We start from the raw sequence: 144179 nt of genomic DNA, 5'->3' as shown, positions 1-144179 counted from the left end.
TTTTTGTTGTTAGAAATCACTGTACCTTCGTTTCAATGAAGACACATCCAACTTCGGAGCAGCAGCCAACAGCCGTGACCGTAAAAAGGATGGAGAAAAATCTAACTTCCTGCCACCTGCTGCATCGGGCAATTTAGAACTTTCTCCCCTTAGAGAAATGAGGTGACATTTTGCCCTGAAAATAGTAGATATAATTCTATGGTATTTCATGACATTTCAGATTAGAAACATATTTCTTGTGTTCAGATATAATTTAAGCGCAAAAGGAAAAACGAATGGCTTGTCTACACTAGAGGGGGACATTTCTGCGTAGCAATTGCCATAATCACCCTGCCTTGGACAATTAGGCCTAATTTATGTGTTTAGGGCGGCCTGCTTGTTGCTCCGAACCTGTTGCATTTAGGTATTTCGCATATGCCTATGGGAAATCATAATTATGTGTAGACAAATACACTGCTGTACGTTCTATCATTTTCAATGAGGCCTACTAGTTATAGAAAACATATCTGTTTATGCCATGACGCCCTGGCAGGCTGGGCTGGCTGAGTGCAAACCTAGGCTACAGCAGACCAAGGAGAGATTATGTTTTTTTAGTTAATCATTGATCGTCTGAATCAGCCCCCCGTCCTCTGCAAATATGATAAATGAATACCTAGGCAATCACCAGTGTGACGTCGGTGTTAAACCACAGCACAGGTTTAATTGACTCTGGAAGGTAGTATCAGAGTAAGAGAGAGACTACAGAACTGCACTTTACCTTTTATATTACAAGAAAATATTTTTTATTATCTTATTCCAAGAGAAAATGGCAAAAGAAAACGTTTGACCTTGCAGTGTGGGCAGTTTCCTTGTCCTATTATGAGAGGATCAAATTGGGGGAAAAGTAATTTATTTGGGGGATTTTATTTGTGAGGATAGGATAGTTCCCCTCCTGAAGATAATGTGTACATTTTCTAACACATGCATTTAAATGTTTAATTTAAACAATTTTTCATTTGTTTTCTTTTACTTTCACTTTTTATTTTGCATTTAACATGCCTATGAAACGGAATACAGGAAGCCCGATCCAGGATGGACAATTTCTTCATGTTCATTCACCATCAACCAATAATTTCTGCAGTGCATCCGAGGAGCTCATGCACACCACTTTATCTAACGAAAAATTACGCAGTGCTTTCCATGGACATTCAATCTCAAAGTTTGACGAGGATGGTGATTTGGGAATTAAATCAGGTGAGGAATAAAGTCAGATTAATAGGCCTACACATAGACTGAGAGGTTCCCTCTTCACCCAAGAGTCATACAAGAATAACATCCAAAACAAGAGCCATATTTGTTGATGTCAACTAATACAGTTTGTGCTGCATTAAATTGTAGGATTTTTTTTTTTAATATACCTGCACTAAAATATACTTCTTTCATTTTTTTATGGGTAGGCTAGAATAAAATAATGTATTATTTACCACATAAAAACAATCTACTCAATCTGACCCAGTTGAACAAAAATAACATTTTCTCTGCTATGTTAATTTTGAAGAGTCTTGAAAATTCTGTATAGCGAGTACTTATTTCTAATTGTATGGTTCATTTAGCCACCTACCAATCTGGAAAGATGTCATGGCCCTGAACTACTCAAATATTTCACCTCATGACAGTTTTCTCCCCCACAACCCTGTCAGAAGCAGATGACAGCAATGAGACCCCATCTTCTGAGGAGGACCAGGACCTCCTGGAGTATTCTAAAGATTTGGCTTTCAACCAGACGACCCCGAGGAAAAGCATCACTCAGATCATCAAGGACAAGAAGAAACAGACTCATTTGACCCTTCAATGGTAGTGTTCCAAAGTCACAACCTATGGAAATCTATAATATAGCTTGTGATGTGATGCACTTGTATAATAACAATCCTTCTTACAAATGTTAATGTTTCTTTTCTTGTTGGTGATTGATTTTACATGGATTTCTGTGACTTCTTGTTCCCTAGGCTGGATGAAAACTACACTGTTTGTGAAGGGGTTTGTCTGCCGCGTTGCATCCTGTATGCTCACTATCTAGACTTCTGTAGGAAGGAGAAACTGGATCCAGCCTGTGCTGCTACATTTGGCAAGGTGAGATGAGTAATGTCTTGTAGTTGAGGTGGCGGGCTGGATAGGTCGTAGTTTGTGGTAGATGTTATAGATACTGTAAGTACAACATAGTAATAATTGTGGTGGAAAAAGCTATGATGTTTTTTTGTATCGTTCTCTGTGCATATTAGACAATTAGGCAGAAATTTCCACTTCTTACAACAAGAAGACTTGGGACCCGAGGTCATTCAAAGTAAGATATAGTGGAAAATATTATTTTCTAAAGATTTCTTGTTGTAGTGATCTGATCGGTCTCAATATAAAATGCTTAATTTTGCTGATATTTAACAGATATCATTATTATGGGATTGGCATCAAAGAGAGCAGTGCCTATTATAACTTGGTGTACTCAGGAAAAGGCTTGACGAGGTAAGATCATTCTAGAATAAGTCGAATGTTTGGAATTGTTGTAATAGTATGGGATTTAATGTCAGTCTGATTTCATATCTGATTGTAGATTTTCAGGGAGCAAACTCAACAATGAGGTAAGATTGACATATATATTTAAAAGATATATATTTTTTTAAATGCATTTTTATGTGAGATATTACAGACATGAATCATGTTATCTAATTCATTCAAACGATAGTCATGAGACTACATGACTAGTCATGACTACAAGGTCAAAATATTGATACAGTTTGATATTCCTCTATTTAATAGGGAGGGTTCACTCGGAAATACTCCCTCAGTTCCAAAACAGGAACTTTGCTTCCAGAATTCCCAAGTCCACAGCATCTAGTGCTTCAAAGTTCCATCTCTAAAGAGAAGGTTTGTTGTATTATTTTCATCAGTACTTCAACTTTCTTTGCCATCAAGATTTGCTGATTACATACAGTACAGTATCCTCTCCAAAAACACCTGTAACCATTATGGATTATCTTCACATGTCCAATAGGTGGACACGCTCATCGTGATGTACAAAACACATTGTCAGTGCATCCTGGACAATGCCATCAATGTCAACTTCGAAGAGGTATTCTACCAAAACAAGACATAAGATGTTGTAGCCACGTCTGACGAATTGTCTCCTGATTCTATTTACAATGTTTCAGATACAGAATTTCCTGATGCATTTCTGGCAAGGAATGCCCGACCACCTCTTACCCCTACTGGAGAACACCATTATCGTGGACATCTTCTGTGTGTGTGACTCTATACTATATAAGGTGGGTGTTTTTCCAGAATCATAGAGCAGCATCCTCATTAGTTGTTGAAGGAATCCTACCTCAACTGGACAGGTTGTACTATCCATTTGGTGTTTTTCAGGTTCTGACAGATGTCCTGATCCCTGCTACGATGCAGGAGATGCCTGAAAGGTAGAGTATTTTCATCTTTCATCATTCGTATTTTGCTCATCTAAACACCAGATTTGCTGTAAGGTTTATGGTGTATGAAATTAACGGAAATAAGATGCTGCCGTCTCTCCGGCTGATGTATTGTTGTGTATAAAGATTGTCCTGTTTGCAGTCTCCTGGCAGACATCCGTAACTTTGCCAAGCACTGGGAACACTGGATGGTGTCTTCTCTGGAAAACCTCCCAGAATGCCTCTCAGAGAAGAAGCTCCAGATCGCACGCAGATTTGTGTCCTCTCTAAAACGTCAGACCTCCTTCTTACACCTTGCCCAGGTAAAGCACTGTATTACAGCACGGGAGGAATATAAATATCATTGTGTTAACTTTACAAAGACATTTAAAAGTGTCTAAAAATGTATCTATATCGCATATCTTATTATGACTCTAAGAAATTGAAATTGTATTTATAAACTGGACGTCCTAGGGCTTGATTCAGTCTGTAGCACTGAATGTCGGCGTTACGGCGTGATAGAAATGTAAAGGCAATGTTGCAATGTTTCCGCGTTTGCGGAGGCTGCAATTACGGTAAACGCTGCATATGTCGACTCAATTTGAAATGACCTTTACATTTCAAGCGCACTATACCGCTGAACTTTTGACGAAACAGATTGAATACAGATGCTAATTTTGGTTATTTTGGTCATTTTCTTTTCTTACAACAGATTGCAAGACCAGCTCTTTTTGACCAGAATGTGGTGAACTCAATGGTGGTGGATATAGATAAAGTGGATTTGAACAGCATAGGGTCACAAGCCCTTCTCACCATCTCAAGTGGAGACCAAGACTCTGACCTCTACTCTGAATGTGAGTAGAACATTTGCATTGTACATGGAAAACCCTGCCAGGTTCATTCGTGTAAACAATGTTAATTTGGTTTCTCCTTATGTTTGCTAGATGACTCAATAACAGTGTTCCAAGAGCTGAAAGACCTACTGAAGAAGAATGCCACTGTGGAATCCTTTATCGAGTGGCTGGACACTGTTGTGGAGCAGAAAGTCATAAAGGTACGTTGTCCCCATTTCAGATCTAAGATTGGGGTTGTCAGATTGGATGTTGACATCCAATCTGTTTGTTCCTTCCTCTCCAGCCTGGGAAGCAGAACGGACGGTTCATAAAGAAGCGAGCTCAGGACTTCCTCCTCAAGTGGAGTTTCTTTGGAGCACGTGTTATGCACAACCTCACGTTGAACAACGCCACCAGTTTTGGTGAGAAATTACTACGTCCCTCTAACAGTTCCCCTGGTAACCTGTATATCCATGTAACAACTACAACATGTAGGAAATGCTGTCAAACTTCTCTATTTGTATTTTAAATTCAGACTCTCCCATTACTACTGAGTCTAAATGATACACAGTCCGTCACTACGTCAGACGCAAACACATGTATCTTTTCGGCCGGCTCTGAACAGAATGCTACAATGAGCCATAAATTATAATGGCCTGGCCCCAAGTAAAGAAAGCATTATCAATCGGTTGCGTGCACTGTGTTTGAAGACAGACCTCTCCCATGCACCTTCCTCACCACCATTTGGCAGCTCTATCACCAAACACAAGTCAAACAGACTGGGGGAGAATCACATGACCCTACAAGTCAAACAGCATGCCTGGTGAGATGAAAGCCTACGGGAAAGCAGATCTCTGGAGCTGGTCAGGTCAAACCCTCAGCACCTGCAAATTGGTGCACAGAATAGCCTTTGGAGCCTTGTCACAGTTTGTAAGGTGAAGGCTGTTAGCAATTGGCTGAGTATCAAGTCATGATAGTGACATCGAAACCAGATTCGATTTCTGGTGGGCAACTAGGACAGTAAGAGATGTGTTTTTTATTATCCCAGGTTCGTTCCATCTCATCCGCATGCTGCTGGATGAGTATATCCTACTGGCTATTGAGACACAATTCAACAACAACAAAGAACAAGACCTTCAGAATCTCCTAGATAAGTACATGGGAAATGCAGGTAAGCAATGACATAACATACATAGACTATCTAATTATATGTATAACTCTGATTGTTCTTTTTCATTAGTAAGTTGTTATTGCGTTTCATATTAATACTATCAGTTTTTATGGAGCAGTACAGAGAAATAATGGAGGAAGTAGGATCATTGAGGTGCATTGTTCTGATTATTTTCAGATGCCAGCAAGGCTGCATTCACTGCCTCCCCCAGCTCCTGTTTCCTGGCCAACCGTAACAAGCCCAGTGCGGTGTCCAGTGATCTGTCTGTGAAGAACGAGTCCCTCTCAGAACACGCATACATGACCCTGTCAGCCAATCATCAGCAGGCTCCGGGAGCAAACATGGCCATCTACCAGGGCTCTGAAACCGATGGATTCTGCCTATCAGGTGCAAATATGTTTTTAAGGGTGACATGACTCATTTTGTCACTTGTTTCTGAATTTAATTTATCCCCGTTGTATGTTAGCTTTGTTCATACTTTCATTGGTTTAACATAAAATGTAAACTTGTGTGACAACTGCTCATTTGTAGTAAAGGTTCCTATTGTGTTGTCTAAAATATTTCCTCTGTGCCCCCAGGACAAATGGACTTTTCCCAGAACAGTGGCCCTCTGATGACCCCTCCCATCTCCCCAGCCATGGTGAACAGGGGCAGTGTCATCAACCAGGGCACCATGGCCATCAGACCCCAGAGCGCCTGCACCACCATCCAGCCCCACATCTCCTGCCAAGCCTTCCCAGACACCATGTACCAGAGCCTCCCTCCCAGCAGCCCCAGCTACTACCCCACCACCTCCAACTACCAGGCTGTGTTCAGGCCCCAGACACACGCCCAGGCCCCTGCCTACCTCACCCGCTCTGACAGCAGCCACTACCCGTCCTTCAGTGAACAGCACCTGGCCAAAGACTACTTCAACAGCAGCTGTGCAGTGTCCCCCTACAGCTCCAGACACACCTCCAATTACAGCACAGTCCCTGATCCTGGGATGGAGACTCAGGGGGTTGAGCTACTGGACTCTGTAGGATACAACTTTGATGGGAGTGGGTTAAACAGTAGTGGCTGTCAGGAGTCTGCCTACTCAGCAGCAGGACACAATGGTATGAATGACTACACCTAAGTCTTCTCCATTGAATTATCAGAAAATGGGCCCTGAGTTTTTCTAGACTTCGTGGCCTCACTAGTCAGTTCATCAAGGTTAGATCACATGGTCACGTCACCTGGTCAGAAATAATTAAGGGCCCTAACAATAAGAATTATCGTAAATAAAAAAACAAGTTGAACCATAAATGTGTATTCTACTCATAGAGGAACCTCTCTGTTTTTCAGGGTACTACGGAAACAGTAGCTACCTGGATAGCCAGAGGCTGGGTTCCATGATAGACCAGCATGTGTCAGTTATCAGCAGTGTGAGCAGTATCCGCTCAGTCCCAGTGTACGGTGAAGTACACGACCCCCTCAACATCCTGGATGACACGGGCAGGAAGACGGCTGGGCCTTACTACACCGAGTCTGACTCACTGGGCTCCCACACACCTGGAGGTTAGTGACAAATTATGGATTGATAGGGAACTCCAATGTTCCACTACCAATCTGTAGCAATGGATGAAACAATGAATGCAAGACAAGAATGATTGTAGTAAATGACAGAAAATGTTTCGTTTTTTTAAAGATACTATTTTGTTTACTTGATTTCTCTCTGCTGTAGCTCCTACCCTCCCCTCCTCGGTCTCTGCACCCTGCATGTACGGAGGTCCTGCCCAGTTCCAGTCCCAGGATGCACTGCTTCCTCACCGGGCACCATCTGAGGTACGGGACATGATGTCATCGCTGCCCCCCATCAACACTGTGTTCATGGGGTCTAGTAGAGGAGGAACGTGAGCCGTGACTGTCCCTCCCACCACCAACACTCCTCAAGCTCCTCCCACACCACTCAGTCACTGTAAACAGTGACGCAGATCACAGACAGAAATATGCTCAGTGTATCTCTCTTGTGTAGCCTTAGCGTTGGGGAAACTACTCTGAAAATGTAGTTTACCAAGTTACCAATTACTTCATACTGGAAGAAGTGAAGATACAGTAAAGCTACCCTTAAGAAAATGTTACTTTCAAAAAGTAGTTCACTACATCCAAACTACTTTGGGATCAATAGTTATATCTAATTCTGAAATATCATAGACTATAAATTGCTCGACATATCACTCTGTATTCAGATTTTAACAGAATGTTTATTTTAGCCTATTAAACACAAAAACTGTTTCAAGTGAGAATTAGGAAGGTCTGATGGCAAAAAACTTCACCCCTATGATGGCCTACTTCACCCATATGATGGCCTACTTCACCCATAAGATGGCCTACTTCACCCATAACGTAATTTTATTGAACTGAATTAATTCATAATTTGCAATTCAACCATTTTAATATAATTCAATCTGTTCCTGTTCATCTTAATGTGGCCAGAGGAGACTTTGTAAGTTAACATGTAAATAAATACCCGTAGAATAAAGCGACTAATGTCAAATTTGAAATTGTTGGAGGCATAATCAGTCAAACCTGCAAGACAGGTTTGATTGATTATGACAAGTAAAAAAAAAAAAAACTGCCTTTATAGCCTATTACGGTGTAATATTAATGTCTGAAATGTAAACTTGTACTTATCTGTATATGGCCGAATGAGAGGTAGGAACTTAGAAATGACTGTTGTTTTCAATTCAAATGTATTAAATAACATGAACTTATTGCTTAACTAACACATCAACATGTCGAGAGAGAGGCAGAAAGAGACACTTTGTTAGGTCGCTTTCATGTGCTCCTTCAGGCAGTTTGGCTGGTCGTCAATACATCCAACAGAACAGTCTCTCTTATCTCACAATTCAAAGCCCCCAGTGTCAAAACTCTGAATAAACAGTCCTTTTAATTGGTAAACTGGGCCCACACCAGGCGAGGAAAGAAAGATTACAGTCCGGAAACACAATTGTAGAAAGCAGCGGATCAAAGTTGAGCTTTATCTGTGATTATGTGATTATGTGATTTCACCATTGTACAATGGAGGGAGATATGGTTGGATAAAGGTGTTGACCAGAAACTAGAACCAATAGACATGTATGACCCACAGCAGGATCAAGCTGTTTATACATAGTGACCCTTTAGAGAAACAGAGATTGTTTTATTCACCCGCAGGTTGTCCAAATTCAGCTTTGTTAGTCTTGGAGCAGATGGAAGCTAATAAAACCATAATCAGTAACATTAGATTGACCAGGGCATTTGTGTGGCGAAATGACATCATTTCAAAGCGATACACTTTATTTAAATGTATGGAGTTGATACGTACACTCGCAGGCTATGGATGAATGTAGACTATTCAGCATTTGTTTCCACAACATGAATAAACAAAGCAAAATGAATGATAACATTACCCACCTATCAGCCTTATCCTTTAGCTACTCAGGGGGAAAATCCATTTCAGCCCATGGACAGGAACAGATGGCTTGAAATGTAATGATTACAAAATTCCCAACGTTAACACAGTTTAATTACAAAGTCAATAATGCCTCCCAACAGTTGCGGGGCCTTTAGTGTAAAAACAACAGAAGGTTGAACGCAAACTTTGGGACAATGTTTAACCAGAACTTTGCATTAGGCGGTGAGTCTCCATATGTAGCCCAGGTGAGCCAAAGACTGAGAGACCCAGTGATGTGTAAGGCACACCAGGCATCACTCTGTCTGGTGGATTTACTGTTGTACGTCAGAGTGTCACGTCGTCACACTCCTCTAACATGACATCATAGTGCTGCTTGCAGGCCCCATAGTCCCCCATGTCACCTCAGATATAATTTTGTATGCAATGTGTTTTTGTGACTTTATACCTCTACAGGTTATTCATACTGTTGAATCAAACGTCTGTTTTGCTGACTTCATCCAGACAGTTGGTATTCTATCATGGTACAACAAAAGCAAGCTTATTTCTACCGGATATTCATTTAAAAAAGGGGTCTGACTAGGATGTATTCCAAACATAATCTCCGTCCTCGTACTGTTCACCTCTACATTCTTCCTTCAATGCAGAAGAGTGATTATTATGTACTTTAATGAGCTATTTATTCATATCTTGCCAGACACACAAGCTCAGTAAAGTGATTGTTGGAGATAAGGATATCAGTAGTAAAGGATAAACAACGGCCAAACAGGAAGCTGCCTTTTTATCACAATATCAACTGTACAGGTAGCATTAATATGTTTTAGCCACTTGAGATGTCAGTGTTGGGAAGAACAGGGAGCGGACACCTTTAGCAACATTGTAATGTAGGAGGTTAGATTGGAAAGCGCTATGGGACTCTGGCTGGCATCTTGTCTTTGTGTTGTGCCTTAATGAGTGTGTCTGTAACGAGTGCAAAGCACACAACCGCCGGCTGGAGCCTCTGTTAGAACAATATTCAGAGGTGTCCTGTACTGCCAATGATTAAGCTTTTGTTGAATGGCATCATTCACCAATCTGTATTTGCAGCTAAACACAAAACATTCATTTCTTACATCTTTACCTGCTACTCCTTTTTTTGCTATTAGTAAAAACAAAATAATCTTTCATTCAACAAGATCTCTGCCACTGTCTTATTCCCCTGTCTGTGAAAATGATGATGTGGTGTTTGTCTTGAATGATGAATCTCCTTGAGTAGTTATGTGTAGGTTCAGAAGTGTCCATATGATGGCAGTAAAGTGTCAAAAATACCCCTATCACATCCATTTCTGTTTTCATTGTCCCCACTAAATCTGTTATTACTAAACGGTGCTGTATCTGGATAAACAGAGGTTAAATAGGCATGCCAACCAACAGCTTTGTTAACATGTTACTAAATAACAGGTGGGAAAATATCTGCTGTACTTCATGGATTTCATGTAAACAAACGAGTTAGCTGTTGAAAATGATCACATTTCAGATATTGATTTCCAAATATCTTATCAATATTTTTACTATCACTATAACCAAATAAATCAAATAGATCACAGCTTACTATAAATCCAAAACAGTTATGTTGTTCTATCTTGATGTGATTGTTTGATTATACACACCAGCTCTTTCCATGACAGACTGACCAGGTGAAAGCAGTGATCCCTTACTGATGTCACCAGTTAAATCCACTTCAATCAGTGTAGATGTGGAGACAGGTTAAAGCAAGATTTAAAAGCCTTGAGACAATTGAGACAGGGATTGTGGATGTGTGTCATTCAGAGGGTGAATGGGCGAGACAAAATAAGTGCCTTTGAATGGGGTATGGTAGTAGATGCCAGGCGCACCAGTTTGAGTGTCTCAAGAACTGCAATGCTGCTGGGTTTTTCATGCTCAACAGTTTCCCATGTGTGTCAAGTATGGTCCTCCACCCGAAGGACATCCAGCCAACTTGACACGACTGTGGGAAGCATTGGAGTCAACATGGACCAGCATTCCCTTTGGTACGCTTTCGACACCTTGTAGAGTCCATGTCCCGATGAACTGAGGCTGTTCTGAAGGCAAAAGGAGTGCACCTCAATATTAGGAAGGTGTTCCTAATGTTTGGTACACTCAGTGTGTAATTACACTGAATGATGAACAAAGACACCATCAGTGATGTTGATCCTCAGGGAGAGAAACTGAACTTCAAAGTCATCAGTTAAAAACCTGACCGATGTAGAGATAATCCTGGGATTTGATGTCTAAACCTCCTGTCACACTCTTAGAGCCTTCCTCCCAAAGTCCCGGCCTGCTGTTAGTTTAAGTCATTATGGAGAACAACATTACACATTTTGCCATGTGGCATAGAGAAAATGTTGCCGTTTTGAAGCATGTTTTCTCCAGTATTACACATTTTGCCATGTGGTGGAGAGAAAATGTGGCAATTTTATAACAAATGTCATGCAGTTTTACTCATTTTGCCAGTTTTCAAGGGATTTTCCTGCATTCTATCAATTATGCCAAGGCTTATACCATGTTAATACTATCTGAGGGACTAACAAAATCAATGTGGGCCCCCTGGAGGTCAGCGCCCCTTAGGAAGTGCCTGGTCGGTATTCCGACATGATTACGGCAAGTTTAGATAACTGGCTAGACGAACTTACCAATCTAAAAATTGTTAGCTGACATTGAGTGACTTTCAGTGATGGACAAAACAGAAAAACTGATGATGCACAAAATAAATTCGAACTTGCACCTTGTGTATTCTACCATTCTAACTCTCAACAGTAAGTAGACTGAGTTCCTAAAAGTAAAAATATATTTTGGGGGGGGTTGGAGCCCCCTACCGGCCCTATGCGACCACTTATGTCGCTTATGCCTGGAGCCGGTCCTGCTTACTCTATATATTAACCATACACTGGTCTCCCAGGTCCCTGCTGGAATTTAACCTCTGGAAACGATGAGATTACAGAGCAATAACCCTAGAACCTTAGATTGGTAGTGACAGAAATGGGAGAAGCAATTGTTTGTTTGTTTCACCCCAACCCCTTGTGGCATTAGTAACTTTTCTGGAAACTTTGGTTGATGCATGGTTTTGTGCCATGTGTTGTCACGAGTGAGCTCCTATTCTACCATGTGTGTATACTGTATTTACCTATTTATTTTCCTATCCAGCCATCAGTATTTTGTCATGTTTTTAAGAACCTAATGATTTGTACGAAAAGGAATCCCTTTGATTTGAAAGTGCATCATAGTGAATATGAATGGATACCGGTGTCATTTTCTCTGTTCACTGTTGCCCACAGAGATGTTGTCGATCAGTTTATGGGTTTTGACTAACGCGAGGTCCAAGAATTCCACAACTGTGTGCGTCTTAACCCTGAGCGAGCAGCAGGTCAGTATGGCTGTATCTGGAGAGCAGCATCAGATATTGTAGGAATTTCTCTCATTGGTGGTAAATATCTGGGGGAATCTCGCTGCATATTCTGGCACAGGAACTCTGAATCACTGCGGCTCATCTCCGAAGCAATAGTGAGAGTTTCCAACAACAAGAGGACAAACATTGAAGGCCTTTGAAAGCCGCGGCTGTTGACTCAGTGTGTGCCAATTTGGCTCAATAGTGACATGATTGCAAATTATGATCATTTTTTTATTAAATGGATTGATAGGTGAAGTGTATGATGAAGTTTGGCAACCAAAAAACAGACATGGTTATGTATACAGTACAGTGTTTGAGTTTGGCAGCTATGTGACTGGCAAAATGCCTAACCACAACATTTTAATTAACTGTATATTCCTATAACTAACCCAGACAATCTTAAAGGAAGCACAATCCCTCTTTGTCACTGACAGACACATACACACATACACACACACACACACACGGTTCGGCTGCCTATATTCAGTCAGTCACATGAAAGGAAAGACCATTAAATACACCAGACTCCTATCCCTCATAGAAAATCCAACATAAAAGACTCTGGAGTGACGTTGCTATTGTTAGCCTGTGACTATAATTTATGCTTTCCTTGCCAAGTGCAATATAATGAACTGAGCTTTAACAGTCCATTATGATTATATGAAATAGGGCCTGATTGTCGTTGTTATGTATGTGAGAATACAAAACAGTGAAGAAGATAACAAGTGTATAATGACTGTGGCTTTCCATATGCCCCTTGGCATATTGTTATTGTCAGTCTTTTGTTGTCATGATGGAGGCTAGCCTTTTCATGTATTTTTCTGTGCTCATCTGCCATTAACAGCGATCATTCAAGCATGCCTTTACACCTCTCTGTCACCCAGACACAATTCAAATGTTAATCAACGTTGTATGAATTATTAAGCTGTGAAATACGAAGAGTAAGCTGGTGTTCGGTTCTACCTCATTTCTATCAACATGTTAAATGTGCAACCAGAGGGAAAAGAAATCGAGATCACCTGTACTCCACACACAGAGACTGGTACAAAGCTCTCCCTCTCCCTCCATTTGGTAAATCCAACCACAACTCTATCCTCCTCATTCCTGCTTACAAGCAAAAATTAAAGCAGGAAGCACCAGTGACTCGGTCTATAAAAAAGTGGTCAGATGCTAAACTACAGGACTGTTTTGCGATCACAGACTGGAACATGTTCCGGGATTCTTCCAATGGCATTGAGGAGTACACCACATCAGTCACTGGCTTTATCAATAAGTGCATCGAGGACGTCGTCCGCACAGTGACTGTACGTACATACCCCAACCAGAAGCCATGGATTACAGGCAACATTCGCACTGAGCTACAGGGTAGAGTTGCCGCTTTCAAGGTGCGGGACTCTAACCCGGAAGCTTATAAGAAATCAGATCCACAGATAATGCCATCTCTATTGCACTCCACACTTCAATCTCTATTGCACTCTGCCCTTTCCCAAATGGACAAAAGGAACACCTATGTGAGAATGCTATTCATTGTCTACAGCTCAGCGTTCAACACCACAGTGCCCTCAAAGCTCATCACTAAGCTAAGGATCCTGGGACTAAACTTCTCCCTCTGCAACTGGATCCTGGACTTCATGACGGGCCTCCCCCAGGTGATAGCAACCCCAGGTAGCAACACATCTGCTACGCTGATCCTCAACACTGGAGCCCACCAGGGGTGCGTGCTCAGTCCCCTCCCATACTCCCTGTTCATCCACGACTGCATGGCCAGGTACGACTCCAACACCATCATTAATGACACAACAGCCTGATCACCGACAACGACGAGACAGCCTACAAGGAGGAAGTCAGAGACCTTGCCGGGTGGTGCCAGAATAACAACCTATCCCTCAACGTATCCAAGACTAAAGAGATGATTGTGGACTACAGGAAAAGGATGACCGAGCATGCCCCATTCTCATCAACGGGGCTGTAGTGGAGCAGGTTGAGAGCTTCAAGTTCCTTGGTGTCCACATCACCAACAAACTAGAATGGTCCAAACACACCAAGACAGTCTTGAAGAGGGCACGACAAAGCCTAATCCCCCTCAGGAAACGAAAAAGTTTTGGCATGGTGTCCTCAGATCCTCAAAAGGTTCTACAGCTGCAACATCGAGAGCATCCTGACTGGTTGTATCACTGCCTGGTATGGCAACTGCTCGGCCTCCAACCGCAAGGCACTAAGGATTGTAGTGCGAACGGCCCAGTACATCACTGGGGCTAAGCTGCCTGCCATCCAGGACCTCTACACTAGGCGGTGTCAGAGGCCCTAAATATTGTCAAAGACCCCAGCCACCCCAATCATAGACTGTTCTCTCTACTACCGCATGGCAAGCGGTACCGGAGTGCCAAGTCTAGGACAAAAAGGCTTCTCAACAGTATTTATCCCCAAGCCATAAGACTCCTGAACAGGTAATCAAATGGCTACCCGGACTATTTGCATTGTGTGGTCCCCCAACCCCTTTTACGCTGCTGCTACTCTCTGTTTATCATATATGCATAGTCACTTTAACTATATCAACATGTACATACTACCTCAATCAGCCCGACTAACCGGTGTCTGTATGTAGCCTCACTACTGTATAAAGCCTCACTACTGTATATAGCCTCACTACTGTTATAGCCTCACTACTGTATATAGCCTCACTACTGTTATAGCCTCGCTACTGTATATAGGCTCACTACTGTATATAGCCTCACTACTGTATATAGGCTCACAACTGTTATAGCCTCACTACTGTTATAGCCTCACTAATGTATATAGCCTCACTACTGTATATAGCCTCACTACTGTTATAGCCTCACTACTGTATATAGTCTCACTACTGTTATAGTCTCACTACTGTTATAGCCTCACTACTGTATATAGCCTCACTACTGTTATAGCCTCACTACTGTATATAACCTCACTATTGTTATAGCCTCACTACTGTATATAGCCTCACTACTGTTATAGCCTCACTACTTTATATAACCTCACTACTATTGTAGCATCTCTACTGTATATAGTCTCACTACTGTTATAGCCTCACTACTGTATATAATCTCACTACTGTTATAGCCTCACTACTGTATATAGCCTCACTACTGTTATAGCCTCACCACGTTTACTGCCTCACTACTGTATATAACCTCACTACTGTTATAGCCTCTCTACTGTATATAGTCTCACTACTGTTATAGCCTCACTACTGTATATAGCCTCACTACTGTTATAGCCTCACTACTGTATATAGCCTCACTACTGTTATAGCCTCACTACTGTATATAGCCTCACTACTGTTATAGCCTCACTACTGTTATAGCCTCACTACTGTATATACCCTCACTACTGTTATAGCCTCTATACTGTATATAGGCTCACTACTGTTATAGTCTCACTACTGTTATAGCCTCACTACTGTTATAACCTCACTACTGTTATAGCCTCACTACTGTTATAGCCTCACTACTGTTATAGCCTCACTACTGTATATAGCCTCACTACTGTTATAGCCTCACTACTTTATATAACCTCACTACTATTGTAGCATCTCTACTCTATATAGTCTCACTACTGTTATAGCCTCACTACTGTATATAATCTCACTACTGTTATAGCCTCACTACTGTATATAGCCTCACTACTGTTATAGCCTCACCACGTTTACAGCCTCACTACTGTATATAACCTCACTACTGTTATAGCCTCTCTACTGTATATAGTCTCACTACTGTTATAGCCTCACTACTGTATATAGCCTCACTACTGTATATAGCCTCACTACTGTTATAGCCTCACTACTGTATATAGCCTCACTACTGTTATAGCCTCACTACTGTATATAGCCTCACTACTGTTATAGCCTCACTACTGTTATAGCCTCACTACTGTATATACCCTCACTACTGTTATAGCCTCTATACTGTATATAGGCTCACTACTGTTATAGTCTCACTACTGTTATAGCCTCACTACTGTTATAACCTCACTACTGTTATAGCCTCACTACTGTTATAGCCTCACTACTGTTATAGCCTCACTACTGTATATAGCCTCACTACTGTATATAGCCTCACTACTGTTATAACCTCACTACTGTTATAGCCTCACTACTGTATATAGGCTCACTACTGTATATAGGCTCACTACTGTTATAACCTCACTACTGTATATAGTCTCACTACTGTATATAGCCTCACTACTGTTATAACCTCACTAATGTTATAACCTCACTACTGTTATAGCCTCACTACTGTTATAGGCTCACTACTGTATATAGCCTCACTACTGTATATAGCCTCACTACTGTTATAACCTCACTACTGTTATAACCTCACTACTGTTATAGCCTCACTACTGTTATAGCCTCACTACTGTTATAGCCTCACTACTGTATATAGCCTCACTACTGTTATAACCTCACTACTGTTATAGCCTCACTACTGTTATAACCTCACTACTGTATATAGCCTCACTACTGTTATAACCTCTCTAATGTATATAGTCTCACTACTGTTATTTTTCACTTTCAATTTCTTTACTTATCTATTGTTCACTTCATACCTTTTTTTGCACTGTGGGTTAGAGACTCTAAGTAAGCATTTCACTGTAAGGTCTACTACACCTGTTGTATTCGGCGCACATGAAAAATAAACTTAGATTAGATTTGTTTTGATTTGCATCTGAATGTGATCTTGATGTTGTAATCGCAGGTTAAACAGCACAGGCACTAACTTAACATGGCTCATAGACTTACCAAAGTTAACCAACGTCTGCGGCAGTGTCAGCCGCTGGAGTTGTATAGCCTATGATACAAACATTTTATTGACGCACTTTGTTCCCTCTTTTTGAATAGTGTCTTTATTCGGTCATGCTCTTGTATGTTTCAAGTAGAGGGTGCTGGAATACCATCAGGGGAAAATAAGTCTCAGTCTGAACTGAATAGCGTAGGGCCTTGTCAGTCAGTCGCTCATTCTGTTCTTTTTCAAAGGCAGGGGCCAAAATGTACTGTAAACGTACACTTTAATTATAGCTTTTTGTATGGACGCTTTCGACATTGCACGCTTACATGTAGCAGAATTTCAAGGTAAATTGTCTATTAGAAACTCAAACACAGTTGTTGGTTCTTGCGCTGGCTTGCAAACACCTGATTTGGCCGTTGCAAATGGTACTGGACCTGTGTGTGTGTGTGTGTGTGTGTGTGTGTGTGTGTGTGTGTGTGTGCGTGCGTGCGTGCGTGCGTGCGTGCGTGCGTGCGTGCGTGCGTGCGTGCGTGCGTGTGCGTGCGTGTGCGTGCGTGTGTGTGCGTGTGTGTGTGTGAGCTTTCCTGTCTGATCAGTAAATGATCACTAGCTTGTTGGGTATTAGGAAAGTATCAGGCTCTCACTGAAGGGACATGAACACTGCTCTCCTACTCTTCAGTTGCATGGTATACAAACATACATCAATCTTTGATTTCCATTTCTACCGGCTGAGCTTGTACTATTCTGTAGATGTGCAGGGATTCTATTTCTGTTGTAACACAGTATTGCTAAATACCTTTTACCTCTTCAGTGTAAAATGTGTATTATTACTATGGTGGCAAGTGTTTTTAAGGTCTTTCTATTTTCTAAGTGTAGAATAACGTGAAACACACAGCTCACATGTGTGGGCCATGGGTTACAGGTTGGTGTCTACACATTGCATACTGTACATTACACATTCAGAACCATAGAAATAGAAAGAAATCATTCTATTTCTACGCTCAAAGCCCCATGGGTCAAGTGAAGGGTTTGTGAAGTACAGTGCAAAATATTCCGTCTCAGAGAGAGAGAGTGTTCTAAAGAAGTTGCTGGTCAAGTAGAAGTCAAAACAGGGTTGGGTGGATTACAATGGTTCTATTCCAGATGACAAAGGTGGCTTTAAAATCTTCTCACTGCCTTGATTATTCCCCAAAGTTATTATTCCCCATTCACTCTTCTCTTACTCTTCACTTTAAACTTTAACAATAAGGATTATAGGGTGGAGTGAATTAAGACACCATTTTTCTCTTATTGTGAACGACCCGTGTTTGACCCATTTCAAACTTTTTATGACAGCGATTTAACAGAGGAGGCTTTCAATTATTGTGAGCTGCTATGCACTTTCTGTACGAAAGTATTCTCCCGTTGATGCACTGAATTTCCAGAGGACCCTTACAAACATTTTCATTTCATGCATTTCCTCCATTGTTGTTGTTGGAAGCCCACTGTTTGATGGTATTTACATCTTACAGATTGTGGCTCTTAAGGAATTACTGGGCCGATTTAAAACGGAAATATGAGTTCAATTGAGTGTATATAAACCCCTTTCTTATGTGCCTGCTTGTCATGGCGTGTGTTCATTTCCCTCGTGATCCTGAAAAGCAGAGGCTTCATGTTCATGTTGTATATGAAGTCTACGTGTGTTTGTCTATTCTCAGCGAGTTATGAAAGAGACTTATTGAGACACTACATTTAATTAGACTGCAAGCTGACTTATTTATTAACGACCACTATATAAAAGCTATTTAGATCAGGGGTTTTTGACCGTTTTCTTTCCTGCTAAATTTCAACCTTGAAAGACCTTTTAGGGACAAATTATAATTGTTAATATAGCACATTTATTGTCAGCTGTTTTCCTATATATGTACAACCGTTACTACAATGGAAATTATTACAAACCTTTTAATAGAGCTGCCTCCCTTTGATATTAGTAAACGATTATGATGTATCCCTTCCGACCTGTGTTTTATGTTCAGTGTCTGCCTGTATCCTATTCATCCGTGTCTGTCCGAGACGTCATTGAAGTCAAATTAATCATTTGCTTCCTTTATGCTCCTCTTCCCTCACACAGGCCTAAAGTATGACTGGTCCATTTCAATGTGATGCTTTTGTGAGGACACCCCCTAGTCTCTATGGCAGCCCAGATGAGGTTCAGTGGCTTTAGGACATGTGTGTCTGGAGAAATGGCCAGGTGTGGACTGGCTTTGTTGAGGGGATGAGGGAGGAGACCTGCTGTACTCACTGGGCTAATTTATTCATACTTGTATCTCCACCAGAGCAGACACTCAATGTAACACTGACATCAAGGCTCATACGGAACTTAACGATGAAATTGGAGAATTCAATTAGTAATTTATTTGTTGTTTTTGTTGTTTTTTTTAAACAATTTGGGGGGGGGGGTGTCCTTGAACAAACAATACACATTTCTATACAACATCCAAAAAGAAGAAGAACCCTGTGCTTCTCTTACAGAAACACAGCCTTGTTGTTCTACCAAGAACCTCCTTTAGGCAGCCCCCTTCAAATGGGTAAAGAAGTTATATGACACTCTCAGGGCCAGCCTGGAGGCCAGAGGTAAGGCATACAGCACAATAACTATCTCTGCAGTCTTACCCTGAAGAATTATGGTTCTACTACTTCTGTGGGTCAAAATACTGTACAATCGCATAACATAATAATGCCATTGTACATTTCATTCCTACTATGTTGAATGGGTTTGTAATATGCTGAATCTATTCTTTGTCGTTTGGTTTGTACATACACACATTCAACATGGCATGAATTGAATTCAATCTAAATTGAATTATGCTCAATGTTGATGAAATTGGGATTTCTATACCCTCGGCACACTGAGGGAATTATTCTTGTCCTCGCATCTACCTATTTCCTGTGTTTGTGTTTGATTGTATTTAGAGATGTTACTTTATTGACTTCTCCCTCCACCTTTCTTGGTCTGACCTTCTATTATAAGTTGCTTAGAGACTGCCAGGAGAAAAGAAGGTGCTCCATCCAACCTTTTGTGTCCCCTTGTTGTATTTCTAAGGTCTCTCTTTTGTCCACCTCCCTTTACACATACATTGGGACCTAGTCAGTGTTTCCTTCCTGCATTATATTTAATAATCCCATACGCTCTTGTCTGTCAGCGTTACCCTCCCCTGATTTTCTAAGGTTCACATTGTTTGGCACCTCACCTCTCCTCCCTCATTCCCAGAAAACGAGCCAATGGCCTTGGGGACTGAGGAGTACATCGTTTTCTCCATCCATGATGAACATTCTCCTCCCAGCTACAGGGATTTTTTTTACTTCTCCACCAATTGACAATTGAACATGACAGAAGTCCATTGAGTGCGTAGTCTGTGTACAAACAGCCGAGGGATTTGATTGTTTTCTATTTGCACCTGTCTGTGTTTCTATGTGAATAAGAGGAATATGTAACATGCTGATCTTTCTCCTCTTTAACGAGCCAATTTATGAAATGTCTCCTAGGACCTGTGTGGATCTTTTCATCACTAAGCATGCCCTCCCTCCCCGGGTCCTTGTGTCACCTCAAGGCGCTAGCATTATATGAGCATTCAATTAAGTCTTTGGTGATGTTGGAAAAATGTAGCGCTGCAAAAGAAAATAGGAAAAGAGTCCTTTTCTTTCCACCTGGACACTGAAAGAGGCTGAATGATTCTTAATTAGCAGATATGAGAGTATGTTTAATTAAGGAGATGCTGGGGCAACGATACTGAGACGCTGGCTAATAACAAAAAACTCCAGTATTTAAAAAGGAGCAAAGCTAAAATGTGAACAATGTGTTTCAATCGCTGTATTTTGGCCTGCATAATGACATGTTTTATAGCGCCAGGATGAATGACCTGTGTGACTTCTAATAGATGAATACTTCAGACTGCCCCCAGAGCAACTGTAATATATTCTTCAACAAGTCCTATCTGCCTTTCCCCAGGCAACTGGAATGTATTGGCCCATCTCTCTTTATCTTTTTATCTGAGGTAACCATCCTGCTAATCAAGGACAGTTTGGGCCACTGTAAATGGAATGTTGACGGTCCTTGATAATCAAAAAAAAAAGCTGTACGTAATTATGAGTGTATTTAAGGGTTGTTCTCATTATTTTATGTAAATATTTGCAATGATATTGCACCAGAATCCCAGTAACCTATATTCCGGGCCACAGCAAATTAACTTGGTATGTTTTAATAGGGTTCTATTGGGGGGAAATGAGTCTTTAATTTTCAATTACATGTCTGGAAAAGCACAATCCTGCAAGCACTACAGAATAAGCAGTCATCAAAAAGTAATTTTTCGCTCATGAGGACAGGCTACTCATTTGTTCCCAAAAGGTCAGGACATCCCTCGTTCTTATTTCACAATCTCCATGCGCCCCTTCAAGCCCTTTTCTGACCTCGACCTCCAAATAACCGTCCACCCACCAACACCCCCCTCCTCAAAACACATACACTGTGTCCCCCTTCAGCCTTCAGTCTGTTTCTTCATGCTCTTTGTCAGCTGTCCTAATAGGGTTACAGGGCTGTTTCTAACTTGGTAACTGTCCAGGACCGCTGAGAGGAGGCCACATGACCGTTGATTCATGGGGCTGCCCCATAGAGCTGTCACTTTTAAGGCAGGTGTCGAGAAATTGGCAGACCGCCTGCACAAAGAAAAAGACTGACCTCATCCTGAAATACTGCAAGATGATGGCCCTGCTGGTCACAGGACCCAAGGTACTGGCATAAAAGGGATTTTCTAAATATTGAAACGAAACCCGATCAAGTCCAAGGAGGAATCACATCAAGAGTTACGACTTGTCATTGTGACATATAGGGGGGATAGTTTGTGCCACATTTCTCTCTGATTTCCAGTTGCTTTAGCACTTAAAGGTGATGGATGATAAGCCCTGGTGGTTTGGTGATTCGTTTTCCAGAAGTATGGATGTGGCTTATTTATTTACTAAGTACTGTATGAAAGTGGTAACATGAGGATTCTCCAGTTGGTTACATAAACTGACATGCCTAATAATTATAGAAGTAGCAGCATAGATCCAATCACTCTTTAAAGAACAAGGTTATCTAGATCCATTCCTTAACGCAACTGAAATACATCGTCAATTTTCCCTGTCGTCCCTGAATTAAAACACGCTACTTAAATTCCTTGTTTACAAGCTGTGTCCACCACAGGAGTCAGGAATGTGTGTAATTTCAGAACATCATCCTACAAATGCAGCACTGTTTAATACTCAAGGCATAACTACTGCTAACATTTCTTAGAGGGGAGCCATACCGGACCATTATTCTTAAGCATTTCCCACAGTAAAACACAGATTTGACAATCATTACCATTTTACTAACCCATTCCTCCAACCCATCATTTAAGGGAATCTTAAGCCACCCGTCCACCCTTCAGGACCCATATGGGGAGTGTTAAGTGGAACAGGGAGATGGGGGAGATTTGCCCCTCTACAGGGGGAGAGAGACCACACACAAGCAGCTACTGTACTGATAGAGTAAAATTCTAATTGTGAGAGTGGACTGCTAGGCTGATCTGATCCCCGTAACCCCGTAGGTCCTGCTGAAGGCTGGGAGGCATGGTGGTTTAAGCTTAAGATTCTCAAAATTCCCCAGAACATAGCAGCGATGCTTTAGAGAGTTTCTGCAGCTTGTTATGAGAGATGCCTGGGATGCTTCCTGCAGTGTATATTTTCATTTCGTCTGAATGCCTGGCACACTCTCATCGTAAACAGAGACCTAGGTAGACATAGATGACATGCTTGGTTTGCACTAAATGTGATGAAAGAAACCATACATTAACATATCTAATTTACATAGCAGGGAGACGAGCTTATGAATGGATGGATATTTCTCCTTAGTCTTAGAGTATAGCCTAATGCAAACAGAATGTCAGAATATTCTCAACATTAGGTCAGTGCAATATTTCTCTAACTGTTAGTATATTAAAATATGCATTTAATCTGAAATGTACATACAAAAGTATTATACATAGATCAAATATTCCATAATATACGAGTTCATGGTGAAAGTGAAACTTTGATTATTATTTAAATCCTTGGACAGTGTCCTCACTATTCATATGAAATTCATAATTCAAGTAAAGAATTAATTATCAAATGAATTGAGCAAACATTTCAATGGACATGCAGGCCTACTAAAAGTAGGCAATAACATGTACAGTTTGATGAATGAAACCGTTACACTACATAATTACCCTTCACATTCAAATGTGTAATAGTTTAATATTTGAACAAAGTTGACTTATTTTTGCTCCGTGTAGATTGTGGGCTTAGATGGTGCCATGCTGTACAAGGGCAGTAGCTGTTATGCACATGTTGTTGTGAACCCAAGTTGTGTATTCCATTCTCCCCATGTCTTTCATGCACCTCGTTTCCAAGTATGGTCACTATGAGGGAGCTGTCACTGGGGGCCTTTGTGGGAAATGAATGACCGACAGAGAAGGGCAAGAAAGACGCGCCAGCTGCTTCTGTCACCACCCAGACCAGGGCGGCTGTGAAAAGGGCCCACTGTGCAACGCTCCGGTGCAACGTCCCTTACACTTGCTTTTTTGTTCATCTGATTTCGCTGTCAGCAGCTGTCTTTCATATTTTCATTATCATCCCTGTCTGTCCCACGCAGGCCTGGGGTTTGATCTGAACCCAGTTCGGGTCAGGGCTGGAAAACAGAGTGTTATAATATAATACAGTATGTTCCATGTTTTACTTACTGTATATCCTTGTATCTTCACCTAACAGTGAACAAATGTATATGGCTCTTCAGTCCTTCAGCTCTCTAGAGGGATCAGTCAGAAGTGGGCTTGCCTCATCCGTCCACGATGGCCCCTATAAATAAGTCACAAGTGTGACCGAACTGATGGAGCCCAGCCCACATTCCAGTACATGGATTACCAGTGGCCTTCTTCAATTCTATGGGCATTAAGACACCCATTTATAAATATGTTGTCAGACCATACAGTCCCATATCATATGAACATCTACAGAATCATAACAAAGGTCAAACAACTACTCTAATTCTGAAAACGTTTTTTTTGGAATCAGTTGAATAACCTTTTATTTTTTACCATGCAAGTAAGCTCATACCAATTTGTTATTAAATGAACCACTTTTGTAGGATTTGCAGCATTATTTGAAAACCTGTCTATTTCCCAGACCCATCGTCATAATAATATTGTGTCCGAGGACTTTCCCTTCAACTGGTAAATAATAGTTTTATAAATGGGTTTCAACTTAAGTTAGATTCCACTTAAAGGCCCAGTACAGTCAAAAACATGATTTCCTGTGTTTTATTTATACATTCCACACTATGAGAGATTGGAATAATACCGTGAGGGGGGGTTTGGCCTTCCATGTTGACATCAGCAGGGTGACAGGGTAGCCTAGTGGTTAGAGCGTTGGACTAGTAACCAGAAGGTTGCAAGTTCAAACCCCCGAGCTGACACGGTACAAATCTGTCGTTCTGCCCCTGCCCGTTCTGCCACTGTTCCTAGGCCATCATTGAAAATAAGAATTTGTTCTTAACTGACTTGCCTATTTAAATGAAGGTTAAATAAAAAATAAAATCACCATGTGGTAAATTACTTAATATACCAACAGCAATAACAGCTCATTTTCCATTTTCCCCTCCTCACTCAAACCACTCCCAGACAGCCCTAGCAAAATGTTTGCTTGAGAAATTGCTCTTTTTTGTTTCTTTTTGACCATTTTAATTCAAAACAATCACAGTAGGATACTTAATTGTTACCCAGAAATGATTTGATATTGAAATTAAAACAGCTGCATTGGACCTTTTAAAAACCTTTTTAAAAGTTATCCCTGAATGCTAACCTAGGGACACATTGAAGAGAGAGCGATTCTCTTCTCCTTCCATCTAGGTATGCTGTCTTCTGCTCCTAATGGCCCAGGATAAAAGAGGTGTTGAAATGAGGGCCACAATGGAGGGTTCAGAGTGCAAGGACAAGCCTGCCCGTTTGGTACGCACAACCAATCAAATCAGTCCTGTTGTATTGTGTTTAATTGTTAGTATTTCCTCTCTGAAGCCACAGAGGAAAGATCTCTCCATCTATCCTTGTCCATGCAGATATTTTCCTCACAAAAAGATGAACATTTGCTGGTACAGGTGTAGGATGCTAATTTGACCTATATTGTCACAAAAGAATCCTGCAGCAACAGGATTTGAACATTTAGTCCACAATGTTGCTTGATTGGTGGTTAGGCTATTAGCTGGCCGAATGTACCCTGTAAAAAAATCATGTTGTTTTTCCAATGGCAGCCAGAGACCTATGAAAAAAATTCTAAATGTACTGTTAAACCACACGTAACTGGCTGCCAGTAAGTTGCTGTAAAAACAACAGGAATTGTTATTACAGTGTAGGCTAAATGAAAAGTGCAATACTGTTAATATAACCATGTTTAGTGCAACAAAATAGTGATTGAATTAAGATCCTACAACTGTAGCTGTATTGTGCTTATGAAGGCATGAACTGTAACGGCTCTCTTCCATCTCCTCCTCTGACGAAGAGGTGGAACAAGGATCGGACCAAAATGCAGCGTGATGATGATTCATGATATTTTAATAAAGGAAAAACTATACATGAATAAACTACAAAATAATGAAATGTGAAAACCGAAACAGTCCTATCTGGTGCAAACACAAAGACAGGAACAATCACCCACAAAACACTCAAAGAATATGGCTGCCTAAATATGGTTCCCAATCAGAGACAACGATAAACACCTGCCTCTGATTGAGAACCACTCCAGACAGCCATAGACTTTGCTAGAACGGCATAAACGGCAGCCAAAATTCCTAATGATTTTGCAATGAAATCTGTCATAGGAAAGGCAAAGCATGTAACGATTGACACATAGATAACTGTATCCACTCTGAGACACTGACACTAGCAGTCATGATGTAATCAGTCAGTGATGTGGGGTCCACTGGTGTACCGTGCCATTTGGGCCAAGTCATATCTGATTGGCCATGGCTGTGTTTCAGAGTCCAGAGAGGCCAGAGGGCCATAGCCAGACGCCTACAAAGTACCCAATGTTATCCAATTGACTCAGCAAACCACTACAAAGAGCTCCCCGACCACAAGTACTACACACAGAAACACCCTGCTGCATCCTGCACGCACCCACATTCACTACACCGTGCTACCCCTCACACCCACACTAACTACACCCCGCTACTCCTCACACCCACACTCACTACCCCTCACACCCACACTCACTACACCCCGCTACCCCTCACACCCACACTCACACCCACTACACCCCGCTACTCCTCACACCCTCACACCCACGCTCACTACACCCCGCTACCCCTCACACCCACACTCACTACACCCCGCTACCCCTCACACCCACACTCACTACACCCCGCTACCCCTCACACCCACACTCACTACACCCCGCTACCCCTCACACTCACTACACCCCGCTACCCCTCACACCCACTACACCCGCTACCCCTCACACCCACACTCACTACACCCAGCTACCCCTCACACCCACACTCACTACACCCCGCTACCCCTCACACCCACACTCACTACACCCAGCTACCCCTCACACCCACACTCACTACACCCCGCTACCCCTCACACTCACTACACCCCGCTACCGCTCACACTCACACTCACTACACCCAGCTACCCCTCAGACTCAGACTCACACTCACTACACCCCGCTATCCCTCACACCCACACTCACTACACCCCGCTACCCCTCACACCCACTACACCCCGCTACCCCTCACAACACCCCCCTACCCCTCACACCCACACTCATTACTCTCCGATACCCCAAACTCAAACACTCACTACCCCCCCCTACCCCGCACACCCATATACACACACGCACACCCTCCACCTCACACTCCCTCTGCCCCTCCCATCCCCAGCCCGGTGCCTCCAGCTGTCTCTTGAATCACAGGACTCAGTACTGATGGATGGCACATGACCATGACACTCGGCCCCAGCACTCCTCCATCCCAGCCACGTCTTTGTTAGAGGTGAGTGTGTGTTGTTACAACCAGGCCGTCCTAATTTTAACTGCTAATGGGCTCGCCCCTCTCTGTATCCAGGTCCCTGCCAGAAATAGGAGGTGCAGTGACTGCCAGGGTTATGACAAGGGGCAGGGCCCGGAGCCAAAACACATTTGAGGCGAGGGGAATTTCTTGCCCTTGTGAAAATGTGGCTCTAATATCTTTCTCCTCGATTTCTTCCAGACTACTCCCCAAATGCCCCCTGGTCACCCGCACACCACCTCTTTCAACCTCATCCTCACCCTGGGTTATAAATGTACCTCACCCATAAAACTGGCAGGAAAATATACAACTTCAATATGCAACAGGAGCTGGGTGATGTGATGTGATATGTGGTTGTTGTTAGGCGAGTTTCTGTGGAAGGGGCAATTTTACACATTTGCCACGCCCCTCCCCTCCCTTCCCCGCCACTAGGCTGAACCCTCGCCAACTTGGCATGGCACCACTTGGATGGCCAGGAAATATTTTTATCCTATTTACCTTTCGAGTGGCAAACAAGTTCAAGTGGCGAACTTGCAGAGGGGGCTTCCGTGAGCCATCAGACACACACACACACTGTACAGAGGGTTAAAGGAATATTTCACTCAAAATACAAAATTACATATTGGTTTCCTTACCCTGTTTTGTATCCAAGAGACATATATATATTTTTCAAATGCTTTAGCAATTGTGGCACAAATTCAATGCAAGTCATGGTACCTATATTAGCAATTTGTCATGCATCATGTCTTCCTAAATTATCTAAAATTGATTGTGTGGCTCAACAAAGTTGAATTTTTTTTGTTTGTAATTTGGGTGAACTATCCCTTTAATAGTAATACGCCCTTTAGCTTTACCTTATGAAACAGTTATGGAACAAATTGTATTCCCTAAAATTGAGAATCAGTCGTATCATATGAATCTCGGATAAAATTATTTCTCTATTGCATTTTTCAATCAGTGTCTACGGTGGCGTATTGTCATCATGCCTCACATAAGAGACCCATTTTAACACTAAACCAGTAAGTAAATAGTCCCTGTATTGTCAAGGCTTTCTGCTAGATAGGCATGGACAGGGTCCTTTCAGAACCAAACATCACTGCCCAGAACAGTTATTCAAATATTAATTGAAATGGCTGGCCTTGCTTTCCCTGGTTTGATAATAATTTCTATTGAATTCTAAATGGAGTTTTTGGAAGTTTGAATAACACTGAAAGTACCTTTTGGCTTCAAGAAATGAAGTACAGGGGTTTTCTTGTTTGGATATTTTTACATAATGACCAATGTGAAATTATAGTTTCTCTATGATTAGTTGATTGTAAAAAGGTAGTTGAAAATAATAATTAGCAATCTAGGGCTCGATTCAATCAGATAGAGCATTAAACTGCGTTGGCTGACATCCACATAGGAGATGTTTTGGCAGTGTTGGAGGTGTGACTGAGGTATGAGCTGAAAAATCGGTGAGCGGCTCCTGTTGTGTGTCACAAACCAAATCTGCTTTAGCATTGCATTTGTTTTGGTGGTGTGGTGTCTGAGGTGGAACTGAGTTCGAGCTGTCAAATCCACAAGCGGCTCCTTGCATTACCTTATCGCGGACATTATTCCATTGGACCACTTGCTTTAATAATCCTACAAATCCCATGTAACCGCGTTAGAAGTAGGCAATTCTGAAAATGTTTCCTCATTTATGCTTTTTGACAGCAGAAATAAGGACCAGCTGGCTATGATGGTCTATATTTTGTTTAGGTTAATGGTTTTACATTTGAGAGTCATCAGTCTATTTCTATCATTGACAGGACCTACACTTTCTATCACCATTTTGAATGCAGTAGGGATAATGAGGAGGGGAGCCGCTTGTGGATTTGACAGCTCGAACTCAGTTCCACCTCAGACACCACACCACCAAAACAAATGCAATGCTAAAGCAGATCTGATTTAATCGAGTCCCTGGTGAAAGTCTAATGAAAGGCTGATCATGAAATAACAATTATTATTTGATAAATATTTATTTATTTGGACTTTCTATTTACAGTTCCTTTAACAAAACATAGTTTTTTTAAATTTTTACATGCAACCCACTGGGCACACATTGGTTGAATCAACATTGTTTCCATACCATTTCCTCTCATAGCTTGCATTGGCTTGGCTCAGTCACCCCTGGTAGTTTTTCAATAAATTCTATTAGACTCATGTCAGGCGTGTCCAAAGGAATGAATGGGGTGGATGAATGGAGTCAGTGTGAATGTAAGCTCCACAGCTGATGCTCCCTGCTCCAGCCATTAAAGAGTGTTTGGATATCCACATTTCCTCCCAAGGCCGAACCACGACTTCATCGCAGTAATACTAGCAACAGGTGTCTCTGCCACGAGAATGGGCTGCTGGGGCTCTACTGTGCGTATCACGCTTATCTTATGCCATGTCGTGCTACATAGTCACAGCCCTGCCAAATCAATCAGACACACTGCAGGCCCACTGCTTCCTAATTGTCATAATATTGCCGGCCCTGATGTAGCAGGCCTCATGTTAAGAAGATGAAGTGCTGTAATTAGAAACGGCAGTGGGGTTTCTTTTCTTCTTGATCATTACATTTTAAATTATCATTAGCTCAAGCAAAAGAGCCCTGGTATACCACCTAGGATTTGACCTATGACCCCTGAACCTTGTGTAATTTTTGAAGCACCCCCATAATGAGCGCAGGACCTATTTTCCTTCTGGTTTTAGTGACCTCCTGGAGGAATCTGTGCCTGTTCTATGCTCATGCGCTGCTGGGCCTTGTGTGGCTGGGGACAGGTGTCACAATATCCTTCCTGAAACAGACACTCTCTGTTTCACATTTCACACTGGAACTCCCACCTCTAAAACAGTTGCTGTAGTCACATGGTGTGCAGGGGTTCACACCGAACAGAAGACCACAAACTCAATGATGAGCAATGATCCTTCCTCATAGACAACATGGAAGTCATGTCATGACAGCGGTTTGTTACCAATGACCTTCCTCTTCATTCGGTTTAAGGAGTCAGTTGTCAAATATGAAAACAGCTATATTCGCAGTTTGAGGAGGAGTTAACATGTTTATTGATTTGTAAGTATGCAAATGTTTTTGTAGAGCTCCTGAAATAGCTAGGTAGTGACAATAATACTTTTAAAATTCATAATGAATGTTTAATTGCTGGATACTAAAACATTGGACACACTGGACATTAGGTTAACACTGTAAACACCTGAAAAAGCCTGTCCTACCAATATATTCAGTCATCATTTTGCAGAATGCCTCCTACCCCACCCTCATTCAGCCACTACGTTAAGCACGTTTGCGTTCCTCCATCACTTCAGGCTTGCTCTTGTAATGCCTTTGTGTGCCACTCCTTTCATCCCCTCACCCACACCCCTCCTGGCAGTAGCCTTGGCAGGACCCAGGCAGATTACCTATAGCCTAAATGGAAGGCCAGGGCCAAGGATCCCTCTCCATCAGGGGACCAAATAATGATTTTAGACATGAGTCTTGGTCTAGGCAGCTCCCGTGTTGAACACAACAAGAAATAAAAGCAGTCTGTGAAGTGCACTCCACCTCCCCTCCTTTCCACCCCTTCTCTACCACCATTAGATGTGTTGAATGTGCTGTTGTCTTGGCGAGTTAGCTCCTATTAGCCTGGTGTTTACACTCACCTTCCGTTTCTTGTCTAAAAAAAACTATTTGTGTTGAAATACAAACCATGTCGAGTTACACTAAATAAAACCACCTCGTTGTTTCTGAGCTGTTACATCCAAAATGGAGAGTTATTGCAAATGGTAATGTTATCTGACTGACAGGTGTGGTTGCGCTGAGCTCTGAGTGAGTATAATGCGCAGGAAAGGAGATACATTTATCATGGTCGAAGACCTTTATGTTCCCCTTTCACCTAAATGTTCCCTTTACAATATGCCTGTCTGTCTTTACTGACCATTTCACTACCTCCAGTGAATTCTCAAGTCAATTATTTAGCTCACTAAAAATCACATTATTAAGTGGGTGGTTCGAGCCCTGAATTCTGACTGGCTGACAGCCGTGGTATATTAGACCATATACCACGGGTATGACAAAACATGTATTTTTACTGCTCTAATTACGTTGGTAATTTGTTTATAATAGCAATAAGGCACCTCAGGGGTCTGTGGTCGGCCTTTGTCATTATACCACGGCTAAGGGATGTATCCAGGCACTCTGCATTGCGTCGTGCATTATTGCTTAATTATAGGCCCTCTCACAAAATCCAGCGAGGACATTTGAATGTAATAAAATTGGTGAACTGTTAAAGATTTGAAATATTGATGAAGATGATGACGACTATGATACCAACAAAGATGATGAGCGTATGAATAAGTTAAATAAGTGCTGGAATTAATCAGCCCTTCTAAAAATGCAGAGTACTTTGTTTGTAGACCTGAGACAATGCTAACAATGCTAAGTCAGAGAGACAGTGTCATTGCATCAACGCTGAGTAATACATTCTGCAATCAAACTTGTTTCATGATGTAATCCCCAAAAATGTGTGGATATGTGCGCAACAAAAGTTCATCATTCACCTTTTGCTACTATTTCGGACAAGTCTATGCATACCATTTTATGCATTGGATAAATCGGAACTTATGCACCACACAGAACGCACTGCTGCAAGGCAAACACAGAATTCCATTGGAAATGAATGTATTTCTGGTTTACCAAAATGCAATGACGCTGCGGGTCTGAACGAAGTGTAAAGTCAGCATGTGTTGCATGCATTCATTCCACTGCTGTGACCAGTGTTACTTCCTACCATGCAGTGATGCTGGGAGCATCACTCTGAAATCAGAGCTGAGCTGTTAATTGTGTGTTAAAGAGGGCTGATGTGTAAGGGGCCTGGTTCTCCCTGTCACAGCACAGGGCTGAGTTTGCCCCATGGTCATATTTCTGCCACAGCCAACAAGGATAATTGGGTGCAAAGACGCTCTCTTATCCAACTAGCCATCAAAGGGCTAGAATCATCTTTACCTTGTATTTCCTTTATGGGATTTGTCCAGCATCAGACAATTTTGTAGGAATTTTTAAATAGGTTCGTGTCCCTTCAATTGTTGAAAAGGTTAAATAAATAATTAGGGTGGGAAAACATTTGTCCACGCCCACAATGACCATGAAAGCAGAGAGAGTATTTGCATATGAATTGTCATTACCTGTCTCACAATAGACTAGAACAGCATTTCTATAATGTTAGCGCCTTCAATCAGTGCCATTATTGTTTGTTGTGAAATGATCTAAATGTGTGACCTCCTCCATCTCTCTGGCCAGAGCTGGTTGAAGGAACCTGAATCCACCAAGCGTTTACAGAGGACAGGAATACCAAACATTCCAGACAGATTCCTAATAAAATCAAGGATGTGCCTGGCAATAACTGTCATTGGAAATGGATAGAGTTCATTTGTACCTGAAGATAGAAAAAAATGTCTACCTCACAATATTTGATGAGAAACAGGTGGTTGTTGATTCTTATCATTCAAACTATGTAATGCACTCCGACCCCAACACAAATTGTGACCAAACTGTTTGACCTCTGGCCTTGGAATCTGGCAGGCCACCTAGGGATTGTGGCACAGTGTGGGGTTGGAGTCCTGCATTCCTCTCCTTAATGTATTTAATCTGTTTACATAATTAATTAACACTACAAAACATCATTATGTTACATTCCTTATATTGACATTTCAGAGTCTTATTGTACTCGGGGGTGGAATTTGGGTGAATCAATTTACTGTCCCAATTGACTACACTATACTGATGTTGTATAGGATGCATGTCCTGATATACACTGAGGGATTATCTTTAAAGTCTCCATTTGCAAAGGACATAAAATAGTGTTATTAATAGACCTATACGGCATACCACAGACCCATGAAGTTTGATGCTTCAAGGTTTCCTATCCAGGGCCCATCAAACTGTAAAAGTATTTGAAAATGTACTTTTTCAAAAGGTTTAGGTTTCGAAATGATTGACATCAAGTGCATGTTATTTACCAAAATTTGGACAATGTACTTGGACTACAAATTAAACATAACATGTATGAAATGAACATATATTGGTCTATAATAAAGATTATATACAGGTAACATGCAGGTGCATATCAAAGGAATGAATTACAGGTAACAGTTGATATCAGGATGACATTAGACTACAGTCAACATTGTGGGTGTACTAAGCTCTCCAGTAAGTGACCTATCTGGCAGGGCTCCATTCTTCTTAATTTAGCATCACGCAGCTCATGGCGGTAATGAAAGGTTTATTGCAGACTTTGGATAAAATACACCTGGTTGTGAAGTGCTTTTGTTCCCTCATTGGTCGGATGCAGGCTCGTCCAGAGACACGTCAAAACGGCTGGCTGTGTAATGTCTTTACTTTTGCCGCCACGCGTTCCTGTCGCACTGACGGTGCGTAAAGACCGAAGGCAGGACGCGCAGCGCAATTGGGATAGAAACGCCGCTCTCCAACGTTCCAAGTTACTTTAACCTCTCCCCGTCTACAATCTCCAATGAAGATTTTGCTTATTCCGTCAAATTACTATCCGTGAGATTTCGCTTTTTTAGCCATGAGCTGCTTGGATGTTATGTATCAAGTGTATGGTCCACCACCTCAGCCTTATTTTGCCGCAGCGTATAGCCCATATCATCACCAGGTACGTTATTGATGTGTTGTTTAAACTACTGGCAGATTTGGTTCAGGGAAAGTTTTGTCAGACTTTGATGAAAAACTTGAATTGCGCATTATTATAAATTATTTGATTTATCCAGGCCTGCTGTATTTTGGCATTGTCCACTCTCAAAATGATTCTGCATGACAGCCTTCAGGCGATTGTGGAAACAATAGTCCTCCTTACCTACAGTTACACCTATTTAAGAGGAACTTATTAGCCTTACTTTTGATTGATGTTTCCTTAATGAATAATGATAGCCATTCCTCCTTACATTGTTATTCAGAAGCCTACCTAATTTGCGTGATAATATTTTTAGTTGATAACATATTTTTGTTTTGTTTTAGTTGCTTAGGCTATCGCTCTCCCTCCGTCTTGTCCTGCAAAATCGAATCACTCAGGCTATTGCATACTTTTCCGTTTAGGCTACTGAATTTGATTGCGTCTTCTATTGCTATTTCAATTAGGATATTTTGCAATCTGTAGGTTATGGGTTAGATAGGCTTATTCAAATATGTAGATTGAAAAGGCCAAGGCCTTTATTAACTTTATTAACCAATCAATACAAAATACTTATGGGTCATTAATAGAGTTTAGGCTTAGGCTATGTTCGCAACTTTTATTAATCGTTCGTCAAGTACAATTATTATTATTTTATTGTTTTAATCTGTAGGCTGTAATTTGACTTTTTACATTCATAATCATTATTTTGTCTGGACGTGTCCACTTTTCTACATAAAATGTAATTAGTGCTCTGGTAACGATTTCGTTGGCGCACGTCCTGTGATACATATCTGTAAATTAAATTAATGCTGCTTGTGCATGCACAAGAACCTGTAAGGCGTTTGGGATATTCGGTTTCCAGACGTGCATTGGTGCTAAGGCCCTCTTAAAGCTGTGCCACTTTCTTAAAACCTCTCACAGTCAATATACAAATTCAGATCTTTGTTTGCACAGAGAGCTGGTTTTCAAATGTCAAATAGTGCGAACGTCTTCTTTAAATGTAGTATGCAGCGAGAAAAGGGAATACTGGGATTCACTTCGACACGCTCCAAAGCTCACATATGGTGGTGCTACTCTGTTTATTATCTCTCCTGATTGCCTAAGTCACGTTTACCCCTACCTACATGTACATATTACCTCAATTACCTCATCTACTGGTGACATACTCATTGTATATAGTCCCGTTATTGTTGTTTTATTGTGTTACTATTTCCTTTAAATACATCTAACTGTTCTTACTTTTTAACTCTGAAATTTTGGGAAAGGGCTCGTAAGTAAGCATTTCGCTCTGAAGTCTTAACGTGTCGTATGTGACAAATACAATTTGATTTGATTTGAAGGTTCATAATTAAGAAATTAACAAATATGCTCACGGGTTTAAATTGAATAGCTTTGAACTTGAATCCAACCACTGCCTCCTCTTTGAGTAGGCCTATGAATGAGGCGAGGATACTAAACTTATTAAATACCTGCCATTTTGGATATAGCCTAAAAAGCGCACAGATGCCACAATATAACGCGATTGCACAACTGTTGGACAATCCCTGAGCCGACAAGTTGAAAAATATGTTGATGTGCCCTTGAGCAAGGTACTTAACCCTAATTTCTCCAGGCTAGCCTTTGGTAATGCCTGGCCGTGACCCCACCAAATGATTATGTGCAGGTGAAATTCAAATTGATAATTGGTAACTGCCTTGATACGAATTCGTATCAAATGCGTGTCAAGGCTATTCAATTCTGACGTTTTTTAACGGATGTTTCAGAAATTGGCATTTTATTCCAAAATGCAAGAAGCGCAAGAGAGCATCAGCGGGGGCAGCTCGTTCTCAAATCTCCCTGGGCCGACGATAAAGGAGGAAGACTGCGCGCGAGAGAAGGATCACCCTCCGGAGGCCGAGTACCTGAACTCGCGATGCGTACTTTTCACCTACTTCCACGGGGACATCAGCTCCGTGGTGGACGAGCACTTCAGCCGGGCCCTCAGCCAGCCAACCAGCTACGTCCACGGGTCGGCTAGCAACAAGTCTGCACGAGGTAGGTCTACATCCACCTCATGGAGAGGATCACCGAACCACTCCAAATAACCTGTCCACGCGGTTTCATTTCATCACAATGACTTATATGTATGTCTTGCATGCAAGTGAGTTTTATTTTCAATTTTTTTTGTATATTATTGTGTTCACATCTTACTCAAATACACTTCATTTTAAACTGGATTTTTTGGAACAAATCAACGAATCCTCTGTTTTGCTCCCATAGTTTCAGTTTTAGTCTGCAGTCATTCACTCTCATTTGTGTTGGGTCAAAATCGCAACGGAATCGCAAAGTAAAACAACATTGATGGAAAGGCAGTTGAAAATAATAACACGCTGTTCTGTGTAATGTAGGGCTCAGTACTTACTCACTATATTGTAGGGGAATTTGTAGTGAGGGTTTGGTAAGCTATAATTTGTTCTGTTGCATTTTACTCCCTCAATGAATTAATTTAAAATGTAATTATATGACCAATATTATGTAGTCAACCATTCTCCAATTTTGATCAACCTTCAGGAATAACTGACAACAACAATATTTATCCATGCATCTTTTTCTCATAATGTTTTCCTTTATTTCATCCTTTCAAATGAATTGATAATTGAATGATCCTGGTCGTTTTTTATGTTGCCATATTCTCAGAACTGGCTTATTGATCCTCACCCACAGATACATTTATTGTCTTTACCACTTAATTGATCTGTGATTGAGCATTTCAATGTGTCTGTGGATTCCCAGACGGATTATTCCCGATGAGCCAGAGGAGTTTCCCCCCATCCTTCTGGAACAGTGCGTACCAGCCCTCGTCCCTGAGCAGTGCCTTAGGATCCTCCTACTCAGACATACCCTTCCCTGGGGACCCCTACTCCTCTGCCTCTCTACACAGCCACCTCCACCAGGCCACCCCAGAGCCCTGGCACCACTCACACCACCACCACCATTCTTACTCACTCGGTGGGGCCATCGGCACCCAGGGCTCCCCCTACCCTCGACCCAGCATGCACGAAGTCTACGGCACGCACTTTGACCCCCGCTACAGTTCTCTGCTGGTGCCCTCTGTCCGGCCGCACCGGCTCCCTCCATCCACTGTCCCCGGACCCAGTGCCTCACCGTGTGACATTGGGAAGAGCGAGTCAGCCAGCTCGGCCTGGACTGGGGCGTTCACAGGGGCAGGGGCAGGGGCAGACATCAGCCAGAGCATCGGCCTCAATGTGGATGCAGGTAACAACAACAGCGATAACAACAACCGCACACAACATGCAGTGTTAACTCTTCATAAAGGACTAGCTGTTCCAAGTGCACTTCAGAATAGCCTGCATAATTTAATTTTCCTCAAACATTCATGACTACTATTGAATGCTCTACAATTAATTGAATGCAAAAGTTCAGGAACGGTGTGACGCTTTACACGGGGGCTATGCTTCCATTCATAACATTATGCAGGGTTTTGTTCTCCCCAGGGGGAAACAGTTGTCTTGTCAAGGCCACTCTCCAACACTAAGAAAGACCAACGTATTTATGGGTTTAACAGGTCGAGTTCTCTGTCTCTTCTTTCTCCTGGGAGGCAATATGCTTTTACACTTTTCTGCTTTAAGGGCTTCCTGCTTCTACATATAAGCCATTTGGTCTCCCACTTCCTAATCCTTCTCTTGCCCTCCCTTTTCTTTTCTCTCTTTTTTTCTCTCTTTCCTCTCAGGTCTGCAGGTCCAGGATAAGAGCAAGGACTTGTACTGGTTTTAAAGCTCTGCTGCCCTCCCATGCCCGAGCTGGCCTCTGTGTTTCTCTGCACTGTATGATATTGACAGACATTTTCTGTAACAGATTCTAATCTCACTTGCAGCTCGACGCTACACCTTCAGTGGCGGAAACATCCTCAGCTGAAATTACTCGGATACTCTCTGCTGGAAATGCAGTGGACAAGGGGGAGAATCTAAAACTCTCTCCTACTAAAGAGAAAGGAGGGGAGACACCATGCAGGACTTGCTGGACAGCTTGCCAGAAATGCTCTGTGGTGTGACTGACAAAATGTTATCTGGCCAAGACTGAACACTTTCCTCCAAAGAGGACACTTGTTGAAAAAGAAAAAAAGAGAGAAACTGGAAAGTAAAAAATTAGATTTGGCATACTCGAAGACTGGAAAAACACTATTTGCTATTGTGTTTTTTTTTTTTACATATATATGAAAGGAGAGGAGCAAGAGAGAGGAGCATTCTCTAACGTGACTGAAGTGAGCAGCGGCTATGTGAAGCCATTTGACTCTGTCTTGCTCCCCAGCAGCTGTCAACGACAACTGTTTCAGTACTCAACGGACACACACAATTGTAGTGTCACTGCACAGTGTTTGACCAGGGGCTCTGGACTTCATAAATTGAGCATTTTGTCAAATCTGGACCTCGACCCACAGGGAACAACTGGTTTGACTGGTGATTTTGAGGTGCGGGGTGGACAGGAGGTAGCAGAAGTGGACACGCACAACTGTGCTATGTATGTCTGTGTGCCATATCTGGGCAGTGCTACAGTATATGTGATCTTTATGTACTTATTCCCCATTGTTTTTCAGTTATCCCAGGTATAAAGTCCAAATCAAACAGTCATTATCCATGGTATATTGTATTGTGAACATATTAATATATTGACCTTTTTAAAGTATTTTTTCTTGATACAGTTGTAATGTAATGTCAATGTGTTGTATGCCTCAGCCTGTAATTATAAAGCAATGGGACAATGTGATTAAAACTCAACTTTAGAGATAAAATGCGTAGTCTATAGAATACACAATTTGATAGACAGTTCATTTGAAAACTATCCTGTTTGATGTGAGTTCTGGTTAATTTCGTCAATGATATGTGTACAAAATAGATATCGTTCAGCCATCTGCAAGCACAACTTAAAGGAAAATGCCACCCCCAAACTTTTGGTATTTGTTTCATTAGTCCATTGTTGACAAATGTTTTACTTGTCAGCAATCAAGTTCTCAAGATATGTAACCTTCAAAATACAGAACTCATCCCCTACGATGTAACTTGCATCATGTGATGCTGTGTTTTGCATCATATGACAACAATGGACTAATGAAACAAATACCAAAAGATAGTTTTGGGGTGGACTTTTCCTTTAGGTGTTCAATTTTTATTAACTTCCACTAATGCAGTGTACTGGGGTTTGCATTAACCTTAAATCATTCTCTTGTAGATACTGAATGCTGATGCTTCAACTTGTCAATGTAAAGACATATTTCTAAAGGGCATTCAATACCGAACACCAGCAAAAACTCTATGAAGTATTTGTACAGAATAGTATTTGACCTTGTCTGGAAGAATACTATTCAAGAACATTCAACTAAGATGTTCTTGAGAAGAGCTACTTTATTAAGGACAAATGGACTGTGATTGTGATATGTGGTTGTCCCACCTAGCTATCTTAAGATGAATGCTCCCAACTGTGCGTCACTAAATAAGAGTGTCCGCTAAATGACTCAAATGTTCAAATGTAAGAGGCCAGGGATATTTCTTTCACTATATTCAACACCGTCTCTATTTTCTCCAAGGACATACTTTTCTCCTCGAAGACATACAAAAGGCTACATACAAACAGGCCACAATTAACACAGAACTTAATGATCGGAGGGAGAAAAGGCAATGGAACGGTCATAAGAATCAGGGGGCTGAAAAGGACACAGGGGAAAGAAAAGACCATTCCAACAAATTCAAACAAAAATAATGTGTGAGGCTGCCGTCATGTGTTCCCTTTCTTGGTTGTGTTTCAGTTTAGCACTGGACAGCTGTAGATTAATATCAGCTTCTGGCAAAAGTGATGAATGACAAGAGAGAGGTGGAGGGTCTCTCACTCCCCGGAGAACCTCTAACAAAGGAATATTCTCAGAGACATTTTTGTTTTTAGCAGTTAATGGGGATGACGTGCAATTGGCAGGTAAAATAGGCCACATGCAGTGTTTGGGTCAATTAATTACAGCATCTAGGCTAAGAGGAAAATTATTGATGTGTTTTAAATCTATTAGTGTGTGTGTTCTTATAACATAATTGTTATTGGTAGCCTAACATCAAAGTGTGGGCTATTCAGCGACATCATGGGTAAAAACAATTGCCTGTTTAAATGGGATATATAGCCTACTATGAAAAAAGGCCATAGCATAATAGATTGGCGTGTAGGCAATAACAGACCAATGTTTTGTTTGAGTGTGCCACCCAGAACTGTTCATATGGAAAACGTGAGTCTTGTTCCCATGCCGTCGGCACCACGTGTCTGACTCAGACCTGTTGCAAAGCGTGCGAGCAGGCTGGTCCTCGGAACATGCGACGGGACACTCGATAGCCTTTCGTGTCTCCTATTAGGTATATTTGTGAGGTTAACGCATAAACTGAAGGCAAGAACTCGGAAATTGTTGGTTGCTATAGAGATCGAGCGGAGCTGTCATTAACATTATCCTAAAAACACCATTTATGGAGTGTGTGATCTGGCTCCAGTTGTCACTGTGCGTGACCTTCAGCCTCTGCGGGACAATGAGCTACCACGGAGTTACCGCAAGTCAGCACAAAGACAACAGGAGCACTGCCTCCGCTATTCCAGCACCATCTCAACTTAAGCATTTAAACATCAAATCAGCAAAGCTATATATGCTTAGTTTAGTACACTGAAAACAAACTTAAAGATACCAAAAAACAATTTAATCCAATCAATGTTGCAAAATATTATGTCCATGGTACTTATTTCTGTCTGTGTATGTCTGTGTGCGTTCCCAAGTTTAAAACAAGAAAAAGAAAAGTTGACTCCTACTACTTGTAGACTGGTTGAATGCCAATCCCATCCTCCTCTCTTTCATGTTGGAAAAACGGTCTATGGCTCTGTCATACAGTATGCTTTTAGATTTCATAGGCTACCTAGCTAAAATGTTTGCTAGCCTAACTTCCTCGCATAGTCAAAAATGAACCAGCTAAGTTAGCTAGCTAGTTAATGTGAGCCTACTAGACTACATATTGAACTTCAATCGTCTCAGGCCAGTGACAAAATATATGAATTTATGGTTAGATCAGAATTGCCATCCTAATCATTGGCCTGTACAGAGAATTGAGTCAAAACCACCAGTCCAAATCCCCATCTCCACCCATTGCTTAGGAAAAGCAACAATTTAGCAAGCTAGCTACTGCAGGACATCAACACAAGCAGACCAGAAACAGACACGTTTTTCTGACAATGAAGATGTTTTGCTTAGGATGTGATTTGATTGGTGTGAAGCCAAATCCGAACTGGCCTCCCTTGGGGGGCATTTTGCAGTGCCAGGACAACCCACAGTTGAGCTCAGTTCAAAGCTGATTGGCTAATATATATATATTTTTAATTATCAAGGGAGGCCAACTGCTTACTGGCATCAATCAATCAAATGCTAGTGCGGCAACATGTCATACTCTTTTGTTACAAACAGAATCAGATACATGATCTACACATACTGAGACAGAACTGCGCAGTTTCCCTCTCTCGGATGATTTCTCCGGTGAGATTCAGCCACTTGCGAAATGACCGACAATTATGAAAACACAGAGAGATTAAAATGAATTTATATATAGTTTTTTCTAGGTCAAGTATTTGGGGAAGCCTAGCTTCCCTTGGCGTCCAGGAAAACTCGCCACTGCCTACCATAAGACATTTGGATCACTGTGCATATGAATTACTTTAGGCTTCTTCAATATGCAAAGAAGTACATCACTTCTACAGTGATTGATAGGCTATCAAATGCATACATACTCAAGTAAGAAAATTTTCCTACACTGGCCTTCTCACTATGGTGTCATAAAATGTGCACCTACAGTGGACAGTTTACTTGTGCTTGCCAATATAGAAGGTATACATCAACACATATCAGTTTAGCCTGTGTGCTTAAAATGACATAAACCTGTAGTGGTTTGTCACAACCATGCAAATAAACCATTGTCACTATTTACATTTGTTTGAGAATATCATTACCCTCCGAATTAAAAAGTGCATCTGGGATATTCCATCCTCCACAGTTGGAGCGTGGCTTGCCTTGTAATATAACCTCCGAGAGTTGAAATATGATTCTAAACACATGCCAGGCTAAATAGCAGAAGGCATTATGTTTTTTATTTAGTCCATGAATTAGGCATAGTGTGATCTATCGCCAATGCTTGACTTGTACTGAAATTGGTGCATGTACTTGTTTTGAGTGCTGCTACTGTTTATATTTAGATGCAGGAGCTCCGCAATACTTTTGAGCTAATATTCCGTAAGGGGAACAGGAGCTCAAGCATTGGAGGTGCCGGTACTCAGCTCCGGTGAGCTCCTGCCCAAGTCAAGCACTGTCTATCACACAGCCTCAGCTTCACCATCACACGCACTGCCATGCTCGCATTGCCACAGACAGTTCTCTCTTTGCAGCGGCAGCGTTCCAGACTAATGTTAATCAAGTCACATTCAGCCTTGGGTAGAGTTTATGGCTCGGTCTCTCCCCAAACTCAAGACAGGATCACTTACATGTACCACCTGAGATACTGGTAATGTGCTACGTGCAGCCATGTGTCGCAGTAATGTTTTATTTTCAACTCCGTTCATCTTGTTTTGCCAGGAGCCCTCATGACCACCGTTATAGCATGTCATCTCTTTAGCCTCCGTTTCTTTCTTTGTTTTTCTTCATGGCTCAGGAATCCGTCAAATAAAGGTGAAATAAATAAAAAATTGATGGACGAGCTGCTCTCAACGGTTCAAATTAATTAATGGAGGCTGTTTATGAAAGAAAGGAAAAATCAATCATGGACCTCTGTAATGCACTGATGGTCAACCATATGAATTAGTGGACCGTTGAAAAGGTTACAGGCCAAAAGACAACTATTGACAACATGAGAAACTCGCACAATATATCTCAATAATTAACAAGGTTAATGATTTCTACAGTATGTCTTCATCTGTGTCTGTGTGCTCACTTTTGTATTAAAAAACGTTGATACAAATCGCTAGGGAAGATTATTTGCTCATGAAATTAATTAATGTCAAGGGCCAGACAAAACCTCCTGGTGGGCCAGTTATTACCCTGGGGCCTCTGTCATAGCATCACTGTTGTAATGCCTGCTACTTGGCCCTCTCACCACCATTGAACAAAGGAGTCGGATGTTGGAGTTTGTATGATATCGCCTCTCCCTAGTTGTAGAGGAATGCCAACCACACGAATGCTGGAGCTGTAGAGCAGCTCTGGATGACATTCAGACCATCCACATGTGCCACATGGCTGGCGATTCTCACACCATGGCCATTGGCATTTTTCTCATTAGTCAACATAAGCGCTACAAATGCGAACTTGGAACCATGTCAACACAGGAGCATCATGCTGAAAAAGGACAACCCCCCTGATGGTGCTATGGAGCAAACTGTTTTTGAAACATGCTTTTAGGTGAATATTTAATTTAGGCTGCTATTGATTTTGAATGTATTTTAATGCCAGCAATTCAGCATATCCATCTACGTACCACATAGCTAGAGTGGTTACCAAGACTCTGGATGATCTGTATTGTCTTAAGTTTGACCTCAAACTGACATTCCATGTCTCAGGGTGGATAGGGGTTGTTTCTGAAATAACAGTGGATAAAAGATCATCCAAACCATTTTAGTCAACTGGTCTGTGGAGGACTACTGGACACAATTCAATGGATATCAATCAACAAAGAGGTAAGAATATGCATGCTATAAGAACATGTTGAAGGCTAGATGTATTTGGGTGCAGATGACTGAACTGCTCACTTTTTTTTGTTTGTGTCTGCAGGGAGAGAGACAAGGAGGTACACAAAGGTATTTCAATTAGTGTTGGTATGTTATGCAAATCACATGTAGCATCCTCCTCCCTTACCTCTTCAATGAAAATCACATAGGCCTCTACATTACGGACGAGGTAGGTGTATAAATACAAATCTGCAAACTGTTTTTTTCATTCACATTCACCACAAAAACAAAGGTATGAATACTGTTGTGAGCATGTTAAACATCTGTATAATTTGTTAAACATCTGTATAAACATCTGTATAATTACTATTTTTGGGATTCACACACTTCCACCTCCTTATACCTCTGATGAAAATCATTCTGGCTATGGATACGGAGAACATCAGCACATTAACATCAACACGCCAGAGGATATACCCATTGGACTTGGTGCTCAGCTGGGAGTTTACTTCATATTTTTAAAAAAAATAAATTCTGCTTTGCCACTAAAATCATTATAAACACTGACAACTAAAATATTGTGTTATTGTTGTTATGCATATTATTAATAATAATAATAACGGGAAGGTAGGGGGGTCCTCTTCGAGGATCCGTTATAGGGGAGTTACTCCACAGCTTCAATTTTAAGAACCCCTAAAGCAATCTCCAGGAAACGTTTCTTTTCAGAGTGTAGGAGCTGATGCCATTTTGAACTCACGTAGATCTGAAGGCATGTCGTTCATCATGTAAAACCTACTAACTCTAGAACATCACAGTGGAATTACATTTCTAAACATTACACATGTTGGACTTTATTATCGAAGACCCAATAAAGATTTGTTTTAGAGTGCGTACAGAAGCTTTTGCCCACTCTGTCGTGCCTACACACAACGCATATATTTCATCAATATAGAAGTTATATTTCTAGATGGACTTGAAAAAACAGACTGAAGAACTCAAAATCTGTGGGGGAGAAGTGTTTACTTTTACTTTTCAGCCAGTGAACTTCACTTCCGTCTCAGCACTGATTTATGAAGTTTGGAGTAAACCTGTGTTAAGTGAGAATATCCTATTTCACTGCAGCACTCACTGTTTGCATGTTAACTGGGCTGGAACACTCCTAACAATGGGAAGGAATCATCATGTCTTGTTCTGGGAATTCTTCACATATCTAATACGCTTGCTACAGTCCTCTGGGTGGGAGAAACAAAGTCTGTGGTTACAAACGCCTGAAAAAAATGTCACTGGAAGGTAAGAGAAGATCTTGTACCGTGAATGAGGCCTCAACGAGAAATTGTTGACATTAGAGAGAGTATTTGTTAACGCACGTTTGTGTAAGAGTTTTGATGGACAAACGAGTCTAAAACAATGGATGGGGGAACAGAGAAAACACACTTTCAAGTCCAACAGCCAATGGCAGAGTAAAAGCTTCAGAGCTGTGGACTTCAGCCACAAAGTTATCCACTTTCCACCTGCCGCCAGAGGAAGAAGTCACTGGTTTTGTTCCATAGCTTTTATTTAGCTTTTCCATCGTTGCCTCTCCATAACTTCCCACTTTAGCCAACAACGACTGTCACCGTCCCCTGTGGAGTGTAAGAGAGACTAACTAAATGTGAATTTACACATAAACACAAAGAGTTTCTCTGGAACTGGAGCCCCTTGGTGAAATACATGCATCAACAAAGTCATTGACCGACCTACATGAACAAATCACAAAATGTATGATCATGTTGTCACACAATATGTTGTGAAATCTGTTATGAATTTATTGTAATGTACTGTAATGTTTTTAAAATGTATAACTACCTTCATTTTGCTGGACCTCAGGAAGAGCCAAGGCAGCAGCTAATGGGCATCCACAATAAATACAAATCTGCAATTACTGACCAGAAATGCGGGACATTAAAGGGGAGAAGAGAAAGGAGGGAGAGTTGAAAAATATCTGTGGTGATCGCTGGCCAATACTTTACAGCCAAAGCTGTCTGTTGCTGGATAAATCAAATGTTCTTGGAAAACATAGAGTCAATTGGTATTAAAGATAGAGACTCATGATCAACCAGACAAAAACACAGATAATGTATTTGACGTGCGTGTGTGTGTCCTGTTCTGGACTATTCAGCAGGAATGTCTGAATTGTTCAACAGTCTGACAGTCAACATCTGTACGAATACCAAATTAAGGGAGACATAAATATGATCATAAAACAACTGTGGATGCAATATGAAGAAAATGGGTGGAGGAGATTATTCGTAAACCCAAATTGAGAACCTTTTGTTTGAATAAGGGTGAATTCGTGTGTGAGAGACATATTATGTATAACCTACCTAAAAGCAAGAGATCGCTGTGTGCGCAGGTAAGATGGCGCCGGAGAAGAAGGCAGATGTTTTACGTGTCTTCACCCAATTGTGTTTTTTGTTCGTTAATTCACATTTTCTGTAACTTATTTTTTTACTTATTTTGTACACAATGTTGCCTCTACTGTCTCTTATGACTGAAAATAACTTCTGGACATCAGGACTGTGATCACTCACCACGGACTGGCAGAATACATTTTTTAGCCCGACTCGAACGATATACTGCTTTCTCAGGAACAGGCCACATCACCACATCACCAACAGTCCACATCACCAACAAACTAACATGGTCCAAGCACACCAAGACAGTCGTGAAGAGGGCACGACAAAATCTATTCCCTCTCGGGAGACTGAAAGGATTTGGCATGGGTCCTCAGATCCTCAAAAGGTTCTACAGCTGCACCATCGAGAGTATCCAGACTGGTTGCATCACTGCCTGGTATAGCAACTGCTCGGCCGCCGACCGCAAGGCACTACAGAGGGTAGTGTGAATGGCCCAGTACATCACTGGGGCCAAGCTTCCTGTCATCCAGGACCTCTATACCAGGTGGTGTCAGAAGAAGGCCCTAAAAATCGTCAAAGACTCCAGCCACCCTAGTCATAGACTGTTGTCTCTGCTACCGCACGGCAAGCGGTACCGGAGCGCCAAGTCTAAGTCCAAGAGGCTTCTAAGCACATTGACTCTGTACCGGTACCCCCCTGTATATAGTCTCGCTATTGTTATTTTACTGCTGCTATTTAATTACTTGTTACTTTTGTTTCTTATTCTTATCCATTTGTTTTAACTGTGTTGTTAGTTAGGGGCTCGTTAGAAAGCATTTCACGGTAAGGTCTACACCTGTTGTATTCGGCGTGTGTGACTAATACATTTTGATTTGATTTGATTTGGGATCAGGGATCTTGCCTCTGCTTATTGAAACAGGTAAGATCAGGGATCTTGCCTCTGCATATTGAAACAAGTCGGTATTGTGGTGAAATGTAAGAGGAAAAGCCTATGTAACTATTGTGACCTCAAAGAAATGGAGAATGAAACTCATTTTATCCTCTATTGCCCTTTCTACAACAACATACGCTTGCTCTTATTCCAGAAAGCACACCAGATATAACCTCCCATTACGTGGCTGAGCGATGAGGAGAAACTGATGTGTTTCCATTGTATATTTCTGTTTGCAGAATATTTCGATAAAGCCTGGAATAAAAGACAAAGGGCTACCAATAATTAAATTGCACAAATATTTAGCCTCTATGTGGTAAATGGTACATGTGTATATAGATTGTGAATAATCTTCTCTTTGTGCCAGACTGGGTTCAAATGCCTCCAATTTATTTGTTTTTGTTCTTTTTATTTTGTATTTATTTATCTGTGTATGTTATGTTTGAATGTATGTACTGTATATATGTATTTATGTACAGTTGAAGTCGGAAGTTTACATACACCTTAGCCAAATACATTTAAACTCAGTTTTTCACTATTCCTAGAGCTCAGATTGAATTCCCCTGCTTGGTGAGGACAACTGCCCAGTGGGATAACATTTGAGGCAGCTTTCAAAGTGATGTGCCACTCATTGAGCCCAAGGATTAAAGGGCCACTTCATTCCTGCAAATGAAGATGGCAGGATTGAGATGGAAAACTCTGGTTTTCATAGAGAAGCAGCTGGTTACATAAATCATACTCATATGAGCGGAGTTGAGCTTATACTGTGCAGTGCTCCTATTTCATACACCCCCTCGGTGCATTCTGACCATCTCTACTTATACTCACCGCCTCCAAGGACAGAGAAGCACACACTACCATACTTAGCACATCAAGGGATGGAGCCCCGAAATAACACACTTGTACCTCGCTCTGTTAGTTCGGTGACATCAGGCACAAACAGGGCAGCAGTTCAGATGGCGTGAGAGGGTCCAAGATGGCCGGCACTACAGTACCTTCTTGGTCGGCCTGATTTACGAGACTCTGTGGCCCCGTCCGTCCAGTGTGCCATGCTACAGGGGAACAGACACCACGTCCTCCGGCCCAGCTGTTCCAGAAACTCTCAGGGGCAGTGAAAGCTTGGCCTCTGGAAGGGCTCCCTCCTCCAAAATGTCTGTGTCAAGTCATATCGGTAGGATAAATTGTTCCCATCAATTGCAATCACTTTATTTTGAAGATGATGGACCCTGCGTCTGCACAGGGCACCATATTCTTTGAACTATGCGTCTTGAGAGTCGTGGTACATCTCCCTTCTAAAAGAGGTAGACCTTGTCAGACAGACATGGTTCCATTTAGTGATAAACCAAGTGTGCAACAATTGACTTTGAACTGAACATGATGGGAATGGAAGTTTGCCGTGCTACTGGAGCACTCCGACATAGATATGTGAGGAACAACATGTTGATTTCCGTTTCTTGCCGTAATTAAGTCATGTTCAAGAAACAAACCATGTGTTTGTGTGCGTGTGTAAGTGTGTGCATGCATGATGGTGTTGTTGTAGGTGTGAGGACCATAGCGGAACACAGACAGAAAAAAGGGCCTCTGCCACACCTTTAGACTTGCACTGTCTGTCCATGGAGGGTGAGGAATGTTGAGAGCCGGGGAGCTAGAGTGCTGGATCCCACACAATGCCAGGATTAGGTATCAGCTATTCCAAATGTCAACAATTCTTCACTCTCCAAAGTCACCGCACTTTTTCATGTCCCATGACCTCCGGACTTGCTATGATAATGGTAAACAAACATGGTCTTACCTGGCCAGGTAACATGAAACCCCCCAACTTCCTGCTCTGGCACCCCTAAGAGCCTAGGTCCAAGCCCCTCTACCATTAGTGTTGTGCCCCTGGGGTGGGGGGCTTTGGGAAGGGATGGGGGGTTGGGGCGGGGAGCTCAACAGTCAGAGCGAAAAAGAGGGAGGGGGAACAAAAGAGCAGAGACGGGACAGAAAGAGTAGGGGATGAGAAGAGATTGGCGAGGTGTGAAGGTGAGGTGTGAAGGTGAGATGTGAAAGTGAGGTGTGAAAGTGAGGTGTGAAGGTGAGGTGTGAAGGTGAGGTGTGAAGGTGAGGTGTGAAAGTGAGGTGTGAAAGTGAGGTTTGAAGGTGAGGTGTGAAGGTGAGGTGTGAAAGTGAGGTGTGAAAGTGAGGTGTGAAGGCGAGGTGTGAAAGTGAGGTGTGAAGGTGAGGTGTGAAAGTGAGGTGTGAAGGTGAGGTGTGAAGGTGAGGTGTGAAAGTAAGGTGTGAAGGTGAGGTGTGAAGGTGAGGTGTGCTGAGAGCAAGGATAGAGCCTGACAGGTGACTGATAGAAACAAGTAGAACAGAGAAGGTCTGGGATGTTAGACTAGAATAGAGTAGTTTAAAGTGGATTTGTCTTTGTTTGTTAGGGGTTTATTTGAGGAGAACATATCTGAATGCCAAAATTACAGATGTAGATGATTGCCCTCAATATGAGAGCAGTAATAGTCAGAAGAGCAAATTATTACATAGGTTTGATATGTAGAGTAAAGAGCATAAACAACTGACACGTTTGTTTAGTGCAAGAAAGATTTAAGAGCTTGGGACTATAAGGTTACATCTGCTAAAAGATGATTCTGAGATAAATGTCTTCAAAGTTCAGAATCCTAATTGGTTTGAATGGTGTCAGCAATTTTTATATAGTATTTTTTAGAACTTAACAACATGAATTGGGGTATTTAGAGTACTATGTAGGTAGAGAACATTGAACAGGTCAAGGCTATGTCAATAACTGTCACGCCCTGACCGTAGAGAGCCCTCTGGGTTCTCTATGGTGTAATAGGTCAGAGCGTGACTAGTTTTTTTTCTTCTAGTTATTATAGTTCTATGTTGGTGTGTGAGTATGGTTCCCATTTGGAGGCTGCTGATTATCGTTGCCTCTAATTGGGGATCATACTTAGTGTGTTCCTTTTCCCACCTGCATTGTGGGATATTGTTTTGTTTAGTGCCTATGTGCACTACAAATGGCACGTTCGTTAAAAATGCAGATAAAAAACCTTCTAGTCCCAAGCTCTTGAATACATGTATGGTATATGATGTAAAGACAATAGAGATGTAGGATGTTAATTTGAACCATTTTACTACGGAAGAAAAATACTCCTGCGGCAACATGAAATTTGAATTATTATGTGAATTACAATTAATGGACATTTTTGTTGGGGTTGATACATTTTTTCATTAGGGCAAATAAAGTATGACATTTCAAAGTGGAAACTGCAAACTTAAGAAGCCTTTTTCAAACTCCAATACACTACAAGTTTGCATTTCCTGCTTTACAACAAAATTCTCACCAACAAAAGAGTGATCAAATTAAGATCCTACATGTGTAACTCAATATCAGTGTTGCACATACAGTACCTCCTGTGGTACATAGGAAACATATACGTGATGTTACGTCTTGTACACAGAGTTTATGGTTTATGGGCAGGGGGATCAGGGACGTTGATTCAATGTGATTTTTAATGTCAACCTAAACCATGCAGCACAGTCACACCCCACTCTGTCAGCTGTTACTGGGCAGCTCCCTGGTATTGTATGCTACTGGATTTATAGTCTTCATTCATACTCCATAGGGATTTTAAGTCTTGCTGTTGGGCCCATTCAGGAAAACCATCTTACCATCTTAGCTACAAACATGGGACTCGATTAGCTGTGAATTTCTAGTTCAGGAACTACAACAACAGCCTGCTAAACTTTTCATTCCAAGTTAAGATTTATAAATGAACACATATAAGTGACACATAACATATCAAAAACATGATCCGGTGGGGTCATATCTCATGTAAGACAAAGGATATCCTGTGTGAGCTATGTTGGCTGTTATCTGCAACAACTTCTGTGACAGAGCCGTGCAGGTTGGCATTATAGCGACGGGGCAAACGTGGTGTTAAGTGAAGGGGGAAGACAACACAGGGACTAGGGTTGACGCTGACATGCTACTGGTTGTGACACACACAGGCTCGATGCTGGCCAGGACACTGTTGGACCGCGGTCAGCTCTGATGAACAGGTGGGCATAGCGCTTGTCAGCTTCCTGGAGATTGATGCTGTGGTTTAGTGTGGCCTGGGTATTCTCTTACAGCTTGGACAGCTGTGCTGGGCTCTGCCACGATGTGTTGTCTTTTGCAACAATGGGACACTCTGGAGCCTTGGGTAATGGGGCAGTTGAACTCTGAGGGCCTTCTGAGCCAGGGACAGATTGTTGCCCCCTCTCTCTCGTAGTTTATTTGATTGTCTGAAGGTTGATATACAGTCTGAAGGGGATAGTTGTCACTGTACTTACTAAAACATTTATATATGGGGTACTGAGCAAGTTTGCTTTCAGTTGTTTGTATTTACTTATAAAATTAATTCATCAGAAGTAAATACTATTCCACTGGGCACAAACTGGTTGAATCGACGTTGTTTCAACTTAATTTGTCAACGTATTGTGACTCGGAATTTATGAGGAAAATACATTGGCTTCAGAAAAAGTAAATAACTTTCAATCACAGGATTATGTCATAATAGTAACCACATTTCAACAGACAAACCTTGTATAAAACATGTTGAATTTGTAACTTTAAAACAACATCAGATCTTCAAAGTTATAGCCACTATCAGAAAAAAACAATAGTTTGGGCAGCACCTCCTACTGGAGAACTGATCTATCTACAGCTAGCCTTTGGTCTCCCGTCCAGGGTTTTAACCAATCCCAAATCTGCTGATATAGGATATTTGTCACTGACTTCAGCCAATGTGCTATAGTGAGAAGGATTGTTGAGAGATCTCCACTTAAAAATGAAATAGATTCACTGTTGATATCAAAGTCATTCCAAAGGGAAGGTTTAACAGAGCAAATTAAATGACCATATTTATCACTCATATATCATCAATGATGCTATTAATGTCTATATATTATTTGAATAGGACTAAATCAAGTCAAACTTTATTTAAAGTACATTTAAAGTTTTGACTTAGTCCTATTCTTTAACTTAGATGCGTGGTTGAGATGGAGATGTGAATTTAAAACCTCTTAAATGTAAAGTCCCCATATTTGGGGACCCTATTCGATTTTTATTCAATTCAGTCTGGTATGAGAAGGGTAGCCCATATCTGCAAAAGCAGAGTGTCTGCGGAAAGCTGAGTATCTTGGCTATTGATCTGTGCCTTAAAATCTTCGGTGTGATTTACTACCATTTATGGGCATACGAGGGGGGGGGGGGGGGGTACTGTCACGCTCTGGCCATAGAGAGGCTTTTATTCTTTATTCTTTTATTCTCTATTTTGGTTAGGCCAGGGTGTGACTAGGGTGGGCATTCTAGTTTCTTTATTTATACGTTTTGGCCGGGTTTGGTTCTCAATCAGGGACAGCTGTCTATCGTTGTCTCTGATTGGGAATCATACTTAGGCAGCCCTTTTCCCACCTGTGTTTTGTGGGTAGTTATTTTCTGTTTAGCTGTTTTGTTGCCTGACAGTACTGTGCGCTTTCATTTTTTCTACTTTGTTATTTTGTTGCTGTGTTATGTTTATTAAAAATCATGAACGCCTACAACGCTGCACCTTGGTCTCCTTCTTCAACCCACGAGAGTCGTTACAACTCTGTTGTATAAATAAACAAAATATCTGACATTGTATGCCCATTTGAACTTTGCTGTACTTTTAAATGGTTGAAAGGGCAGTGATAAACATTTGGCTGACAACTAAACCAAAAACTAGACATTGTTTTTCCATTGAAATTTGGATGCGCTTTTAGATGGTTGAAAGCATAGTGATAACACATTGGAAATTCAACTTTTGCCTGTCTTTCTGAGTGGGTGAATAAAGTTTCAATGTCTCATACAAATATTACTGAATTATCAGGGGGAATTTATGAAAACTTTCGGTAGTTCCAGAAGTATATTTTGATTGTATGAAGTATCTTATCCCAAACAGATCCACAACATCAAACAACATGGGCTGTCTGATATGCCCTTCTACCTTTGTCTGCTATTCACATTTATGTTTTTGTCATTTAGCAGATGCTCTTATCCAGATGCATTCATCTTAAAGCTGCAATATGTGACTTTCTAGGCGCCCTGACCAAATTCACATAGCAATGTGAGTTATAGATCTGTCATTCTCATCAAAAGCAAGTCTATGAAGTGGTAGATCTGTTCTATGTGTGCTATTTCTATGCTTCCCGTTCTTAAGTTTACTTTCAGTTTTGTACACCACCTTCAAACAGCTAAAAATACAATATTTTTAGTGATGGAAATATATTTCACAGCAGTTTAGGTACAATAAACTTAATTGATTTGTCACAAACTGATATTACAATTGAACAACCAGGAAATGAGGGAGCGATTTCTGCATAGTGCAACTTTAAGATAACTAGGTATGACAACAACATATTTTTTTATATATTTTTTAAATGTAACCTTTATTTAACTAGACAAGTCAGTTAAGAATCCAAACCCTAATGACACTGTGCAAATTGTGCGTCGTCCTATGGGACTCCCAATCACGGCCGGTTGTGATACAGCCTGGAATCGAACAAGGGTCTGTAGGGACGCCTATAGCACTGAGATGCAGTGCCTTAGACCGCTGCATCACTCTGGATCCCAATATCACTTCATAGCAAGTACATTTTTCCTCACTAAAGTAGCTATCAGCAAAGTCAGAGCTAGTAGAATGTAATTGACAGTGGTGTACCTAAGTAAAAATACTTTCGTTTTTTGGGGTTAATTGTACTTTACTATTTATACTTTTGACAACTTTGACTTTTACTTCACTACATTCCTAAAGCAAATGATGTACACTTTACTCCACACATTTTCCCTGACACCCAAAAGTACTCATTACATTTTGAATGCTTAGCAGGACAGAAAATGGTCTAATTCGCACACTTATTAAAAGAACATCCATGGTCATCCCTACTGCCTCTGATCTGGCGGACTCACTAAACACAAATGCTTTGTTTTTAAATTATGTTTGAGTGTTGGAGTGTGACCCTGGCTATCCGTAAATTTAAAAAACAAGAAAATTGTGCCATCTGGTTTGCATAAAATATTGGATTTTAAATTATTCATATTTTTTCTAAGTACATTTTAAACCAAATACTTTGACTTTAAACTACTAAGGTATCTTTACTTTTACTCAAGTATGAGAATTGAGTACTTTTTCTAACACTGGTAATTGATTTTGTTTGTTGAGAGGGCAACATTCTTAGAATGAATGGTCTTATTTGACAGTAAAGCAATTGAAAACAGTTTTTTTTATCATTGTGAAATATAATGGCTTTTAAAGAGGAGATGGAAACGTATTGAAACTATTTTCTGTTATGAACTGGCTTCAGAAACACCATTTTGGTTAGATAATGTCAGGCCTTGGGTCAAAGAAAAAACTGCTGCTCAGTCCAACATAAGTGAAAATATGTTCTCTTTTGAGTTTTTCTCTTCAATCATAGCTTTGTAATTAAGAAACCTGAACAAGTGGATCTGTGTGGCTAGACGGTAATGATCAACATGCCTTCATGTCCAGTGTGTGGGTTTGTACTCTTGGGTGAGTAAAAGTTCCATATCCCTCAATCCCTCCCTTCTAGTCGCTTATTGCCTCCTGTCTCTGAGTGCTACTCGGTCAATCCACGAAAAGAGTGCCTTTTGCGCACAAATATTGAATTTTAAAAGCCTGTCATATTAAATGAAGTGCCCTTTTGTATAGACCCCGTGAAAAATAGAATAAATAAACGTTTTCTCCATCATTGTAAAGACGTAGGTATTCTGTTGCTTTGACAAAGTCATATCAGAAGATGATTTATTTCATGTGATAAGTGATTCGTATGTGATAGTGATACTGATGATATGTCCCTCATTTTAAGGTCAACCTTGTTGCGTGAACTGAACTCTGAACCGATTTTAAAGTGGTTAAACAATTCCTTTTGAAATATTTTTTAACATTGAACATCTAATAGTTAAATCATAGTGTAAAAGCAGGTGAGCTGGTTCTACTCTTTGGCCATTTCCTGGTGTTTTGTAACCACTCGGAAGTAATGCCTTAACTTAAGTTTAACCCCAACCTCAACCATTATGTTTTAGTTTCACTTTTGTGGAGTTTGACTGACAGATAAGATATACAGCACCACAAGCCATGGTGTAATTCTGTGACAACAAAGATATGGCACCGCATGGCGTAATTTAAATGTCAAGCCATGGTGTAATTCTGTTGCTGCAGTTACGCCACGGTTTGGCTCTATATAATACTGTATGCTTTCTTGAATTTGTTCTGGATTTGGGGACTGTGAAAAGACCTCTGGTGGCATGTCTGGTGGGGTAAGTGTGTGTGTCAGAGCTGTGTGTAAGTTGACTAGGCAAACAGTTAATGTTTCTTACAAAAGAAGTGATGCAGTCAGTCTCTCCTCAACTCTTAGCCAAGAGAGACTGGCATGCATAGTATTTATATTAGCCCTCTGATTACAATGAAGAGCAAGACGTGTCAGTCTGTTCTGGGCCAGCTGCAACTTAACTTGGTCTTTCCTTGCAGCAATTGACTACACGACTGGACAAAAATCTAGATGAGACAAAAGTAGAGCCTGCAGGACTTGCTTTTTGGAGTGTGGTGTCATAAACACAGAGCATTTCTTTTTTATGGACAGATCTCTCCCCATCTTTACAATCATTGAATCTATATGTTTTGAACATGACAATTAACAATCTAAGGTAACACCCAGTAATTTAGTCTCCTCAACTTGTTCAATGGTCACACAATTCACTACCAGATTCAGCTGAGGTCTAGAGCTTAGGGAATGATTTGTACCATATACAATGCTCTTAGTTTTAGAGATGTTCAGGACCAGTTTATTACAGGCCACCCATTCCAAAAACAAACTGCAACTCTTTGTTAAGGGTTTCAGTGACTTCATTAGCTGTGGTTGCTGCTGTGTATATGGTTGAATTATCATGCATACATGGACACACATGCTTTGTTTAATTCCAGTGGCAGGTCATTGGTAAAAATAGAAAAAGAGTAGAGGGCCTAAAGAGCTGTCCTGCGGTACACCACAATTTATATGTTTGACATTAGAGAAGCTTCCATTAAAGAAAACCCTCTGAGTTCTATTAGATAGATAGCTCTGATTCAATGATATGGCAGAGGTTGAAAAGCATAACACATTATGTTTTTTCTCAACAACAGGTTATGGTCAATAATGTCATAGGCTGCACTGAAATCTAATAATCAGACATTTGTGTCAGTGTAGTACATGTTGAGTACCCTTCTTTATAAGTATGTTGTTAATTTATTTACAGAGAAATAGCATTGAATTTGGTCAAACACTTTTTTTCTCCAAACAGTTTGCAAAGAGCTGGCAGCAAGCTGATAGGTCTGCTTTAAGGATGAAATGGCTACCGGTTTCATGATAAACAACGGTAAAATTCCCGACAATTAGTATTACTGTTTCAAATTTGAATCATCATTAAAACCGTGTTTAATTACCACGGTTTGAAAAACTCACGGTAAATACTGTCCAGCATCAACCAAAGTTAGCAACAGTCTGACATAGCAGGTGCAGCGTGCAACGAGGGTTTTATTTTGTGTGAAAACATGGCAGAAGGCAGTGACAGCGCTCTGGAGATTTTTCAACCTTCTAAGAGGACCAAATCTGAAGTGTGGTCATATTTTGGGTTTTACAAGAGAGCTGAGGGAAACTTAATCGAAGATGGTCACCCTGTCTGCAGAACATGCAAAAAGAATATAGCTGTGAAAGGGGGAAACACTTAAAATATCTTGAGACATTCTCGTGACCACCACCCACTATTTTATAGCGAATGCAAGGTAAGTTAACTTTTAGCTCAATGCATGATGTGGGGACTTCGGAATGGGGAAAAATGTCATGGTTTGTCTGTCTAACTTGCTAATAGAAGGTCAATAATGTAAACTGAAGCTTTCAGTGTTACCTACTCTTGTAAAAACACTACACGTTGTTCTGCTGCTGTATGCGTCGTGTGTCTGCAGACTCTATTCGCCCATTACACACGATAACACGTGATGTAGTTTAGTCACCCAACCAACATATTTTGTTCATTTAAAATCCAGCAGACGTCGACTTGGTTGTAAAACTGTTCCAACAGGAGAAACACTATAGACTCCTATACAAGACTCCTGTATTTATGCAATTGTTGGGCTCATTGCAATTACCATCACTGTCTTCTTAAGACTGATTTGTATTCATGTAAATTGCATTGCATATACTTAAATGCAACACAGAAGATAGACTGTGTGTGTAAGTGAATAAGAATAATTATAATGTAACAACACTACTAATACTAATAATACATTTGCTATCCCTTTGTTTACAGAGTGAGCGTGCTTGTCCCTCCTCATCTATAGACACTCGAGCAAGCATTTAAAAGGCAGGCTGCTGATGCACCCACATCAAAATCTCACTGCAGCCCTTTCATATTACATTGCAAAGGACATGATGCCATTTCAATTTGTTGAGAGGCCTGGCTGTCTGAGGCTGATGAAGGTTGCCGTGCCTCACTACAAAGTGAGTGCTGCTAATTGTATTGGTTGTTTGTTTATTTGATTTGCTTACTTAAGGTTGTGTTCATTTAAACCTGCACTGGGGAAGCTTTTACCTCTCATGGCCACATGGTGCCATCTTCAAGGTTATTATTATTGTAATGTTTATTCACACAAAAAGTGCATAGTGTTGCTAATTGTATTTGTTGTTTGTTTGTTTTCAATATAAAACTCAGTGAAAGGATTTCAGTGTGTCTATCAGTACTTTTTGAACATGTCCAGCACATTTTAACAATACCGCGATAATACTGATAACAGTGATAATTTCGGTCACTATAATCGTGATATGAAATTTTCATACCGTTTCATCTCTAGTCTGCTGTTAGAACCAGTAAAGGCCCCTTTACCACTTGGGTAGCGGAATGACTTTGGCTTCCCCCCAGGCCCAAGGACAAAGACTTTAGGCTCAGATTAAATATATGACAGATAGGAATGGCTATAGAGTCAGCTACCATCCTCAGTAGATTTCCATCTAAATTGTCAGGAGGTTTGTCATTATTGATTGATTTAAAAGAAAATCCACCTCTCCCACACTAACTTTACAAAAATCAAACTTGCAATGTTTTTCTTTCATTATTAGTTTTTTTATGCATGAGTACGATGGCTCACTGTTCATTGTTGCCATTTCCTGCCTAGGTTTGTCCACTTTGCCAATGAAGCAGTCATTCAAATAATAAGCGACATCAAATGGTTTTGGGATGAATAAGTAATCTGATTCGTTGAAAGATGGAGTAGAATGTCTTTCTGCCCATAATTTCATTTAATGTACTCCAAAGTTTATATCATTGATCTTGGCTTTATAATCCAGTTTCTTCGTCTTTTTGTTGAGTTCAGTCACATCGTTTCTCAAACTCAGCCAGTCAGACTTATTAGCCACTCCTTTTGCCCAATCTCTTTCAGCCATACCGTTTTTGTAATTCCTTATCCACACAGCCTTAACAGTTCTTATCACGTTTTAGGGAAGACCCAGGTGTAGACAGTGTCGAAGTAACACAAGATTATTACTAGAACAGGGGGCAGGCAAAATGACAGGTCAAGGGCAGGCAGAGGTCAGTAATCCAGACCAGAGTCCAAAAGGTACAGAACGGCAGGCAGGCTCAGGGTCAGGGCAGGCAGGTGTCAATAATCCAGTGTGGAGTGACAAGGTACAGGATGGCAGGCAGTCTCAGGGTCAGGGCAGGCAGAATGGTGAAAGCCAGGAAAGCTAGAAAGCAGGAACTAGAAACAGACAGGAGCAAGGGGAAAAAGCTGGTAGGCTTGACAAACTAAATTAACTGGCAACAGACAAACAGAGAACACAGGTATAAATACACAGGGGATAATGGGGAAGATGTGCGACACCTGGAGGGGGTGGAGACAATCACAAAACAGGTGAAACAGATCAGGGTGTGACAGTTCTAACAGTCAGTTTCTTAACAGGTGCATGTTTATCAATAATTTGAAGAAGCAACTTCATAAATGAATCAAGTGCAGCGTGTGGACGCTCCTTATTAATCACATCAGACCAACAAATATTTTTAACATCATCCACATCAGAGTCCCAGCAAAATCCTTTGTATGATCTCTTATACATTATTTTGGGCCCAGCCTTCGGAAGTTTGGCTTTCCTGGATCTAGCCACTATATTGTGATCACTGCATCCAATGGGTATGGTGATCAATACATGTGGATGATCTTGTTCCTGTAGTTTTTGTAAGCACCCTGGTAGGGAGTGGTGGAAAAAGTACCCAACTGTCATACGTGAGTAAAAGATTATATCTTTACATTAAAAACCAAATCTATCAGAATTCCAGTCATTCCAATAAATGTTATCCCCTCGATCTTCAAGAATACGACTTGGAAATATGGAAGTGTACATTAACCAAATTGTTTTACCTGAGCCTAAAACGAAAGACTTATTAGCCAGCCCTACTCTGTTGTTTATGATTCTGTTGTCATGGAGGACTGATTGGGCTCATTGATTCCAGTTGAAAAACAAATGCTGCTCTCATGGAATGGCATGCTTTGAGCACTACTGTAAAGTGATATTTACAGTACATGTGAGAAATGTATGCCACATGCTGTATTTGCCATAGGCCTATTGTTGACCTTTTAGTAGGTGACACTTTGATATCTTGATAATATGCAGCTGTTTAAAGGGCAAATCCACAGATGAAACAAAAAGAAAACGGTCGCCCACCTCTGTGTTGGTAAAAAAGCTGAGGGATGGGACTGGAGAAATGTAACCACTCTCAGATTAATAGACAGAGCTCTCAATGCATGGACTGACCATCCATGATATCAACATTTTAACCATGTTATGAGGCCATATAGCCATATAGTGTTTGTTTACATTTGCACTGTTTACAAACATTGGAGAAAAACAAGCTTATATTTTGGGTTCTCATGGAGTGTGACAATGGAACTAAGCTCATGAGGCATTTATAAGTTATATTCTTCAAGAATCAATGGATATGTACAGAAAACTTTGGAAAGTATTCCAACCCCATGACTTACATTGGGGCAAAAAAGTATTTAAAGTGTGTGTGACTGTTTGAGGTTGTGGACAGGTGTCTTTTATACTGATAACAAGTTCAAACAAGTGCCATTAATACAGGTAACGAGTGGAGGACAGAGGAGCCTCTTAAAGAAGAAGTTACAGGTCTGTGAGAGACAGAAATCTTGCTTGTTTGTAGGTGACCAAATACTTATTTTCCACCATAATTTGCAAATACATTCATTAAAAATCCTACAATGTGATTTTCTGGATTTTTTTTCTCATTTTGTCTGTCATAGTTGAAGTGTACCTATGATGAAAATTACGGGCCTCTCTCATCATTTTAAGTGGGAGAACTTGCACAATTGGTGGCTGACGAAATACTTTTTTGCCCCACTGTATTCCAGATGTTGTTACTTTACAGCCTTATTCTAAAATGTATTAAATTTGTTTTTTTTCCCCTCATCAATCTACACACAATACCCCATAATGACAAAGCAAAACCATTTAAAAAAACATTTTGGCTAATTTATTACAAATAAAAAAACAAATTTACATAAGTATTCAGACCCTTTTTTTGTTGAAGCACCATTGGCAGCGATTACAGCATTGAGTCTTCTTGGGTATGACACTACAAGCTTGGCACACCTGTATTTTCTCACATTCCTCTCTGCAGATCCTTTCATGCACTGTCAGGTTAGATGGGGAGCATTGCTGCACCGCTATTTTCAGGTCTCTCCAGAGTTGTTCAATCAGGTTCAAGTTCGGGCTACTCAAGGACATTCAGAAACTTGTCCCGAAGCCAGTCCTGCATTGTCTTGGCTGTGTCATTGTCCTGTTGGAAGGTGAACATTCAACCCAAGTCTGAGGTCCTGAGCGCTCTGGAGCAGGTTTTCATCAAGGATCTCTCTGTACTTTTCTCTGTTCATCTTTGCCTCGTTCCTTATTAGTCTCTCAGCCCCTGATGCTGCCACCACCATGCTTCACCGTAGGGATGGTGGCAGGTTTCCTCCAGACGTGACGCCTGGCATTCAGGCCAAAGAGTTCAATCTTGGTTTCATCAGACCAGAGAATCTTGTTTCTCATGATCTGAGAGTCTTTAGGTGCATTTTGGCAAACTCCAAGCATGCTGTCATGTGCCTTTTACTGAGGAGTGGCTTCCATCTGGCCACTCTACAATAAAGGCCTGATTGGTGGAGTGCTGCAGAGATGGTTGTCCTTCTGGAAGGTTCTCCCATCTCCACGGAGGAACTCTACAACTCTGTCAAAGTGACCATCGGGTTCTTGGTCACCTCCCTGACCAAGGCCCTTCTCCCACGATTGCTCAGTTTGCCTGGGAGGCCAGCTCTAGGAAGAGTCTTGGTGGTGATGGAGGCCACTGTGTTGGGGATCTTCAATGCTGCAGACATTTTTTGATACCCTTCCCTAGGTCTGTGCCTCGACAAAATCCTGTCTTGGAGCTCTACGGACAATTCCTTCGACCTCATGGCTTGTTTTTGCTCTGACATGCACTGTCAACTGTGGGACCTTAAGCAGACAGGTGTGTGCCTTTCCAAATCATGTCCAATCAATTGAATTTACCCCAGGTGGACTCCAATCAAGTTGTAGAAACATCTCAAGGATGATCAATAGAAACAGGATGCACCTGAGCTCAATTTCGAGTCTCATAGAAAATGGTCTGAATACTTATGTAAATAATGTATTTCTGTTTTTTATTTTATTTTTAAATTAGCAAAAATGTCTATAAATGTGTTTCGCTTTGTCATTATGGAGCATTATTTTAAGCCATTATAGAATAAGGCTGTAACGTAACAAAATGTGGAAAAAGTCAAGGGGTCTGAATAATTTCCCGAAGGCACTGTATATCATTTGTAAGTCCAAAAATTGATGTAGCAGCTACAGATTGCCGCTTTGTTTATCAAAAGTGTGTGAGTTTGATTGTGTCCATTGATTTTCTTTTTTAGCAGAATGAATTTGCGTGGGCAATTTAAGCCCCACTTTTATTCCATAGGCTGGGATCCACATTATGCAGCTGTTGGAAGAGCACATTTTTCACTGGCTGTCCACTGGTTTCAAAAACAATGATTGATAGGCAGCTTAAACTTCTTGAATTCAACCATTATTGGGTTCAAATACACATTTAGATTTGTGAACAGCCATCCACAACAACCACAATCCGTAAGGCACAAATAGCTAAATGAGAGTCACAAACGCCTGGAGTGGTGGGTGCAGAGTCAAATGCAAAGAACAGGGGATACTGGGGAAACCGACTTTATTAGGATACCCAAAACAAACGCCCAAAACAACGGGCGAAAAATCGACAGAAAATAGCCCAACCCAACACAGGGCACAAACGTGCAGGAACACAGCACGCGCAACCTGACTGACAGAAAAACAATCCCGCACAAAAATAGGCAGGCCTAACAGGCTTAAATAGACATAAATCAAGAAACAAAATAAGAGACAGGTGCAACCAATAAGACCAAACAAACAGAAAAGGAAAAGGGGATCAGTGGCGGCCAGTAGACCTGCGACGACGACCGCTGAGCGCCGCCCGAACAGTCAGGGGAGCCACCTTCGGTGGGATTCGTGACAGATTCACATCAATGCGCTATGTAGGTATCAATAATATGTGATATCGTTATCGCCGTAGACTACACCACTACTGTCATCCGTACCTTTGATGCCGACAGCAGTCACACTATTGGAAGATATATCTTGGACTGTAGCCTACACAGGCCTATTCCTGCTCTTTTCCCGCGATCCACCAAACTCATTTGGTGTGTCATCATAATGGTCTCTAACTTGTGGTCAGGCTTGCTCAGGTGGAACAAACTTAAACTTGCACCTTTTTTCAAAAGTATCTGTAATCTGATTACAATATTTTAGCTGGTAATGTAACAGATTACAGCTACCGTTTTTTTGTAATCCCTTACATGTAATCTGTTACTACTCAACCCTGGGTTTAGCTCTCTCATCTTTTCCAGGCTATTGGGAGGGAGGGAGGGTGGATAATGAACCTGTCATAGCGGATGTAAGTAATGTCCCAATGCGCTCTGGCAGCTTTCATGGCTGGGATAAATTCTTTCCTCTTCTGGTGCACAGCTTCCAGATAGTTCTCGTTGAGGAATATATATGTTCCTCTCAAGTTATTGTCTCTTTCCAGAACAGTTAACTTGTCCTTGAACCTTAGGAACTTGATCACTATTGGCCTGGGCCTGTCACGTGGGCCCGGCTGTGGGTTTTCCAGTTCTGTGGGCGCACTCCAACTCAGTCTTCCTGTGGTCCATCTTCAGTTTCTCCGAGGTCATTTCCCTCACTTTGTCCTCCGACTCCATCCAGGTCTCATGTGGAGATTCAAATCAAATGTATTTATATAGCCCTTCTTACATCAGCTGATATCACAAAGTGCTGTACAGAAACCCAGCCTAAAACCCCAAACAGCAAGCAATGCAGGTGTAGAAGCACGGTTCTGCAATTCCGTCCACAACTATGTTCTTCCACCTTGACTGTCCCTCGAGATAATCTGATTTCTCTGTCATTGTTATCATGGATTCACATACAGAACTGAAGTCCTCTCTCAATGACTCATCTTGCCGTTCTCCTGTTTAAACTCATCGAGCTGACCCTGGGAGAACTGCAAACTGTTCTTCAGGTCCTGGACCTCTGGTCAGGTCGTCCATTATTGTATTAGTTGACTCCACCAATATTTGGACAAAACACATGAAGCTATTTTTGTTCGTTTAAAAGATCCTTCATCTGTGATGGAGCGACACCACTTGTCTTTGTCACGGTAGTAACATAGGTTACTCTGTTACGCCGCGCAGTTCCAGACAGGGCAGGTCGCAGGGAATATCGCAGCCACAATGGCTAACCTGGTCGTGGGCTGTGTTCAAGCACTCAAGAAAACCTTGCTAGCTTGATAGGCAACTAGGCTAGCTGCTACGCCAAACAACTCCTCAGTCCCGGCCTTGGTCGGCAGGATCACTGGACAGATCGTAGCAGGCCCAGCAACTGATGCCAATTGCGTCGCTGGATCCAAACTCAAAAGGTAGCTAGCTACTAAGAAACTTGTCAATAGAATTTCAAACTTTCCAAAACAACAAACCAAGCTCTACCTCATTCTGCGTTCAACAGGAATTGATATGTACAGGTGTGCAGGGGCTAGCAGTATTTAAACTCCATGGTCCCATCAAAAGAACAATGTCTCTGAAGGAGAATACACTTTATTGTCTCACGCAGATGACAGGTGTTTAAAGTTTGATTTGATTTAGTTAATTTATTCTTTAACCTAGATTTTTGTTTGTGATGGAAATTTGAATTTAACACATCAATTATTAATTTGTAGACAAACTGTAATTAAGTCCAGACTAAGTCAGTGGAATAGATGATCCAAGCAGAAGATACTGTTGATATTTGGTTGCGTTGACACCCAAACATATTTCAGTATCACTTTTGACATACAATAAATAGCCTATTAAATTGTAGACAAGTTAACTAATTAAATGTTGGATTCCAACTCAACCAAAAGTATATGTTATAGAATTGAATTAAGCCAGTGGCTCAGAAGGAACTATGCAAGCAGTAGATACATCTCCTTTAAATGTTAATATTTTGTTGCATTGTCAACCAAACACAATTCAATCTTACTTTAACCTTAAAATTAGTAACATCCTTGGCCACATTTTGAGGTTACTGTAACTATCAATTTCTTCTTATGTAATCATATATAGCATGCATGTTCATGATAGCATTGGGGGGCATCTCGGATGGTTGAGGGGCAGCTCTCAGATAATTGTGGAAGGGATCTTTGAGGACTGGTGGCCTGGCGGTTGGGAGCTTGGGCTGGTGGCTGATAGCTCGCTGGTTCAGTTCCCCGTTTTTGAGCTTGTGAGAGATCTGTCCATGTGCCCTTGGGCAGGGCTTTGACCCTGGTTGCTCCTGTGGGTCGCTCTGGATGGGAGTCTGTTAGATGACTAAATGTAATGTAAATGTCTAGCAGCTTCACTGCAAGTAGATTGTATGTTTTAATATTCAATTAAAAAAATTACAGAGTGCATAGGATAGGTCGTTGCAGGTCTGTGGACATCTTCACAATTGCTGTAATAATCTGTGCAGAATCTCGAACGGCATTGATCATTTACACCGTGTACTTTTAATGTAATCTCAACTGCAATCCAGGTAATTTGGTTCTAAAGCACAGTTATAACACATTCATCTGTTGTATTAATAAACAAAATATCTGACATTTGCATGCCCATTTGAACTTTGCTGTGGTTTTAAATGGTTGAAAGCACAGTGATAGACATTTGGATGACAACTAAACCAAAAATCAGACATTATTTTTCCATTGGAATTTGGATGTGCTTTTAGATGGTTGAAAGCACAGTGATAACACATTGGGAATTATTTTTGAGTGGGTGAATAAAGGTTTACCCAACTATCCACGTTGAAATTATGTGGTGTGCCCAGTGGGATGTAATCACGTACCTGCCTTAGATTGTCCTGAAGATATTTTGAGTGATTTTATCAGGCTTTATTGGCTCCAATCAAGGGGAATTTATGAATTTATGAAAACGTTCAGTAGTTCCAGAAGTATTTTGATTGTATGAAGTATTCTATCCCAAACAGATCCACAACATCAAACAACATAGGCTGCCCTTCTACCTTCGTCTGCTATTTACATTGACATTTTAGTCATTCAGCAGACACTCTTTTCCATAGCTACTTAAAGTTAGTACATTAGTCTTAAAGCTGCAATATGTAGCTTTTTGGGCGACCCAACCAAATTCACATAGAAATGTGAGTTCTAGATATGTCATTCACTTTGAAATTAAGTCTAAGAAGCTGTAGATCTGTTCCATGTGTGCTATTTCTATGCACCCCGTTCCTAAGCTTTGTTTTTTGCGTCTTTTACTTTTGGTTTTGTACACCAGCTTAAAACAGCAGAAATATCTATTTTTGGTTATGGAAAATATATTACGCAGCGGTTTAGATGACACAATAATTCTGTACACTATACCTACTTGCTTTGTTACGTAAACTGAAATTAGGCCAACTATTAGAATTTAACAACCAGGAAATGGTGGAGCGATTTCTGTATAGTGCACCTTTTTAAATAACTAAGTGGGACAAACACATATCAGTCATAGCTATTACATTTTTCATTAAAGTAGCTATCAGCAAAGTCAGAGCTAGTAGAGGGTAATTGATTTTGTCTGTTGGGAGGGCAACATTCTTAGAATGAATGGTCTTATTTGACAGTAAAGCAATTACAGTATACATGGGAACCCTCTGAAAACAGTATTTTTTATCATTGTGAAATATAATGGCTTTTAAAGAGGAGATGGAAACGTATTTAAACTATTTTCTGTTATGAACTGGCTTCAGAAACACCATTTTGGTTAGATAATGTCAGGCCTTGGGTCAAAGAAAAAACTGCTGCTCAGTCCAACATAAGTGAAAATATGTTCTCTTTTGAGTTTTTCTCTTCAATCATAGCTTTGTAATTAAGAAACCTGAACAAGTGGATCTGTGTGGCTAGACGGTAATGATCAACATGCCTTCATGTCCAGTGTGTGGGTTTGTACTCTTGGGTGAGTAAAAGTTCCATATCCCTCAAACTTCTAGTCGCTTATTGCCTCCTGTCTCTGAGTGCTACTCGGTCAATCCACGAAAAGAGTGCCTTTTGCACACCAGTATTGAATTTTAAAAGCCTGTATATTAAATGAAGTGCCTTTTAGTATAGACCCCATGAAAAATTTAATGAATTCGATTTTTTTGTATATGAATAAAGACAAGTGCCAAAATGCAGCATTTTAACATGTTTCTCTGTACAGCCTCTGTGACTTCTAGAAAGATTTTAACCCACTTATCTAACATTTCTTCAAGTTTTCTCCATCATTGTAAGTACGTAGTTATTCTGATGCTTTGACGAAGTCATATCAGAAGATCATTTATTTCATGTGATAAATGATTCATACCTGATAGTGAACTGAACTCTGAACCAATTTTAATATGGTTAAACTATTTATTTTCCAAGTATTTTTTTTATCTAAAGAAACATTGAACACCTAATAGCTGAATCATAGTGTAAAAGCAGATGAGCTCGTTCTACTCTTTTTGGCCATTTCCTGGTGTTTTGTGGTGGAAAACTGAGCAGGTCGAGCATAACAAGTCAAACCTGTTACCCATAGATAGACAGACTGTTAAACACAAGCAGCTTCCTTTAAGGGGAATACCTAGTCAGTTGTACAACTGAATGCATTACCCCGGTCACAAGGGGATTTAAGATGAAATCGTCAACCCTGTTTCGGTCAACTCTGTTACTTTATTCGACACTTAATAGGCACTTACTATAGTTGTATTTGTATTTAACCTCTTGCGATGGGAAAACATGTTTTTTATTCAGTTGAACATGAAGCCCATTCTCTTATGGAATACGCCTGGAGTTGCAGATTCTGAAGGTAACAGATTAAATTTGGACCTGGCGAAATGTGGAAGCTATTCATGGTTTGCATGTTGTATCACAATATTGTTTTGAACGTTCATTTTGGACTGATGCCCAACTGAGAATTCTACTTAATATATTGTTAATAAGCGCTGATTAAGATTTATGCAAAAGTGCATTACAATGTTGTTCAAAGGGAAGCACATAATTAGAAGGAAAACCTTGTGTCATCATTTTGATGTCGCAAGCTAACGTTAGCTAGAAAAGCTATTTTTTATTAACTTTGCTAGCCAATCTGTAAAGTAAATTTTACAACATGGTTATTCTTTTTTTTAATGAACTTCTTTTTTTGACCCCCTTTTTTCTCCCCAATTTCATGGTATCCAATGGTTTAGTAGCTACTATCTTGTCTCATCGCTACAACTCCCATACGGGCTTGGGAGAGACTCCGATACACAACCCAACCAAGCCACACATCCAACCCAGAAGGCAGCCGCACCAATGTGTCGGAGGAAACACCGTGCACCTGGCAACCTTGGTTAGTGTGCACTGCACCCGGCCCGCCACAGGAGTCACTGGTGCGCGATGAGACAAGGACATCCCTACCGGCCAAACCCTCCCTAACCCGGACGACACAACCTCCCGCGGCCGGTTACAACAGAGCCTGGGCGCGAACTCAGAGTCTCTGGTGGCACAGCTGGCGCTGCAGTACAGCACCCTTAACCACTGCGCCACCCGGGAGGCCCAACATGGTTATTCTGGCAAAGTTGTTTACTACTGAACATTTGACTACTTTAGCAATGTCATCGCACTTCCAGGCACTGTAGTGTAATTTAGACTAAACAGTTGTTGTCTCCAACAAGAATGACTGGGTTTATCATGACTTTAGGGCACTATTGCGCTGGCGGAAGTGGGCGGCTTGGAGAACATTCATAACAATGACACGATCAAATGACGGAGGTGCAACCTATAAATACTGTTCACTAGAGGCAGGTTTGCACCTATTACCATCTAGTAGGCTTGCGGCTTCGAAGGATGTTGTATATGGAGGATGGGGGATTTGCATTTAAGCCGCAGACTCCGGCTCTGAGGTTTGTGTGCTCAATCCCAGTGCTAGGTACTCGTTTTTTAAAAGCTTTTCCCAAACCTTAACCTGAACTTAACCAATTGGAATTCATGCCTAAACTTAAGTTTAACCCTCACTTCAACCATAAGTCTTACTTTTACTTTTGCAGAGTTTGACTGACAGCTAAGATATGGCACCACATGGCGTAATTAAAACATCAAGCCATTGCTGTAGTTACGCCATGGGTTGGCATATTATTTTGAGATTGGGTTTGTGAACATGTGATCTTTATGACTGAATGTAAGAATTTGGTGAGATAAAATGTTTATTTGGACAAAGTTACACTATCCAAAAGGTACTCAATTGGTGGAATGCAGTGCAGGTGTGCTGGGGCTAGCAGTTTATAAACTCTTCGATGGGCCCATCTGAACAACAATGTCTCTAAAGGAGGATGCACTTTATTGTGGCACATAATACAGGCTATACACAGGTCTGGGATAAATAAAAAATCCACTTATTTTTACCAATGGAATCCATGTGAGCGACGTTAGCATCCCTGTAATTAAAGAAGCAATAGCTTCTTTATGGAATGTCTTTGTTGCCAGTAGAGGCCTTTGCCCGTTTTCAGTCTGAAATTTAAACATTCAAGAAATCTGAAACCTGGGCAGTATTCGGCTGCAGTAATACCTCTCTTTGGTGGCTACTCCCAAATGGAGCCCTATTCCCTATGTGGAGCACTACTTTTGACCAGTACATTACATAGGGAATAGGATGCCGTTTGGGATGGAGCATCTGGCAATCTCTACACAGATTGATGCTGGAAATGAACAGAGAATGAATTTCTGAAGAGTTTATTGATCTACAACTCTACATGGATTCAACATATTTCTTTAGTATTTTGTCTTGATCATGCAATAATACAAGTCAGAAGTTTACTTACAATATCTCATCCATATCTCACAAGCCAATATGGCATTGTTGGAACACTGATTTTAGGGGCTACACTATGCCATGAATAGCTGCTGCTAAGAATGGGACAGACTACCCTCAGTCTGTCTCTGTCAGCTCACTCGTCCTCATCTCAATCCTTTTAGTGGTTAACACAAAATCTTTCCTTCCGTCTTTTCCACATTCAACCATAGAAATGGTATAAAATCTATTGCTTCTGTAAAAGGCTGAGTTCAAAGATGGAAGCGGGAGTGCATGAAAGCATACAGTAGCATTGTCCCCTGCATCCCTTTCATCCCTAGAAGACAGTGTCCTCTCCTCCTATAGGCTTTTAAAAAGCCCCCATCTGAAAGTCCAAACAGAGAGGAAAGTTGCACGACAGAACTACACCAATAATACTGACAATCAGTACCTTCCCACTGTGCAAGAATTGGTTGAATTGTCATGGCTGGCTGAAGGACTGGACCAAGGTGCAGCATGGTAAGCATACATTTTTACTTTATTTAAAAATGACACCGACAAAATGAAGAACAAATAAACCAACCGTGAAGCTTTGGGCTATGTGCCCTGGACAACTACAACGTTAACTTCCCACAAAACAGGTGGGGGGAAAAGGGTACATAAGAACCATACCAGGCCAAGACATAGAAATACAAAACATAGAAAATAGAACATAGAATGCCCACCCTAGTCACACCCAGGCCTAACCAAAATAGAGAATAAAAAGCCTCTCTATGGCCAGGGCGTGACATGAATCAACATTGTTTCCATGTTATTTCAACCCAAAAAATCTACCAAACCTTTAACCTAAATCCAATGACATGGTGACCTTTTTTGTTGATTTCACATTGAATTCACATTAGTTTAACCGACGTCTATGTCCAGTGGGTTATTCCTAATCGCCCATGTGATGCTGTATGTATTACATCACTTACATGTGTCTTGTACTTTGTAAAAATGTACCTTTTCTTCATTGTGTGATTTTACTATCCTGTTTGATTCCAAACCTAACAAAACACAGGACCTCAAACAAGCACAGTCTTGATGATAGAATAGATACTTTAACAGTATTCATTCTGTGAGTCTAAATCTATATGAAAGATTTAGCTTACAGTTCTGACTTGAATTCCACAGTATGGTGGTTTATGTAACAAGCACTTACCAAGTGGAAATATTTTCATTTTCAGTCAAGAGGACTTAGCGGGTAGTGTGAGATTGTTCACAGATCCCTGCTATGCAGTAGCGGTGTATGGGTAAAATCACTGGGGAAGCCAATCTAGCAAAAAAAAGCCACATTACAACCTATGTGTTGTGATAATTGTGTTGTTTGCCCTGTAATCCTGTTAGTTCATATGACTGGGAATACAGATATGCATTTGTTGGTCACAGATACCTTAAAATAAGGTAGGGACGTGGATCAGAAAACCAGTCAGTATCTGGTGAGACCACCATTTGCCTCATGCAGCATGACGCATCTCCTTCGAATAGAGTTGATAAAGCTGTTGATTTTGGCCTGTGGATGTTGTCCCATTCCTCTTCAATGGCTTTGAGAAGTTGCTGGATATTGGCTGGAACTGGAACACGCTGTCATATACATTGATCCAGAGCATGCCAAACATGCTCAATGGGTGAGATTTTCAGCTTCCAGGAATTGTGTATAGATCCTTGTGACATGGGGCCCTGCATTACCATGCTGAAACATGAGGTGATGGCGGCGGATGAATGGCACGACAATGAGTCTCAGGATCTCGTCACGGTATCTTTGTGCATTCAAATTGCCATCAATAAAACGTAATTGTGTTTCGTTGTCCATAGCTTATGCCTGCCCATACCATATCCGTACCGCCACCATGGGGCACTCTGTTCACAACGTTCATCTACACGACGCAATACATGCCATCCGCCATCTGCTCGGTACAGTTGAAACCGTGATCAATCCATGAAAAGCACACTTTTCCAGTGGTGTACAGTACTTAAGTAACAATACTTGTAAGTAGTTGTTTTGGGTATCTGTACTTTACTTTGCTATTTATATTTTTGACAATTTTGACTTTTACTTCACTACATTCCTAAAGAAAATAATATTATTTTTACGCCATACATTTTCCCTGACAACAAAACTATTTGTTACGTTTTCATTGCTTAGCAAGACAGGAAAATGGTCCAATTCACACACTTATCAAGAGAACGTCCCTGGTCATCACTACTGGCGGACTCACTAAACACATGCTTTGTTTGTAAATGATGTTTGTGTTGAAGTGTAACCCTGGCTAAATTTAAAAAAGAAAACGGTGCCGCCTGGTTTGCTTAATATAAGGAATTTGAAATGATTTATACTTTTACTTTTGATACTTAAGTGTATTTTAGCAATTACATTTTCTTTTGATACTTAAGTATATTTAAAACCAAATACTTTTAGACTTTTACTCAAGTAGTATTTTACTGGATAACTTTTACTTTAGTCATTTTCTATTAAGGTATCTTTGCTTTTACTCTATGACAATTGAGTTCTTTTTCCACCACTGCATTTCTCCAACGTGGACATCAAAAGTGAGCATTTGCCCACTGAAGTCGGTCAACACCTTGGTAAGGACAACAAGCACGCAGAATAGCTTCCCTGAGACGGTTTCTTAGTTTTTGCAGAAATTTCTCGGTTGTGCAAACCCACAGTTTCATCAGCTGTCCGGGTGGTTGGTCTCAGATTATCCCGCAGGTGAAGAAGCTGGATGTGGAGGTCCTGGGCTGGCGTGGTTACACATGGTCTGTGGTTGTGAGGCCGGTTAGACATACTGTCAAATTTTCTAACAAGACGGAAGTGGCTTATGGTAGAGAAATTAACATTCAATTATCTGGCAACAACTCTGGTGGACATTCCTGCAATTAGTATGCCAATTGCACTCTCCCTCAAACCATAAGACATCTGTGGCATTGTGTTGTGTGAGAAAACTACACATTTGAGAGTGGCCTTTTGTTGTCCCCAGCACAAGGTGCACCTGTGTAATTATCATGCTGTTTTATCAGCTTCTTGATATGCTAGACCTGTCAGGTGGATGGATTATCTTGGCAAAGGAAAAAGCTTACTAACAAGGATATACAGACATTTGTTAAGAACATTTGAGAGAAATGCGATTTTTGTGCGTATGGAAAATGTCTGGTAAGTTTTATTTCAGCTTATGAAACATGGGACCATCTTTTTGTTCAGTATACATTCAGACTCTTGCGAATTGAAGGAAAAAAGATACATTGTTTTACTTTTTTTTCTTTGTACAATTTTTGGTGAAGCCTGGCTTCCCTTGGCATCCATGAATACACTGCTGCTATGATCTGGTCAAATAGCTACATGGCAGTGGAGGCTGGTGGGAAGAGCTATAGGAGGACGAGCTCATTGTAATGTCTGGGATGGAATCGATAGAACGGAGACAAGCAGGGTTTCCATATTTTTTTATATGTTTGATACAGTTCCTTTTATTCCATTCTAGCCATTTACAATGAGTCCCTCTTCCTATAGCTCCTCCCACCAGCCTCCTATGCTGCATGGGTACATTTTTTTGCAGATTTTGAAATCAAGGTGAGAGTGTGATGGTTTCAATAGTATGATATGATAATTATGGTGGGGACCCCACCATGTAAAATATTTATTCTGCCACCCAGCTTTTGCATGCCCACTCAACTCATCTGTGTCTAAAACAGAGATAATGTGGGAGTTAGGTTTATAAGAGAACTCTGTGACTACAGGAATAATGGCAAGGCTAAACCGATTACCCTATCAGAGACGTGAGCCCCACTCAGCCAGGTCCAGCAAAGACTGGGGTAAATGACTCTGTAGCTCAAAACCAGCGAGTCACACCATAAATCCTCCTGTCAAGAAGCTATGTTATGTTATAGCCAGCCTTTGTGTTTCAACCACTGCCAGTCACATCTGTGGTAGAAAGAGACATAACAACCAAGGTCTCAACAGCATTCCATCTTTGTTTTCAGAGAACTGATATATTGCAGCTATGTCTGCAATCTTCTTGTTAATTAAGGGGAAAATGTGCTCGATATAACAATGTACCAAGTACATGAAAAAATACGAATTCAGAGGCACTGGACAGTTCTCTTCTTGACGGGCAAGTGGTTTGTGATATGACGTAGTACTCTGGTCTTTATTCATGGTTTGTTTGTCAATGCATGTTTCTGCCTTGCATGTTTTGTGCCATAATATTTTTCCATGGCATGCCATTTATATAGCAAATAGCCTTTCGCTATTCCCAAGTGGAATGTGAGATAAACCGTTTGCTATCAAATAGTTTGGATTTGGGATTTATAGGTAGCTAATGAAGTTATGCCCAGTTAGTTTAGCAGTATGAATGAAATGATACTGTAATTAGATTTGACGATATTTCTTCTAAGAGTTCAAAAGATGGGGATTTCTTTATGTAACAAAAATATATTTCACCTACCAAGCACTGGGTGTGGCCTGTACCCAAGGGTAAGAAAAAGCTCCGCCTAGTGTAAAATGTTAGACACGTAAGGTACCCACAAGTCAAGAACATTCAGTATGCTGTATCTATGGTTCTCATCATTCCTATAGGAATGACCAACACAATCTCACACAATTTGTGAAAATATGTACAAAAAGTATTTCAGCAGATTTTGTGAGTTTTTGTGTGGCTTAATTTGTGTAAAAATACACACATTTCTGTGCGACTTAATTCGTAGGAAAAGACACATTTTTGTGCGACTTCATTCATACGAAAATATATTTTGGGGGGCAAACTTCGGAACAATCTTATGAAAGTTATTGGAACAATGCATTTTGGGCAAAGGTGTTCTATACTGTCTTTTTTTGTGTCCCACAAAAGTTTGGGGTCACTAAGAAATGTTCTTGTTTTCCATGAAAACTTACTTTGTTGCAAAATGAATAGGAAATATAGTCAAGATGTTGACAAGATTATAAATAATGATTTATAATTTAAATAATCATTTTGTCCTTCAAACTTTGCTTTCGTCAAAGAATCATCCACTTGCAGCAATTACAGCCTTGCAGACCTTTCGCATTCTAGTTGTCAATTTGTTGAGGTAATCTGAAGAGATTTCCCTCCATGTTTCCTGAAGCACCTCCCACCAGTTGGATTGGTACGTACCACACGGTCAAACTGCTCCCACAACAGCTCAATAGGGTTGAGTTCCGGTGACTGTGCTGGCCATCCCATTATAGACAGAATACCAGCTGATTGCTTCTGGTCATTGTCGCATTGTAGGGGGAAACTGGCTCCAATTAAGCGCCGTCCACAGGGTATGGCATGGTGTTGCAAAATGGAGTGTCTTCAAGACCCCTTTTACCCTGTACAAATCTCACACTTTACCACCACCAAAGCACCCCCAGACCATCACATCGCCTCCACCATGCTTGACAGATGGCATGAAACACTCATCTAGCATCTTTTCATTTTTTCTGCATCTCATGAATGTTCTTCTTTGTGATCCGAACACCTCAAACTTGGATTTGTCTGTCCATAACACTTTTTTCCAATCTTCCTCTGTCCAGTGTCTGTGTTCTTTTGCCCATCTTAATATTTTATTTGTATTGGCCAGAGATATGGCTTTTTCTTTGCAACTCTGCCTAGAAGGCCAGCATCCCGAAGTCACCTCTTCACTGTTGACGTTGAGACTGGTGTTTTGCGGGTACTATTTAATGAAGCTGGCAGTTAAGGACTTGTGAGGAGTCTGTTTCTCAAACTAGACACTCTAATGTACTTGTTCTCTTGCTCAGTTGTGCATTGGGGCCTCACACTCCTCTTTCTATTCTGGTTAGGGCCAGTTTGTGCTGTTCTGTGAAGGGAGTAATACACAGCGCTGTACGAGATCTTCAGTTTTTTGCAATTTCTTGCATGGAATAGCCTTCATTTCTCGGAACAAGAATAGACTGACGAGTTTCAAAAGAAAGTTCTTTGTTTCTGGCCATTTTGAGCCTGTAATCAAATCCACAAATGCTGATGCTCCAGATACTCAACTAGTCTAAAGAAAGCCAGTTTTATTGCTTCTTTAATCAGGACAACAGTTTTTAGCTGTGCTAACATAATTGCAAAAGGGTTTTCTAATGATCAATTAGCCTTTTAAAATTACAAACTTGGATTAGGTAACACAACGTGTGTCACGTTCTGACCTTAGTTCTGTTGTTATGTCTTTGTTTTAGTATGGTCAGGGCGTGAGTTGGGTGGGTTGTCTATGTTCTTTTTTCTATGTTTTGGGATTTCTGTGTTTGGCCTGGTATGGTTCTCAATCAGAGGCAGCTGTCAATCATTGTCCCTGATTGAGCACCATACTTAGGTAGCCTGGTTTCACTTTCGAGTTGTGGGTGATTGTTTTCCGGGTTAGTGTTTGTGCCACACGGGACTGTTTCGTTTGTTTCGGTATTTCACGTTGTTATTTTGTAGTTTAGTGTTCTTGTAAATAAAGTAACGTTATGGACACTTACCACGCTGCGTATTGGTCCGATATCTCTTACTCCTCGTCAGAAGAAGAGGACGAGCGTTACAACGTGCCTTTGGAACACAGGAGTGATGGTTGCTGATAATGGGCTAATGCTGTTTTTTATGCTTTCTTTCACCTAATACTTTGGGATAACGGTGCTATGTCAGATTTTATGAGGGTTGCCAGATTGGAATAAAATGCTGTATTTGTATGTTTTTTTTCTGGTATCGATGAAGGTATTTGATTGGGGAATGGGGATACATTTTCATGATGGGAAATGAATTAATCAATAAATGTGGGGAAACAGAAGATCTGTTTGGTTTCATTTCCCCCGGTGCAACTGAATGGTATTTGCAACTATAACGAGTCTGAACTATGATCAGTTAAGCCATATCAATCCAGTTAAACAGGCTTCCACCTACAGTATGGCACTTCCAAGGCTGTTTCATGATGATTATTATGTTGTGCAATCATACTTAGGCTATACTTAGGCTATTGTAACAACTAACAGGCCTACAGCCTCTGCCCAGAGGCCTACTAGGTTTTCATGGCAACAGTCCCTGTTGCAGCATTCACTTTCTTCTGCTACATTGGTGGCAGCATTGGGATCACGTCCAGCCCAAGTCTAGTTCTGTGATCTAGTGGTGGGAAGCATTCTGTTTTTCAACATTGTGTTGGGTGTAATTACATCGATATATCTAGTGAACAATGGATAAGCAACAATGGGCGTAACAGTTAGAAGTTATCACTACAGGTGTGATCAAGCCTTATATCAAAGTTGCCTGAAGCTGAATGGAAAGTGCTATGCTCTGACCAGTTATTCTGAAGAAAATCCTCAGTGACGGTCTAATTTACACAAGTTAACTTACCAATGTGGACCCAAAGCAAACACATTCTACACATTTACAAACTACCTGTTTAAAGTGTTATTATAACCATGGTGTTATTTTGTTACAGAAGCTTAAATATCTAATAACCTGACAATGATCCACATCATATGAGTAGACAAATAATGTAAGTGTTATGCAGCAAAACACAACTATCCCTTTTTTTAGGATGCAAATCAGTAATATGAATCCCTGTTGAACCAACCTGTTCTGATCTAATGAGATGGATGTAGGATTTTCCATGGCCTCGAAACAAGGCCTTTCCCAGTCAGGAAGGACGAAGCTAGACCCCTCTTGGTTCTCATTGGCGAAGACTGTACTCAAGTTAGGGGTTATTATTATAGGGCTGTGAAACACATAGCCGAATGGCTTCAGACTGAGCATTTCTCACTGAAAATTGCTGCTGATATTGAAAATAGTTTAGGATTAGGGTATTGAATTAATTTCAGACTCTCCTATCCCACTATTCCCAACATGTTATACCCCATAGGTTGTAAATAAACCATTTTTAAGCTGATATAACTTTGTTATTATTAACATTATTATAGGGCTGTGAAACCCATGGCTGAATGGCTTCAGACTGAGTCATTCTCACCAGAGCAAATCCCATTTTATAACAGGTAGTGTCCATTTACAGTAGTGTGTTGATGAAGTAATTCTTTCTTCAGTGGAAATACAGAATATGTATAAAAATGACAAATATATCCAAAAGCTAAATCTATTTAATAATTACTGAGACAAACATTACAAACATTTAGTGAGTTAATGAAGATACAAAAGTCAAGAGTTGGCTATAACATGAGTACAAACAAAGTGAGTGTGTGTTTGTGTGTGTGTATTATAATTTCCCATCATAAAAATGTATCCCCATTCGCCAATCAAATACCTTCATCGATACCACAAAAAACAGACAAATACAGCTTTTTTTATCCAATCAGGCAACCCTCATAAAATCTGACATAGCCTTGTTTTAAATGCATTATGAAAGAAATTGTGTAGGCCTACTGTTGCCTACACAAAAAAATACCTGTATCCCAAAGTGTGAAGTGAAAACAAGCATAGAAAACATTATAAGCATTAATAACACCCAACCCATTAATTTGGGGCGGCAGGTAGCCTAGTGGTTAGAGAGTTGGGCCAGTAACCGAAAGGTTGCTGGATGGAATCCTCAAGCTGATAAGGTAAAAATCTGTCGTTCTGCCCCTGAACAAGGCAGTTAACCCACTGTTCCCTAGTAGGCCGTCATTGTAACTAAGAATTTGTTCTTAACTGACTTGCCTAGTTAAATAAAGGTTCAATCAAAAAAAAACACACACAAAAAAACATATTAAATAAGAAAAATATATAACTATGTGTAATTATTTCGGTGACAACCTGGTTGATGAACAATATTGGGTTGTTAACACATTTTTAAAAATGTATATATAAATCAATGTGGGACACATTGTGGGACACACAAACAAGTGTGTCTGAAATGAATGAAATACCCTAATCCTAGAACAGCTCTAATAACTTTAAAGAGATAGTTCCAAAGTTTGCCCCCCAAAAATGTATTTTCACATGACCGAAGTTGCACAAAAATGTTTGTCCTTTCACACGAATTAAGCCACACAAAAACCGGTCAAAATGTCGGGGAAGAGATTTGTAAACAACTTTACAAAGTGAACAAGTCAATCAGTTTCTCCTGGGTCAACATCTTAATATATAAACAAATTCCAACAATCTGTCCAAACAAATAAAACATCAGACCGTTGCAAAGAAAGCATCAACCTTTATTTTCATTAAAAGAGATATTTTAAATTGGTCTGAAAATTGGATATTGATTTAGCACAAGTCTTGAATGGTGAAGTGCACTCTCCTCTCTACTGAAACCTTGGAAAAAAAGTACTATTGTACATTTGTCCTGAGATAGACATTGGTGACCTTGAACTTTACAAACTACAACAATACAGACTTGTGTATTCTCTAAAATTGTATGGAGTTTAAACAAGGCCTATGAAGATCTAGTGTTAGAATAGTGAAATAAAATAATAATTGTATGCTCTTCATTTCACCCACCTTTTCTGCTCTGAGTCATAACATTAAGAATAGATTAGAGTGCACAAGACATATAAAACAACATCTCACACATGAAAAGATAACCAAACTTGATTTAATCTAATGTAAAGGAAAAGTCACAGTATTTATATTTATTTGTGAATTTGTATGCAGCTGGCAATAGTTTTAGGACAATGGTGAATATGCAGTAAGCTATTGCTTGTGGCTTGGTGTAAATTGGAGTGGAGTGAGGACCATTCATCTGTAATTGCAGGGATATAATCTAAAGAATATTTGGAAATACACTGTTTAGATCATCAGTGATAGAAAATCACCATTGTTAAGTTGAACGAAAGCCTTATTGGCAATGACTCTACAACACACTGCCTGATAGGCATTAAGTGTAACATGAGCTGGTATAAGTTAAGTTGGGGGAAGGGTGTGACATTTTAATGCAAACCCACTGGGCAAAAACTGGTTGAATCAATGTTGTTTACATGTCATTTCAACAAAGAAAATCAATGTGATGACATTGAATGAACGTGAAAAACTGAATGGATTTGAAAAAAGTAATCAACCAACGTAAGGGAATTTCGTCATTTTTTCCCACCCAACTTTTCACCTAAATCCAATGACGTGGTGAAATGATTTGTGTATTTCTCATTAAATTCACGTCAGTTGACAACTCAACCTAATGTAAATCAAAATGAAACCTTGATCTGACGTCTGTGCCCGGTGGGAAGCATCTCCAAGCTGTTCTCTGTGTCCCTGCCCTTTGATATGTTTGCTATGTACCAAGCGCAGGGAGTTTGTCCACAATGATCAAGGAAATACCTGCTGCTTGTTCGTGGACAATGTTTGTGGAAAAATGTCAACGTTGAAGCTTCACTTAGGTGCATGCGGAATGGTCCAGATCTCGCCTGTGCCCTGTGAACACATTCACTGTATATTGTAGGTCCGTGTCATTTGGAAATAAAATGAAAACTTTGAGGCCAAAGGAGAGGAACCATAAGCCTGATGGCCTTTCTTTCATAAGATGTGCTGTACATTATAGCCAGATCTATTATCTCTGTCCTTGAGTCTGTTCTAGTGCACCAACGACTACTTGCTATTTGTCCAGGTTTCTCCCTTTTATAAAAACGTATTTCTAACCTTGGATTAATATATCATTGAGGTTTAATATAAACTATTGTCAATGTCAGCAGCAATTTCCTGTGGTTCTAATGTTTTGTACACTCAGTGTAGTCGCCAATGGGTCTTAGTCCCTGTATAAAAAAGAGCATGAGATCCCTTCCTAATCAACAGTGCCATCTGCAGGCTGCTATATTCTATCCATATTTTTGTTCAGTTTAGAAGGCCATTTGATTATTTTATCCAAAGGGATTCAATCAATTGGAGATAGTGGATTTCCAGATACCGCTTTCAGAAGTGTGTTTGATTTACACAGCAATTGTAATGGGTGACACTTGAAATGGTTCTGTAAAGAAAAAGGGGAAAGTCTATTCCTTTCAATACGGAAAGTCACATAGGCCTACTCCAGAGTGACCTCAAAATAAACACAAACTATTTTCAGGCCCAGTGCTGTAATAGGGACATTAAAAAAAGGACAGATTTGTTGTTGATCACTCTGCATCTCCATCAAATATTATAACACGACCCCTTTTCATCTGTGTCTCTACTGTGCCTACTGTGCAATGTGACTAACCTGCAGTGCACAGAAATTCCACTCGGATGAGCTATAGTTCCACTATTCAATTTATGGACCAAAGATCAACATTAAAGACACAATATGTAAGATCGCCTGCTGTTTCAGCAACAAAAAAATAATAATTAAGTGAAAAAAAGAAAAGGAAGATACAGCAAGGTGATAAACTACATGACTAATAAACAATAGACCACAGCATTAAGGCAGTCTGACCAGAGCCTTATGAGTCTGCCTATCTTGATGCTTCCTCCCTTTTTAACTCATTATTGCATAATCTGGTAACTGTACCACATTATGTGCCTGTGGTCTCAGCACTTAGTTCCAGCCTAGCTAGTGATTAACTCTGCTCGATTTGATCTATGCTGGTAGTAAGCCTAAGCTCCAGCTGCATTTGGCCATTATCAAACCCATAAAAGTTTATGGTTCAGGACATGTGTGATATGAGCCCATGTGATTGTGGAAGTGTTTAATGGAGCTCAGATGAGGACGTGTTAACATGTGTTTGTTGCAGCTAGCAGCAGGCCCAGGCCTAGGGGTGTCCCACAGCCTCTCCTCACCATCTCCCCTGAGAGGCCAGTACTGTGACTGTGTGGTAGTGTGACAGCGTATAACTTCTCTGTCTTTGGCAAGAGAGCAGCAGGGGGACAATTTGGAGATGGCCCTTACAGTAAAGTAGCCCTACTTTACAGTAAAGACATTGGTCAAGTAGATCTTGTTGATCAACCAATAGCATTGGTTCTATTCACATTTTTCAAAAAAACAAGGAATTATTTAAAAAAATAATTTCCCTAAAGCGAAATAACACCAGTCAATCAAAAGTGGATTTGAATGTTTAGGATAAAGATGCATAGAGACGGAGCAAAAGAGAAGCACGTATACTATTTGATTAGATTTAACTTGATCTAATTAACACATTAACAGGGGTCATTCATACCTCACTGCCCTATGGTCATCACTTTATGTAAAAAAAAATAAAAAAAAACGTATCTAAGTGATAGTGTTGCTGTCATCAAATAGGCTCGAATATGTAGGTTGGCAAACTGGCAATTGATTACAGAATAGTATGTAAGAAGTAAGCCTGGTATTAACGATCATAGGCCTATACCTTTCAGCCGGGGTGGGCAGTTGAACTCAACAATTATATTTTATTAATTGTGTTGCGCGTCTACTTTTCTCGGCTGCTCAGCAATTATCCCCCTCTCCTCAACGGCACGGAGGCGGCCAGACTGGTTGGTCGACCCGACCACTGGGTGACGCCTGTGGATGAAACACGGAAGAGTTCATTCAAGGAATGAATATACTGTGGAGAAGCAGGCAGGATAGAAACAGACGGAGCGCGTCGGGATCCTTTCTATTACGACAAAACTTCCTAAAGGAAATGATCCCATGAAAACGAAACAAATGTGTCTCCATATGCGCCTTCGTTGCGTTACTGTGGATAAAAGCTGAGATGTCTGTAAAGAAGAAAGTTAATGGATTCTTTGTCGTTTGGTCTATACTTTCCGCGGTCGGTGAAAAACTCGGTAAGCAAACTAACCGTTGTTAAAGCAACAATGATTTACACGATTACCCAATACTTTTTGTACTACAACCGATGAGATGTAACATAGATCTAGGTACCTTACATTCGATTAGAGACATTTATTTATTTAATTCACCATGGTTCTGATCGTTTTACTTTGTACTAGACTTCATTCACTTTTGGTGTGCCTGAGCCACATGGCAGATCAAGGGTTAATAACACTGTGTGGCATGTTCAACAAGCCTCGAATGTTAAGTAGCCTACGTGTGTGATAACTGGGTTGCCAACAGTCAAATGTAACAGTAGTGTGTGGCATATAACTACAATCAATGTATCTTATGCATCATACATTTGTTACATATCACTGTTAGGCCACATTAAGTTGCGATAAATCATGCAAAACGTTGAGAACTCTGACTCAAATGTAACCAGCCATGTTTTAACAGTTGTCTTTCAAACATTACACTTTGAGCTGTACTTACTATATTAGATGATGAATGTGCAATGATGCACCATTAAGGCCTGTTGACTTTAGTTTAAAAATGCACTCCTATAGATTCATTGATCTCCACACTCTGCTTAAATATTTCAACCTTTCTACTGAGCAGAGACGGTTTGTTTCAACGTTTCCACAGCAAATCCCCTACTCATATGGGATTGTCAGCAGGCTTCCATGATATTAAATATTCAAATGTGTTGTCAGTTCGGATGTCTTTGAACTATCATGTTGTTGACATGTAGGGAAACACACTATACCTGTCAATTGTAATCTAACAATCCTTGAGAAGATACAGTAGGTGACTTTCACCAGTGACAAACCTGCCAAAAGGAAGGAACTGACTGGAGCTGGGTTTATACTAGCTATGATCGTCCTCTCACACCACAGTGACAGCATGGCTCGATTTTGTAACCTTCTAGGCTCATAGTAGGCTACGTGCCATTGGACGCATCTCAATTGCGTACTCCTCGCATCCTCTCACCTCCTTCTCAAAACCCATTGGAGGAAAAGGACCTCTGGCTCTCTCGTCCAATGGGTTTTGAGGAGGCGAAGGTATGCAATTGAGATTCTCCCTTAGAAGCTGGGTCATCTTTTTGTGCCTGTGCTCCTGTGGTATTGTCTCTCATTACCAAGGAGGCGCTGCTGGCTCTTGAACAATGAACTGTGGTGCCACGCATGCCTTAGCACTCACAAGCAGTCAGTTTAGGAGACAGCTAAAGCTCTCTGGCTGCCTTTGGGATTCTAATGTTGATCCATGCAGTGAGCAGTTTTAGTCCGATGCATATTATAGTCCAACTTAGAGTTGGGGAAGAATTGATTCCAGTCATTGCTTGATGGTGTTTCCCCCCCACCACCTCTACCTGGCATTAGGTTGAACCTCTGAGTGTTTGAGGTGAATACTTCATGTTTGTCCCGAGGGCAGTAGTCAGCCAGGTGATCAGGAGAGACGATGGGAGATGCGCTGGCATTTTAAATTGAAATAGCATCATTATATTGTCTGCTACTACTCTATTGTTCACGAGTTTGTTGGTGTTTATCAGTATACCTGGAGTTAAATAAGGATGCACACCGTTTAGGGGAAATTAGCATAGGTGGCGCAGCTATAAGGCTAAGCTTCCCCTAAAGTAAATTGAAATGCACAAGTTAGTTAGCCTAATTGGCCTATTCCTGTCTATACAGAAATTAATAAAATGAAGGGCCCCCCCCCGAGTGGCGCGGGTGGTCTAAGGTACTGTTTCGAGTCCAGGCTCTGTCGCAGCTGGCTGTGACCAGGAGACCCATGGGGGGTGCACAATTGGCTCAGGGTCGTCCGGGTTATGGGAGGGTTTGGCCGGCAGGGATGTTCCTGTCCCATCGCGCACTAGCGACTGCTGTGGCAGGCCAGGCGCAATGCACGCTGACACGGTAGTCAGGTGTACGGTGCTTCCTCAGACACATTGGTGCGGCTGGCTTCCGGGTTAAGCGGGCATTGTGTCAAGAAGCAGGGCGGCTTGGCTGGGTTGTGTTTCGGAGGACGCAAGGATCTCGACCTTCGCCTCTCCCGAGTCCGTACTGGAGTTGCAACGATGGAACAGGACTGTAACTACCAATTGGATATCACGAAATTGGGGAGAAAAAGGGGTAAAATAATCAATAAAATAATTTGATCCCAATTTTTTTTTTTATATTCTAAATGCTACATCAGAAAGCATGAGGGCCAGCAATTTGGGCAGCGCTGCGTGGCAAATAGTAAAGAGATGATTGTTGAGTTGCGAATGTCAGTGAAACAGAGGCCCAGCCAGGAATATCGCAATATTTCTAAATACAATTGCTGGAAAACATAGTTTGGAGTTCAAATGTCAGAGGAAGGCCCCAAAAATGGTCAGACTCCAGTCATCCAAGTCATAGACTGTTCTCTCTGCTACCGCACGGCAAGCGATACCAGAGCGCCAAGTCTAGGTCCAAAAGGCCCCTTAACAGCTTCTACCCCCAAGCCATAAGACTGCTGAACAATTAATCAAATGGCTCCCTGGACTATTATTTAGTTGAGTTTATTTGCAAATTTGATTTGAAATGGCTATTGCTGTAAAGAGAAGACAAAGAAAATACTCTAATCTGCTCAATTTAATTGTAAAAACACCAGGAAATCAGCTCTGTGATTTTTTTATTTGGGAAATCTTTTCCAAGTATTCCCACGCATAATAGAGAAACGTGATCATATACAAATGTAAGCGAGGTTTGAAATGATTATGTTTTAGTCAAATATCTGTTTGGGTTTCCAAACGAGAGCGACTTTTAACAGTGTTACGTCATACTGGCTGGATATCTGCCTGTTTGAACGCCAATAACTCAGATAAACATGAAATGACCCAGGGAATCGATAGAACATCACTCAGAGATGCACAAAAACAATGTACCATTCAAAATGGGTGAACCTTTTCTTTTAATGTTTCTGACATTTTCGGATTACTAAGCACCTATTGATTTGGAACCATGCAGAGTTACCCGGAAGTTGCAAGGAAAACAGGAACCGCCTGCACTATTCCAGCACCATTTCAATGTTTCAACATCATCAAACCACCTATGCTTAGTCTAATACCGCGACAACTACAATGAACAAAAATGTAAACGCAACATGCAACAATTTCAAAGATTTTACTGACTTACAGTTCATATGAGGAAATCAGTCAATATAAATAAATTCATTAGGCCTTAATCTATGGATTTCACACGACTGGGAATACAGATGTGCATCTACTGGTCACAAATACCGTTTTAAAAAGGATAGGGGCGTGGATCAGAACCAGTCAGTATCTGGTGTGACCACCATTTGCCTCGTGCAGCGTGACACATCTCCTTCACATAGAGTTGATCAGGTTGTTGATTGTGGCCTGTGGAATGTTGTCCCACTCCTCCTCGATGGCTGTGCGAAGTTGCTGGATATTGGCGGGAACTGGAGCACGCTGTCATACACGTTGATCCAGAGCATCCCAAACATGCTTAATGGGTGAGTATACAGGCCATGGAATATCTGGGACATTTTCAGCTTCCAGGAATTGTGTACAGATCCTTGCGACATGATGCCGTGTATTATCATGCTGAAACATGAGGTGATGGCGGCGGATGAATGGCACAATAATGGGTCTCAGGATCTCGTCATGCCATCGATAAAAGGCAATTGTTTGTTTGTCTGTAGCTTATGTCTGCCCATACCATAACCCCACTGCCAACATGGGGCAATCTGTTCAAAACGCTAACATCAGCAAACTGCTCGCCCCCACACGACGCCACACACACACTGTCTGCCGTCTGCCCGGTACAGTTGAACCGGGATTCATCCGTGAAGAGCACACTCTCCAGCGTGCCGGTGAGCATTTGCCCAAGTCGGTTACGAGGCCAAACTGCATTCAGGTCAAGACCCTGGTGAGGACGATGAGCACGCAGAGCTTCCTTCAAACTGTTTTTGACAGTTTGTGCAGAAACTCTTTGGTTGTGCAAACTCAGTTTCATCAGCTATCCGGGTGGCTGGTCTCAGACAATCCCGCAGGTGAAGAAGACGGATATTGACGTCTTAAGCTGATGTGGTTATACGTGGTCTGCAGTTGAGGCTGGTTGGACGTACTACCAAATTCTCTAAAAAGTCGTTGGAAATTAAAATTAAATTATCTGGCAACAGCTCTGGTGGGCATTCCTGCAGTCAGCATGCCAACTGCACACTCTCCCAAACCTTAACATCAGTGGCATTGTGTTGTGTGACAAAACTGCAGTGTGTTTCCCAGAGTCTGTTCTGGACATTTTGTACAACGCCACTCATCACTACAAAACAACTTCAATGAGTTTTGGGCTAAAGTATGTAGTGAACGACAGAATAGCTGAAGAATTTAGTCAGTGCGAGTCGTCAAGCTAGCTATAGGCACTGCATAGACAAATGTTGCCTTGCTATGAATGAGAAATCTCAGGAGCATAAAAAAAGACAGACTGAAACCACCAACACAGGCACCCCATATGAGCGGATCGGAAAATGTCTAGGTCATGTTTGCTGGGGATGCTGTCAAGTGTTGAAAAAAAATACATCGGGACTAACTATATATATATATATATATATATATATATATTTTTTTTTTTTAAACGACGAAAAGGTTCAACCTTAAACATACAGTAGACAGAGGTTGATTGTTATTGTCCCAAACAAACCACTACATGAAAATATTATTGAGCTGATGTTACAGGGCTCACTCTGCCCTTCTCTGTTTACACACCTATGGTCAGTAATGCTCTGTGGCGTAGGTGTAGTCTATTTCCTCCTCTACCATTGTGGTAATGATGTCACCGCTCCTGCACCTTCTCCCAGGTGGGTAGCTGCATCCTGTTTTAAAATGTTCCGTCCCGCTGTGCTGTTCGCCCAGCCTCACATCTGGACCTAGTTCAGCCTCGGACCACAAAGGCCACTGTGTGTGCCTGCCGCTCCATGGCTTGGGACTGGCCAGACAAGCCAAAGCTCCCATCTTGTTTTTTTTAATAGCATCATTTGTCCACGGGCCTGCTAATTTTGCTTTAATGTTTTTCTGTTAAATTTGATTTACCTTCCTTAGAAAGAATCTAACTTTAGGGATTCTTATCCACAAGTCAAGTGTTTTTTAATACATGTTTATTCCTATACAAAATGCTCCACCATCACACAGAACCTACCATTGATGTCTGGACAGTGTTTATGTGCCACATATATCTGAGTTTAAGGGCCCAGTCCAAAAACAAACCCCTAGCCCCTACCTCCTGGCCACTGGTGTGGTTGTGAGGCTGGTTGGACGTACTGCCAAATTCTCTAAAACGACGTTGGAGACGTCTTTTGGTAGAGAAATTAACATTAAATTATTTGGCAACAGCTCTGGTGGACATTCCTGTAGTCAGCATGCCAATTGCACGCAACCTCAACTTGAGACATCTGTGGTATTGTGTTGTGTGACAAAGCTGCGCATTTTAGAGTGGCCTTTTATTGTCCCCAGCACAAGGTGCACCTGTGTAATGGTCATGCTGTTTAATCAGCTTCTTGATATGCCACACATGTCAGGTGGATGGATTATCTTGGCAAAGGAGAAATGCTCACTAACAGGGATGTACAAAACATTTGAGACAAATACGTTTTTTTTGCGCATGGACAATTTCTGGAATCTTTTATGTCAGCTCATGAAACATGGGACCAACACTTAACATTCAGTATAAATCTAAATGACATAGATAGGTATGATTGAAGAATTTAGTAGCTCAACCTTGCCTTTGATAAGAGGTTTCATTTTCACCAAATTACTAAGCAATAATGTCCTATCCACAATAAGTCGCAAGTGATTAGACTAGGACTGGGTCAAGGTCGGTGGGAAGCAGTCTGGTGACTGGTCTCTGTGGGACACAGCTGCCATGAGGCCCGTGCAGGCCTGTTAGTGCTGTCACAGGTGTTAATGCCACACCCTGGGGGACAGTGGATTAACCACCCTGTAAACAGGGGCCACTGTGTCACCAGGGCTCCAGGGCGTGGGATCCACTGACACACACACACACGGCCAAAGGGCAGCCCCACACCTGCAGGAGCCTGAATCTGGTCTGGCCCCAGCAGCTGAGCGTCTCAGACAGTCAAACACCTCTTCTTTCACCCAATGGGGATCTCCAGGGAGAAAGCATTGCCTTTCTTGGAGGTAGTGTGTCAGTGTTATGCTGTGCGTTCCTAAGCAGAAATGCAGCAGGTATTTCTGTGAAGTACCTCCTGTTTGTTTTGACTTGTCGGTCTAAGGAGAAGATATTGGCTCAAGAGATATTGGTTCATTATGACTCACTGTGATTGATGTAATTAGGACTGACTTCCAATAGCTCTCATTAGGCGTTGTATTTGACTGACACAATGCAACATTTTACAGTATGTTTGGCGTGTCTTGACTTGTCTCCCTCACACAATGTTTACTTACCATGAGTGATTATTTTTATATGTACTGGCATGTTCTCTTTGTAGACCTGCTGCCGACATTAGTAATGTTGTCAAGCAGACTGATAAATGTCGTCTTCACTGGTTGCTTGGCCTGGTTGTGAAGTGAAAGTTGAGCCCTGAATGTACAATGTTGATTGTCTTACAAAAAAATGTATTCTTTGCCTTCCAGATGAGAGAGCACTTTGCATCCTATTGGTTTCTCTCCACCTAGCTCCACCATCACACATTCCTCATATCATGGTCTAACAGGTCTTCAGCGACGTAGCTGAAATACAACAACAAAGTAGAGACGGAGCTTCGTCCTAATCTAACTCGACTTCTCTCCTATGGTGTTGTCCAGATGACGGTTGTGGCCACTCAGTGCTGGGCCCAGAGAGCGGTGTCCTCTCCTCTAAGAGCTACCCGGGCACCTACCCCAACAATACCTGGTGTGAGTGGAAGATCCAGGTGCCAGAGGGCAACAGCCTAGTCATCAGGTTCGGTGACCTCGACGTGGAGGCACGGGACTGCCAGTCGGACTACGTCAAGGTCCTCAAGGGGGGCTACGGGGGAGAACATGGTGAGTGAGTCAACCATCTTGGCCTTGGCTATTGTCTCTCTGGGTCTATGAGTTGATGTATGACCTAGCTAGCTAGCTGTGGTAGTGGTGGTTTTACACAGAACAGTCTTCACAACGTTCCTCCCCCACAGATGAAAAGCACATGTCAGACTGCAGATCCCTAATAATTTAGCCAAGGACAGAGTTCTTGTGGGAGATTTGAATCTTTATATAGAGAGCTGGAGGAGGGCGCGGATGTCTCTGTGAGGCTGTTCGCAACTACAACAAAGAGGAAGGTGTGGATGATCCTGCTGGTCCGAGAATTCAAGCCCACCGACTATTCTATTAGTCTCTGTTAACTTGATATCTGTGCTTTGATAGGGTTTGAATATACAGTACCAGTCAATAGTTTGGGCACACCTACTCGTTCAAGGGTTTTTCTTTATTTGGACTATTTTCTACATTGTAGAATAATAGCGAAGACATAAAAACTATGAAATAACACACATGGAATCATGTAGTAACCAAAAAAGTGATCAACAAAACAAAATATATTTGAGATTCTTCAAAGTAGCCACCCTTTGCCTCGATGACAGCTTTGCACACTCTTGACATTCTTTCAACCAGCTTCATGAGGTAGTCACCTGGAATGCTTTTCCAACAGTCTTGTGAGCACTGGTCTGCTTTTCCTTCACTCTGTGGTCCAACTTGAGCACTGGTCTGCTTTTCCTTCACTCTGTGGTCCAACTTGTCCCAAACCATTTAAATTGGGTTGAGGTCTGGTGATTGTGGAGGCCAGGTCATCTGATGCAGCACTCATCACTCTCCTTCTTTGTTAAATAGCCCCTACACAGCCTGGAGTTGTGTTTTGGGTCATTGTCCTGTTGAAAATCAAATGATAGTCCCACTAAGCGCAACCAGATGGGATGGCGTATCGCTGCAGAATGCTGTGGTAGCCACGCTGGTTAAGTGTGCCTTGAATTCTAAATAAATCACAGACCGTGTCACCACCAAAACACCCCCACCTCCATGCTTCATGGTGGGAACCACGCATGCAGAGATCATCCGTTCACCTACTCTGCGTCTCACAAAGACACAGCGGTTGGAACCAAGAATGATTCACGGAGTCGCTGTCTGTTAATGTGGAGATGTCTGTTACTTGAACTTTGAAGCATTTATTTGGGCTGCAATCTGAGGTGCAGTTAAATCCCAATTGTCTGAGGCTGTTAACACTAATGAACTTATCTTCTGCTGCAGAGGTAACTCTGGGTCTTCCATTCCTGTGGCGGTCCTCATGAGAGCCAGTTTCATCATAGTGCTTGAGGGTTTTTGCGACTGCACTTGAAGAAACCTTCAAAGTTCTTGACATTTTCCAGATTTACTGACCTTCAAGTAATGGACTGTCGTTTCTCGTTTCGCTTCAGTTTTATTACTGTTCTTTCCATTATATGGACTGAAGAATAGATGCTCAGGGCTTTGCAGCAGATATGTAGAATGTTTGAGTTGAATAGACAGGCCTTACAGACGGTGTGCTCTTAACTGACTCGTACAGTAAGACATTGTGACCATCCATGTAATCTTCATTCCAATTTCTTTACTTTGATTGTCCTGCATTTTGTTAGAAGTCGATCAATTTTGTATTGAACACATCTAAGGAAACAGTGACGCAAGTGTGGACAACATGTGAGACGCAACCGCCACCTCACCTGACAATTAGTCACGGTATATCTGACGAGCAATGAAACGTCTGCCGGCTGTTAGCGGAGCCCCACACAGAAGCATTTGTCATGCAGCACTGTGCCAGGAAGTCTCTCCTTCAGCCTGCTACTGCGAGTAAGAATGAGCAGGAAGTCTCTCCTTCAGCCTGCCACCGCGAGTAAGAATGAGCAGGCTGGGGAGAAGAGCAGGGTATGGGCTGAGGGTAATGTTGAGCTGCCAAATCCATCTTAATGCAGTGAATGATTATCATGCCCATGTTGCAACTCGCCCATGGCTGAGTTTACCAGTACAGAGTATTCCATTACCGACCAGGTTTCACAATGTGTGTTGCGCATAAATATCCATAGGAATTAGCGTTGTTTACAGTATCCCATTCCCGGGTCATACTTTTCTAACAGGAAATCGTGTCCTGACCTTGAAAGTGGTATTTTCACAGTTCTTTTGACACTTCTTCTTATATGACCCTTCTAATGTTCCGTAGGACAATAGGGTTGAGGAATGTATTTGTTCATCGTGAAATCCCTCGGTGTTGTTGACGTGTAGTACCGTGAGTCGGTGGATATGGTGATTTCCACCCCAGAGGCTGTGGCTTCCATGGCGCTGACTGGTGGAGGCATCATGTCTCATCATGGCCGTCAGGTGAAAGAAAAGCCACAAAGGCCATGGAGACCAAGAACAACCAGCACTGGCTGAGTTCCCTCTCATTGGAAAGGGCCCTGGGCACTAGGTTGGCCTGGGCATCTCTCTCTCTCTCATCTCTTTGTCTGCCCTGCAAATTATTTACAGTGAGATTCCTGTCGTTGACAAAAGGGAAGCTTTTTTTCCCCGTCCTGTGTGAAAGGGAGAGGAAGAGCGGTTTAGATGACATGATGTGGCTTGGCTTGTTGGGGCTGAAAATAGAACGCCCGTTGGTGAGGTCTGGAGGGACAAACAGTCCCGGTGGGAGGGGGGACCCTATAGATAGCAGGTCAGACCTTGTCTGTGACCTCAGATATGGTGTCAGGGTTTGCCGATAATATGCAATTTTTTACTCTATTTTGGTGGCCTCTGTTACATTCTAATGCCTTGATTCCTTCTGAAATACACAACTAAACTATTTTACCTCCAACATTGGTAGAAGAGTTGAGTAGAAAGACAATTAAAATGACTGAAAATGTACTGTATGAATTCAGTGTTTTGTTAATAGTTTTGGATATTGTCTAGTCTTATATGATCAGGACTATTTTCTAAGAAAGAAAACATTTTAAACCTGTTCTCTTGAGTAGTTTCACGGTATACTGAAATGTGTACTTTATATATATATTTTTTAAACACACAGTTCGGTACGAGAATTTTAGTTACTTCTGTCAAATGTGTCTCACATGAGTGAGAGGATCAAGTCTGTCAGTGCAGCCCCCTTTTATAGTGCTAAGATCAAAGTGCCTGCTCCGCTTATTCATTCTTTGCAAGAGCTGTCTGGGCTGTTGTTAGCTCCCCAGTCCACAACAGGAGATTTTTGGCACCTTCAATGGGGAGGACAGGCTCGTGATGATGGCTGGAGTGGAATAAGTGGAATGGTCTCACATGCATCAAACACATGGTTTGTAAGTAGCCTGTGCACCGCGTCTCTGTGGCCGGCTATATGAAACATGTGAAAGAAAACGCATGAATGTGCCACAAAAGAATAATTAGGCTAAGTTACCACTTACATAGGACGTGTAAATTCACGCACAGGAGACGATAAAGAAGTGTACACCGGTGCGGAAGAGGAAAGACAGCCAGGAGACTGACAAACCAGCTGTTTCTCTGTCATCGCTCACTTATCAAAAGATGAGAAGGCATATCGTTCATTCTAGCGGGGGAGGGCTATACAGACTTTTCTGACAAGTGAACTAGCGTACTTTTTAAATGAAAAGTAGCCGGCCGAAAATGAGTCTGTTACCGGCTGTTTGGCCGGCACGTAGGGAAAACACTGGTGGCACCGTCTTGTGTTGGTCATTTGGAATATGAAATAAGGTCACATTGCTGTCAAAATTCAGATTAATGCAGGTCAATGGTTGTTTTGATAAACCTACCATTCTCTCCGGTTGCAGTGTATGGGACATTCTGTGGCAGCCTGAAGTCCTACCCCAGAGAGATGCACACAGACACCAATGAGGTCATCGTACAGTTCCGCAGCGGGCGTCACATCTCCGGCCGAGGGTTTCTTCTCTCCTACTCCACCGGGGACAACAGAGGTTTGAAGCTCTTTCTCCTAAACTAACGGTTATGCTGTTTTAGTATTGAACACCAGAGTCTGACTGTTGCACCTGTGTCCCTGTTCCGTCCCTCTTGGTTTGCCGGACAGACGGTGCTCCCGGGAAAACCAATCAGCTTTGCCACATGCCACGGCTTGCCTTTGCTCTTCGTTTCTCTGCGCAGGGTGAACTTGGGGCTGTTTCTACAGGCATCGTTTCCAAACACAGCGTAGACCGCTGTCAGTCAGGCCAAGTTGAATAAGACACACATTTCACACAGTGTGCTGATCCAGGAGATTATAGGTGTCAGTTTGCAAACTGGTTTTGATGGATATCCCTGTTTCCACCGTTGTTGTTATCCGAAGCATAATGTAGATGACCGTTGGTGGATAACATGCTGACCAAACCGTGTCCGCCATCATGCGCATGTTGATTTTGTCTATCCCCACCAGACGTGTTTATGACACGCTGGTTAAAATACAAATACCAATACCAACCGTGGGGGCAGGTCGAAACACACATGAAACATTCAGCTAGCTTGCTGTTGCTAGCGAATTTGTCCTGGGAGATAAACATTGGGTTGTTTGTTTTACCTGAAATCTATATGGTCAATTTTTTTGTTGCTGTATCTTTGTAGACTTTTGACCCATTTTGAGTTATGCAACATTGTTTGTTCTCTACTCCGACGATTACTCCACATATAAAACAGGGAAACCTTGTCTCTCCTCGTTGATCCTTCGTCTGTGGATTTTATATGGCAGTTGGCCTACCAACTTTAAGGTGTGTTACCGCCACCAACTGGACATGAGTGTGGACTTTTTTCATCTTTCAATCACCTACGTGGGACTTCTCGCATCAAGTGTCTAAAATATAAGTTATATTTTTGGGCCTGGCTAGGCAGACGCGTGCAAGCAATTTGGATGAAATTATTGAATGTAGGTGTACATTTATTTTGCAACACTTGCAACATGGCCAGTTTGGTCAGCATGTAAGAGGTGTGTGTGTGTGTGTGTGTGTGTGTGTGTGTGTGTGTGTGTGTGTGTACACACTAATCTTTATCCCAGAGGGAGGGAGGGAAGGAACCAGGGTCTTCACCTTGTTATTCTAATAGTGTCCTGTTATGGTCCCTTCTGCTCCACAGGGCTGGTTTCCTCTGTCTGCTCTACTCTGAAGCCTCTGGTCAGATTTATATTTTTAGCTCTCATTGTATCTCTTCCCTCTCCTGTCCCCCCCCCCCCCTCAGATCTGCTGACATGTTTAGACAAAGGCAGCCATTTCTCCGACTTAAAGTACAGGTAAGGGTGTTTCGTACGTAGGGGTGTGTGTCGACGACCAGTCAAATGTCTTCCTTTTGTGTCCTTGATGAATTGTAATGGCAATAGATTACTAGATTGATCATGGACCTTCATGGAAAATATTACCCCTTGTTACCAATCAGCTAGTCAAAGATGGGCTTCTCATTTCCTCAATATTCCTCAATATTTCTACAATTTAGATTCCAGTATCTTATACGTCTCCATTTAAGTCAATTTTGTCCACTTACGGTGTTGTAATGTTGGTGTCCTCTGGTGTGTCTATTGTTGTCTACCCCCACAGGAAGTACTGTCCGGCAGGATGCAAAGCAGTGGCGGGCGACATATCCGGGGATATTTCCCAGGGTTACAGACATGTAAGTATAATTCTACTACTGTCCTCAAGGGTAGCCTACTGCATGCTTTTTTTACTGTATGTTCCCAGGTTTCTAAAAGCGGACAAATGCTGTTTGCTCTCTGCCTCCTCCCTGGGGAAAGTGTAACCACAGACATTGGACTCGTTATTTACAAGGCATCTTTGTGTCCTTCGAAGCCTTGGCAGCAGTGTGGCCCTGACAGGTTCTAGTCCCCTGAAGCAGCCAGTCAGCCATGCACTTGTTTGTTTACTCTTCATTACATTAGCCTGTCCTGTCTTATGTCAGAGGAACTAAACTGTTCAGAGGCGCGCCACTTAGACCACCACCGTCCTATGCCCACAGGTGCTTCGAGTAGTAGTAGGTTTACTGAATGGGCCCTTGTTAGCCAGAGAAACAGACACACCAAAAGCTGGATATGAGGAGTTGGCCCCAGGCTAACCAGTTGTTGCTGGTGCTTTTGTCTGGCTCCTGCTGTGCAAGTGGTTGTGATTTGTTGGGAAACTGCTGTGTTGCCCGAGGGTGCTTGTTGTGTAATTTCTACCTCAGGGTTCATACGGGGGGGGGCCCTTTGTTCCCGTGATAAACCCCCACCACCCTCCCCCCCAACACACACACACACATACAGGTTGTGGAGGTATACTGGATGGGTATTCTGTTTATGTAACTGCCGTGCATTTTTCCTCCGCAGCAGAGCTGGGTTTTGCTGTTTAGTAGGTTGCATCACAGGTCAGTCAAACCACAGAAGCAAGGCAACTGTAAAACCAAACAAAAAGTATTTGTGTCTAACCGGCCTAGAGGTCTTGTACTGTAGAACGCTTTGGGCTCCTTACACATTTTTAGAGCTAGAGATTTGCGACCTTTCAGTGTAATACCTGGAAATAGTAGCTATATAGTAATACCATAAGATGTGTAATACTGAGGTAAACAGCCAAACACACACAGACTAAGCACTTAAGAACTAAGCACTGTGAGAAAGTTCTGGTCACTGATGTCCAGAGTCACTTCAGAACCATAGTTTTACCAGCCCTCCCACCTATGGGCTCAGGACATATAAAATCAATTATATGATCTCTATGGGGCTCTGGGAAACCTTTCATGTGGGCCCCCTGGAGGGGCTCAACCCCAGTTGTGGTCCTCCTCCCCTGTCCACCCCTGCCTTGGCTGGTGTATCTAAAATGAGAGGGGCTTTTCAGACCAGGGGCTTTCTCGGGCTCCTGAGGGTCAGCTCTCTCTTGGGCGTGATCAAGGCTATTGAGTGGCCAGAGGTCAGTGTGACAATGTGACAGACCGCTTCAGGCTTAGGAAGCCCAGCAGGGAGCTCAAACCCCACAACAATAGGCTGCTGGAGCACAACAACAATGTTCCACCGTCTGCTGCTGGGAAGAAGCATGAGGGGTCGAGGGCCGAGGGACTGAACCATAAAGCTCGTCTCCAGAGCGATCGATTAGTCCACGTTGGCTATTGTATAGGGAGGATTTGGTGGAGGGCCTAGATTACGAGATAAAGCCTGTGGAACAGAAGTTGTTTTATTTGTCCACTGCACCCATTCAATAGACACGCTCATTAGCATTTAGACTAACGCAACCGTTTGTACGTGTTCTGGGCGGTCTGTTGCATTAATGGCTCCTCAGAGTATATTTGGTGTAACCATTCACATTGTTTTGATACACTGCATATAGGTAATTAACGTGGTTATCACACCATATGTCGCCATTCCGTGTGAAGAAGCACTGTAGTAAATGAATCATTTAGCAATATGTTCTGTTTGTTGAAAGGTCATTTGTCTCTTTAGTTAGTGAATATGACCCTTGGGCATTGACAGCAGGGAAGTAGGTAACTGTTGATGGTTCCTCTTCTACTGTGTGTTATTAATCTCTCTTCCCCCCCGTGCTGCTAAAATGGTAAATGCTTCTCTGAAATACAGTAGTCAGCAGAGGTATAGACGAGTAGGTTAACTGAGGCAGGACACATGGCCAGTCTCAGTTAGAACCAGACAGTCCTTGGCTGAAGTGTTAAAGCCATTATGTAGTCTATGCCTCTCCTAGTAACAGCAGCAGCCTTGAAGCCAGCCTTGCTTTAGCACCAGTCCATGATTAGTCTTTAGACACAACTGACTGGGGCCATTATCTAATATACAAACTACCAGAGCCTATCCATCTGCTCTATCGGCAGCCAGACGGACGGGCAGCAGGACAGGGTTATCTGTATTTACGCTGTCTTGCCCTGCAGTATATAAAAGATCAGGCTAATACTCACGAGGCAGTTAAATCTGTCCCCAGAGCAGCTGTTATTCCAGATAAGAGACTCTGTAAAGCAGGTCCTCAGGGTCCCAGCCACTGGTCCTGTTATGGGAGCAGCAGCCCTCCCTCCCATCCCTCCCACCCAGCATGGAATATGTGCTCAGTGAACACCTAGTTGCCAGACCAGCCTGTCTGGAATCTAGCCTGTCTGGAATCTAGCCTGTCTGTAATAGCTTTTTACACGGAAAGGGAGAAAATTGCTGCAGGCTGAAATGAGCCGAAACGGATTTTAGCACAGAGCTTTCACCTTGTCTCCATGTTAAAGTTAGTTAGTATATATATATTTTTTAAACATTTGAATAACAATATGTTTTCAGTAACTCATTTTTTGGGGCCTGTATTAATGTGTTTCAATTGATCCTTGATGGACCCTAATGGAGAATGTTATCAGCAGAGCTCGGATACATTTTTAAAGCGCTCCAGTGATTTCCATGTTAATTGTAAGTCGTCAATTGTAAATCATCAACCCTGTCTTTTTGGAGAAAATGCATGTTTTATACTCTTATCTCTGAGGTCATTCCTACCTGTCCCAGTCTTTCATTTCAGCAGCAGGGTGGGTCATTCACTGAGCGGTAGGCAGCTAGCTATTCCAGAGCTATGTTCTGTGACAAGGTACTGCTTTTCTAAGTAACTCATCACCGAGAAATATGTTTGACATTCCTCCTATAGCTACAATTACCGTCATTGTCGCACTTAGAACGCAATCACGATGTGCCTTTTTTCCCCCATGCTTAAGTTAAGTGTGGTGTGATTGAGAATGCATGGACCTTAAATAAGATTAGAGTCGACTGTGGCTCCATGTCATGAGATTGCCTCTTTCATTTGTGTTGAGATGCTTGTGCTCCCATTGCTGACACAGATGAATGATGGGGAGCGGCATTGCGTACACTCCGTCTATCATGGGGCGGGGCCAGTCCCCGTAAAGGGGAACCTCGGATGGAGGGATGGTGCATTGTAATGAACGAAAGATGCGCTGATGGAAGCCGTGGTGCAAGCCTTTTCACTTAGGGTGTCCACGTTTAAATGTGTATGTTTCGTGGCCTACACAGTGTGGTTTTTGCCATGTGTAGTATTTCTATGTGGTGGTGGTTTTTGGGTAGCTCACGGTCAGACTTTCGTTACCAGTGTGCGAAGTTTCACTCTTCTCACTGCGTTTCGTCGTGGTTATCTGTGCTGACTGTCTGTGTCATCTCATATCTCTCTGCTTTCAGACGTCTGTGCTGTGTAAGGCTGCGGTCCATGCCGGGGTTATCCTGGATGAGTTAGGAGGCTGGGTATCCGTGGAGACCCAAAAAGGCCTGAGTCACTACCCCGCCACCAGAGCCAATGGGATCCAGTCCAAAGAGTGAGTACTGCGGAATGACATGCCATGATTAAGAGGGCGGGCAGTACAACAGCAGTAGTTGTGAATGTCAGGCATCATATGTTGCCCGTAACAGCACTAAAGGCTACTACTAAGGCTGCTCTTTAGATCTGTGAAAAACATCTGATGTGAAAAGATCTGATGTGATTGGTCAAAAATGATCAGAATTGGGCTGCCTGTGTAAATGCAGCCTAAGCAGAGGTACCAATTGGTGTCCAAAAACATTATCTACTGGCTTAGGATAGCTCGTTGTAAGATTCTGAAAGAAGTGGTTGCATGATGGGACACCTCATGTTCTCTGTCATCTCTGCTATGAGAGTTAAATAAATGGCACTTGCTCACTGCCCCTGACCTTGGATAGTTTACCTCAGTCAAAACAGGATTCATCAGGCAGGGCTAGCGGGCTTGCATTCCTGCACTGTTTCAGCGATAAGATTAGCCAGCTCCTCGCTAACGTCAGAGACACGCAGTATGGCCTATGGCAATCACCGAGATGTATGATGGAGGTCTGAGGTGGCCGAGGAGAGAATAATATTGGCCATCACTCAAGCTGTCGGTAATATATTCAGTTGGGCACAGGTTTCTGTCATTTAGAAGTAATACATGCAAAGATGACCTGAAAAGTAATGGATATCACAAATTGACTTCAGAGCCCTAAGGCCTATAGCTATGTGAATGCATTAAAGCTATGTTCAAATGGAGACATTTTGAAATGTGTGTGTTAGGTTTCCACGTATCGTTGACCGCTGCTCATCAAGCAATCACTTTCTTAATGCTTCGTTGGATTCACTGGCTATACATGCACTGCTGAATTGAATACACACCTCCTTATAGACCTTGAGTATTTGTGGATTTCCCTTGAAAAGTGCTATGTCATCAGATCTACATAAAAGCATAGTGCTTCTCCTTTGTAAATGTACAAGGCTAATTCTCTAAATGCTTGGCCTTTGCTAAAAGGGGTGAGTACTTGGGTTGTCAGAACCCACTGTTAACTGCAGCACTCCCAATGGTATTTAAGGTGGTATGAATGAAATGCAGAAAGAATTGGACGCTGTTAAGGCAAGTTTGACATTTTCCTGTTGGATTCTGCTGGATTTGGACATGAAATTCTGGAAGGATAAACATCGCTTTCACTCAAGCCCCATCCCACCTCCAGAAGATGTAAGTCTCTGTCTCTGGAAGAAAAGATCAATATCTTGTTTGTAATATGAAATTGGATGATGTCAAATCACGACGGATACCTGTGTGTTGTTCGTACTGTATCCACGTTGTAGCAGGATCAGTTACATTTTGACTGAGATACTTTGATTATTTTGACACTCGGGTGAAATGTATTACCTACATTAAAGTGTTTGATATTTTTGTAGTTTGACACACCTCTGGATATTGAGTGATGGCTGAGAAAGATAATTCTTCTGACAAGCTCCCTTTTAATTCACACCACCCCGGTGTCTTAATGTGTTCAGGTTAATCTCCTAGTTACAGGCAGCGAGGAGAGAAGAGACTCCACAGAGAGTGTAGAAGGGTAGGGGAAACGAGGCACTGGGTCCTGGGGGAAGGCTGATTTGGGAAGACAACGGGGTGGGGATGCTCCTTTGTGGCCACAATGGATGTTCCTCCACAATGGCAGGCCCTCAGTGTATCATTGTAATCGTTGAAGTCCGCCATTGATGGAAATCTTATTTTTCTTCTTCCAGCGGTTCTTTGTCCGATGCTCTCTTCACGTTCGTCACTAATGGTAAGATTTGTTTTGTTCTCATTCGCTACTGATTTTATGCTTTTAAATATTTGTATTTCAAACTAAATGTGCTGAATTTGTCAACGCCTACATACAACTTACTAAATGAGAAATAGTACGCTGACATTTCTGACAATTTGCTGATAGGTGTTGAAAAAGGAAATAGTTCACAGTCAACAGGTGCCAAATGGGCAAAATACCTACTTGATTTGGATAAAATGAAAGCTAACGTAGTCGCATCTTATCTTGGGAAGCATGGGAACCCCTTATCTCCTGTCTGTTTATTTTAATACGGCTGTTTGCAATCTGGCACAGTTTCATCCAGTCAGTCAACTCTACCTGTGGAGAGAGATGGGTAGATAGGCTCTGGCTATCTCACAGCAGGCAGGCAGGCCTCCAGGGAACACCCACAAATAATCACATTCACATCCTCCCAGAGACCCTGGACCCACTCCAATTTGCATACCGCCCCAACAGATCCACAGAGGATGCAATCTATATTGCACTCCACATTTCCCTCTCCCACCTGGACAAGAGGAACACCTATGTGAAAATGCTGTTCATTGACTACAGCTCAGCGTTCAACACCATAGTGCCCTCCAAGCTCATCACTAAGCTAAGGACCCTGGGACTGAACACCTCCCTCTACAACTGGATCCTGGACTTCCTGACGGGCCTCCCCCGAGTGGTGAGGATAGTCAACAACTCATCCGCCACGCTAACCCTCAACACTGGGGCCCCTCAGGGGTGCGTGCTTAGTACCCTCCTGTACTCTCTGTTCACGCACGACTAAGTGGCTATGCATAACTCCAACACCATCATTAAATTTGCTGACGACACAACAGTGGTAGGCCGAATCACCGACGACGATGAGACCAGCCTATAGGGAGGGGACCTGGCCGTGTGGTGCCAGGACAACAACCTCTCCCCTCAACATCAGCAAACAGCTTCTACCCCCAAGCCATTAGACTGCTAAATAGTTAGTCTGGTTAACTATTTAACTAACTGCATCGACCCTTTTTGCACAAACCCCTTTGACTCCTCACGTATGCTGCTTCTACTATTATCTATTTGCTCCTAGTTATATGTACATATCTACCTCAATTACTCGTACCTCTGCACATCGACTCGGTACTGGTACCCAGTGTATATAGCCAAATTATTACCTCTGCACATCGACTCGGTACTGGTACCCAGTGTATATAGCCAAGTTGTTACCTCGTACCTCTGCACATCGACTCATTACTCATTGTCTATTTATTTGTTTATTTATTTATTTGTCTTATTTATTTGTATTATTACTACTTTTCTATTTCTCTCTTCTTTCTCTCTGCATTGTTGGAAAGGGCCCGTCAGCATTTGACTGTTAGTCTACGGCTGTTGTTTACGAAGCCCGTGACGAATAAGATTTGAAATGAACCGTTGGTGTTAAGTATAGAGAGCAGAAGTATTAATTCAGACACGTGATGATACAACCGCAGATTGGCTGCATGTGTTAGTCATATTTGCGCTCAGTAACTGGACAACGGTACCGGTTTCTAAGAACTTGTGATGTGAAACATTTCCAATTCAGTTATGTTTCTCATGGACTATTGGCCTTTAATATGTGATCGTTAGTTTATTGCCTCGAGGACTGCTCCCTTTAACAAATCTATCTTTTGAGTGGAGAGATCTCTCCGATTTGACTTAGACAGCGTCAATGTTCACGTGACACATTGACAAATGTCCTGACACTGACAAATGCTGCCATGACATACTTTCCCTAGTCTGGAAGCTTCATGACCTCATCAAGAACGTCGATGTCCTGCACTTTAATCAAGACTAGCTCCTTATTGACTGTCCTCTGTCCACACACTCATTATGTTGGAATGGTGATGAGTACAGGAGTCATAGCTGCCTTAGGGTCCTACTGCATAAGGGTTTAGCTTGTTAACGAGTCGACAGGGCTTTAGTCATAGTTGTTACATAGGGTTTTAGTTAGTTGTGGAGTCGACAGGGCTTTAGTCATAGTTGTTACATAGGGTTTTAGTTAGTTGTGGAGTCGACAGGGCTTTAGTCATAGTTGTTACATAGGGTTTTAGTTAGTTGTGGAGTCGACAGGGTTTTAGTTAGTTGTGGAGTCGACAGGGCTTTAGTCAGACTAGGTGCTCCTGCGACTGTCTCCCCTCAGAAAGAAGTGGGCTTTAGAAAAGCTGGGCTCAGATTCCCCTAATGCTTCTCCACTGCCTTTGTGCTCTTTTTTAAAATGTATTTTTACAACATGTGACTCCATTTAGGAGTACAGAGGCGGATTTTTAAGACGTGTACATTTTCCTGTTGAGTCAATGCTCGCCACGAGTGGCTGTGTTATTGGTTCCACATGCGTTTTATGTTAATTAAACGCTGGTGCAAAGTTGAGGAACAATATACAGTCCCCCTCCTTTGAATTTGGTTTTAAACTTCATCACTTATAATCCATAATAAACCAGAAAAACTAAACAAGCAGTCATGTTGGAGGGAGACGGTGGAAATATTTCTGTTAACTTAAAATTCTCCTGAATTAAACTTATTTACTTTTTCCTCTTCCTTTGTTGTTTCCTAGACTGTAAGGACCAGTCAGTGCTGCGGACAGTGTCTGTGAATGCCAGTTCATGGTGGAAGAGGGCAGGGGAGATGGGTCATCAGTCTGACTGGGCGCCCAACAGCTCCCAGGCTGACCCAGGATCAGGGAGCCGCTCCTGGGCTGCAGACCAGAACGACAGCCTGCAGTGGCTCCTGCTGGACCTGGGGGAGGAGAAGAGGATCACAGGTGAGATAAGAGTCCTACTCAGAAGATAAGTAGTGCACCGTTTTTTTTCCCGGATTTATTTGTATTCCCATATTGGCTCCACACCCTATCGAGCATGTCTTGCTTGCCCAGCATGCCTTTGGGTTACCAGGCGACGCTTAAGTTTTTTTGTTGTTGGAATTTTGAGATTTGGTTGCAGCCTACTGGTACATATTTCCACCGTTGCCACGCTCTCTGTCCTGATGAATGGCAATCCCTTCTTACTGGGCCTGCTCCGTGCTCAGCATACTGTAACCGTTAACCGTAATTAAGTAGGAGCCCTGGTGTTCTTGGCCAAGTCATAAAGGATCAATGGCAGAGCTTTGCTGTAGAGTTCCTCCCTCCGTGGCATCAATATAAAAACAGGCCTTCAGTTTTAACTCCCTCCTGCCTGACTGCCCCCCCCCCCCGCTAAGGCGCAACATGAACACATCTGTCGGAAAAAGCAGAGGAAGGATAGAAATGGAATCCAGGGATTAAGGTTGTTTTAGAGGGGATAGTTATCCTTATAAAGGGGTCTGTCTCGTGATTTAACTCTGGAGGGTGGCTCACCACTGCCAAACCGTGGCACATGTGCACCACACACGCACACAGACACACACACACACACAGCGTTAGAGAATGCCCCTCTGTATTGCTCCTCTACAAATAAGAGGGAGACTTACAAAGTCTGGTTTAAATATAGGACCATGCCGGACACAATTTATTTTGAGCGTGGTGTGTGTGTAGTCAGCAAGTCACAAGTTAATGTCATGCTGCTTTACAACACATTGGGTTCCAGTCAATGAAGAATGTCTGCTGTTTCCGAAATTCAGAGTTAAGGGGAACATTGTATTGATTGGAATGCGAGCTATTGAAAATGGAAGCACTTTTATAGTAGAAATGTTGTTGTGCAACAATCATAAGATTCTATAGACTGAAGAATACAACCCTTTCCTAGACGGTCATGCTTTTCTGATAATCACATTATGGTAGATTGGATTTCTGTCAGAATTTGTTCCGGGATTCTTCTGATGGCATTGAGGAGTACACCACATCAGTAACTGGCTTCATCAATAAGTGCATCGATGACATCGTCCCCACAGTGACTGTACGTACATACCCCAACCAGAAGCCATGGATTACAGGCAACGTCCGCACTGAGCTGCCGCTTTCAAGGAGCGGGATTCTAATCCGCAAGCCTGTAAGAATCCCGCTATGCCCTCCGACGAACCATCAAACAGGCAAAGCTTCAATACAGGACTAAGATCGAATCGTACCTCACCGGCTCCGACGCTCGTCAGATGTTGCAGGGCTTGCAAACTATTACAGACAACAAAGGGAAGCACAGCCACGAGCTGCCCAGTTACACGAACATACCAGACGAGCTAAATTACTTCTATGCTCGTTTTGAGGCAAGTAACACTGAAACATGCATGAGAGCACCAGCTGTTCCGAACGACTGTGTGATCACGTTCTCCGTAGCCAATGTTAGTAAGACCTTTCAACAGGTCACAAGGCCGCAGGGCCAGACGGATTACCAGGACGTGTATTCCAAGCATGCACTGACCAACAGGCAAGTGTCTTCATTGACATTTTCATCCTGTCCCTGTTTCAAGCAGAACACCATAGTCCAGGTGCCCAAGAACACGAAGGTAACCTGCCTAAATGATTACCGATCCGTAGCACTCATTTTTATGTAGCCATGAAGTGCTTTGAAAGGCTGGTCATGGCTCACATCAACACCATTATCCCAGAAATCCTAGACCCACTCCAATTTGCATACCACCCCAATAGATCCACAGATGATGCAATCTCTATTGCACTCCACACTGCCCTTCCCCACCTATGTGAGAATGCTATTATTTGACTACAGCTCAGCGTTCAACCCCATAATGCCCTCAAAGCTCATCACTAAGCTAAGGACCCTGCTACTAAAACCTCCCTCTGCAACTGGATTGTGGACTTCCTGACGGGCTGCCCCCAGGTGGTAAAGGTAGGGAACAACCCATCCACCACGCTGCTCCTCAACATGCAGGTCCCTCAGGGATGCGTGCTCAGTCCGCTCCTGTACTCCCTGTTCACTCATGACTGCATGGCCAGGCAAGAATCCAACCCCATCATCAAGTTTGATGACACAACAGTGGTAGGCCTGATCACGGACAACGAGACAGCCTATAGGGAGGTCAGAGACCTGACCATGTGGTGCCAGGACAACAACCTCTCCCTCAATGTGATCAAGACAAAGGAGATGATTGTGGACTACAGGAAAAGGAGGACCAAGCACGCCCCCATTTTCATCATCGGGGCTGTCCGGGGAGCAACTGCTCGGCCTCCGACCGCAAGGCACTACAGAGGGTAGTGCCTACGACACAGTACATCACTGGGGCCAAGCTTCCTGCCATCCAAGACCTCTATATTAGGCGGTGTCAGAGGAAGGACCTAAAAATTGTCAGACTTCAGCCACCCTAGTCATAGACTGTTCTCTCTGCTACCGCACAGTAAGCGGTACCGGAGCGCCAAGTCGAGGTCCAAAAGGCTTCTTAACAGCTTCTACCCCCCCCCAAACCGTAAGACTCCTGAACAGCTAATCAAAGGGCTACCCAGACCCCTCTTTTACACTTCTGCTACTCTCTGTTTATAATCTATGCATAGTCACTTTAATGAACTCTACCTACATGTACATATTACCTCAATTAACCGGTGCCCCCTGCACATTGACTCTGTACCGGTATCCCCTGTATATTGCCTCTGTACTGGTATCCCCTGCACATTGACTCTGTACTGGTATCCCCTGCACATTGACTCTGTACTGGTATCCCCTGTATATTGACTCTGTACTGGTATCCCCTGTATATTGACTCTGTACTGGTATCCCCTGCACATTGACTCTGTACTGGTATCCCCTGTATATTGACTCTGTACTGGTATCCCCTGTATATTGACTCTGTACTGGTATCCCCTGCACATTGACTCTGTACTGGTATCCCCTGTATATTGACTCTGTACTGGTATCCCCTGTATATTGACTCTGTACTGGTATCCCCTGCACATTGACTCTGTACTGGTATCCCCTGCACATTGACTCTGTACTGGTATCCCCTGCACATTGACTCTGTACCGGTATCCCCTGTATATTGACTCTGTACTGGTATCCCCTGCACATTGACTCTGTACTGGTATCCCCTGCACATTGACTCTGTACTGGTATCCCCTGCACATTGACTCTGTACTGGTATCCCCTGCACATTGACTCTGTACCGGTATCCCCTGTATATTGACTCTGTACTGGTATCCCCTGCACATTGACTCTGTACTGGTATCCCCTGCACATTGACTCTGTACTGGTATCCCCTGCACATTGACTCTGTACTGGTATCCCCTGCACATTGACTCTGTACTGGTATCCCCTGTATATTGACTCTGTACCGGTATCCCCTGCACATTGACTCTGTACTGGTATCCCCTGCACATTGACTCTGTACTGGTATCCCCTCCACATTGACTCTGTACTGGTATCCCCTGTATATTGACTCTGTACCGGTATCCCCTGCACATTGACTCTGTACTGGTATCCCCTGCACATTGACTCTGTACTGGTATCCCCTGCACATTGACTCTGTACTGGTATCCCCTGCACATTGACTCTGTACCGGTATCCCCTGCACATTGACTCTGTACTGGTATCCCCTCCACATTGACTCTGTACTGGTATCCCCTGCACATTGACTCTGTACCGGTATCCCCTGCACATTGACTCTGTACTGGTATCCCCTGCACATTGACTCTGTACTGGTATCCCCTCCACATTGACTCTGTACTGGTATCCCCTGCACATTGACTCTGTACTGGTATCCCCTGCACATTGACTCTGTACTGGTATCCCCTCCACATTGACTCTGTACTGGTATCCCCTGCACATTGACTCTGTACTGGTATCCCCTGCACATTGACTCTGTACCGGTATCCCCTGCACATTGACTCTGTACTGGTATCCCCTGCACATTGACTCTGTACTGGTATCCCCTGCACATTGACTCTGTACTGGTATCCCCTGCACATTGACTCTGTACTGGTATCCCCTGCACATTGACTCTGTACTGGTATCCCCTGTATATTGACTCTGTACTGGTATCCCCTGCACATTGACTCTGTACTGGTATCCCCTGCACATTGACTCTGTACTGGTATCCCCTGCACATTGAATCTGTACCGGTATCCCCTGCACATTGACTCTGTACTGGTATCCCCTGTATATTGACTCTGTACTGGTATCCCCTGCACATTGAATCTGTACCGGTATCCCCTGCACATTGACTCTGTACTGGTATCCCCTGCACATTGACTCTGTACTGGTATCCCCTGCACATTGACTCTGTACTGGTATCCCCTGCACATTGACTCTGTACTGGTATCCCCTGTATATTGACTCTGTACTGGTATCCCCTGCACATTGACTCTGTACTGGTATCCCCTGCACATTGACTCTGTACTGGTATCCCCTGTATATTGACTCTGTACTGGTATCCCCTGTATATTGACTCTGTACTGGTATCCCCTGCACATTGACTCTGTACTGGTATCCCCTGTATATTGACTCTGTACTGGTATCCCCTGTATATTGACTCTGTACTGGTATCCCCTGTATATTGACTCTGTACTGGTATCCCCTGTATATTGACTCTGTACTGGTATCCCCTGTATATTGACTCTGTACTGGTATCCCCTGTATATTGACTCTGTACTGGTATCCCCTGTATATTGACTCTGTACTGGTATCCCCTGTATATTGACTCTGTACTGGTATCCCCTGTATATTGACTCTGTACTGGTATCCCCTGTATATTGACTCTGTACTGGTATCCCCTGTATATTGACTCTGTACTGGTATCCCCTGCACATTGACTCTGTACTGGTATCCCCTGCACATTGACTCTGTACTGGTATCCCCTGCACATTGACTCTGTACTGGTATCCCCTGTATATTGACTCTGTACTGGTATCCCCTGTATATTGACTCTGTACTGGTATCCCCTGCACATTGACTCTGTACTGGTATCCCCTGTATATTGCCTCTGTACTGGTATCCCCTGTATATTGACTCTGTACTGGTATCCCCTGCACATTGACTCTGTACTGGTATCCCCTGCACATTGCCTCTGTACTGGTATCCCCTGTATATTGACTCTGTGCTGGTATCCCCTGTATATTGACTCTGTACTGGTATCCCCTGCACATTGACTCTGTACTGGTATCCCCTGCACATTGCCTCTGTACTGGTATCCCCTGTATATTGACTCTGTACTGGTATCCCCTGTATATTGACTCTGTACTGGTATCCCCTGTATATTGACTCTGTACTGGTATCCCCTGTATATTGACTCTGTACTGGTATCCCCTGTATATTGACTCTGTACTGGTATCCCCTGCACATTGACTCTGTACTGGTATCCCCTGTATATTGACTCTGTACTGGTATCCCCTGTATATTGACTCTGTACTGGTATCCCCTGTATATTGACTCTGTACTGGTATCCCCTGCACATTGACTCTGTACTGGTATCCCCTGTATATTGACTCTGTACTGGTATCCCCTGCACATTGACTCTGTACTGGTATCCCCTGCACATTGACTCTGTACTGGTATCCCCTGCACATTGACTCTGTACTGGTATCCCCTGTATATTGACTCTGTACTGGTATCCCCTGTATATTGACTCTGTACTGGTATCCCCTGTATATTGACTCTGTACTGGTATCCCCTGTATATTGACTCTGTACTGGTATCCCCTGCACATTGACTCTGTACTGGTATCCCCTGCACATTGACTCTGTACTGGTATCCCCTGCACATTGACTCTGTACCGGTATCCCCTGTATATTGACTCTGTACTGGTATCCCCTGCACATTGACTCTGTACTGGTATCCCCTGCACATTGACTCTGTACTGGTATCCCCTGCACATTGACTCTGTACCGGTATCCCCTGCACATTGACTCTGTACCGGTATCCCCTGTATATTGACTCTGTACTGGTATCCCCTGCACATTGACTCTGTACTGGTATCCCCTGCACATTGACTCTGTACTGGTATCCCCTGCACATTGACTCTGTACTGGTATCCCCTGCACATTGACTCTGTACTGGTATCCCCTCCACATTGACTCTGTACTGGTATCCCCTGCACATTGACTCTGTACTGGTATCCCCTGCACATTGACTCTGTACTGGTATCCCCTCCACATTGACTCTGTACTGGTATCCCCTGCACATTGACTCTGTACTGGTATCCCCTGCACATTGACTCTGTACCGGTATCCCCTGCACATTGACTCTGTACTGGTATCCCCTGCACATTGACTCTGTACTGGTATCCCCTGCACATTGACTCTGTACTGGTATCCCCTGCACATTGACTCTGTACTGGTATCCCCTGCACATTGACTCTGTACTGGTATCCCCTGTATATTGACTCTGTACTGGTATCCCCTGCACATTGACTCTGTACTGGTATCCCCTGCACATTGACTCTGTACTGGTATCCCCTGCACATTGAATCTGTACCGGTATCCCCTGCACATTGACTCTGTACTGGTATCCCCTGTATATTGACTCTGTACTGGTATCCCCTGCACATTGAATCTGTACCGGTATCCCCTGCACATTGACTCTGTACTGGTATCCCCTGCACATTGACTCTGTACTGGTATCCCCTGCACATTGACTCTGTACTGGTATCCCCTGCACATTGACTCTGTACTGGTATCCCCTGTATATTGACTCTGTACTGGTATCCCCTGCACATTGACTCTGTACTGGTATCCCCTGCACATTGACTCTGTACTGGTATCCCCTGTATATTGACTCTGTACTGGTATCCCCTGTATATTGACTCTGTACTGGTATCCCCTGCACATTGACTCTGTACTGGTATCCCCTGTATATTGACTCTGTACTGGTATCCCCTGTATATTGACTCTGTACTGGTATCCCCTGTATATTGACTCTGTACTGGTATCCCCTGTATATTGACTCTGTACTGGTATCCCCTGTATATTGACTCTGTACTGGTATCCCCTGTATATTGACTCTGTACTGGTATCCCCTGTATATTGACTCTGTACTGGTATCCCCTGTATATTGACTCTGTACTGGTATCCCCTGTATATTGACTCTGTACTGGTATCCCCTGTATATTGACTCTGTACTGGTATCCCCTGTATATTGACTCTGTACTGGTATCCCCTGCACATTGACTCTGTACTGGTATCCCCTGCACATTGACTCTGTACTGGTATCCCCTGCACATTGACTCTGTACTGGTATCCCCTGTATATTGACTCTGTACTGGTATCCCCTGTATATTGACTCTGTACTGGTATCCCCTGCACATTGACTCTGTACTGGTATCCCCTGTATATTGCCTCTGTACTGGTATCCCCTGTATATTGACTCTGTACTGGTATCCCCTGCACATTGACTCTGTACTGGTATCCCCTGCACATTGCCTCTGTACTGGTATCCCCTGTATATTGACTCTGTACTGGTATCCCCTGTATATTGACTCTGTACTGGTATCCCCTGCACATTGACTCTGTACTGGTATCCCCTGCACATTGCCTCTGTACTGGTATCCCCTGTATATTGACTCTGTACTGGTATCCCCTGTATATTGACTCTGTACTGGTATCCCCTGTATATTGACTCTGTACTGGTATCCCCTGTATATTGACTCTGTACTGGTATCCCCTGTATATTGACTCTGTACTGGTATCCCCTGCACATTGACTCTGTACTGGTATCCCCTGTATATTGACTCTGTACTGGTATCCCCTGTATATTGACTCTGTACTGGTATCCCCTGTATATTGACTCTGTACTGGTATCCCCTGCACATTGACTCTGTACTGGTATCCCCTGTATATTGACTCTGTACTGGTATCCCCTGCACATTGACTCTGTACTGGTATCCCCTGCACATTGACTCTGTACTGGTATCCCCTGCACATTGACTCTGTACTGGTATCCCCTGCATATTGACTCTGTACTGGTATCCCCTGTATATTGACTCTGTACTGGTATCCCCTGTATATTGACTCTGTACTGGTATCCCCTGCACATTGACTCTGTACCGGTATCCCCTGTATATTGACTCTGTACTGGTATCCCCTGCACATTGACTCTGTACTGGTATCCCCTGTATATTGACTCTGTACTGGTATCCCCTGTATATTGACTCTGTACTGGTATCCCCTGTATATTGACTCTGTACTGGTATCCCCTGCACATTGACTCTGTACTGGTATCCCCTGTATATTGACTCTGTACTGGTATCCCCTGTATATTGACTCTGTACTGGTATCCCCTGCACATTGACTCTGTACTGGTATCCCCTGTATATTGACTCTGTACTGGTATCCCCTGTATATTGACTCTGTACTGGTATCCCCTGCACATTGACTCTGTACTGGTATCCCCTGTATATTGACTCTGTACTGGTATCCCCTGTATATTGACTCTGTACTGGTATCCCCTGTATATTGACTCTGTACTGGTATCCCCTGCACATTGACTCTGTACTGGTATCCCCTGTATATTGACTCTGTACTGGTATCCCCTGTATATTGACTCTGTACTGGTATCCCCTGCACATTGACTCTGTACTGGTATCCCCTGTATATTGACTCTGTACTGGTATCCCCTGTATATTGACTCTGTACTGGTATCCCCTGCACATTGACTCTGTACTGGTATCCCCTGTATATTGACTCTGTACCGGTATCCCCTGCACATTGACTCTGTACTGGTATCCCCTGTATATTGACTCTGTACTGGTATCCCCTGCACATTGACTCTGTACTGGTATCCCCTGCACATTGACTCTGTACTGGTACCCCCTGTATATTGACTCTGTACTGGTATCCCCTGCACATTGACTCTGTACCGGTATCCCCTGTATATTGACTCTGTACTGGTATCCCCTGTATATTGAATCTGTACTGGTATCCCCTGCACATTGACTCTGTACTGGTATCCCCTGCACATTGACTCTGTACTGGTATCCCCTCCACATTGACTCTGTACTGGTATCCCCTGCACATTGACTCTGTACTGGTATCCCCTGTATATTGACTCTGTACTGGTATCCCCTGCACATTGACTCTGTACCGGTATCCCCTGTATATTGACTCTGTACCGGTATCCCCTGTATATTGACTCTGTACTGGTATCCCCTGTATATTGAATCTGTACTGGTATCCCCTGTATATTGACTCTGTACTGGTATCCCCTGTATATTGACTCTGTACCGGTATCCCCTGTATATTGACTCTGTACCGGTATCCCCTGTATATTGACTCTGTACTGGTATCCCCTGTATATTGAATCTGTACTGGTATCCCCTGTATATTGACTCTGTACTGGTATCCCCTGTATATTGACTCTGTACTGGTATCCCCTGCACATTGACTCTGTACTGGTATCCCCTGTATATTGACTCTGTACTGGTATCCCCTGTATATTGACTCTGTACTGGTATCCCCTGTATATTGACTCTGTACTGGTATCCCCTGCACATTGACTCTGTACTGGTATCCCCTGTATATTGACTCTGTACTGGTATCCCCTGTATATAGACTCTGTACTGGTATCCCCTGTATATAGACTCTGTACTGGTATCCCCTGTACATTGACTCTGTACTGGTATCCCCTGCACATTGACTCTGTACTGGTATCCCCTGTATATAGACTCTGTACTGGTATCCCCTGTATATTGACTCTGTACTGGTATCCCCTGTATATAGACTCTGTACTGGTATCCCCTGTACATTGACTCTGTACTGGTATCCCCTGCACATTGACTCTGTACTGGTATCCCCTGCACATTGACTCTGTACTGGTATCCCCTGTATATAGACTCTGTACTGGTATCCCCTGCACATTGACTCTGTACTGGTATCCCCTGCACATTGACTCTGTACTGGTATCCCCTGTACATTGACTCTGTACTGGTATCCCCTGTATATAGACTCTGTACTGGTATCCCCTGCACATTGACTCTGTACTGGTATCCCCTGCACATTGACTCTGTACTGGTATCCCCTGTACATTGCCTCACTTGTTATTTAACTGCTGCTGTTTAATTATTTGTAACTTTTGTATTTTCTACTTATCTCTTTTTTTTAACTTAACACTTAATTAGATTTATTTTCTTAACTTCTTAAAACATTGTTGGTTAAGAGCTTGTAAGTAAGCATTTCACTGTAAGGAATACCTGTTGTATTCTGCGCGTGACAAATAAAATTAGATTTGATTCAACAATTATGAATTGGAAACTCTTACACTCAAAGTTCACCAAAAGTACAATTTCAACCATGAGCCAACAATCCAATAGTTACTTTCAATACCTTGAGGGTCTGAGATCCTGTATTGGAATTATGACAGTCATTTCCTATAATGATAGGTGTGCTGCGTCTCCATATAACCCACAATGCTGTGTGTAATGTGGAGTAATGACATGTTGCGGGTCGCCCGTCTGCCGCCATATTGTTCTGGCCCAGTGCCAGGTGCTCATCTGCCACAAAAATGCTCAATCATACTGTCTGGGAGCTGCAAATGACTGTGACGGTTTCCACGTGGTGGTTCAGTGATTGTTCTGCTCTCTGAGATGTCTCCTGTCCCAGTTCCAGTACATTACAGGACTGACCAATGGGTGACATCACTGCCTCGGACACCTAGAGAAAACATTTAAAGGGGGGAGGGGGGGGGGGGGGTGAAACATGCTGAACAATAGAAAGAAAATGCACTCTGTTTTTGTTTTACAGGAATTATCACGACTGGCTCCACAATGTTGGACTATGACTACTATGTGATGAGCTTCGTGATCGATCACAAGGAGAGTCGTCGGTGGAGGATCTACACACAGAACAATAGTACACAGTACATGGTGAGTATTCCAAATCCAGTTGTCTGATATCTGACTTCCATATTCAATTGCCTGTTATGTATATTGTTCCATAATTAACTGTCTTTATACATTATTGTACAACAGACCTTCCTTATATGCATAATCAATGTCTTCTGTTACTCATGAGTCACAAGAATGCTTGCCAGTCCCTCTGACCCTCTCCTCTCTCTCTCTCTCGGTCTCTCCCTTTCTCCCGATCAGGTATTTGAGGGGAACCAGGACAGTCTGCATCAGACCAGGAACACCTTCCACCCTCCAATCATAGCCCGCTATTTGCGCATCATACCTCACACCTGGCACCAGAGGATTGCCATGACGGTAGAGCTGCTGGGCTGCAACTATGTCAGAGGTACAAATCCTAACCACATCTAACTTGACTACAGCAGAAATATACAGTGGGGAGAACAAGTATTTGATACACTGATGATTTTGCAGGTTTTCCTACTTACAAAGCATGTAGAGGTCTGTAATTTTTGTCATAGGTACACTTCAACTGTGAGAGACGGAATCTAAAACAAAAATCCAGAAAATCACATTGTATGATTTTTTTAAGTAATTCATTTGCATTTTATTGCATGACATAAGTATTTGATCACCTACCAACCAGTAAGAATTCCGGCTCTCACAGACATGTTAGTTTTTCTTTAAGAAGCCCTCCTATTCTCCACTCATTACCTGTATTAACTGCACCTGTTTGAACTCGTTACCTGTATTAAAGACACCTGTCCATACACTCAATCAAACAGACTCCAACCTCTCCACAATGGCCAAGACCAGAGAGCTGTGTAAGGACATCAGGGATAAAATTGTAGACCTGCAGAAGGCTGGGATGGGCTACAGGACAATAGAAAAGCAGCTTGGTGAGAAGGCAACAACTGATGGCCAATCACCCTCTGTCTGGGGCTCCATGCAAGATCTCACCTCGTGGGGCATCAATGATCATGAGGAAGGATGAGGATCAGCCCAGAACTACACGGCAGGATCTGGTCAATGACCTGAAGAGAGCTGGGACCACAGTCTCAAAGAAAACCATTAGTAACACACTACGCCGTCATGGATTAAAATCCTGCAGCGCACGCAAGGTCCCCCTGCTCAAGCCAGCGCATGTCCAGGCCCGTCTGAAGTTTTCCAATGACCATCTGGATGATCCAGAGGAGGAATGGGAGAAGGTCATGTGGTCTGATGAGACAAAAAGAGAGCTTTTTGGTCTAAACTCCACTCGCTGTGTTTGGAGGAAGAAGAAGGACGAGTACAACACCAAGAACACCATCCCAACCGTGAAGAATGGTGGTGGAAACATCATTCTTTGGGGATGCTTTTCTGCAAAGGGGACAGGACGACTGCACGGTATTGAGGGGAGGATGGGTGGGGCCATGTATCGCGGGGCCAACAACCTCCTTCCCTCAGTAAGAGCATTGAAGATGGGTCATGGCTGGGTCTTCCAGCATGACAACGACCCGAAACACACAGCCAGGGCAACTAAGGAGTGAGTGAGAAGCATCTCATGGTCCTGGAGTGGCCTAACCAGTCTCCAGACCTGAACCCAATAGAAAATCTTTGGAGGGAGCTGAAAGTCCGTATTGCCCAGCAACAGCACCGAAACCTGAAGGATCTGGAGAAGGTCTGTATGGAGGAGTGGGCCAAAATCCCTGCTGCAGTGTGTGCAAACCTGGTCAAGAACTACAGGAAATATATGATCTCTGTAATTGCAAACAAAGGTTTCTGTACCAAATATTAAGTTCTGCTTTTCTGATGTATCAAATACTTATGTCATTCAGTAAAATGCAAATGAATGACTTAAAAATCATACAATGTGATTTTCTGGATTTTTGTTTTAGATTCCGTCTCTCACAGTTGAAGTGTACCTATGATAAAAAAATATAGACCTCTACATGCTTTGTAAGTTGGAAAACCTGCAAAATCGGCAGTGTATCAAATACTTGTTCTCCCCACTGTAACAGTCTGGTTGAGTGGGTTTGGCTGCAGGACAAGATGGTGTTATCAGTGAGTCAGTAATTGCAATTGATGACTGCCTTTTTAGAGAAGCTTTGGTGAGGAAGATCAGCTCCTGTAGGGAACTGACCTATTGTTTTACAGTACATTTACTATAAAGTGGGGAAGTAGGATAGATCTGTAATTTTGCTGAATGTTATTGGCACACCTGTTGATCATTCAACTCTCACTCGCTACCACTCTTCTACTTTTTTTTCTCTACTCTTCTCCCTTTCCCTCTTTACCCTCAGTGAACATGTCATCCCAGGTCACCCTGGAGACGGTACCCACCAAACCCAAGCCTCCGGTGGGGGACGAGGAGATCACTGAGCCGTTGCCCTCCCAGGCAGACCTAGGTACCCATCTCATTAAAACATTGCTTCCACCAGAAGTTTGTGTCATAGCTGGCTAACATGCTCTCTCTCTATTCTCAGTAAAGCTGGCCATCATCATCGTACCCACAGTCTTATCTGTGGTGCTCATTGGGATTTGTCTATTCAAGATGCTGCAGAAGTAAGTGGGTCGTTCATGTCATTTGAATAGATAATGTAATGCTTTTAGAGACAGTAGTGTAAGGTCGTGTAAGAAGAGCTTGCACCTTAATGACTCATGGGGTTCCTGTCCCCATGACAACGTGACTGACGAGCTCAGATTGGCCTGACCTTATATGGCCCCGTAGCCGCGGGTTCTCTCTACCGTGTGCCTACTCTCTAGACGATGTCTGTTAATTATGTGTGGCAGATGTCGTCTGTCTGCCTGTGTGTCTGTCAGTATGGATGTGCCTGAGGAGATATTTTCAGGAAAAGAGAGAGGTGAGGACAAGGAATAGATTGGAGCAAGGGAGAGATGTATGGGACAATGAGGGTCAGGAAGATTCCTAGAACGGTCCTTTGAAATAGCTGCCTGTCTGTTGCTCAGCTAACATAACAAGCCTGACCACCAACACAACCACAGTCATTCGTGTCAGTGAGAGAACACTGGAGGAGGATGCACAACACATATGTGGTTGTATACCATTCATCTTTTTATTATCAGCCTTTGTTGTCTTTGGTTATGTGGAGGTGGAAGGTAGAGGGGCTTAAAAGCTTCCTCAAGCTTCCCAGCCAAAACAGTTCGGAAGAGTTTGCGGTTATATTATGACGATATTTTGTGAAATGTTTGTTTGGTCGGCTGTTCCGGCACATTTTTGTTCTGGAGGCAAGCCGAAGTCGGTAGCTGAAGTTTGCGCTTCTTTGTCTGTGATTGGTCAACAGTGGGGATTATAGGGCCTCCTGAGTGGCGCAGCGGTCTAAGGTACTGCATCGCAGTGCTAGAGGCATCACTACTGATCCGGGTTCGATCCCGGGCTGTGTCGCAGCCGGCCTTAACCGGGAGACCCATGAGGCGGCGCACAATTGGCCAAGCATTGTCTGGGTTAGTGGAGGGTTTGGCCAGCGGGGATGTCCTTGTCCAATACCGCTCTAGCGACTCCTTGTGGAGGCCGGGCGCATGCACGCTGACTTCAGTCCCCAGCTGTATGGTGTTTCTTCTGACACATTGGTGCGACTGGCTTCCGGGTAAAACGAGCAGTGTGTCAAGAGGCAGTGCGGCTTGGCAGGGACGTGTTTCAGAGGACGCATGGCTCTCAACCTTCGCCTCTCCCAAGTCCGTCCGGGAGTTGCAGTCTTGGGACAAGACTAAGTACCAATTTGGATATCACAAAATTGGGGAGAGAAAAGGGGTAAAAAGTGCAAAAAAAAAACAGTAGGGATTATTCAATAAAGTCTTTGTTGCCATTCAATGAGAGACGACTCGTTTTCATGTAGTTTTTTTCATTAAGAAATAATGAACCAACTTGGTTAGATAAAAAATGTCCATGTGATCTAAGATCTCTGCAAAAACTTCAAAATGAATTACAGATTTCTTGAGTCTTCGTTAGGGGAATATTCAGAGGTGGAAACTTGCCTTGGGAATAAATGGAAATATATACAAATGTAATATTAATACCATTTAAATGTAGCTGTTTTTTGCATTGGATATATTTACCATATCTTATTGAGACAGAAACATAAACCTTTTACCTTATCATAAGTAGATCCTTCCAATAGAAAAAATAAATAATTAGTTACAAGTTGAACTTTAATGAAATGAGTTGACTCTTCACATGGGATGATTTCACTGAACAACAAAAGGGATATTGAATGATCCCCAATGATCCATCACATCTCCCAAAAATGTTTTCAACATACATCTGTAAAATGATAGTCTAGAAACTAAAGCTTTGGTTGTCTTTTCCCTGCACCTCCTCAATGTCCACCTCTTGAACATCAGACTCTGAGGCCTCCTCTTCACTGTCACTTTCCAACCTTGTTGAGGATGGTTCGTTGTCTGGATCAAAAAGCCTCAAATTTGCCGAGATGGCCACCAATTTTTCAACCCTTGTATTGGTCAGCCTGTTGTGTGTTTTGGTGTGTGTGTTCCCAAACAAGGACCAGTTGCTTTCTGAGGTGGCTGATGTTGGTGGGATTTGGAGGATGATGGAGGCAACAGGGGAAAGAGCCTCCGATCCACAAAGTCTCTTCCACCAGGTGGCTGATGAGATATGTTGGCACGACTGCCATATTGCAACTCCATCCCAAAGCCCTTGCTTGGTAGTGTACTTTGCCAGGCTGCCAATAACCTTCCTCTCATCCAGGACAAGGTGGCGAAACACGGTAGTGATGACACCATTGGCCTTGTTGATCTCTGCACCACATAGGATGCTCTTGCCAGCATACTTGGGGTCCAACATGTACGCTGCAGCGTCTATGGGCTTCAGGCAGAAGTCTTCATGCTTTTTGATGTATTTCAGAACTGCAGTTTCCTCTGCTTGGAGCAACAGACAGGATGGCATTGTCTCCCTCAATCCGTGCTACTGCTATAGGTTTCAGGCTGCTTACCACTCTCTCCCAAAATACATCATCCAGGAGGATCCTCTTGGTGTTGCTGTCCATATCAGCAGACTGTGATATGGCCATTTCTTGGAGAGACTCCTTCCCCTCCAGGAGACTGTCAAACATGATAACACCACCCCAACTGGTGCTGCTGGGCAGCTTCAATGTGGTGCTCTTATTCTTCTCACTTTGCTCGATGAAGTAGATTGCTGCTATAACTTGATGACCCTTCACATACCTAACCATTTTCCTTGGCTCTCTTCGAGTGTATCCATTGTTTTCAGTGCCTGATGTCCTTGAGGAGCAGATTCAATGCATGAGCAGCACAGCCAATGGGTGTGATGTGAGGGTAGGACTCTTCCACTTTAGACCAAGCAGCCTTCATGTTCGCAGCATTGTCTGTCACCTGTGCAAACACCTTCTGTGGTCCAAGGTCATTGATGACTGCCTTCAGCTCATCTGCAATGTAGAGACCGGTGTGTCTGTTGTCCCTTGTGTCTGTGCTCTTTTAGAATACTGGTTGAGAGGTGGAGATGATTCCTTGCCCACAAACATTTGACCACCCATCAGAGATGATTGCAATACAGTCTGCTTTCTCTATGATTTGCTTGACCTTCACTTGAACTCTGAAATCGGCATCCAGCAAATGAGTAGATAAAGCATGTCTGGTTGGAGGGGTGTATGTTGGGCGAAGAACATTCAGAAATGTCTTCCAATACACATTGCTTGTGAGCATAAGAGGTGAATCAGTTGTATACACAGCTCAAGCAAGACATTCATCAGCATTTCTCTGACTACGTTCCTCCATTGAGGTAAAAAAAACTTCTGATTCCAGGAGGACCGTGAGCTGTTGCTATTGATAAGGTGTCTGATTCGTAATTTTCACCTCGAAGAGAGGTAGAGGGACGTTTGTCAGAGGTTGCTTGTTGTGAGCGCTGAGGCAACTTTATGCACTTCAGATTATTCTGCATCTTTGTTGCATTCTTCTCATATGGTTTGACACATTATTTGCAAATGTACACAGCTTTTACTTCTACATTAGAAGCAGTGAAATGTCTCCACACATCAGATAGTGCCCATGGCATTTTCCTGTAAAGATTAGAAAAAAAATAGTTTAAAAAACAAACAAATACAATTCCACAGATAAATAGTTAAGCAGTTAGATTAAAAAACTCATTTTTGTAAGATAAATGTTTTAAAATGAAACATGTATGGAAACAGGTGAATTAACACTCCTCAGTTAGCAGGCTCAAGCAAGCTAAAACCCACATGGCAGCAAAAACTAACTAGTTAGAAATGATTTAAACACACTTTGCTGTAGGCTACTATTTACTAGTTAACTAAAAAACATGTATGTCATTTAAAATATTCACCCCACCCAGTATTGTAATCAAAACTTACCAGAAAGCACGTAGTCCTTGTCTCAGTGTAGTAGTGTGGGCTCAATAGCATCTCATTAGTGTGCAAGATCTTGAAAATCAGGTGTACATGTGATGGAAGAGTGCACTGCACATGTGATGGAAGAGTGCACCGTGCATACAGACGGTTGCAATTCCATTGAATTGGGGATAGTTTAACCAAATATGCCACAAGACCTAGAATTGCCTTGTATATCCCACAAAAAAGGTTCACTGTCATAAGCTAACTTCTTTGATGAATTTTAAGCAAAATTCCTGGGCTTAACTTCACATGGAAAATGTGCAACCCTAATTCAGACTAGGAAGTGGCTATTGCTTCTCAAAATGGACACACAGTACTATTGACGCTTTTTTCCTCGTTTTTCAAGCGAAGGTCTTTCTAACGGAGTATGCGAGCACTCTCATTCGGTTTGGCTGAAGCATGCTAATGCCTTACGGGGTCATCTGTCAGTGTCAGAAGATGTGGCCAGTTGTATGACTCCCCAGAGAGGAGAGGGAGCAAAAGGGAGAGGGGAAAGAGAAATGAGAGAAGGGGTGCTCAGCAGAGCCAGGCAGTGGTGCCTCATCTCCCCCCAGGAGGTTATCAGAGGAATGGGGTGAGGGAGCACCACTGTCCTCCCTGTAACTGGAGTTCACAAAGGCATTTGTCTTTCTGTCACAGGAAGAAGACAAAAGAGAACTCATACGGATCTTCAGATGCCCAGAAACCAGGTCAGTGAACAATTTACATTGTAAAAGATGTCATTCATATTACTGCACATCAAAATTGAATCATTTTTTTTGTGAGAAACAACATGTATGGTGAAGATGAGCCCTAGAATCCTTTGTTTACAAACTGTAGGCAGGATAATCCATGTTATAGTGATACCCAGGCAGTGGACAGGTTACATATCATTCCTTATCATTATGGCTGCTTTAATGAAACTACCAGAGCCCATTTGTTGATCTGTGACAACATGTCTGTGCTGTGTAGTGGGGGGTTGTGGTTAGTGAAAATTCAGTCAGGCCTGGGCTTGCATCTGGGGCTTATATATGTGCTCTCTCTCCAGGCTAGAGTCCTGTCGTTATGTCTGTCTGTGGAGTTGTCTTTTTACTGCCTGCCGGCCCTCAGGTTGCTGGAAGCAGATCAAGCAGCCGTTTGCCAGGCACCAGTCCACAGAGTTCACCATCAGCTACAGTTCAGAGAAAGACCCAATACAGAAACTAGACCTGGTCACCAGCACCATGGCAGGTGAGGACACATGCACTCACTGAGACGTACGTCCATACTCCCACACATCCAATCATCACAACTCAAGAGACTGAGGCACCCATGGAAGTGAATATAGAAGCATTCTGTGGAGGCACCACTAGGGCTGTGGCCGTCACGAAATTTCGTCAGCCAGTGATTGTCAAACAAATAACTGCCAGTCCCACGGTAATTGACCGTTAATGAACATGAACACTTTTAGAATCTCCTGGCTTCCACACACAACCTACAAGCCACTGATGCAGACCTTTGGAACATCTACATTTTAATAAATCCAGTTTAATAAATCCATGTAATATAGCCTACAACTTCACAATAAGTTCTAAAGAAACAGAAACGTCTATTTCAGAAGAACAGAATAGCATACTCTGAGTTGTCTTTATGTTAGGTCCTGATCTGGCTATGCCATATGGCTGTGGGCTACACTAGTTCATTTAGTGGACAAGATTAGCTTAGAATTCCGTTATTTTATATTATTTTACAAAGCTGAATAAAATAGAAAGGATATTTTCTCCAAACAATTTGATGGAGTGCGCACATGCGGCAATTCTGTGTTGAGCGTTTAACAAAGAAATAGGTACTCCTATATGCTTAATTTAGATGAATTAATGTAACTTTAATTGTTCTACAAACATTGGGTTATATGTTTACATTTTTAATACATTGTATGGCTGCATGATGCAACTCCAATGGTTTGAAAAAAGTCGCATTAAAGGCATGAGATCTGCTTTGTTTTTTTTGCGCAGGCTGTACACACTTCATCATTCTCTCATTCACAATTTAACATGCACTTGATAATGCCTCGAATTTCCCACCGGCATCCCGGTTGTGTGGCTGTAACGCCCCCTAAAAAATCCATACCTTTTGTGACTGTTGTACACTGGAGCTAAATATAATAATTAGAATTCCCTTCTCCCTGGGTGCTGTATGCTCCGAAGCACATGGCTCTCAATCACGTGATCCGTTCTTTCTCACAGGCTACAAGTGAAGACCGGCACATTGGAGACACAACTGCTCACACTCTTATCCAATTCCGAGGTGCATATTGAAGATATTGGAAGAACTGTCCACCTTTACTTTGTCAGACAACTAGATGAGTAGGCCTAATGAACAGCAAAAGCACTAGCCAATGTCAACCTATAAATATTCCAAACATAGTCTGGGACAGTTGTGGGATCCGATAAATGCCAAATTAAGAGAACCACTAGCATCAAAAAAACTTTTTTTACACAATGAGGCCGATGCAACAAATCAGAACGTTTAGCTTAAAATGTTGATGAACTATTAGGCTATTTCTTCACATTATAAGCACAGCAATGCACACACGGCAGTAGGCTATAAGCGCAAATGTTTCATTAGCGGAAAACACCATTATCAAAAGTGACCTCAAATGCAATTATGATTCTAATGCTTTTATTAAAGGTGTATTTTTATGGTGAACATTTTCTTCCCCAAACTTGAAACTCATGCATTGCTCATGTATGCCAGTTAGGCAATTATGTACTTAATTTAAAAAAGTTATTTGGCCACTTTTTAGTTGGGATACAAACTATATTAAAACATGGGTGGGTTGCAAAAAAAAAGACTTTGTTTCTTATGCTGGTGGTAATGGATCATTCACAAGTGATAGGCTAGTATTCTCACCCAACAGCCTATTCTTGATTTTAATATTGTCTTTACATAAACTAAATAATAAATGTGTGAAATTTGTTTTGATTTAGAATGGACCATTATCATGCACCTGTCTCAAACAGGGAAAATATATGTAATCTATGCACTTAAATAGAGAATGGAGGATGCTTTTCCCGTGGTTCTTTTTCATGCCTGCCAGGTAGGCTATACTCCTGTTGTAAAGAGAAACAATGTGCTAAATATTAGGGCTGGGCGATATGGCCAAAATCTCATATCCCGATATAAACTCAACAAAAAAAGAAACGTCCTGTCACTGTCAACTGCATTTATTTTCAGGAAACTTAACGTATGTAAATATTTGTATGAACACGACAAGATTCAACAACTGAGACATAAACTGAACAAGTTCCACAGACATGTGACTAACAGAAATGGAATAATGTGTCCCTGAACAAAGGGGGGATCAAAATCAAAAGTAACAGTCAGTATCTGGTGTGGCCACCAGCTGCATTAAGTACTGCAGTGCATCTCCTCCTCATGGACTGCACCAGATTTGCCAGTTCTTGCTGTGGGATGTTACCCCACTCTTCCACCAAGTTCCCAGACATTTCTGGGGGGAATGGCCCTAGCCCTCACCCTCTGATCCAACAGGTCCCAGACGTGCTCAAAGGGATTGAGATCCGGGCAGAACACTGACATTCCGGTCTTGCAGGAAATCGCACACAGAATGAGCAGTATGGCTGTTGGCATTGTCATGCTGGAGGGTCATGTCAGGATAAGCTTGTAGGAAGGGTACCACATGAGGGAGGAGGATGTCTTCCCTGTAATGCACAGCGTTGAGATTGCCTGCAATGACAACAAGCTCAGTCCGATGATGCTGTGACACACTGCCCCAAACTATGACGGACCCTCCACCTCCAAATCGATCCCACTCCAGAGTACAGGCCTCGGTGTAACGATCATTCCTTCGATGATAAACCCGAATCCGACCATCACCCCTGGTGAGACAAAACCATGACTCGTCAGTGAAGAGCACTTTTTGCCAGTCCTGTCTGGTCCAGCGACGGTGGGTTTGTGCCCATAGGCACCGTTGTTGCCGGTGATGTCTAGTGAGGACCTGCCTTACAACAGGCCTACAAGCCCTCAATCCAGCCTATTGTGGACTGTCTGAGCACTGATGCAGGGATTGCGTTCCTGGTGTAACTCGGGCAGCTTGCCCGCTTTGCATGTTATTTTCGCATTTAATACATGTCACAAATCAATTTGCATTTGGTACCTTGGGCAGGGTGTTAGCACCAACTCACGAAACTCCCGTTTCTCGACCGTGTAAATTGGGACCATGTCTTTGCAGATGTAAGTTGTAACGGCAGCTGTTATCTCCTTCCATCTTTGATTCTTTTTCATATGGTTTGCCGCGGGGAAAAGCCTCAGCAAGTTGGGGGTTTGTTTTGAGCACTCTACAAATTTTTGGGGGTCTCATCCATAGACTCACCGTACTGTTTGACATGATTCTTGCGTAGGTGGTAAAATAGGTTAGTGGTATTTGAGCCTATTGTCGGGACCAGCCTGCGGCATATTTTGCAGAGGACTGTTTTCTGGTCCGTGTCAGACTTTTCATACCCAAACCACATCCATGTGACCGAAGTAGCCCCTCTTTTAGGTACGAGCTCCGTGTCTCCGTGCTCTGTCACGTTCACTCTCCATGTTTGTTTGTGTTGCAAATTTCCTTTCACACGGCACGTGTGGAAGAAAGCAAAGCGCCGTCCAACTGACTCAAAATATTGCCGTAAAGTGTGATTTGCGACACAATGAAATAAACGAGAGCTTAATAAATAAAGTATATCGTTTCATATCGTCACACGATATACATCGTCATATCGCCCAGCTCTACTTAATATTAGGAAAAGCCTATAGAAAGCTGATGGGATCCTCCTCTTTTTAGTGGAGGCCATCACTCTGTTTTCTCACCCAATTGCATAGCCTATAGAAATGTTTTAGAATATGAGCTCATGGGCTCTCATGAAGTGTTTGATTTAGATTTTCGATTACATTTGCATTGATGTCAGAGTGATTAGAGGGACAATCGAGTGCTGAGTACCAGTTAGCAAGTTTTGGTAGGTTACTAATGACCATCAGCAGTATCAGAGCCTGGAGAAGCCTAATCACCGTGACTAAATGATCACATTGAATTTGACTCCCTTCATGACTTGTGACTGCCGGTGTGGCGGTAATACAGTCACCGTAACGGCCCTAGGCACCACCACCTGCTATTGAACTTCCATCTTCCTTCAGGAGAGGCTGGGTTACTTGTATTGATCCATAATTACTCCATCATCCAGGCAGTGTGTGGTGGTGAACTCTGAAAGTCAAGCTCTCCACTCTTTACAGACAACTCCATTCACAGTAACTGTGACCCTTCTCGCGCACACAATTCTCTGCTTTACAGTTCTCTGCTCACTCCATGGCCAAGGTAATCTAGAACTCATTGTAAGCTCCTGGCTCAGTGTGTGAACCGACCATACAAAGTAAGAAGACATCACACAATGGCCTGTAAAGCCAGTTGACGATCCTCTCTTCTCTGGCTCTTATCAGTAATTACATGTAATTCTGGGTAAGCTGGAGAGGGTTTGATCATTAAAGCTGGAGCCAGCAGGAGGCTAGCCGGTGTAATCCTTGACTTTGGAAAGTCCTCTACTAGTCTGCTGAATAGTTCCTGACAGGCTGAGAGGCAGCCAGATGAATAATGGTCTACTGCTACTGTTAATAATCCACAGCTTCCCTTCAGGGCACCAATTATTGATGATTCACATACTCTGCCAGGGTTGAATATTCTATATTTAGATAGATCACAGGCTCCCTGTGCACTGTTAACCTGCTACCTGTATATACAGAGAAATCAAAGAGATAATGTCCGTGTTGAAAAAGTGGTGTCCTTTTGATCTATAACAGAGTCATGTTATTCATTATAACTGAGTGAAAACAATTTTTTGATTTGGTGTTTTAATATGCTCATTCCAAAACAGATTGTCATGTTTGATCACCGGTAATAAAGTTGGTAGTATTCTGTTCTTAAGTGACCTGTGTCCTTGTCCTCCAGAGTACCAGCAGCCTCTGATGATTGGGGTTGGCACAGTGGCCAGGAAGGGCTCTACGTTCCGGCCTATGGACACGGAGACCAAAGAGGATCCTAGCAACCCCTCCACCCACTACGACTACCTGCACACAGCCAACCAGTATGCCCTGCCTCTCACCAACCAGGAGCCAGAGTACGCCACACCCATCATCGAGCATCACACCTTCCACAAGGACGGGTTCCTCCCCGACCCGGCTAGTTACAGCGTCCCAGGTGTGGTCCTCAGCAAGACCCCATCCTTTAAAGCCCTGGACAGGAAGGCAGGGGTGGGCTCCTCCGGGGGCTACCAGATGCCCCAGCTCAAAATAGACCGGGGACACAGTAACTCTGAGGGGGTCTATGACAGCCCCAAGGTGAACAAGCCTGTGGGCCAGAGCAGTGGCCTCTCAGACTACCAGAGGCCCCAGGCCAAGCCGGCCGTGCTGGAAACCTACTCCACCCCCAGGGACTGTGTGAGGGTGGCTCCCACCATGGGCCACAGGCCGGACCATAGACCGGACCATAGACCAGACCCTGAGGGCAGTTCTGGAGGAACCTGAAGATGGAACATGTCTGGGACTACAGGACTAAACTGTGATTTTGATCAGTTCACGGCCATTTTGGACTGAGCTTACTGTAGCAAACACAAGCGCTAAATTATTTCTCAACTAACTTTCAGGAATGTGGGAGACGACAGTGCTTGTATCTGGGGCTGTGCTGGCAGACATTTTGTGAATAAGAAAATACAGATGGTTACTTCAACTGTCCTATTTCTTTTAAGGGTTGGGGTGATTTGATTAAAAAGCAAATGGTGATGGAGACAGGAAATATCCTGAAAATGGGAAAATACCTCTCCTTATTCTCAACTGTGACTGATGCTTGTGACTGTAACATACATTACGAAATAATGTGACTTCGTTCCTTAACTGTACAGTATATTTTGAGGTCACGATAAAGCTTTCAGAATCTCTCGGTCTGAGGTTAAGCTGCTGTCAGCAGGGAAGCATAGAGGAAGCAGAGTGCTTTATTAAATAAAGCAGCACCCCAGTTAAAAGTGGTAGATTTGTCCCCAGCGGGTCCTACTATAGGATGTTTAACAAAGTCAGTCCGTGCTCTTAACAAAGAATTGTAAGTACACAATGTGAATGAAGTGACTGAAAGGACTGGTGTCACCGCATGGTGTCCCCCACAATGGGGGCTTTGTCACCATGTTGCAGGGGGCTCTGAAGCCGACGGCTGCATCGCTGCTCTGTGTCAGTCTGGAGGCAGATCTGGTCAGTGGGATCAGCGAGCCAATGAAAAGGCAACAGGAGAGTGTTTACAGTTAGTCTGGCGTATTGAGAAACGCCCGGCAGGGGATTTAGGGGAGTAAACTGGACTGTAACACATCACAGAGCGGTGTTTTTCAGATGCTCTGTTTAGCTGGACAAGGTGAACTACTATACAGGCCAGATCCATTTAAATGGATGTTGAATACAAAGCCATGTTGAATGGTACCGATACTACAGTCTAGTCGATTGTGTATAGGTGTGTACATACAAGGGCATAGTTTGAAAATGTATATTGCCAAGAAGAAAGAAAAAAGAAATGGAATAAATGCTGTCGACTGCATTTAAAGCACCTGTGCGTGTGGTGTTGCTGCTGTGTACTGAAGACAGAACTTGGGATCGAGCTAAGAACTCTTTTTCATTTCTGTGAAATATTTTTGGGAGATCTTTTCAGCTGGGTTGTATGTACATGTACTGCGAGAAGTTATTCTCTTCAGACTCTCTCTGTGATGTCACTCTTTCAAAACGTTCTGTGTGTCTACTGCATGTTGGCTGTAAGCTGAGCCCTGAATAAAAACACCAGCAGTTGACTTCTTCATGTCAAGGTCTCTTTACTATGTGAAAATGTGTTTCTCAGCAGCCGTAGCCTCGGCCCTAGGATGCCCGGCATTCCAGTCCCAGCGCCCAAAGAAGCAGGAAGTTTGCAGGACCCCCCCCACCTCCACTCAGCCTGTCTGTCTGTGGAGGAATGTGGCAGTTTGGTGTCAGTCGTGGGGAAGCAGCTGATGATCAGCCACACTACTGCTGCCCAGTCCTCCCAGCTATGGGCCCACCTGAGGGGAGAGAGCCGTGTTGTGGGGGGTATGACGGCCTATCTGAGGACCCTGATAACACGTCACTGGTCTCTTCAGAAGCGGGGGGGTTAGGGTGATGGTCTGATGGAGATAGACTTGGCTTGAGTAGAGCCTGTTTTGTGGCTGTGATGAGTGTGTGTGTGTGTGTGTGTGAGGTGGTGTCTGCCAGTGGCCTCGGGTTGGTCGTTCACACAGGGGTGTGGAACACTGTTTACACCTCCAAGCTAAAGCTACATGAAAGCTCAGACTCGGAGCAGCTCTCTGCGAACACACTGCTCCTAGCTATTCAGCTTATCCCCTCAAATTCCAGTCATGTCTCTTCTTGCAGACTGCTGACTTTGTTCATATGAGCTTGAAGAGTATGGCCTTTTCTCAATTGCATACTACTCGAGACCTCTGTATCCTTAAAACCAATTGGATGAGAAAGCCTGATGTCCCTCCCCTCTGACCTTCTCCAATGGGTTTTGAGGAGATGAAAGGACGTGAGGGGTATGCAATTGATTGAAAGCCTATCTGTTTTGTACTGTGCCTCCCATCGAAACAGCTTAAACGGTTCAAATCTAAAATTGCAGCCTATTAAAGTATTTGGCTTTTTTTTTTAAACTATAACTAAAATCATCAGCAGTTTGAATAACTTTTAATTCGCAACATTTCATGTATGTATAAACTCAGACTGTACCGACTGGTTCTACAGTTTACATCGCCCCCTGGTGTTCATTGTGGTTCACTGAACAAAAGCAATATTATAGTAACAAACAGATCAGAAAAAATAACCTTCCACTTAATCGTTCCGTTCCTCATTCAAACATTTGGATCTTCACATTTCAACCTAGTGAAGATTGAATCCTTCAAGAGATTGAGCCCTGACGGCAGGGCGGGCTATCCACAGACCACATTGGGCAAATACATTTGTTCATTTAATGTTATACATTACGTACAGATATTTCAGAGACCCCTTTTAATAAAATAACATTAAGAAAACAAGGTCGGGTAAAAAAAACTGTGTACATAAAGGGAGCTTTTGTTCCTTCTGGCGAAATCCCTGGCAACAAGCGGAAAGATGAACATTCTTTATGGCATGACATGCAGCGCCAGTGTTGGGATGACGCCTCGGTCTCTAGTGCCGCTCTCATTTCACTAACGTTAAGCAGGGTGTGGACACGTCCTTCATGCAGAGCATTTGAGTTAGATCAAAGCGCAATTTACATCCAAAACCGGACCTGCAGTTTAGCCTCACTGATAAGAAATGGCCATGAATGAGATCAACATTAGAACACAAGGCTGCAGATTGTCATGACACCCCCCCCATGGGGGTACATTTGTAATAAGTAGAGATGCTACTACAGTAGCTAAATTCCAATATGATCTACAAAAATTCTTATTTTAAAATCGCTAATACATTAATATAGCATATACAGATTTATTTATATAATCTAAGATGATAGTTTGTGAATTTGAATAAATGGATCGTGCATAAAAACATTCTATTGCTATTATCCTTTGCATATACAGAAACCTTTTGGTTGTGTAAAATGAATTGAATAAAGCTAGAAAACAAACCCCCGTCACTCAGATAAGGTTACCAACCTATGACGGACTGTACATATTTTTTTTCTATTGTGTTATTGACTGTACGTTTGTTTATGTGTGTGTTTTTGTCGCACTGCTTTGCTTTATCTTGGCCAGGTCGCAGTTGTAAATGAGAACTTGTTCTCAACTAGCCTCCCTGGTTAAATAAAGGTGTTCTCAACTAGCCTCCCTGGTTAAATAAAGGTGTTCTCAACTAGCCTCCCTGGTTAAATAAAGGTGTTCTCAACTAGCCTCCCTGGTTAAATAAAGGTGTTCTCAACTGGCCTCCCTGGTTAAATAAAGGTGAAATAAATACATTTAAAGAAGATATCAGAACCCAGTGCAGCAGACACACTGTTGTCAGTCATCTTTGGGTCCTAACGAGTCTGAAGACAGTTTGACTGCCACTGACAGTAGAGAAGGGTGGGGAAAACCAACCAACGATGGACTTTTGGGAGATACATCCAAAAGGCAAGATATGTACTTTGTTAAAAGGGACTAGAACAAAGGAGAAATCCTAGTTGAGTTTAAGAGGGGAAAAATAAAGACATTGCACCTCTGATTTTGGTCAACGTGACAACAACTGAAAAGACAAAAGTCTCCCTTATCTGTCTTTTTGAGTTGTCCCCCTGACCGCTCACTTCCTCTTACAGGACTCAATTTGCAGTGCTTTATACACACACAAATCATATCATTGTCCGTGTAATGATGAAGATATAGCCCAACTTTGCAAAAACACTGGTCAGTTCAACACCATTAACTATGATAATGCCCTTTTAGTAGAAGAGCTGTTTGAAAAGATCACCTGACATTTCAGCCAGTTTTGGTGGGATGGAGTTTTTGCCTGCCTGTTGACATCACCAGGTGGTAAATTTGTTAGACCAATAAGAAAGAGTTCCAAAACCTCTCTGCCAATAACAGCTAGTTTTTACCTCCTCACTCAAACCACTCAGACAGTTCTAGCAAAATTAGCTTGAGAAACTGCTCTTGCTAAGGAGCAATTTGCTTCTATTTAACCATTTTAATTGATTGCTACCCAGAAATTATTTTATATTGAGTTTTTATATATATATATATATTTTTTTTTAACTGAGCCATTAAAGAAAAACATTGTGTAATGAGTGCTCAGAGGACTGAAAAACAGATGTATCCAGCATTTAAACACTGAACTATGGTGACATTATGTGATACCATTGATCAAACACAGATGGAACACCCTCATAGCTGATATAGTTAGAATTCTTTCCCTGTACATTCTGTTTTGACATACAGTAGGTGAATGTAGCTCTCTCATATTATGAACACTAAGGACTAGGCCTACTGGTAGGTGGATCTAAGAGCGGTGCAGGTTTGACGTGGTATTCAACATCGATACCATAAATCAGTGGTAGAAGATGAACATTCAAATTGAGAGAAAAACCCTCATCTACAGTAGCTACATGTGGAAGAGAGAAATAAAAGCCAACATTTATGAATGGAGAAGATCTTTCTCGGCCTTGTAAAATAGTATTCATTACCAGCAGGGCAGTCCCAGTAAGGTAGTGTCGTCAGTATGGGGGCAAAAAGGATCAGTAACTATACGCAAACAGAGAAAAATACCACTCAGTTGAGAGATCTACCATCTTCTCCAAACTAGACCCACATCCTCTCCTCAATATCGGGTCTCATCTAATTGGCTCCTCACCACTGCACGAAGATAGTGACGTGAATTCAACAGAGCTCCGAGTGTGTTTCCATAACAACTTAATGATGAGTCAACTCTATCCCCACATATATCCTCCGGGAGAATCTGGTGCAGGCCAGTCTCTCAAATCTCATACAGTATAGTACACAAACACACATGCACTTCAGTCTTTCAGCCCCCCCTTCACTCTATGACGAGCTCTCTCCGGACTCAGCAGCCTTAGACAGGGTCTCCTCCGATGTGGTCTCACTGGAGATCCCGGTGTCTCCGTTCTCCGGGCTGTCACTCACGGACATCTTCTCCAGAGCTGCAGCAGTAGGCACAGAGACAGAGACATAGAGAGACAGAGAGACAGAGAGAGAGAGAGAGAGACAGAGAGACAGAGAGACAGAGAGACAGAGAGACAGAGAGACAGACAGACAGACAGAGAGAGAGACAGAGAGAGAGACAGAGAGACAGAGAGAGAGACAGAGAGAGAGACAGACAGAGAGAGACAGACAGACAGAGAGACAGAGAGAGAGACAGAGAGAGACAGACAGAGAGACAGAGAGACAGACAGACAGAGAGACAGACAGAGAGACAGAGAGACAGACAGAGAGACAGAGAGACAGACAGAGAGACAGACAGAGAGACAGACAGAGAGACAGACAGACAGAGAGACAGACAGAGAGACAGACAGACAGAGAGACAGACAGAGAGACAGAGAGACAGACAGAGAGACAGAGAGACAGAGAGACAGACAGAGAGACAGAGAGACAGAGAGACAGACAGAGAGACAGAGAGACAGAGAGACAGACAGAGAGACAGACAGAGAGACAGACAGAGAGACAGACAGAGAGACAGAGAGACAGAGACGGACATGAATACTCTCTCTTTACTGGAGGATCTACCATCACATTCTGTGGGCCTTTCAGGTGGATGAAACACTACATTTTCGGTTCATTCCCATATGGCATTTTGGCACTCTTTGAAGTCCATTTTCACATTAACACAAAGACTCCCATTTGTATAAAGCAAGCGAAATGTGAAGACAACATTGTTTAAAATGCACGCACATTAAAATAAAGCCATACTACTATGAAAACAATGTGTTTGTTTTCTATGAATAATGAGGTACAGTAGACATAACATACCTTGTAGCGATGCGGAGTCTGCGGTGCCGTTGTTCCTGCTGGCGGCTGACCCCTCCTCCAGCTCATCTAGGTAGAGCCGGTAGCGATGGCCGCCGTCATCCTCATACTCCACGTTCTCATCGTCAGAGTCCACCTCCGGGGCTACGTACACAACCTCAAACTCTATCTCTCCCCTCTGGAGGAGACACACACACCATAGAGGGTGAGACATTTGTTGGTTTGCTGAGGCATGATTAACTGTCCGTCCGTCCCCCCCCCCCCCCCCCCCTGTTTTACTTAGAATGGTCCCTTAGTGTACATGTACCAACGCTTCAATGCAGTCATTATGTCATACATGTATAGCATGACAACCAACATAACAAAGCAACCATATCTGGACCAGCAGGCTAAGTTTGCCTGAATTCAAGATGCGAGCACTCAGCCCTTCTCTCTCCCAGGAGCCGAGTCTGACCTGTTGTGAGAGGATGGTGACGGCTTCCTTGTGTTTGGCGTCCCTCAGGTTGATGCTGTTGACAGCCAGGATGGCATCACCCACATGGAGCCCCCCACAGCGCTCCGCAGGCTGGGTAGGATGGATCTCTGAGATCAGGATGGGCACCCCGTGTTCCTTACCACCCTTTCCATCCGGAAATAAGACATACACACATATATTAAGGTATGGACCATGACAGATGAGCAACACACTACGGGTTAAGACATAGCATTTAACACTTTCTGGTTTGGGCTAAATTGGTGGAGGTTACCGTGATTGAAATTCCAAGTCCCTCGTGATCTTCTTTGGCCAGCACTACTTTACGAATAGGACCAACTCCTTGGGTCTTCTTCAGTACATCTGTTTCCTGAGGGAGAGATCAAACAGGCAAATAAATAGTGAAAAGCAAACAGTAAAAATACCTTAACTACAATTAAGATCAATCCCCTAGCGATGGCTCTGATGTCCACTCACATGCCCTACTGGAGAAGGTAGGGGTTTCTTGGGATCGTTGCGCCCCCTGCAGGCTCGGATGACTGTCTTGTGGCGGTGGAGGTGGATCTCAGCCTCCAGCTGGTTCCATAGTTTGTCATGAGCGGGCCCCTTCATGTCCCGACCCAGTAACTGGATCTGCTGAACTCTGGAGACAATGGACACAAAGACAACCAGTTACCAATGCCAGCATTATTGGTTTCAGGTAGTCCCTCCCTATTTCAAATCTGCTTGCTTCTGTTTGTGGAAAAATGGATATGGCCCTGATCAGGGGTTAAATTGGGAATTTGGAGGGGAAGATCCTATTTGCGTTATGTCAAGATTAGGGTTGGAGCTGGAGCTAGGGTTGGAGCTGGAGCTAGGGTTACCTTCCAGCCAGCTCTTTGTCCAGGTACTTGGCTGCCAGTCTGGCCCCATAGACCTCAGCCTGCAGTACGGCGATGTGCCTGCGGAGGGCCTCATTCTCCTTCTTATGCAGCTTGACCTCTGCCTCCAACTTCACTTCCTTCACCTTCTCCTTCTTGTTGTCCTGCAGCTCCCTCTCCTGTCACACACACACACACACACACACACACACACACACACACACACAAAGATAAATGGTTGAGTTAAACTCTACAGAGAAAGATAGAGTGCAAGTGCTTTACTCCGGTCAGCTTTGGCACTTTGCTGTACAGAGACCCCTCCCTGCTCCACTGAGGAGTCAGAGAGAATGGGCCATGACTGGAGGTTGGAGCAATCTCCTCTGATCAACATTAGAGGAAGCGCAGTCGACAGGCACTGCAGCCGGCCCGCAGGGCAGGGAGCAGGAAAAGAGCAGTCCACTCCTGCATCCTCACCGGCTGGGCTGCAGCCACAAAGACCATGTCACAGACCAACATGGATACAATACACAGTATCGGTGAAGCAGAAATTAAATATCTACTTGGCGACAAAATACACGCAAACAAGATAGGTGACTGTGGGTTTGGCTGTCATAAGTTCAAAGCATTGACACTTCTGCTGATTAAGAACGAACAACACACAAACTGGGTTACTCACACACACACACATCCTGGAAATCATTGACTTCCCTTTGCGCTTTTTTGACAATTGAAACTAAACACATTCCAAGTATCAAAATATGCACGTTCCAATCAAATGGGGCAACACGGACATACATGAATAGGCAATAACAGACAATGTAACAAAGCTACAATAATTCCAGATCAGTTGTCACTGTCAGTCATTGCTAGCGTGAGCCCCATAGGCAGCCTGTTGGACTTGTTGATGAACTGTTGTTAGCAAGAGCAGGAAAAGACAGAACTTGAGGGTGGTATGAGTACAGACACAGACGCACAGCTATCCCCAACCAAAAAAACAGACACACAGAGGACATGCACACACTTACCATCTCCTCCACTGAGGGAACAGGCTTAAGGTGAGAAGAACAGAGAAGGGGTCAGAGGTTAGAAAATCACAGCCAAGCAGTGGGGAAGAATGCGACCATTTACCACTTTACAGGCCCACTGGAACCTTAGCAGGTATACCATAAAATAATTTAGCAGTCCGAAGATTCAGGTACAGTAACACATCAACAACGGTAAAAAAAAAAAAAAGATTAAAAAGGTATTTGTATTTCTTCCCAAGAATGTCCAAGACGCATACAGGTAGTTTTATTCTCGGACGGAACAGCGACATAAGAAACCATGATAGGACGTACGTAGTAGAAACTAGAGCGAGAGTCGTGTGGGTGTAAGGTTGTGTGGTCGGTGCCCTACCATCCTGTCTTTGATGGAGTCCGAGTCCACGGTCTGCCCAGCCTTGGCGTGAAGCTGCAGCTGCATGGCATGGAGCTGGAGGAGCTGGTCGTGAACCTCCCTCTCCACCACCACCCTCTCTGCCTGCACGTCAGTCAGCTCTGATCGCAGGCCAACCAGCTGAGCCTGGAGGAGAGAGGGAGAGAGTCAGACAGACAGAGTTACATAATTGTACGCTTCTTCAGACTTCCTAGATTCTTAGGAACCCTCATCATCATGTATGTTTAGTCAAGTCAAGTGTACCAGGCCCAAATCATTATCCCAGCACGGATCAAATTCCATTTTTCCCGTTTTACATTTCCACTCTGTTCTCCATCAGATTTTACAATGCTATTTTTCTTAGAAAGCAGGCTCCTTGTTATTCAAGCCTGAAGGAATTGTGCCAAAATGAATTGGCCTTACAGATCTTGCGCTGAAGGTTGTCTATTGTACACAACAAAACCCTGGGAGAAAAAAAATATATATTTGTGCTCGTCTCTGGAGCTTATTCAGCTTGACAACACGGGAAGCAGAGTGGAGTGCAGAGAACAATTCATCTATTTATTTATGGCATTGAAATGGGGCCACCTGCATGTCACAGCTGTAGGAATGAATTGATCCACAGTATGCTTTGAATAAGGTTAGGATTCACTCCACCTATGATGATAAAAGAGGAGTGTGATTATATCACGTGAATCTACCTGAATACTAAACTACCCATCTCCTAAATGATTTATCAATCATCATCCTCAGACAGAGACTCATCTATCATTGCAGTAATCAGGCAGGCCTTCATTATAATAGAGACCCAGTCTAAATCAAACAGGCCTAGAATATTCTACAGTACAACCCACCATTTAAGACAGTTTAGCCTGTATTTACTCCTCAAATGTAGGGTAGGAGGGGGAAAAAAAGTTTAAATAATTCAGGACATTAGGAGTGTGTGTGTCTGTTTGCTGACCACTTTTGCCTCTATTCAGACTGAGACAGCCCACATGTCTGGACACGCAGGTGGCAGTATGCTACATCAGGAGAAACATTAGCCTACACAGTGCAGCTGCTGACATCGCACGCCAAACCAACCGACAAAATACAAAGACACATACAGACACGGACATACACACGCATGCAAGCAGACAAATGCACACACACACACACGTCAAAAAGGGGCAGGACTTCCTGATGTGACACAGAGTGTTGGGCAAGTGTGGAATGTGTGTCTCGTGGTTGGAGTCTCTATATCCTTGCTCCTAAACACTGTGCTCTCGAAGCATGAAGGAAGGAAAAAACAGGCGTCCGGCTGACCTCTTCCTGATAAACAATACCTGAGTAACAGACCGGAGATGAGGATGAGGAAGTCTTAATAGCTGAGCAATCACTTTTTTATGTTTGGTAATCAATAAAAGTGTAGTAGGGCAGGCCTAAATAGGGCTGTTGCGGTGACCGTATTACCTCCGAATCGGCAGTCACGAGTCATGAGGGCAGTCAAATTCCAAGTGACCGTATAGTCACGGTGATTAGGCTTCTCCAAGCTCTGATACTGCTGGTCATTAGTAACCTACCAAACTTGCTAACTGCCTGGTACTCAGCACTCTATTGTCCCTCTAATCACTGACGACAATGCAAATGTATTTGAAAATCTAATCAAACACTTCATGAAAACCCTTGAGCTCATGCTGAGCAACATTTCAATAGGCTATGCAATTGCGTGAGAAAACAGAGTGATGGCCTCTACTAAAAAGAGGAGAATCGCACCAGCTTTCTATTGGCTAGGCCTACTATATTTATTTCTCAACTTCCCTAATATTAAGCACTTTGCTTATATTTACAACAGGAGTATAGCCTACCTGCCTGGCATGAAAATAAACCATGGAGAAAAGTGTCTTCCATCCGCTATTTAAGTGCATAGATGACATTTATTTTTTTCCCCGATGCCCCTGTTTCGATACATGTGCATGATAATGGTCCATTCTAAAACAAAACAAAATGCATACATAAGTGCCAGTCAAAAGTTTGGACACAACTACTCATTCCAGGGTTTTTCTTTATTATTTTCTACATTGTAGAATAATAGTGAAGACATCAAAACTATGAAATAACACATATGGAATCATGTAGTAAACAAATATTTATTTCTCGCACAGAATAGGTTGACTTTTGTACTATGGGGGATAGTAGATTGACATAGGCTAGTGCTTTTGCTGTCCATTATGCCTACTCGTCTTGTTGGCTGAAGAAAAGTAAATGTGGACGTTCTTCCAATATCTTCAATATGCACCTCGGAATTTGATCCGAAGCGTCTGTCTTCACTTGTAGCCTGTGAGAAAGACCCGATCGCGTGATGGAGCACGCAGCACTCAGGGAGAAGGGCACAATGGCCACTGGCCGCAAAAGGCATGGATTCTTTTGGGCCTTTGATGTATATTTAGCATGGGCTTCTGACCTACCCTTCCTGCTATAAACCCGATACCTGACATGGGGGCAACCACCATCTAATATGACCATTGTATCAACCTACCATTAGCTCATAAAACTACTGTAGGCCGGTAGAAAGTATGTAACAATGCCGATCTAACCTATTTTCTCTAAATATATCTTAGAATCATTTTAAATGGTCACACACTCTGCCATTGGACAGAAAACTGAGGCACTTCGCAAATTGCATGATAGCGGATTTTCCACAAATGTTGTTTACTTTAGCCACGTCAAATAGCCTAATAGGCAATGACGTTCTGGTGTTGTTGGGGGCCAACTGCTGGTGTAAAGCCAGATTTCCTGGCCTCAGAAATATATTGAGCTGAAGCTGAAGGCTGAAATGCAGTATTGATTTACATGCAGTAATAAGAGCTCTATGGTAGTCAGGAATTGCTGGGAAAGTCTTGTTGACAGAGTCAACTACACTCCTGATCAAACATTCATTAATGTGAGCATGGTGAGGTCATACGTGGAGTAAGGGATAGCATGATCCTTCATTTTGTTTCTCTCATCAATAGATTTGGCAACGTGGCGGGGCACTCAAATCGTGTGTGTGTGATGCCTGATTAGCTATGTCAATTAGCTATTTCAATTGACAGTTAGCTGGATGGGCAGAGACAGCACTGTCATGGAAAGTGACATTCTGACAAGATATTTAATAATTCATACATAACCAGCATACCCTTACATACCAGATGATCATACACATACTTTTTAACATTGATACAAGAAAAGCTTGTGCTCACCTCGACTTTGTGATTAAGTTGAAAAATCGTCTGGGCTTTGTGGCAAAGCTGAGCAAAACAGGAGCTGAGACTTGTCATCTTTTGACGACCCTCGTAGGTGATGTCAGCTTGATCTGGATCGATTTCTCCCAGTAGTAAATCGACGTCAACAAACGCCTTGTCAAACTCCTTCTCCAGAACCTCAAGCCACCGAAACATGGACATCCCCGTGCCTGGACTGACCAGGGCAGTGCCCTGGGCTGACGGAGAGACACCGGCCGAGGCAGACATTTCAACAGTGCAGGCTAAAGGCTTTAGCTAAATCTAGCTGGCTAACCTAGCCGCTTCTTTTCACAAATAAAAACAGCGCTTTGCCTTTGTATGTTTACTGAATCGTAATACTTGAGTTACACCGTACTCTAAATGCCCAAATCATACGAAACAGTTACCTTCCAGAAAAGACTAGCTAAATTGAATGAACTTCGTTCTTTCCCAACCCCTAATCATATCAGGAAATCCGAAATCGGATATGGATCATAGCTATCAGAGATAAAACAGGAAGCGAGACATCTCACTCGCTCCTTTTTTTCTGGTTCATATACAAATCAATGAACTAAGCGGACCAGACCCAGCTGCTAATGCATTGGTGCCTATGGGAGAAACACCCCTTAAGCAGACCGGAACTGTGACCATTTTTTCCAATTGTAAACGGCCTGAGTGGGACATCTTTATTTATCCGCCGCATTTTAAAGCTATGAATCGACTACAACAGTCTGCCACACAGCAGAGAAAAATATATCGATAGCAGAGATAGTCGATCTCTGTTGAACTTTGGGACAGTTTACAGCGAAGAGGCGAAGCGGAGTAAAAGCAGAGTTGAAATTCCAGTGTTGGTGTTTCAGTGTTGGTAGAAGAAAACATCACAGCTGTATCAAGTACAGAAAGACAAATGCAGCGGTTCATAGATGTGAGCACCTGTGTTATGAGAGCAAGAAGAGACGTATTGAAAAGTTAAAGAAGCATGGATATGTCTTAAAGAGAAAGGGGGAGTCAGGAGAAGCTATGGATGAGTTCTCTACCTTTACAAAAAACTATTACAGCTTTGAAAGTGCAGTAATTGCAGTTGACTGTGGTATTTTGGACACAGTAATTGCAGAATAACTGCAGTGTACTGCACTCTTATTGCCGTTACACTGCAAAATTACTGCATAAAAGTATTTTGGATGCAGTATTTGCATCATACTGTAGTGCACTGGAGTTATACTGCACTCTGACTGCAATCTTTTTTCGTAAGGGCATGTTTGAGATGACAAGGGTGTTTGAGATGACAAGGGTGTTGGAGGGCTGCAGGCGGACTGCTCCTCGAGGGTGTGTTATGTGATATTTAAGCACGCACCGGACAGTGTGTTGGAAGCTGTGTTAGGGTTGTTTAATATGCTGTGGATGACTGGCGTGGTACCTGCTGGGTGTAAATGTGCTGTGGTGTTGCCGTTTGTAAAACTAGGTAAAAATGCTGCTAGGGCGTGCAGTTTTCGGCCGATCGCGCAGACATCCAACATGTGTGACTTGACAGAAAAGATGACAGTGAGTAGGATGATGTACTGTATCTCTGGGAAGTTAAGGGTTTGATGAGCGTAGCACAGAGATGGTTCAGGAGAGGGAGGTCTGCCATGGATGCCCTGATGGAAGTTAGCACAGAGATAGCCAAGGCCCTGACAATAAAAGAGGTGATGAATGTTGTGTATTTTGTCATTGAGAAAGCTTTCAATACCATGTGGAGGGAAGGGTTGTTGATCAAGTTCGATTGAGTCATAAGGGTGAAGGTGGGGTCAGAATTGTCAGTGTGGTTTTAAGTGGGCAATGTTTCTTCTCGGGGAAGTGTAGTTAGTCCGGTGTTGTTAACCCTGATGATAGATGACATATTTAAAGCTGCAATATGTAACGTTTTGGGCGATCTGTCCACATTCACATAGAAATGTGAGTTATAGATCATAGAAAGCAAGTCTAAAATGCGGTAGATCTGTTCCATGTGTACGATTTCTATGCTGCCTGTTTGTAAGTTTCATTTTTGCATCTTTTACCTTCACTTTTATACACCAGCTTCAAACAGCTGAAAATACAATATTTTTGGTTATTGAAAATATATTTCACAGTGGTTTAGATGGTAAAATGATTATTTACACTGACTGCTTCTTTGTCACAAACTGAAATTAGGCTGACTATTCGAATTTTGGCAACCAGGAAATGGCAGTGATTTCTCTGCAAATTGCATCTTTAAGGAGGTGGGACAGGGAGTGGGCGTGGCCTTGTATGCAGATGAGTATGAAAGAGAGGTGGGAATGTCATGTGTGATGAGGAAGATGCAAGAAGCTGTGAGAGTTGTGGAAGATTGGTCTCTAACATGGGGGTTTAGGATGTCTCTGGCCAAGTCCTGCTTTATGGTGTATTCTAGGAGGAAGGTTAAATATTTTAGGCTGCAAATACAGTGGGGAGAACAAGTATTTGATACACTGCCGATCTTGCAGGTTTTCCTACTTACAAAGCATGTAGAGGTCTGTAATTTGTATCATAGGTACATTTCAACTGTGTGAGACGGAATCTCAAACAAAAATCCAGAAAATCACATTGTATGATTTTTAAGTAATTAATTTGCATTTTATTGCATGACATAAGTATTTGATATTTCATAAAAACAGAACTTAATATTTGGTACAGAGTATATTGAAATTAAGTGTAGGAAGGTGCTGAACCTCACAAAAGCAGTAGCAGGGTATGATTTGGGGTTGGATACACCAACACTGTTGTATATGTATCAGGCAATGATCAGGTCATTTTTGGATTATGGGTGCTTTGTATATGGATTGGCAGCCAAAACAGTACTACGGCGCCTGGATAGGATACCGTCAAGGGTCCTTAGACTGTGCGTGGGTGCCTTCAGGACGACACCTGTTGAGGCATTGTAGGTGGATAGTGGGGAACTGCCACTGAGGATAAGGCAGGACAAACTTGCATTAGCCTACTGAGTGAGGTTGAAAGGGAGATCAGAAGGACATCTTATTGGTAGAATATGGACTGGGGGAGAGAGAGATAGGGCTGGCAATTGCATTGGGGAATGTCCCTCCATGGATGTTTCTGAAACCAAGTGTAGATGTGGACATGATTGTTGGCAGGAGAGAATGGGGTGAGGACGTGGTGTCTAGGGCTTTTTCACTTTCTTTGAGGAACAGAAATAATGAAGATAATTTAATGTAGGTAGGCCGGGACTGTCCTCCCTCCAGTACAGTAGATGGCGGTGTATGCACTTTAAAATGTGGATGTGATCCGCCAACCCAATCCCAAAGAAGAAGAGGCAGTGAAGCGAAAGGGTTTGCTCCACGATAAGCAGACCGCCTGTCTTCCCGCCTTTGGGACACCGACTTCCATTGTTAGGGCGGAGACAATCTCGTTATATATAGTTATATATAGTATCTCTTCAGCCACTCCTTGCACTAGGAGCAGGGCCTAAAACTTTTTGTATACCAGCCACTGTGGCAGGTAGATTAGAAAATATATTTTTTACAAGGCAAAATATATTTTCTGCCAGATTTTCACACAAAAAAACTGATGAGCATGCTTAGTGATGTTTCTAAGACAATAAATGTATTACTAGTAAGATGTATTGTGGTATATTGCTCGATTTAACTGAGAAGCACTATGCAGAAATCGCTACGGCATTTCCTGGTTGCTAATATACTAATAGTTTGCTTAATTTCAATTTGTGACAAAACAAGCAAGAGAATATAGAGAATAATTGTACCTTCAAAACCATCTAAAATTTCCATAACACAAAATATTTTTCAGCTTTTTAAGTTGGCATACAAAACCGAAAGTTAAAACAAAATTTAAGAACGGGAAGCATAGAAATAATCCACATAGAAGAGATCTACTGCGTCTTACACTTGATTTCAATGAGAATGACAGATCTATAACTCCCATTTCTATGTGAATTTGGTCAGGTCACCCAAAAATCTACATATTGCACAGGGGTTGGAACCTGTTCAGGGAACAGAACCGAAAACCGGAAAATAACTTACTTAAATAATTAACAGAAACGGAAACAAATGTAGTCCATACTGTTCCGGAACAGAACCGTTATTTTAAAAGCATGTAAACCGGTTAAAAACATTATTTTATATTCCAGGCATTTTCTTCTAGTCCTGCAAAAAAAACTGAACAATGCACCTATGCAAAGCACTCACTCAGTCACTCAGAAACGTATTCCAGTGTCTGCCTGCAAGCTGAAAATCTTTGCCAAGGTGTGCATCATGTTTAGGCTACCTACCCCTCCACCTCCGAAGCAAAGGCTACTGTACTGATGTGAGAGAGGGGGATATATTTTTTATTAGACAGAAGAATGCTAATTAAGGCCTATAGGCCTAGTTATCACATTTTACGTTGTATTTTTTTTTTATTAAAAAAGTAAGACGGTTTTTTAATTCTGGTGCCGCTCTGCACACACAAGCTTATTAGCTTGCTTGCTCCAGCTTGTTAGCTAACAAGATGTCTAGCACTTCAAGCCTGCTTCTCAACCCTCTCTCGCTCTCTCCCCACCCATAAAATGTCAGTCACATCTTGTGCCATATGCAACACTTGTCTGTCCATCACGCATGTAAACAACTACCTTAGCTTGCCTGCCCTATCTGCACTGATTGGTGAAGTAAATGAATGAGCTAAATGTAAAAAAGGTTGATTTCACAGGTTAAAAAAGGAACAGAAAGGAACAAAATAAACCGGTACTTTTCTTTCACTTCAAAACGGTTCAGAAGTTTATTTTGTTGGTCGGAACAATGTCACGAAAAAAAAGTGGAAACAAATGGAAAATAATTTTGGTTACAACCCCTGATATTGCAGCTGTAATATTCTGTGACCTTGAGTCTTTAACACTTTTTAAATTATTTTTTTGAACTCTGTTTATTCAGTTTTACACACATAATAAGACCACACAATAAATAATATTTTATATATGTATATACACAGTTGAAGTCGGAAGTTTACAAACAATTTCCAAATGTCTGAAGGTACCACGTTCATCTGTACAAACAACAATACGCAAGTATTATAACCTGAAAGGCCGCTCAGCAAGGAAGAAGCCACTGCTCCAAAACCACCATAAAAAAGTCAGACTACGGTTTGCAACTGCACATGGTTCCGTTTTTCTGTTCTCTGTTTTATTTACTTAACAAATAAGGAACACTCAATGTGCACTTACAAATCATAATTTTTTTTATCAAAATACAGCTGTAGACAGAAGTCAAAGATCAAACTTCACATGTACAGCTGATGTCTCTCCTGAGTTCTGCCCCATAGGAAAAGTCCAAGTTGCTTTTATCATGCTTGTAGTCAACCCTTGTGATGTCACTGCATACATCATTACCTGCTACTCCTCAGACCAAGCCCATGCATACACAGCTATACTAACTTGCAAGAGATACAATAGTTCCAGTGTTTTCTAAGACCTCAGCAGTAAATGTCCACTCCCCCAAGTTGATTTATAGAGGTATGTCTGACTAGCCTATTATCTCTTCTACTCCCTTGCAGGGCTCTATGTTTATCTTTGAAGTGCTTTCTCACAGACCCCATGCAATAATTCATACATTTCTCAGACCATTTCTTTATAAGA

At 42.4% G+C, this 144179-nt stretch overlaps 5 protein-coding genes across 13 annotated transcripts in view; 3 read left to right on the top strand and 2 right to left on the bottom strand.

Moving 5' to 3' along the window:
• The window catches only part of tdrd15 (tudor domain containing 15), a 17764-nt gene extending 17633 nt beyond the window's left edge, over positions 1 to 131 (bottom strand). For all 5 annotated transcript variants that reach the window (XR_004204727.1, XR_004204728.1, XM_031800881.1 and 2 more), the window contains exon 1: positions 26 to 131. The gene's annotated coding sequence lies outside the window, so the exon portion shown is untranslated. The remainder of the gene's footprint in view (positions 1 to 25) is intronic.
• A 3060-nt stretch (positions 132 to 3191) lies between these two features.
• On the top strand, positions 3192 to 8044 carry rfx6 (regulatory factor X, 6). The gene is made up of 11 exons (XM_031800753.1): positions 3192 to 3296; positions 3397 to 3446; positions 3598 to 3757; positions 4147 to 4288; positions 4379 to 4488; positions 4572 to 4689; positions 5316 to 5438; positions 5616 to 5825; positions 6017 to 6535; positions 6765 to 6977; positions 7144 to 8044. Exons 1-11 carry the CDS (start codon positions 3198 to 3200, stop codon positions 7314 to 7316), a joined length of 1917 nt encoding a protein of 638 aa, XP_031656613.1. The 5' UTR covers positions 3192 to 3197; the 3' UTR covers positions 7317 to 8044.
• Positions 8045 to 33542: 25498 nt separating this feature from the next.
• On the top strand, positions 33543 to 40760 carry vgll2a (vestigial-like family member 2a). 4 transcript variants are annotated; one of them, XM_020477326.2, is made up of 4 exons: positions 33543 to 33810; positions 35592 to 35862; positions 36601 to 37083; positions 37559 to 40760. In XM_020477326.2, exons 1-4 carry the CDS (start codon positions 33724 to 33726, stop codon positions 37600 to 37602), a joined length of 885 nt encoding a protein of 294 aa, XP_020332915.1. In that variant the 5' UTR covers positions 33543 to 33723; the 3' UTR covers positions 37603 to 40760. The 4 variants fall into 4 exon arrangements, with proteins under 4 accessions (XP_020332915.1, XP_020332917.1, XP_031656780.1 ...); XM_020477328.2 differs by having other exon boundaries at positions 33547 to 33810; positions 37703 to 40759; XM_031800920.1 differs by lacking the exon at positions 33543 to 33810 and adding an exon at positions 35293 to 35417.
• A 40864-nt stretch (positions 40761 to 81624) lies between these two features.
• On the top strand, positions 81625 to 127928 carry dcbld1 (discoidin, CUB and LCCL domain containing 1). Its single transcript, XM_031800726.1, has 15 exons — positions 81625 to 82009; positions 88801 to 89019; positions 92790 to 92933; positions 94177 to 94228; positions 94530 to 94602; positions 98114 to 98247; positions 99963 to 100003; positions 102585 to 102791; positions 113613 to 113734; positions 113957 to 114104; positions 115999 to 116103; positions 116182 to 116260; positions 120739 to 120788; positions 121189 to 121308; positions 126056 to 127928. Exons 1-15 carry the CDS (start codon positions 81937 to 81939, stop codon positions 126628 to 126630), a joined length of 2142 nt encoding a protein of 713 aa, XP_031656586.1. The 5' UTR covers positions 81625 to 81936; the 3' UTR covers positions 126631 to 127928.
• An 885-nt stretch (positions 127929 to 128813) lies between these two features.
• gopc (golgi-associated PDZ and coiled-coil motif containing) lies at positions 128814 to 139276 on the bottom strand. 2 transcript variants are annotated; one of them, XM_031800729.1, is made up of 9 exons: positions 138542 to 139276; positions 135303 to 135467; positions 134933 to 134956; positions 133911 to 134086; positions 133525 to 133690; positions 133322 to 133417; positions 133030 to 133194; positions 132579 to 132753; positions 128814 to 131752 (listed from the first exon to the last, which is right to left on the bottom strand). In XM_031800729.1, the coding sequence occupies exons 1-9, from the start codon at positions 138809 to 138811 to the stop codon at positions 131634 to 131636; spliced, it is 1356 nt and encodes a 451-aa protein (XP_031656589.1). In that variant the 5' UTR covers positions 138812 to 139276; the 3' UTR covers positions 128814 to 131633. The 2 variants fall into 2 exon arrangements, with proteins under 2 accessions (XP_031656589.1, XP_031656590.1); XM_031800730.1 differs by lacking the exon at positions 134933 to 134956 and having other exon boundaries at positions 138542 to 139155.
• Positions 139277 to 144179: the final 4903 nt, after the last annotated feature.

Source organism: Oncorhynchus kisutch, linkage group LG21, assembly GCF_002021735.2.
Source record: "Oncorhynchus kisutch isolate 150728-3 linkage group LG21, Okis_V2, whole genome shotgun sequence".
NCBI classification, from domain to species: Eukaryota; Metazoa; Chordata; class Actinopteri; order Salmoniformes; family Salmonidae; genus Oncorhynchus; species Oncorhynchus kisutch.
The sequence above is the reverse complement of the archived record's forward strand: the minus strand, read 5'-3'. Positions and strand labels throughout refer to the sequence as shown.

Bases quoted from the DNA above. Each gene is read 5' to 3' on its own strand.
- rfx6 (XM_031800753.1), top strand. From the start codon at position 3,198: ATGCATTTCTGGCAAGGAATGCCCGACCACCTCTTACCCCTACTGGAG. The intron at 4,690-5,315 runs GTGAGAAATTAC...TTATTATCCCAG, and splicing joins GAACAACGCCACCAGTTTTG to GTTCGTTCCATCTCATCCGC. The intron at 5,439-5,615 runs GTAAGCAATGAC...GATTATTTTCAG, and splicing joins TAAGTACATGGGAAATGCAG to ATGCCAGCAAGGCTGCATTC.
- vgll2a (XM_020477326.2), top strand. From the start codon at position 33,724: ATGAGCTGCTTGGATGTTATGTATCAAGTGTATGGTCCACCACCTCAG. The intron at 33,811-35,591 runs GTACGTTATTGA...CGGATGTTTCAG, and splicing joins ATAGCCCATATCATCACCAG to AAATTGGCATTTTATTCCAA. The intron at 37,084-37,558 runs GTAACAACAACA...CTTTCCTCTCAG, and splicing joins CGGCCTCAATGTGGATGCAG to GTCTGCAGGTCCAGGATAAG.
- dcbld1 (XM_031800726.1), top strand. From the start codon at position 81,937: ATGTCTGTAAAGAAGAAAGTTAATGGATTCTTTGTCGTTTGGTCTATA. The intron at 82,010-88,800 runs GTAAGCAAACTA...GGTGTTGTCCAG, and splicing joins CGCGGTCGGTGAAAAACTCG to ATGACGGTTGTGGCCACTCA. The intron at 89,020-92,789 runs GTGAGTGAGTCA...CTCCGGTTGCAG, and splicing joins GGGCTACGGGGGAGAACATG to TGTATGGGACATTCTGTGGC.
- gopc (XM_031800729.1), bottom strand. From the start codon at position 138,811: ATGTCTGCCTCGGCCGGTGTCTCTCCGTCAGCCCAGGGCACTGCCCTG. The intron at 133,691-133,910 runs GTAACCCTAGCT...CATTGTCTCCAG, and splicing joins GACAAAGAGCTGGCTGGAAG to AGTTCAGCAGATCCAGTTAC. The intron at 132,754-133,029 runs GTCAGACTCGGC...TGTCTCCTCCAG, and splicing joins TCACCATCCTCTCACAACAG to AGGGGAGAGATAGAGTTTGA.